General features: G+C 36.6%; 1 protein-coding gene and 1 pseudogene across 1 annotated transcript; both read left to right on the forward strand.

Moving 5' to 3' along the window:
- The first annotated feature begins 30,123 nt into the window (after positions 1–30,123).
- Positions 30,124–77,626, forward strand: LOC133062798 (receptor-type tyrosine-protein kinase FLT3-like). Its single transcript, XM_061152177.1, has 3 exons — positions 30,124–30,267; positions 30,530–30,693; positions 75,074–77,626. The coding sequence occupies exons 1-3, from the start codon at positions 30,124–30,126 to the stop codon at positions 77,409–77,411; spliced, it is 2,646 nt and encodes an 881-aa protein (XP_061008160.1). The 3' UTR covers positions 77,412–77,626.
- Positions 77,627–98,158: 20,532 nt separating this feature from the next.
- On the forward strand, positions 98,159–98,291 carry LOC133063053 (U2 spliceosomal RNA; annotated as a pseudogene).
- Positions 98,292–144,179: the final 45,888 nt, after the last annotated feature.

Here is a 144,179-nt window from a genome sequence, read left to right on the forward strand (position 1 = left end):
AGTTTATCTGATGCCAAGGTTACTGTCAATGTAGAGAAAATGGTATGGCCTTATTAAGAACATTATACATTCCTTTCATATGTATAAGGAATACTTGCTAACTGCCCGTTATTTGTCTCTAAGTTTAAAGACTTTCCTGATAGCTCGGTTGGTAAAGAATCCATCTGCAATGCAGGAGACCCCAGTTCGATTCCTGGGTTGGGAAGATCCCGTGAAGAAGGGATAGGCTACCCACTCCAGTATTCTTGGGCTTGCCTTGTGGCTCAGCTGGTAAAGAATCGGCCTGCAATGTGGGAGACCTGGGTTCAATCCCTGGGTTGGGAAGATACCCTGGAGTAATGGAAAGGACACCCACTCCAGTATTCTGGCCTGGAGAATTCCATGGACTGCATAGTCCATGGGGTTGCAAAGAGTTGGACATGACTGAGTGACAAATGATCTGTTTCTGTGTTTGACCTGGACGTGATAATTTTGCTTATTGTACTGGATTATTATGAGATTAAAATGAAAATAATATATGTGAAAGCAATTATAACTATTTAAGAAATCTATTTGCCCCTCTTTCCTCTATTACTGGAAATATGTTGATTTAAGTAATTCAGAGTTTATGTGTGTGTGTAGGGGGTGGTGGTAAATAAAGATATATGGAGACAAAAGAGATGGAGGTTCAATCCTTGGGTCAGGAGGATCCTCTGGAGGAGAGCACAGAAATCCACTTTAGTATTCTTGCCTGGAGAATCCTATGGACAGAGGAGCCTGGTGGGCTACAGTCCAGAGGGTCTCAAAGAGTCAGATATGACTGAAGTGATCATACAGCACACACACCATTCAAAAATACATCTTCCTATTGTTTTCAGAAATTGGATAGGTATACTGTCACTTTTATAACAGTTTTTAAGGTGTATAACAATCATTTTGCATTTATGTTTATATGTTGCCTGAAGGACCTCATACCAGGGCCAAACAAGTAAGTTGTTTTCAATTAAGGATATCAATTTAATGCTTGGTGTTTACACATGACTTTATGTATGAGTTAGGGAGTTCATACTTTCAAAATGGGTATAAGAAATAAACAGCTTCATTTTATATCAGTGTTAGCCCTCTAAATGAATAAAAATACTGTGACTTTTATATGATAGCATTGTAGATTTTTTTAAGTTAATTTTCTATTACTCATAATGTATGGATATTCCTAATGATTCCATTAGAGTTTAAATAACAGAATTCAGCACAAATGTCTTTTTACTGAGCAGAGAAACATAATTTCTCTGGAACTGCAGCTGCTGAAGTTGAAGATGAGGTTCTTACTATCCCTTAGGGAGATTACTGTCTCTGCCAGCTGACTGAGTTTTTATACAGCCAGCGATTTATTAGATTGCCTTGCTCTTAAGTGTGATAATAGGCCTTATGCTTAGCAAGGTTTAGAGACTTCCAGTGCATTAATATTTTATGGCAATGACAGGCAAGACACATTTTGTTTACCTAACAAGACAAGCCAAGCCAGAGCTTATGTGTATTGGAGTATTGGAGATTAGCACTTTCAACTCGGAGGAACCCTGCCAATTATATATTTAGGACTTTGTGAAGGCTCTTATAATTGTAATCTAATCAGTTCCTTATTTAGTACATTGCTATTATGCGCAAAGAAATTACCATGGCTTTTTCAGTCTGGCCTCAGTAGGAAGTAACCTCACTGTTAAATGACTAATGTTAACCACATAACAGCAGTGAATTTTCTAGTGATTTCTTTTCTTCTAGTAACAGATTTCATTTCATTTGGAAATCAGACAAACATAAACCAAAGCTTAGGTACATATATCCAATGTAACTTAGAAGATTCACTCAAATAATTTGAATAACCTACTAAGGAAAGGTATATTGTAGTACTCTTGATTTCTGAAATTTTGTCATTGTTGCCTTCTTATTTTATAAACTATTTAAATTATGGTAATTCCTGAGCCACCTGCAGAATAGAAGCAGAAATAACAATCACAATATGAAACAGACCCAACCATGCAAGTTAGTACAGTATCATTTCAATTTTGTTTATTTTCTTTGTATAGAAAAGTTAGCAGTTGCATTAGTTTTCATACTGGACAACAGTCATAAGTCTCAATGATAGTAAAGGTTGGAATATTGATTCTCTTTAATTTCAGACCCTCTTAGTGTACCTAGCTCCTCTGTATATTTTAAACACAGAATTATATGAGCAATGTTTCTTCAGTATTTTAAGGACTGTGACTGTTCCAACCAAATTATTAGGTACTTATTATTTGTAATATTAAGGTGCATTTTTATACGTTGATTAGTAAGCCTTTAGTTTATATGTGAGATCAGTCAGTTCAGTTCAGTCACTCAGTGTTGTCCAACTATTTGCAACCTCATGGACTGCAGTATACCAGGCTTCCCTGTCCATCACCAACTCCCAGAGCTTGCTCAAACTAATGTCCATCCAGTCGGTGATGCCATCCAGCCATCTCATCCTCTGTCATCCCCTTCTCCTCCTGCCCCCAATCCCTCCCAGCATCAGGGTCTCTTCCAATGAGTCAACTCTTAGCATGAGGTGGCCAAAGTATTGGAGTTTCAGCTTCAACATCAGTCCTTCCAATAAACACCCAGGGCTGATCTCCTTTAGGATGGACTGGTTGGATCTCCTTGCAGTCCAAGGGACTCTCAAGAGTCTTCTCCAACACCATAGTTCAAAAGCATCAATTCTTTGGTGCTCAGCTTTCTTTATGGTCCAACTGTCACATCCATACATGACTACTGAAGAAGCCATAGCTTTGACTAGACAGACTTTTGTTAACAAAGTGATGTCTCTGCTTTTTAATATGTTGTCTAGGTTTGTCATGGCTTTCCTTCCAAGGAGCAAGCAGCTTTTAATTTCATGGCTGCAGTCACCATCTGCAGTGATTTTGGAGCCCAAGAAAATGAAGTCTGTCACTCTTTCCATTGTTTTCTCATCTGTTTGCCATATTTGAGATATTACAATTTAAATATACAGTGGAATTTGAAATTTCTCAATTTGTTAACATTACCTCAGAGTAACCCGAGCCCTAGGTGTCATCTGCCCTGAGAAGACAGAGACATTTAGAAAAGGACTGGGAAGCTTCTGTGAAATTGGCTACAGTATATTTGGTGGGAAAAGAGGAGAGGGAAAGGACAGACATGGGGTAGGAGTATGGGGATTGGGCAGTTGAAAGTGAAAGAAGCCTGAACGTGTTGAAAAATGAGTCAGTATGTGTTCAAAGCCAGAAAATACCAAGTACATGTAGATTTAGAAGGCTCACTCATCCCCACAGTGTTCCAAAGAGTCATAAACCCAAACCATGTTGTGCTCTGCAGGGTCCCTCCGTGCATTCATTACTCTTCATGCCATTCTGTGCAAGCCTCAGAGGAACGCAGCCAACTCCCACATCTTGGTGTTAGTGGAGTCTTATTGCGACTGGCACTTGGCCTGTGCTTGACTAAGTATGCTGATGTTTATGAAAGAGGGCAAAAAATGGAAAACAGTTTGAGTGGACAGATTGCTTTCTTATTTAAACTGGTGTGGTGGGGTAGAGTGGTTGATGTGGGTGGGAATGAATGTTATCACCTGGACTAATGTCTTGATAATTACAAATATGCAATAAAATGAAATTGATCCTTTGTGCAAACCATCAGATTTTTTGTTTGTTTGTTTGTTTTTTGGAAGTGGGGACTTCATGCTACTCTAGGGACAATTCTGAAGAATTCTTGACCAGTGGGATGTTGAAGTTGTGATTCCTCTTTCAGAGCCTTTCTTCTTTCCCTGAAATTGCCTCGAGAGTGTTTATTTAAATGCTAGTTAATTAAATTTTGGTAAGGACCAATGCAATCAGATTTATCTCGGTCTCTTCCTCTTCTGTTCTTAATTTAGCTGTTAAGAAGTACTTTTTGATTGCAAACCCCATGGAAGGAAACATCAGAGGGGTATGAGAGGAAGGCACAGAGATTATGTTAAGCTTCATCAACTGGGAAATAAAGTGAAAGTAAATTTTCAAAGTGCTGGAACGTAGTAGAGACACATAAATATACACACTATATCAAGCATGATAGTTTAACTGTGTTCTCCACTTTATTCATGTGTTCAAGTCATTTTTTTTTCTCTGTTTCCCTCTCCTTCCCAGAGCAATATGGTTTTCAAACTTGAGAGACGCTTAAACTACAACACTGTTGGGAAAGCATTGATTCTGGCTTTGTTAAGGGAATTTAGAGGCCCAGTGACTTGGAGCAAATCATATGGCTGGTGATTGGCTTTGTCTACGTTTTTGTAAGTGATTAAAAAGAAAACCACTTCAATAATCCCCAGACCTCTGCTCTCTGCTGGGATCTCTTCCAACCAGGCCTGCTCAGCGGAACCCCTGGAGGGTAGAAAGCACACAAGCTCTGGGCCAAAGAATTAGAAAAAGCAACAAAGAAGTTGGAACCAAAAAGTTCACTGTGGGCCAGAATTCAAGGGCGTAATAACCTTTTTTTTTTTTTTTTTTTTCTAGTTTGAGTCTCATTCCCCTTTGTTTTGCAGATCACCTTCTCTTAGCTTTCAAAGGGGCTTCACAAAACCTTAGATGATTATTTTATATGTATTTGAACACATAGACAGTTTGGCTTTGAGGTGCCACTAGATGACAAAGATAATTTGAGTAGCATATGATTTTCAAGAGCCATGATGTTGAGTTCTTGGTGAAAGAACTGATCTGTCCTTAGTGAGCACTCTGAAATGAAGGAATTTCAGAACAGATTTCCCAAGTGGATGAGTTTCTTAGTCCTCAAACAAACAATAAATAAAATCTAAATTCATTTAGTATTCTCTATGTTGACTTTATATTATTTTTTTATTAAAATATTTGCATATACTTTAAAAAATCTAAATCAATTGCTTATCTAGTGGAGAAGGCAGTGTGTTCTGGGTTCTGACGTCTGAATGTCAAGGTTGGAATTCTTGGTCCACCACTTATTTGTTTTAAGATCTTAGATAAACCAAGGCTGTCTGGCCCTTCTTTCCTCATTTGTAAAATAGATATAATAATAAAGTATCATTTGGGGTTGCTTGAAGCAAAAAGGAAATTACATATATCACATATTTCACACAGTACTTAATAAAATTGATTATATTATCTTTGGTACAGGAAACTTGCTTTATGCTTTTCTGTCTTTCCATATTATTGAGCATTTTAGAGAAGACTGAATAAAGGATGATAGTTTTGGAATACAGTGATTTATAGTCATTTTCTCAAACTCCTTTTCCACCTTATAAGTAGATGATAAAATTACTAAGTCTCTCTCTCTTTTTTAATAAAGTAGTATTGGGAGAATATTTCTTTTAGACAATTGTAGTGTGTTTTTCTTCCTGTAAATCATTAAAGTATTGATACCAGACAATTGTCCATTCTGAAATCACAGTGGATTTAGTGTGCTTGAAGAAGCTGAATAGTTTTTTTTTGCATTTATGGTTATACATGCAAATAAAGATGGACTAAGGCTTTATAAAGTAACATTTGTACTTAGAATTGCATTCGTTTAATAATAATGTGTTATGTGTGCTCAGTTACTCAGTTATTTCCAACTCTTTGCAACCCTATGGACTGTAGCCCACCAGGCTCTTCTGTCCAAGGGATTTCCCAGGCAAAAATACTGGAGTGGGCTGCCGTTTCTACTCCACGGGATCTTCCTGACCCAGGAATTGAACCTGTGTCTCTTGCATCTCCTGCATTGGCAAGTGGATTGTTTACCATTGTGCTACCTGAGAAGTCCCAATAATGTATCACTTTAAAAATACATTAAACGCCATATTTGTTTCACCCAGAAATATCTTGATGAAAAGAAAATCCAGGAGTAATTATATGAATTCTGCACATAAGACTTGCTATTTTGTTTTATGCTGTTAGCTATTTAATACTACAAGTATTTGTACAATGGTCAAAACATTAGAAATAATTAGCCTAAATGTGTTTAAACCTCAACAGAAAACACTTGTGCTCTAAAAGATCTAAATATTTAATGAGATTTTTAAAAACCACAATTACAGCTTTTTATAGAAAAGGAACTTTACCTTTGAGACCTGAAAAAAGACTGTTTATTATATAAAGAAAGAGACTTTTATATTTTTAAAGTACAATTTAATAAGAATTGTACCATTCCAATTTTAAAAACTACAGCTTGAGAAGAAAAACAGAAATGTCATGTCAGAAAAATATTTTAGAAGGGTAGCACCTATATATTTTTTAGGAAAATGTCCAAAGTATACAGAAGGCAGAAATCTTACTCAGACTGTTTTAGTTTACTGAATTTTCTGTACCTCAAAAATCATAGCACAATTCTCTGGAGACACCTCTAAGGATGTATTACATCATAAAGTACACCAAGGATAGTAACCCATGTTATTAAACTGTCAACATACATTATACTACAATTTGTCCTCAATCCAATGCAACTAAAAAGCCACATTGTTGGCAAGACATTTAAAACATAAGCCTGTTCTCTAATCATCTAAAGCCTAAGGGACTTCGGGGAAAAAATGCTGTAATAATCGCTGTACTACTCTGTAGCAGCACGTGTGAATTTCGCTGGTTTTGTACAGCAAATGTTCAGCTCTTACAAGAAAGGATTCAGAAGGATTCCCACTTAAAGGCTTTGACTAGTGATGCTGTAGATGTCTCATTTCACAGCATATTAATATAGGTTTTGTATAATAATAAGAGCAGGGAGAAACAAATCTTAAAAGCTAGAATTTAAATCATATTTAATTTTCACACAAATGTTTAACATAAGATCTGACAATGTAAGATTGTTGACACCATCTAACTCCACATTTATAGAAAGTCAGAGTATCCTTTTAAACCCTGAAATTTAGTAATCTACAGAAATGGGGACAGGTTAAGCCCTATCTTTCAATATTTCCCCATAAACTTTATTTGTGAACTAGGCAAGGTGTTCATGAAAGGAGGAACTTGACAATAAAGATAAAATTTCTTGTGCACAGATGTCTGGGGGTTCACTTTCAGGAGATGTCCTATGCTATGTTATGACTTTTTCAGATGTCTACTTGCTAGGAGGATTTCAAAGTTAAAAGGAAAAAGGACATAAGCCAAGTGGCACAAAATAATTTTTATTAAGATTTCATCTTGGGAATAAGCAGAAAGAATGAGAAAGCAGTGGGATGGGGTACTTATTAAAGCAAACTCATCCAAGTGATTGTAGGTATACCCTGTATACTTTTGGTATTCAATACATATGGAAATATAAACATCATTTTTTTTTTAAGTAAAGCTATGTGTATAATGTCATGCTGTCTAATAGCATCAGGTAAATTTATGGTGTGTGAAATTCAGTTCTTTTTTTTGTTTTTTGTAAATAAGTTCTTTGTTTTTCCTTGTATAATTAAATTGAGTTGGCTTGAAAAGTTGGGAAACCTGTTAGGGTTAAGACACTAGCTTCCTAGGTGCCTTCCCCATATCCATTCTAGTCTTTGCATCCTCTACCTGGGTGATCCCTCTCTCTCTTTAGTCACTAAGTCATGTCTGACTCCTGTGACCCCATGAGACTGTAGCCTGCCAGGTTCCTCTGTCCATGAGATTCTCCAGGCAAGAATACTGGAGTGGGTTGCCATTTCCTTCTCTAGGGGATCTTCTCAGCCCAGGAACTGAACCCTTGTCTCCTGCATTGCAGGCAGATTCTTTACTAACTGTGTTATGAGGGAGTCTCAAGGACTGTCAGGCTCATAGTTGACATTGCATAAACAGTTTTTAAGTAAATGGAATGGTGAACAATTACAGTGAGTTTAACTAAACATAAAAATCAGTTTTTTTTTCTAGGTGTGACTGGAAAGCAGTTGTCAACTCTATCATGTGCCAGCATTTCTTCCATAGAATTTGTGATGACGTGGGGTCCTGGAAAGGTATAATGAAGACACAGATTGATATGATGGTGGAATCTGAAGATTTTTTGATATTTGCAGCATCATGGGAGCTTTGTTATGGATGAATATTCCCTTCCTCAGAGGAGTACTTTCGATTACTTTCATCATTATTCCCCAACTTCAGAATCTGTCACCAAGACACCATTGTGGAAAGAGTCAGCCTACCCCTTTGATCTTTGTTTCTAAATTTAGGGAAATTCATTTTCAGAGATCTCAAGTCTCTTGTGAGAAAAATCTCCTGCCCCATCAACATGGGGCCTAACTCTGCATCTTTGGCAATGATGGTACCAACACATACATGTATTCATATATGTACAGTCATATATCCAAATTACTCAGATTCTACACAGCAGTTAGTCAGGACAGTGCATCGACAGTGCATTTAACATCACTGTCATTAGAGTCAGTGACAAATGAGACTAGACAGTGTTTTGTCTAATCCTTGGCAACAAACAAGGGGAAATAGTGATGAAGCAACTTCATCTTCAGGTCTTTGCTGTCACTTTAGTAGAGAATCTAGAAAACCTTCCCTGTTTTTGTTAAAGCCATCCTCCATACATTTAAGCTTTTAATTCTTATTGGTTAAAATGCAAACTGAAAACAGGGAAAGTTCATAAGCAAATATGTATTTCCCTGATTCATCCGTACCTTGCAGCATCTCATAATCACTCTGTGATTCTGTAATTAAAGATACAAGACAGATGAAAAGGTGAAGAGAATTCATGAGACAATCACACCTTAAAATATTCAAAGTGAGTAACATTGTATGATCTACAAAGAGCCTAACTCTGTAACTCTTTGCACAAAGCTTTTGTTTGTTTGTCTGTTTTCCATCTAGTAGTTATGAACGTCAATCAAGTTAACATAAAATTGTGGACTCGTGGTCTAAAAGAAATTAGGTTACTTCCTAAATTTTAGCTGCTGCCAGTCTGTCAATTCAAATGAATATGTGTATGTATGTGTGTGTATTGATACTCTTGTTTCCTTCAGACATTTTTTTCAGTCTAGGGTTAGAGAAAATTAATTATAAACTAAATAAACTGTATTACCAACTATTATACATAACCTACTATGTTTTATTGTTTGACTCAATATTAGATGCTATATCTTCATTCCTACTTTTACAGCCATTCAACATATTAATAAACTTTGTACACTGCTTGGTTTCACAGAAATTTTTAATACGCTTTCTCTGTTTTGCAATAAGGATCTTCTTAAAAAAAAAAAGCATCTTCTTTTTTCCCTATACAGACACATGCATTTGTTTACATTTTCATGTCTGTACACAGATCGGAGGATACTCAAATTTCATGTTCTGTGACTGGGAATAAGAACCAAGACCAAATTTATAAATTTATTCACCAAGATTGTGTCTGAAGTGACATCTCCAGATGTGAATTTGAAAAGCAAAGAGATGAGATCCTATATAGATGGCGTGACCAACATGGTTGGCTTTTCTTTAGTATGGGGTGAGACTGATTTGATTGAGTAAGGAAGTCATAGTAGTCATTAGTAAGTTAGATTTCATTTTCATTTTTTCTCTTTCAATAAGAGGGTTGTACTGTGTATCCATCTTGGTGTTTGTGGTAATTTGTATGAACAATTTATTATTTTTAAAAATTGTTCAATTATAGTTGATTTACAACATTGTGTTAATTCCTACTGTATGGCAAAGTGATTTGGATATACATACATACACACACACACACACACACACACACACACACACATATATATATATATACATTCTTTATCATATCCTTTTCCATTTTGATTTATCATGGGATAGTGAATATATTTCCCTGTGTTATACAGTAAGACCTTGTTGCTTCTCCATCTTATATATACTAGTTTGCATCTGCTAATCCCAAACTCCCAATCTATTCCTCCCCCATATCTCTCCTCCTTGATGACCACGTTTGTTCTCTATGTCTGTAAATCTGTTTCTGTTTCATAAAAAAGTTCATTTCTGTCATATTTTAGATTCCATACATAAGTGATATCATATGATATTTGTCTTTCTCTGGCTTTCTTAGTATGATAATCTCTAGGTCTATCCATGTTGCAAGTGGCATTATTTCTTATTATTCTTTTTTATGGTTGAGTAGTATTCCATTATATATATATATATTATCTACTGCATCTTCTTTGTCCATTCATCTGTTGATGGATATTTAATTTGCTTCTACATCTTGGCTATTGTGAATACACAGTAATTCATTTTTAATTGTATTATCTTTGTTAAGCCTGTTTTTTTTTTTTAGGTATTAGATACACTAGCATGAGTTCATTTTCATACTACTTGCAGGCCATTTACTAATAATTAGCGAAACATACCAAATCACCATTTTGTCTATGTGATTATCTTATTTACATGATGTCAAGAGACTTTCTTGACAAATGCTTCCAGCAGCTTGATTGGCTGGCTAAAGTGTGTATTAGGAAAGGGCAGACATGGCCACAGAGTAACTACAACTGAGATTTCTAACTGTTTACTTAGTTTGTAAGATTTAAAAAAATCTTTTAAAAGTTGTGAAATACAACCCACTTATATATAAGTTTGTAAAATACAAAACATAGCAAGGTGAATAATTATAAAATGCAAACCCTTGTAAACACTACCCAATCCAATAAACAATATTGCTTATGGCCTTTATATTGTAGTACATTTATTTATTTTTTCATAGACTCCTATTTGGTTTTAGCTATCTTGTATTATGGTGTATCACTGAAATGTGCATTTTTGAAAGTAAATTATAAAGGTTTTACCGATTATATAGCAGAATTGTCTTCTTTTCTTAGGTAAAACAGAAAAACTTCCTCTTTACTTTGTCTTCAAAGGCGTCAGTGATAAATTTGTTGATTTTCTTATCCTTTTTTATTTCTAAGTATCTCATCTAAAGTTAGAAAATATATAAATGAGAAAAATAACAAGAAATTCTACTCCATGCTAATTCATGGCTTGAATCTCTGTAGGAGATTGATGTTGTCTTTTCTTCTCTTTCTTAACAATATTCACAGTTGGCTTGGAAGACTTGCCAATCTAATTGTTTTTGCCACTTATTATGAACATGTCGCTTCTTTTCTCATGGAACTGTGTTACATATTAACTGTTAGCATGAAGATTCGATTTAAGCTGCTCATTTTTCATACACAAAATGAACTTCTCAGTCATGTCATTATATACTGCTAAATTAATCTCTTGCTGCCCTTAGAAAGGAATAAAAATGTTCTCATCTGCCAATTACTCACATCACACTCACTACAGCATTTCCTAACCATTTTCTTTTTGTTATGCTGTTTTTATTTTGCAAATGTGCTGCACAACTGTTTCTGAGTGGGTTTCTACTCAGTGGAGAGTTGAGTTAATTTGAAATAAGAATGGCACATCAGTCATTAGAAAGTAGATTTATTTTATTTTCTCTGTTTCAAATACAAGGATTATATTGGTTGTACAGTTTGTGATAAACTGGTATTAGTATGTACAGTTAAAAGTTTCCTTGTCAAGTCCTCATTTTTAGTAGATAGGTAAAGTTTTAGATGAGTTTATTTTCATACTTGTATCCAGGCCATTTACTAAGAGTTAGTGAAATATATAAATTCATTTTTATTTTACCTTTGCCATAGGAAATGTGCACAAACTATTTAAGGATTATACAGTAAACAAAAGCTATAATACATTTAAGTGCAAAGTGAATGTATTTGGTTTTGCTGGACAGTTTGAGATTTATAACACAGAGAAGAAAATATTACTTTGAGCTCAGATCATGACTGGGACTAGAAATCTATGTTTGAGATTTGCCTATAAAATATGAAAAGATTCCCAACATTGCTAATTATTCAGTTCAGTTCAGTTCAGTCGCTCAGTCGTGTCTGACTCTGCGACCCCATGAACCGCAGCACACCAGGCCTCCCTGTCCATCACCAACTCCCGGAACTTACTCAAACTCATGCCCATCAAGTCGGTGATGCCATCCAGCCATCTCATCCTCTGTCGTCCCCTTCTCCTCCTGCCCCCAATCCCTCCCAGCATCAGGGTCTTTTCCAATGAGTCAACTCTTCGCATGAGGTGGCCAAAGTACTGGAGTTTCAGCTTCAGCATCAGTCCTTCCAATGAACACCCAGGACTGATCTCCTTCAGGATGGACTGGTTGGATCTCCTTGCAGTCCAAGGGACTCTCAAGAGTCTTCTCCAATACCACAGTTCAAAAGCTAATTATTAGAGAAATGCAAATCAAAATGATAGTAAAGTATTACCTCACACTGATCAGATTGGCCATCACTAAAAAGTCTATGAGTAATAAATGCTGGAGTGGGTGTGGAGAAAAGGGAACCCCTCTACACTGCTTTTAGGAACATAAATTCGTGCAGCCACTATGGAAAACAGAATGGACTTTCCTTAAAAAACTAAAAATAGAGTTGCCATATGATCCAGCAATCCCAGTCCTGGGGATTTATCTGGAAAGATGAAAGCTCTAATTCAAAAAGATACATGCACCCCAATGTTCATAGCAGCACTATTTATAATAGCCAAGATATTAAAAAGTGTTCATTAATAGATGAATGGATATGTTTCAATTCACTATACACTTGAAACTAACACGATAGTGTAAATCAACTATCCTTTGATTAAAAAAAATAGGTAACTGTTCATTTCACTGTACAGAAAAAACACTCAACATTGTAAAGCAACTATACTCTAATAAAAAATTAATTTAAAAATGGAATAATAATCAATGCCATAATTTTGACTAATGTTTGTGTCATGTTCATAGGTACAGAGCTTCCATTAGCCTCCAATCCCCCAAAATTATTCTAGGCATTAAAAATATGAGATGAAATTCTAGCAAAATTATTGATTTAATGTGAGAGTCCTGTTGTCCTATAGGTCAATTCCTATTGTTGCTTTGCTCATGGCTGAAGAAATGATACTAAAGTATTTGGGACTTATTGCAGTCAGGTGGCCCATGAACTTTACTCTTGTTTCAGTTTATGGCAGTTGTATAGATGTGACTTTGCTTAGTTTACAAAGTTCCACTCAGTCTATATTATGTTGATTATTTAGGAATACATCTGTTGGATTCAGAATTCTAGAAAGCAGAGGACACATCATGATCTTTGAAACATATATTTTCCTTCTATTCATCATCTTATTATTGTGATTTGAAAATCATCTGAGTTTTTTTCTTTATGTCCACAAATGCCCTGGGAGTGAAATAGAATATATATTATTAAGCACTTTTGATATATGCAGAAATAGACTCAGAAATGTAAAATGACATGGCAGGATAACCCAGTTTTTAAGTGACAGAATCAGAACTTGAATTCAGGGCTTTTTGCACTCAGGATTTATATTTATGCCAGCAGGAGTTTATTATATATCACATTGAGAGGTGTCACTTGTATTCATTGACAACTGAAGGTTTTCATTAATATGTTTTTAAAAACATGTATTTCAAGTTATTATCAACCTGTTTTATAATAGAAAATGATGGCAGAAAAAAATGTCGGAGTAGCTCAAGGTCAATGCATTCAGGAGGAGTAGTTGTTGGCATACTAAAATTTTGACTTTTAGGCCACAGAGCATGAAGGAGACTGTGTTTTTAAACCTAGAAATATGCTATACATGTAGTTCATTAGAAAATGGTTGTTAGTACAGGTTGAAAGGGAAATTTATGTGTGAAAGCATTCTTTTTATTTTTAGAAAACTTATTAATCTTTTAATAAAATGTAACTAAAATTGTAATAGTGCAATTAACTGTTTTTATATTTTAAATGTTGCAAAAAGAAAAATATCAAATGGGTTAGGTTATCAAACATAACCTTTTAAAAAGATGTAATGTAATCCAAAGTCCCAAAAGGACTTTAAGTTGGGGTTCATTGTAAAGTGTGCTGTTTGGTTATAGAGAAATTAAACAAAGAAATCAATTGTCATTATTAGTGTAGGGCTTACTCTAAATTAATGGTGTGTGCTGTTAATGAACCAATGCTGGAAAATGAATAGAGTCAGAGAAGTAAGTGCTATTCCCAGCACTGTACATACTCTCCTAACATAATCAAGTAGCTAGTGCCCAACCATGAAAGTTGTATTGATTTGGGTGGTTTTTAAAACAGTAAGTAAAAAAGGCAGTGTCTTCCAGAGGGGGAAAAATGATGTGATTAAGAAATGTCATTTTATTTTCAGTTTAAAAAAAATATATCTCAACCAGCAGAGAGTGTAAAAAATACACTTTAACATAATTGTATGGCTCAGGAAAGCAGCCAAGGAAAAACTTTATGTGCAGGTAGCAAAACAAACATCATAATTATTTGTTCTGTAGAATACATTCATCAAAGTTTCACTGGGATTTTAAAACTCTCAGCTACCTTTATCTAATTTTGGTAAATGACACACATTTGTCACTGAAATTGTTTTCAATATTTAATTATAAATGAAGATCATTCATTTTTGAAAAGAATACTCCCTTTTGAACCAACAGCATGCATTTCAAGACATAATATTCAGAAGAATGTTCTAATATAAGCAGAATCTGTGGCTTCCTTCATTTAATCAATAATGTTATCTACATCTTTTCTCTTTATGGTAGTAGGTAAAGCAGAGAGACCTTGTATCTTCTCAAGGACATTTGTACACAGCTGTGGTATTGGTAGGGGTGGTGGAGAGGCTTGTGGGCTTTTTTTGTGGAGGAGCTTGACATTGCTTGCAGTAGTTCACCAAAAATAGGTTTTATGGCTTCTTTGGAAGTCAATCCTAGATATCATCCTTTCCCTTCCCTCTGAAAAATCCCAACCTCAAACTGTCTAGTCAGGTAAACAACACGCTGTTTTCATACTGTTTTATTAATACAGAGTGAGCAACCATAAATAATTTCCCACAAAGGGTTGAATTTTGAGAACTATCTATTCATACAGACTCTAGAGCTAAATTTTTCAAAAAAGAAAAATACTTGCCATTTCTGATGGATGTTAACTCAATGGTTCTTGATTTTATCAGAGACAACAACTCTATTAAAAAAACTGAGGAATGACTCTTTACTATTCTGCAATGAAAAGCACACATAATATAACCTACCCATATACCTAGTAAAATACTGATAAAATATCTTAATTACAATACAAAGGATGAATTTTGGAAAGCAATTTAAAGTAAAATATATATATATATATAAACTTATATATATATATATATATAAATTCATAAGTATCTTTATACCAGAAGATCTGGTGAAGTAGTGGGATCCTCACACTGATGTGTAGAGTCAGTGTGACGATGACAGCTATGCATGTGGGCTGCTGTGACAACACCAGGACCACAACACAATTTTCTGAATTGTTGGGCCATTCCTGGTAAACTTGTAGATTGTCAGTACAGTTGTCCTTTACATGGGAGCTGTGTTTTTGGAAAAATCAATGCATATTAAAACTTGTATAAATATTTTGCATTTACATATAAAACACAGCTGGTATTCAGATTTAGGAAATTAAAAACAAGATTTTTACCTATGTGGCTGTCCAGAAGGACATTTCAAACTGTGGGGATGTGGGATAAGACTTGGTTATGCACTATTCTCCATAATGTTGCAGGATGTCAAACATTCCTAGCCCCTGGCTTCCAAAAATTCTGATACCATCTGCATCATGGAGCAAACCAAAAGTGTCCCAATTTGAGAAAAACATTTTTTTTAATTCAAATTGTAAATTGTGATATGCCTTTTTCTGTTAGTTATTAAGATGTTGTTGATGGAGCATTCATGGTATTTTGATCCAAATTTTACATGTAAGGAAAATTAAGACCAGAGGGAGTAATTATACATTTTCAAAATATTAGAACATTTAGCAAAATGATATCAAAGCACCAACCACATATCTACCAAAACAGCTATTTGGCAGAGTAAGTGAAAACTATAAAGAAACAGATCAGGCAGCATAACACCCCAGCAATAAATTTCACTTTTCAACCATGTATTTTGGCATCATATGTTGGCCTAGTAATAAACCCAAAGCACTGGGCTGGATCCAGTCACAGCTCTGTCACGGATTAGTTATGGTACTTGGATAAGTCACTTACCCCCGTCTGAGTACTTTTCTCCTCTACAAGATGGAATAATGCTCACTCCATCTACTTCACTATTAGGACACAGTAGTACCACTTGTGAAAGTGTAATATTTAGTATTGACAGTCCAGAATGCATCTTGTTGTGTCTCCATTTAGTAGGTAGTCTGTTTATCTTTAATGCCATTTTACTTTGCAATATGTATTGCAGGCTTTATATGTTTGAAAGAAATGAAACAGTTCAGGGTGTTTGAACTTATGCTATGAAATGATCTACCTACAGGTTAGTAAGTAGTTAACCTGAGAAGTATATATATATATATATATACACACAGTATGTTGATATATGTAAATATCTGTAAGTATATTTTGTAGCTCCTTGGTTCTCAAAGTACAGTTCAGGCATTCCTCTGGGTTCTTGTCACTCTTCCAAGATGTCTGTAACATCAAACATTTCTATAATAGTACCAAGTCATGGTTAGCCTTTTCACTCCTTCTGTGGGAGTGGACTGTAGCATTTTCCAGAGGCCCAGTGACATTGTACGGATTTTGTTATAAAAGCAGTTGGGAGCAACTATCTGTCTTCTGTTCAGCAACATGAGCTGCAAAATGGAAAGCCATATCACTCTTCTCACTAAATTTATTCATGTATCTGAAAAATACCTTACTTTAAATTTCTAATGCAATCAGTTCAGTTCAGTTCAGTTCAGTCTCTCAGTCGTGTCTGACTCTTTGCGACCCCATGGACTGCAGCACATTAGGCCTCCCTGTCCATCACCAGCTCCTGGAGTTTACTCAAACTCATGTCCATTGAGTCTGTGATGCATCCAACCATCTCATCCTCTGTCTAATGCAATAAACATCAGTAAATACACTCCTATGTATTTGGGGGTTTTAATCTTGATTTTTAAGAAGTGAAATGTTCCTGAGACTCAAAAGTTTGAGAACTACTAATTTAGATTTTTTGCAAATTCTCTCTCATGAAAGAACTGACTGAATTGGTTTTTCTATGGCAAGTGTCTGTTTCCTGGTCCTGTTTGGAACTTCATCATCATAGTCTTCATTCTGTGATCTCTTTATATTCTTTCTGACTCCTTTTGACCTATGTGAGAACTGTTGCTTCTTTAATACAGAATTGTTATAGCGAATGCAAAATTATTGGCTCCTCTATCTGTGTGCTATCTTCTCAGGTGGAATATGCATTCTTCTGGTCTACACAGTTTGCAAAATGCCCAAACTTGCCTCCTCACCATCCACACTGATGTAGCACAGGGCTCATGCTGCCTCCTTAAGAGCTGCGGTGAAGCAATGACTGGATTTTACCATCATTGACTTTTTGTTAGAAAGGAAATCATTTCCAAGTATGTATGAACTGCAGTAATGGCACTGCTTTGCAGAAATAATTGAGTTTATAGGCTTCTTAAATGTGGGTTCCTTCCACATTCCTGCAGACCAGCAACTGAGCATTTCATTCTGTGATCATGTTGTACAGTCTATAAAGTCTAGTATGAAATGTGTAAAGTAGCTGATGAATACAAAGATGGATTATAAATCAGGTTTCTTTTATTTTTCCTTTATTATTCAAATATTTTTCTTTTCTTTAAACAGGGTTAGTCTTGAAAGGTAGATTGCTTTGGTATGTTTTAATCAAGTCCCTAGGTTCAGTTCAGTTGCTCCGTCATGTCCGACTCCTTGCAACCCCGTGGACTGCAGCACTCCAGGCCTCCTTGTCCATCACCAACTCCTGGAGTTTACCCAAACTCATGTCCATTAAGTCGGTGAGGCAATCCAACCATCTCATCCTCTGTTGTCCCCTGCTTCTCTTGCCCTCGACCTTTCCCAGCATCAGGGTCTTTTCACATGAGTCAGCTCTTTGCATCAGGTGGCCAAAGTATTGGAGTTTCAGCTTCAGTATCAGTCCTTCCAGGGAACACCCAGGACTGATCTCCTTTAGGATGGACTGGTTGGATCTCCTTGCAGTCCAAGGGACTCTCAAGAGTCTTCTCCAACATCACAGTTCTAAAGCATCGATTCTTCGGTGCTCAGCTTTCTTTATAGTCCAACTCTCACATCCATACATGACCACTGGAAAAACCATAGCCTTGACTAGATGGGCCTTTGCTGACAAAGTAGTGTGTCTAGTTTTTAATATGCTGTCTAGGTTGGTCATAACTTTCCTTCCAAGGAGAAAATGTCTTTTAGTTTCATGGCTGCAATCACCATCTGCAGTGATTTTGGAGTCCAGAAAAATAAAGTCAGCCATTGTTTCCACTGTTTCCCCATCTATTTGCCATGAAATCATGGGACTGGATGCCATGATCTTAGTTTTCTGAATGTTGAACTTTAAGTCAACTTTTTCACTCTCCTCTTTCACTTTCATTAAGAGGCTCTTTAGTTCTTCTTCACTTTCTGCCATAAGGGTGATGTCATCTGCATATCTGAGGTTATTGATATTTTGTAGCTGCTATATATTTAGAATAATATTAATACCTATCTACTGCACAGCTGATGGTACTCTCTGCAATGAATCTAATACTTTTTTTTTTATAGCAAACAACTCTATTGGCCAGATTGCACAACAGTTTTTTTCCCCTTATAATTTTTTTTGGCACCACGTTGTAGGTCCTCACATTAGGAGGCACTGACATATTTTTATAAATTATTTTGTTCAGAAAAGGAGGATCTCGTCAGTTCCTGACTTATGAATGGTTTACGTATACAAAAAGATAGCAGAGACCCCCCTCAGTCCGAGACACTACCCACGTCTCTGTGGAGGGAGCTGGCTCCTTGTGCCCCCTATCCCCAGTTGAGGATGTGTAAGCAAAGGATAATCAGAACATTTTCTGAATGCTGTTTCAAAGAGACCTAGACCTCTGTAGAGCCCTGATCAGAGGTTCTGAAACTTCATAAGCCAAAGGAACCCTGTACATTGTGGTCCCCAGTTAGAGATTTACAGATGATGTCCTACATCAGAAATCCAAAAAATTCCAGAGGATTGAACCCTGCTTCACTATGTTTAGTCCAACACTTCTTCAACTTCATTAGCCACAGAAACCTTTCATGAAAGAACATGTTTAAACAAATCCTAGGATAGGTCTATATGGCAGGACATCATCTGAGAAATAAGGACTAAGAGGAAATCCAGCTGTTAAGTATTAATAGTTACAGAGAATTATCGTATTTCTGGTGCCCACAAGCATCCACCTTGCCTTCTTCCTACCTGACTTGTTCCAGGTTACATCAAGCAGAAATTGACTTTGTAGCCTTAGCCAGAGGACAGGGCAGATTTTCTGATAGGAGCTAGCTAGCCACATGGATCTGCCTGGTGAACTAGCTAGTATAATACTACACTGCAAACGGGTGATGCATTTTATGAACTGCTACAGAAGAGCTTGTTCTGAATTGTAAATATCTACTTAATATTAAATGCTTAAAAGACAGCTAATTGAAAATTGGAGACTGGTGGCATTAACTGCCTTGAAGTTTGGAGAGTCGATATAACTTTGACTTTTTTTTAAGAGCAAAAGAAATATTTTAGCAAAAGAAAGGGTCAATTTAGGATGAGAAGTAAAATGAAGCTTTACTGAATTGGGGTCAGAAATGGCAAGCTTCCTTGTATATGTCCTACAGAGGGGTCAATCATCATCAACACATATTTCTCATAGAATATCTGGCTGTATAACACTGAATTCGTTTTCAGAGGCAAGACAATATAATGGAATATATCCACATGAATATACATAGCTTGTAGAACCCAGGAGAAGCTATATTCATCCATTTTGAGTTTTCTCTTCCAAATCTCCCACTACCAGAATTGAAACTTTAGAGCAGTTAAATGCCAAGCAAAGAGATCCATGGCTCAGTACAGAACTGATGTTACATCTTAATATATCTGAGCTGCCAAGTCTCCCCTATAACGCAGCTGGAAAACATGTTAACTGAAAGAAAGGGTACTTGAAAATTAGCCTCAAAAATAGACTTAAAAAATCTTTTGGAGACTTGTCATGCAAGCGGCTCCAGAGAACTAACATCCCAAATAATTCAGTCTCTTAGTGATGAGTCTTCTTGAGCTGTCTTAGCAATTATGTGAAACTGTGATGGTATAATTTTTATTAAAAAACAACTTCTTAATTTTTCAAAAGTTTGTTATCTTTGGGCAAAAGTTCTAAGTTTCTAAGGACCCTAGGAGAGAAAAAAACCTCAACAACCTCAGTATAGTGAATTGAAAATATTAACACTTTGTCCTCATGTTATGGCAGGAAATTTAGCAGTTGGAGTAGTTGAGAAGGTTACTTCTCTCCCTGGATGAGACTGATGCTTATCTCTGCTTGCTCAACCTTAAAAGGGACTTCTGAATTTTATTTTAGTCAATTGGAAAAATAATTAAGGAAAAAAAACCACTTAGCAAAAAATAAAAAAGGTAGTGTTTTATACTTTTTAATCTTGTTTCTCTTTCTTTTTCTATTCTTCTCTTTCTTAGTGGTAGGTCTAAAGGTGCTTACTCTGGAAATTCTGATAGCATTAATTTTCAGTACAATATAACCAACAGGTTTATAATAAATATTTACTAATGATAACATTTTAAAGTACTTTCTCTAGTGAGAAAATTAGTACTGCCAGTGCTAGGGAACTACTTTTGCATACATTTCCACAGTTGTTTATTTGTTTAATCTCTTTGACAAGTTGTAGTTCCCTGTTAATTGGATATAAGCACTTAATGGACATGTAACCAGATTACCTGAACCAAATTCTTATTATCCAATGTTATCCAGGGAGCTTCATAGAAATGCTATTCCTGGCTCAGAAGTCTCAGAAACTCAGAAATTCCATCCATAAATGGTCTCCTACTCCAATTCTTGTTTATTTCACTTATGTTTTCCTTTTTGAAGGGACTACAAGGCTTAGATTCATTTATAAAGACTTAATCAGCTTCTTGGCAGGGGAAAATCCTCTTTTAAATATACCTGATGGACTTAAAATGGAGTACCTGCATGAGTCCGATTTTTTTTTTTTTTTTAAGAGAAACTCATGAAATATATTTGTTTGGAAAGATCACTGCAGGCAAACAAGTATTTTTGCTTCATGGAAACATCTTGAACTACTTTCCTATGCTTTTAGGTCACGAAAACTCTAACCATATTTCGTCTAACACTCATACTTCAACTTTGAAACCCATGTGGATAGCCAGGGAAAAGCAATCTGTATGTTTCTAATTAATTTACACTTAACTCATCAAAATGTTGTTTTCTAAGAGTCATTTGATGTGTAAGACCTCTTATGAGCTTTTCAAATATGGCTTCTAAGCATTTTTCCTTTGAACCAGAAAGTCACTTTTTTTTTTAACCCCTGAAGCAAATGGAATTCAATTCTCAAAAGGCTTAGTTTAGTTCAAAAAAATGTCAGACTCACGCAATCTGACAAAACATGTTCTCTTGCTTAAATGGATTAACTCATGCAGTAGGCGCAAGGTATTATTACAGGGCATTTTGTATCATTAGGCAAAGATTCACTTACAATGGCCAGAGTGTTAAAGAAATTTTTGTTTATTTAACAATTCCCTCAGATAAAATAACATTCAGCACACTCATGTGAATGGGCATAGGTACTGCTGCAGGAATATGCAGTGGAATTAAACATTTTTATCTGAAAAGTTCACGCTGGTCTTTACAGCATGTGTTTTAGGTATTATCTCCCTGTTTTTTCCCCTAAATTCAATATTGTACACAGGAGGCTTATAGATTGGCACCATCCAGTATTACTTCTCTCATCTTTTATATCAGGATCCTAAAGACAGTGATTACTACAGTAAAATACAGTGACATATTCAGAGCTCAACACTTGACAACTGCCCCAGGTGTGTCATATTTCATTGTTTGCATAGTCCAAGTGCTTGAATATTGTATTTTCATCTAAATTCCTTCCTTGATATTAGTCTTATAAGTACATTTTGTCTTTCTATCTAATAGCCACTTAGTTTGAAATAGCCACATTGTTTTTCAAATCCATTGTGTCATAGTTGCCTAACATACTTGTCACCTATTCATTGTAACAAAATTTTATTTAGAGACCTCTGTCAATCTACATATTATAGAAACAGACTCTTAGAATGTCTTTTAACTCTTTTCTCTAACACTGAAGAATTCTCAGATATGCCATTGTGATTTCTTCTACTGTTTATACCCAAATTTCTCCCTCAATTCAGGCACACACTAATTTATCATCCCTTTCTAACTTCTGGTTAATGATTACTTATTTAGAATTTTTAGCTCTGGCAGGACAATTTTAGTTTACAGATAAGTATTCATAGAGGATTTTGCATTATCACCACTGAATTTCTTGGGTAGTTATATACTCTTAATGATACTATAAGCCAAGTAATTGGTTCTGTTGAGTGCCTATAAACCACATAAATTTCTATTGCTGGGAAGCTTTCTTTTTGTTTTCTTCCAGAAGTATTTTGATTGGAAATAACATGAAAACCAAGGTAGTCTGAACTTAATAGAAGGACAAATCAAAATCTTATAGACTTCAAAGTGTTTTGGTATAGACACTGGTATTGTATAACTTCTGAAAGTTTTCAGTACACTAGTTATAACAGAACCTATTTCATAGGCTAAATTCTAAAATATTTCAAAAAGGTAATATTTCTGATTTCAGTATATACACAGATACTTTAAAATGAAAAATCCACTGAGTTCATGATTATCACTTTCCTTGATGTGTTGGATGTTTGTTGCATCCATATATTTCTCTGTGGGTCAATTCAGACTTTGGGCAATATGTGTGCCCTGACTTCTTCAATTTATGATTGGATTATAACCCATCCTTCAGAATCCCTACAAAGGGCTACCAAGGCATATTTTTTAATTTTGTCTTTTAGTGTTCATAGCTAGGCTTCTAAAATGAAGTTTAAAAAGTTATTGCAAAACCCCTCAAAATAAATCTACTTCTTTAATTTAAGGGTGACCTTAATATATCTCTCAGTGAAAGAACTTATTCTGAGAGAGGACTTTTAAAGACATTATGACCACAGTCACCCTCATTCCTGCCACCCAGACTTTTATCTTTTGTTTTTCAGCAGCATCAGCAGTGTAAGATGAAATGACTCTGGAAGTTTTTATCACAGTCAGAAGGACATTTCAAAAAAGCAGTACATGTATGTTTTGTAATCCTTATTCTCTGATATATCATAACAAACAGCTAAAGCATACTTTCCACTGGTAGCAAATTGCTATTGGGAACCATTCCAGTTCACTTGTGGTTAAAAACATAACAGTTAGGATTAGTTCTCACATAGGCTAAAATTCAAATTATTGTCAAAGACAAGGAGGTATTACTAAGTGATTACCTTTCGGTAGATCCAGTGTGATTGCGACTAGAATTCAGATGAATAGGATCTCCGGGTGGTGGGGAGTAAGGAAGAGAGAGAGGGGAAGACGGAGAGAGTGGGAAAAAGAGGAAGGGAAGAAAGAGGAAGGCAGGAGAAGGCGAAGAACAGGAAAAAGAAAACTTCACAGCCACTTGATAATGAAGAGAAAACATTATTTTTAGCTTTCAAAATGCTTTCATAGGTGTCTACCTATTTATTTGTTGTAGTTATGTCTAAATAGGGTGAGAAAACTGCCAAAATAAGATTTAAATCATTTTTTCCTGATATATCAATGGATTCTTATCTCTCAGTGACTACATTTAAACATACCAGAAATTGAATTATTTACTATGAGATTAGAATCCCTTTCATCTGGTTAGCAATCTTGCTTGTTAAACGAAATAATTAATCCAGGCCAGAATTCAACATGCTAATTTTGCTGTAGGAAGTGTAAGTACAGTTTCCCAAGAACAAAACAATCACACAAACCAATCTGAATGATCTGTGAGCTGTATTTGCCAAATGTACATTTAGTGTAACAGGTATCAGGCTTCTGCTATGTTGTCCTTTCTTTGAACTCAAGGGTGGACTGGGGGAATAATATTGGAACCACATGCTTTTCCGGTTAGCAGCGTTCTTCAGAAGACATGGTAGGGTCTATGTGATTTTTATCAGGTTGCAAGACAATTGTCCTATTGTGAAGAACCATTCATCTGTGTCAGTGGGTTTATGCTAAAAAACCCTCTCAAGATATTCATTTGTCATTATTTAGGTGTAATATCTCAAAACACAATTATGCTAAAGTTGACTTTACAATGGAAATGTTTTCAAATGTAGCTAGATTGCTAAACTTTCATAGCATAATGTTTTTCACTGTTTTAATGGAAAAGGACAGTATTTTAAATATTCTGGTGTTTGTTTTTACCAGGAGAAAACTACTCTAAAAGTGAGAGGGCAGTGTGATGTCTAAAATTGAAAGGGTAAATTGCTGCTCTATCATATAAGTGGCTTTTGTAGGTTAGGAGTGAAAAATATTTTTAATTTAAAAGTGAATTTGGAGGTCTGAGCATGCTCACTGTACATCACTTTAAAATTATTAAAGTAGTTTGATTTAATAGAGTGAATCTTCTCAGGCTAAGGAGTACTTCACTTTGCACCACATAAGCTCAGATGTTAGAACCCGATCACTTCCCAGCTGGAGAGCTTATAAAAAAATGTGAAGTACTCTAATAATTTTAAATTACTCTGTATTGCACATTTTCAGGTCTCTGATCACCTCCAAATTCAAGTGCTTATAAAACTACTCCCATAATTTTAAATTGCTATGTGCACAGTGATTTAAAATTGTGAGAGTGCTTCAAAGTTTTTTAATAAGTGCTTTAATTTAGAAGTGAGTTGAGCAATACTTCAGTATAACTTCAAGAAATTATTAAACTGATATAAAAATTTATCCTCTGGAAAGAAAATTACATTATGTATAAAAGGGTGAGGCTCCAAATGAATATATATGAGGATGAAGGTATCAAATGCTCAGGAACAATCAGTAAATGAAATGAGATAATCAGGTCCTGGGTGGGGGTTTGTTGGGTTAATTTTTCTCATTGCTTGCTTGAGGCTATAGTTCTTGAAAATCTAACAGGTATTTCAATTCCTTTAAGGTGAAAAATTGCATATAGAGGACTTCATTTTTGATTCTTAGTTTTTCCAAAAATATCAGGAAGTTTCTCCTGAAATTAAGTATTGTAATAGTATTGTTACAATAAATTAAGTAATAGTATTGTTAGATGAAAGGAGGGTATCTTAGAAGAAGGGGGGACTGAAGAGAGATAAAGCAAGGAAGAGAGAGGAAGGGAAGAATGGAACGGGGACTGGTGGGAGACAGTTTGTTGTTGAAGAAGTATTTTACCACCTGCCAGTAAGGTAGCTTCTGGACATTCCTGATTCCGTAATTTCTCACTTTTCAAAGGTAAACATGGCATGGTTTAGATTGTACTCATGGATGAAAGAAATTGTTTTCATTAAAGAACAGAATTTCTTTCTTAAACCAATGTTTCTGTTCACCCTAGATAAACATGGAGATTTTGTTTTCTACCACCGTACATCATTATTATTACAATGCACCATGTGGTTTGACTTTTAAGAGGCTGCCATCCTACACAGATCTACATATTTGGGGGGTAAAAGAGCATGATATGTGCCAACTGCCAACAACTTGTTTTCCATATCTTCTCCAGCTTGTTTGCTATGCTCTTCAGGGCCACATGGAGGTACGTTTTGACTGAGTCAGTTGGTTTGTCTGACTGCACTACTCAGTATACCTAAAATATAAAACCAGTTTCACAGGAACACAAGGCCTTGCGTGTATTTAACTAGAATTTTACAGAGCCTGTGATTAATAACACTAAATTGAAATACGTAAAAGATGAGGATGTTCTTTGGTCAAATTGTTGAAGCATTGCCACTTACAATATACTGTGATTTTTTTGTACATTTCTAAATTTAATGAAGCCCTTACATCTTTACTTCTAAGCAAAAAGTATTTACAGTTTACTAAGCTGAAGATGAAATAAAGGTAAATTGCATATTTCAGCAGTTCATGATTGAGTACGGGAAATTATATAATTATATATATATATATATATATATATATATATATAAAATTGAGTTCTAAAGTATAATACATGGGTGAATGTTATTATTTCTCACATTGCTATAAATATTACTGTGCATCAAAACACTTGAAATAGTTTTCCTCGTCTTTGTTTTTTGACTTATGCAAATACTCTTACAAATAACTATTTTCCTATATTTTTTAAAGATGAAAGTTTAATCTTTGTACTACTGGGAAATAACACTTGCTGAAATGTAATACTATATACGTATACAAAGTAAAGGTCAGTAAGGATGTATGTAAGATCTTACAAAGAGGGTGACTATTTTAGAAAAATTTATCAAGTATCCTGTGTCACCATTTTCTAGAACTTTTTTAGCACTGCTAACACAAATTACATTCTGTGTCCCCAGTAGAACACTCATTAGTGGCCTGGAAATACGGACTACTCTGATGTTGAGGCTTCACAGAAAGGAGTTGTCTCCTTCCAAGAAAGTCATTGTTTTTTTTCACTGCTAGAGCCTTGATAGTTCATTGTAGAGTTATCTCATTGTTTTCTCCCTGACATGATTGGTTTCAGCTTCTCAAATTTCCTTAGATACTCGTTTAAAAAAAACTCTCCACAGTGGTTTGTTCTTACAGGGAACTAGAGGCAGTGGGGAGGGAAGGACAGAAGGATTTTCTTTCTTTTTTCTAAGTCAGTTCTGGGCAGTGAATAAGATGTGCTTTTCTTCTTACAGTTGTCAATGAAAGACTATCCCTTTAACTGCACAGCTTATTCATCATATGCATTGCCTTAAGATATTGCCCCAAAGATCAATATCCTGATTTCCTTTCCATCTGCCTAGACCAAGATAATTAGGCTCTTTACTTTGTTTTGTGTATAATGAAGGAGGCAACTAGTGCTCATAGGGAAAAAAGACGATCTCCCTGTGGTAAAAGTATTGACATTTACAGACACCGGCAGAGCACAACATGGGGAGAGTAATGAGAAATCTGACTGCTTTCCTCTCTTTCTCTGCTTCCTGTTTTTAGAGCTGCGGCATCCCACAGTGAATTACTAGCTACAAAGAGAAGGGACTGCTTAGGGCCTGACAATTGAGAGCATTTACAATTAGCTGAATTGATTAACCTTTACAAATGCTGTTACTTTATGAGGTGTTTTTCTCAGCCCTGGTTGAACAGTACGCGTTATTGATTCAACATACTCCTTTACGGGAGCCCTGATTTGTCTGTGACTGCACCAGTCATAATGCCTGCCTGGGTAATCGTTTTTGCATGTTCTTGGGAAAATATGACACGAAAGACGGATTGGCATTATGTAAATGGGGTCCACATCTCTCTCTCAGCAGGCTGCACAGCCAGTGGAATCCAGGGCACAAATCTGCCTCCCTGCATCCCCGTTGTCAGGTTCATAGAAAAGGTGCCAGCCTCTGTGCCAGCCTCTCACTGCTGCCCTTCCACTGCCTGACTCCCAGTAAGCGGCCTTCAGGAGGAGAAGGGCCCGGGCCCTCCTCTGAGGTTTCCAACTCCTCTGTATTCCCTGATTTTTAGTTAGGTTTCCTGAAATAATTTGGATTGGGCGTGTGTGTTTAGTGTGTGGGTATAAGGAAAAGGTGTGGTGGGAAATTATCCAAAAAATTGAAATATATTTAGCTTAATTTTTTTTTTCAAGATTGTAGACTGACTTTGAGTGCCACTTTGGTTGGTGATCCCAAAATCTATGGTGGAGGCATTTTCTTTTAATCAGTTTCACTCAAAGAAGTTTGGTGCTTAGAAATAATAATATCTAGAAATGGCTGCCTTCTATGCCTCATGCCCCAAAGAACTATATGAAAACAAAAATAAATATTATTTGTTCTTTCCTCCCTTCTTTCTTCCCTCTCTCCCCACTTTCTTCCTTTTATCCTTTTCTTTTTCATTTCAAGGTGCACATTTTAGTGATCATAAAGATGAAAGGCCTAAAAGCTTGAAATATGTACTGCAGACTAGATCCATCAGCTGTTCCATCAGTATTCCTAAAATTTATCCTGCACCAATACCAGTTGTATGATTTGCTGGTACAGAGCAAAATGAAGATACAGGACCCCTTGTTTATAAATTATTAAAAATTTCTAAAAAGTAACTGCAGAGCCTTAAACCCAACTAAGCTCTTCTAAGTATAAGGCTTATGTGATTGCACAGGTCACATCCCCAGGAAGTAGGCTTTGCCCTCACCTTTGACACTGGTATTTGTGAAAAGATGGAGGGAGGCAAGGGCCTGGGATGGTGGTATTTGTTTTCTTTCCAAACCTGAATTTAAACTTCCCTATGGTGAGACTGGTTTATTCCGGATCACGCTGAATCGCATTTACTTTTTTACCATGTGAACTGCTGCTTAGTTGGGTCTGAACTGAGAGCACCACCCTTATCTGCATAGCAGATCCCAGCAACATGAAGCACTTTTATTCATGCCAGAATTCTGAGACTGGAGCATTTGTCGCTTTGTGCATACAGTAATGGCTGAAAAAGTTTGTTTTGTCTTATGTGATTAAACTGAATATTTGGATTATGCACATGCAAATGTTCTAATGTAATACATACACATATTCAAGTGCAAAGGATTTTTTTTCATACATGTATGTGTATAACAGAATTGAGTTTATGGCATTCCAAGACACAGATGAACAATGATGGAAAACAGCCATTTTTTAAAAATGAAGAATTGATGCATTTTTAAAGAAAAAAATCAGGAAGCTGCTCTAACAAAGTCTGCAGCGTTCACAGCATGATAAACAAATTAGAAAACAGCAGATGCAGCACAAATTAAGATGTATTTAGCACAGCAGCCCATCAGATGTGTGAACGTCTTTTGTAACTCAGCTCTGCAAGGTTGATGTATTGCACTTTAGACAACTGATAATGAACCCTCCTAGCAATTAGAAGTGGAAATACTGAGAAGTCAAAATTGTGCGGTTCCCAGTGGGCCAAAAAAGCAAAAAAAAAAAAAAAAAAAAAAAAACCTGTGTGAAATTTACTTCTTTATGTGCTTGCAAAACAAAGAGAATGTTTCAATTTATATACTGGTGTGTTTGAATTTCTCTTGCCTTTTAAAAATTCCTACTTCATTTTAATTACCATCCGATTCTAAAGTGTCATTAAATAAGTATGAATTCTGTTGCAGTTACACACGTTTTATGGCCAATACAATGTCTTTCCTTTATGGGATGCATTATTTAGTAATCTTACATTAAGACAATAACTTCAATCATTGTGCCTTCAAATGGCAATAAGCATGGTAATGGCTTTGCTGAGCTGTTGCCTGACTTTTATATCATTGTGTTTTCCCTTTGATATTAGAGTCTTGTTTTTATTTCTACGCAGAGAGTGTGTTTTCCCCAATTTCTATTTTCTGAGAGTGGGGACACTTTTGCCACAGGGAACAATGCATCAAAGTCCATTTAATAGGAAGCATTCTATCCCAATCCAGTGCAAAGGCTAAATATGCACTGCTAATATTTGCATTTTACCCCCATCATTATTTAAACAAGCATATTATTTCCTTCTAGGAGGAAGAGGTGCCTGGTAGTCACTCTTAGCTCCAGCAACAAATAGTCTAGCATTTTGTCAAGTATTCATTTTGACAACTTTAACTTGAAATAACTCACTGGAGAATAGCCAAACAACACAGAAGTGGAAAAACAGTAGCAAATAGGAAGAGGAAACCTAACTGGTATATTCTGCCTAGGAAAAAAAGGTCTGATAGGTGATTTAAAACCCAACACTCTTATGTGAGTAATCGCAGATGATTCTGATGTTAATAATTTTAGCTATGTTAGCATCACAGTTACGATTTCCTTTTGAATCTGTCTGCAGCTGTATGTTATTGAAATCTAACCTTAATCTCTGACCTCCAAAGAGCAACCTCCCAGGGTTAATTCTAAGTTGAATTTAGATGAGTGTAAGGCTCAGTCAAAACATACGTTTCTGTAATATAAATACAAATGTCAAAGTGCATATGTCCTGATGGGTCACATTGTGAACACAAAGGATAGAATTTATTTATAACGTGGAAGCCTTTCTGTGCTTCCCAGAGAGAGGTCCAAATGTCATAATTTACAGGGAAACGTTCACAGCGTCCAGAGGCCCTTTTGTCCTGCAGATAAAGGAGGAGGATGTCGTCACAGTCCTTCCAGCAGGAATCCACTTGGGTGGCACCAATCTTGACTTTGAAATGGAACAGTTCATCTATGAAAGACAAAGGTGATGGCCTCTACATCACGAACCCTCAGAGCACCTGGGAGAAGCTTCTGCTACAGGTTTGTGCCATTTTGCTGTTAAAAACCTGGCTGGTGTCATGTCACATCCTCCAGGAATTTGGATAGCAAGCTGTGCAGAAGTTTTTGCTGCTTCTGGAGCTCCTCCTATTCTGGCGGCTCCACCCTCAGAATCTTCATTAACCAAATCCAGGCAGCCACCCAGCAGCCCCAACCAACTTCCGGTTGTTACTAACCCCAGGGCCAATCACCAGCCTTTCACACTCTACCTTAACCTGCCTACCTATTTTGGCTCTGGGTAAAGCAGAGTGTCCCTTTGCCTGAGCAGGGCAGGGAGCTCCCTGCGGGTCTGATGTGCAGGGGGCTGCACCTGCCCGGCTCCGACTGCCATGAGTACCTGCACGAGATGGCAAAGGATGAGCAGGCCACTCCTGAAAAGCTGTTGACCCTGGAGGAATTTCAGGGCGGGTAAATTTCAGCTCCAGGTTTTACGGCTTCTCAACCGCGGTGGCAGATGGGTCTGGTGGGCACAGATGCCTGCCCTTGGAGCATATTCATCAGTTCCTGCTGAAGAGGAGCCCAGGCCGCCTCCCAGAGGACTGCGCTGCGGCTCCCAGCTCCGGACGCTCGGGCCACTAAATGGGTAGGAATGACCTCTGAGTGGTCACAAGCTGTTCTTCTTTAGGCTCTTAAACAGAAAAGGAAGCAGAGAGCATTAGAAATCAGGTGATAGAGTCCAGAGGTCATGAACTAGCAGGGTGGAGAATGGACTATGCCTGTGGCTGTTTTATTGATTTTTTATTTTTCCATTTTTAAAATTTAAGTCAACAATTTTTAAATCATCAAATTTTCATGTGTATAGAAGTCATTTGGCAGGGTTCTCTTTTCTCAGTTTCTACCTTAGTTGGTATTTGCACAGAGAACAATGTTGGGATTAGTCCCCAAACCTGTAAGAGTAGTGTGGTGCCTGAAAGAGACCTCTGGCTGCAGATTTCAGCAGCCTTGGTCCTGGACTTGCCATTTATCTTCTGTGTGAACTTGACTCATCTTAAAAGAGGAGGGTTATTTCAGCAAAGCCTGGCTTCCCCTGAGCCAGACACATGGACCCCTGAATGGCTTCCATCCCACCCAACCTCCCACTGCTCATTCTTAAAACTGCTGAAGACAATAAGTGTTATAAAGCTTCACTGAGGGAGAAGTGTTTGCTCACAATTGCTGAAAACTTTTTCAGAGTCAATATTCAGTCATATTTGAGCTTCAGGAAGTTGCTTCTATCAGATAGTGGTGGTGGGGCCAGTTAGAGAGGTAATCTGAACACAGCAATGAGGTGGTATATTTTCAGCGACCTTTCCTCGTTTGCATCTTCGCCTCCAGTAGTGCTCATATCTGTAATAGTCCAAAGTTCTTTGATCATCCAGAACTCAAAACTGTGTCCTCTTGAGTGAAGCCCTAGTCCCTAAACCAGTACAGCAGTTTACAAGTAGCTGTTAAGGCAAACAGTGACAGAAAATCATGCCCCTCTCCTCTTTTTACATTGTAATCGGGGACATTCACAATCACAATTCACAAGCACATTATTGTCTTTAAGGGGAGAATCACAAACACCAAATAGTTGATTAGGGGGCAGGGTCAGTAGTGTTTCCAACAATCAGCAAAAGGCTGATGAAAAGGGTGAGACTATAGGGTAGCACAGAACATTGTTCTGTTCATAACCTTCAAAAGTTATCTTCTCGGTCCTCACAGATGCAGTCTTCTGGGATGGGATTTTTTTCATAGAAAACTCTATGTTTCTTCTTTAATTGTGCATGCATAATACCAGCATTAGAAAATTTTATTATTAATAAAAGTTTTGACCTCTTTTGGAAAATTTTCTACCTGAATTTTGGCAATGAAGGAGAAGGCAATTATTGACTTTATTATAATGATAGACTGTAATGTACTGAGCCTCATGGTGTTGAATGTTAGAAAAGAAACCCAGTGTTGATGCCAAAACTCAGCCTCTGTACACCAGTACCAAATTGAATTTCAGCGACAATGTAAGTGAAGCAGAAAAGACTAGTTTTATTGCTTTTCCAAGCAAAACGGGGCACAGCAGGCTAACGCCCTCAGAACTGTGTATCCTGACCTGGAAAGGGTAATGAGGAGTTTATAGTCATATTCAAAGAGGGTGTGATCAGCTTGTGGACATTTTTCTGATTGATTGATAGTGAGGTAATTGGGAGTCCGCATCATCAGCCTTCTGGTTCTGACAGGTGTGGTGTTTATGTAGTTGTGAGCATAACAGTTAACTTCTTTCACCTGATGGGGGTTTTAGTGTCTGCAAAACAGTTCAAAGATGTTATGTATATCCCTTGAGGGGGAACCAGAACTCTGCCCTAAAGCTGCACAATTGTTTCTTGTTCTTTCCTAGTTTCCTCATCCTCTCCCTTCCTTTATAAGTAACTGTTTGAACCTGCCCATTGGCACTCAGGGAAGGTCAGGGGGCTTAAAAGAAGTCTATTTCTTACAGACATGAAACAGGGGACATAGAAAAGTTTTTATGCCCAGGAGTCCCACAGGATCCAGCTTGGCTTTGTGATGATGACAGGGCAGTCATTATTGTTAAACACTGGAAAAGAAACGACGGCTGGTTGTGTGGTTTCGGAGCACGTTTTTTTAAAGAGTAAATTTCTGTAAGTTAGGGCTTCCCTGGTGGCTCAGATAGTAAAGAATCTGCCTGCAATGTGGGAGACCCGAGTTTGATTCCTGGGTTGGGAAGATTCCCTGGAGAAGGGACCGGCTATGTAGTCCAGTATTCTGGCCTAGAGAATTCCATGGACAGAGGAGCCTGGCAGGCTCTATAGTCCATGGGGTTGCAAAGATTTGGACATGACTGAACCACTTTTCTTTTCTGTAAGATGAGCAAAATTTGCTCTGTTAAAAGCTAGTTATATTCGGAACCTTATTTAACAGTCAAACTATAGTATTTGACCTTCATTTTAATGTTGTATAATATTGGTTATTAATGGTTATAATTTGATATGATAGCTTTAAAGTTAGACCAGATAGCCCGCCAGCGTATTCATCACCTTTAATAAGGAAATGAGGTGGGTTCTCTGGGCAAACAAGGCACATTCTTAGACCCCTAATCCAATTGTTTTGCTTAATTTTAGGTGTTTCCTTTCCACCCCCAACTCTCCTTTGACTTGTCTGCCAGTATGTAATGTCCAAGGGCTTTCCTGGTGGCTCAGATGGTAAAGAATCCTCCTGCAATGCAAGAGACCAGGGTTCAATCCCTGGGTCTGAAAGATCCATTGGGGAAGGGAATGGCTACCCATTCCAGTTTTCTTGCCTGGAGAATCCTGTAGACAGAGGAGCCTGAAGGCTATAGTCCATGGGGTTGCAAAGAGTCAGACACAACTGAGCGACTGACACTTCCACTTCTTTCCACATGTGTAATGTCTGATAAAAGGAAACATAAAATATAGTTGCATTTTATTTAAGGAAAAAGACCCTCTGGACATGAAATGTTTTCCAGGTAAAGGCCAAATATTATTGTTTCTTTGTTGAACTAGATTGTTTTCTGTTTCATGCTAAGTTCATTCTTCGCTTTTATCTTTCGGTGTTTTCTTTGACCTCTTAGCTAACACAGACTTTTGATATGTATTGTATAAATATAAAAGTGCATTTCTAAGTTGAATAGATAAACCAATAACCAAACAATTGGATTGATAGGGCAGACTTGCTGGTGACAGTGCTGTAGCATGCTTGCTCTTAGAATGGCTAGGTTAATTAAATATGAGGATTTAGAACTTTATTTAGTCTTTTTGCATTATGTCCATTAAAAAAAATTATATTCTTGGATGTCTAAAGATGGATCCATTATAAAAATAATTTCTAACATTTGTGTACATTTTTAAAGTTTATAACATTTTTACATAAATTATTTCTTTTAGTCATCACCACAGTTGTATAATTTGAATATTATTGTCCTCATTTTGTAGATGACAATCTGAGACTCAGGAATATTATTTTATTAACATCAAATATCCAATAACTGATGAATCCAATACTTGAACATTGTCTTCTAACTCCTAGCTTGGCACACTGGGAGACTAATTTCTTGCAGTTCTTTCCATTCATTACATGTCTGTTAGTGCTATTTTTATTCTGTTGAAACTTTGGTTTTCTTACATTTTCTTCTGAAAAGAATCCTGAAATACTGAGTGTTCTTTTATTTTCCCCATTCTTCTCTTCCAAAAGCACTCTTTCTCTGCTCAGCAAAAGAAGCATAATCTCCATTTATCCTGAATCTTGTTGTTGTTCCGTTGCTAAGTTGTGTCTGATTCCTTGTGACCCCAGGAACTGCAGCACGCCAGGCTTCCCTATCCTTCACTATCTTCCAGAGTTTGCTCAAACTCATGTTCGTTGAGTCAGTGATGCCATTCAACTGCCTCATCCTCTGTCGCTCCTTCTCCTATTGCACTCAGTCTTTCCCAGCACCAGTCTTTTCCAATGAGTTGACTCTTTGCATCAGGTGCCAAAGTATTGGAACCTCAGCATCAGTCCTTTCAGAAGATTCAGTGAATATCAGTGAATATTCAGGGTTGATTTCCTCTAGGATTGACTAGTTTGATCTCCTTGCAGTCCAAGGGACTCTGAGGAATCTTCTCCAGCACCACAGTTCAAAAGCATCAATTCTTTGGCATTCAGCCTTCTTTATGGTCCAACTCTCACATTGTACATGACTACTGGAAAAACCATAGCTTTGACTCTATGGACCTTTGTCAGCAAAGTGATGTCTCTGCTTTTTAATATCCTGTCTAGGTTTGTCATAGCTTTTCTTCCAAGGAGCAAGCACCGTTTAATTTTGTGGCTGTGGTCACTATCAGCAGTGATTTTGAAGCCCAAGCGAATAAAATCTGTAACTGTCTCCAAATTTTCCCCATCTATTTTCCATGAAGTGATGGGCCCGGATGCCATGATCTTAGTTGTTTGGATGTTGAGTTTTAAGCCAGCTTTTTTACTCTCCTTTTCACCTTCATAAAAGCTCTTTAGTTCCTCTTCACTTTCTGCCATTGCCTTGGTGGTTTAGTTGCTAAGTTGTGTCCGACTCTTGCAACCCCATGGACTTTAGCCTGCCAGGCTCCTCTGTCCATGGGATTCTCCAGGCAAGAATACTGGAGTGGGTTACCACTAGGGTGGTATCATCTGTATATCTGAGATTGTTGACATTTCTCCTGACAATCTTTATTCCAGCTTGAGTTGCATCTAGCCTGACATTTTGCATGTTGTACTCTGCATAGAAGTTAAATATGCAGAGTGACAATATACAGCCTTGAGGTACTCCTTTTTTGATTTTGAACCAGTCCACTGTTTCATGTCCAGTTCTAACTGTTGCTTCTTGTCCTGCATACAGGTTTCTCAGGAGGCAGGTGGTCAGGTGTTCCCATCTGTTTAAGAATTTTTCACAGTTTGTTGTGATCCACATAGTCAAAGCTTTTATCATAGTCAACAAAGCAGAAATACATGTTTTTTTTTCCTGGAATTTTCTTTCTTTTTCTGTGATCCAACGGATGTTGGTAATTTGATCTCTGGTTCCTCTGTCTTTTCTAAATCTAGCATGTATATCTGAAAGTTCTCAGTTCACATATCGCTGAAATACAGCTTGAAGGGTTTTGAGTATTACCATGTTAGCGTATGAAATGAGTACAATTGTATGGTAGTCTGAACATTCTTTGGCATTGCCTTTCTTTGGAATTGGAATGAAAACTGACCTTTTCCAGTCCTGTGGCCACTGCTGAGTTTTCCAAATTTGCTGGCATATTGAGTGCAGCACTTTCACAGCATCATCTTTTAGGATTTGAAATAGCTCAACTGGAATTCCATCACCTCCACTAGCTTTGTTCGTAGTGATGCTTTCTAAGGCCCGCCTGACTTCACACCGCAGGATGTCTGGCTCTAGGTGAGTGATCACACCATCGTGGTTATCTGCGTCATGAAGATCTTTTTTGTATAGTTCTTCTGTGTATTCTTGGAACCTCTTTTTAATCTCTTAATCCCCATCCATCCTGAATCTTACTACTCTCTATTGCCATGGTGTGTAAGCCTTCTACCAGCCTTTAACAGATACTTCATAAATGCATTCTTTTGAGAAAAATTTATAACAACAAGACAAGGAGATCTTTATGGACTATTGAAAGGATGGGACTTTATTTCATCCATATAATAAATTCAAGTCACAGAACTAATCCTGACTGTATACTTTCTGAGGAACCATGTGGAAAAACCAGAGAGTTTTTTCATATTGCAATGGGAAATCTGGGATATTTATTTGTTGATATTTATCCTTTCCTAGTTGAAAGGTGTTGTTGAGGGTTTTAAATCCCATGAACTTCAGGCTGCTTGGCCCAGGACTGAGCAAGCTCCCATGGCAGTAAATAAGGCTTCCAGGTAGAGAATTTCAGAGAGACGGTACTTCAGGGGGAAGCTGTCTGTGTGCTGGAAGCTGTCTGATGTTGCTGCAGGTAAACTTAGAAGTGGACTGAAGGGATGTGTAGTAGTGTATGTGTGCACATGTGAGTGTGTGTTTGTTCATTTAGATTTGAGTGAGATTTTGATGGATGGCATTATGTATTGAAATAACATATGGAATAGGGACTAGACTCAGAAATGCCAAGATTCTGCCTTGGCCAATTAACCCTCATCACAGAGTTTCCTAAAAGAGATATAAACATAAAGAAGAGTTGTAAACAAGGAGTGTAATATTTCTTTATTATTAGATGAAAGTCTGTTACCCCAGTGCAGAGCTCTCTGGAAAATTGGGCTGCAATCATGACTTTGGATTAAATGCTAAGTGGGGCCTCTCTCTTACCTTATACCAAAATCCTACTACTTCATGGTTATCGGACTTGAAAGGATAATTATGGATAATTGAGGATGATTATGTACACACACACACACACACACACACATATACACACACATGAATTTATTGCAAGGAGTAGGTTTACATGATTTGTAAGGGCTGCAATCATATGAACCTACTCCTTGTAATACATTTTTTATGTTGTGAGCAGAAGACGCTAGTGAAAGCCAAATAGTTACACTGGATTTTACTTATACTCTAAGCCTATCCAACCTTAAGTATAGTTCTGTTGATGGTATGGAATTGACTTGGTTAGACTGGTATTATTTCCTTTATGAAAACTAAGTTGTGGTGTACAATTCTGATACTAGTTTTGACTTGTGTGTTTTTTTTTTTCCCCCCTCATTAGCAAACAAGAGTCAGACGCTATCTACCTGGAGATAGTGTCCAATCTTACAGTTAAGGGTTCAGCCCTACAAGAGTGCCCTTCCCTACTACTTCAGATGCCAGTATCAGGTTCAGGTTGCACCTGTGCTTCTGACTACCCATCTATCAATTGGAGGCTCCAACAACTCCTACCTTGAGTTCAGTTACTCTGCTGGAGTGATTCACAGAAGTGAGAGAAGCATTTTACTTACCAGATAACTGGTTTACTATAAAACAATGTAACTCAGGAATAGCCAGATAGAAGAGATTCATAAGGGGAAAGGACCAGGAGCTTCCATGATGTCTTGTGACACTCTTCCAGATGTTCACCAGGAAGCTATCCAAACCCCATCCTTTTGAGTTTTTATGAAGGCTTCATTTCATAGGCATGAGTGATGTAATTCATTGGCCATTAGTTATTGATTCAGCTTCTAGACCCCTTTCCTCCTTGGAGGTCAGAAGAGGCAGAACTGAAAGTTCTAAACCTCAAATCACAGTCTTGGTTTTCCTGGGAACCTGCCCCCATCCTTAGATGCATTTCAGAAGTCACTTTGTTAACACAGCAAATGATACTTTATTTGGATATTCCAGGGTTTTTGTAGTTCTGTGCCAGGAACTTGGACTGGAATGAAGTACTGGAATTAATCCAATACACATTAATTGTTACAAATTACGGTATCATAGGTGGTTGGAAGAGTGCTTCCCTACTTGCTTCCCCAGAGATCTATGTGTGTGTATTTTAAGCAGTTAGTCAAAAAAGCCAAACCGTTTGGAAACTAGAGATATAGCCAGTCCGTCGTCTTCACAGTAGGGTATCAGAAAGTCCTTCATTCTCCTGTGTAATTGCTTATTAAGGTAAATAGTTCTTATACAATTGTCTGGTATGAATGATGAGTTAGGAAGTTCTGGCTTGCAAAGAATGTTTGTTGTTGTATGATAAAATTCCTAACAGGTCACATTAAAACATCTAATAGGTTGACTGCAAAGTTACATTACATTTTGATCATTTTCTTTCTTTTTCATTCTGCTTTACACCTAACTGGGTTGTCTAAACTGCTATATCCAAGCAGGTTATGTTGTTGTTCAGTCGCTAAGTTGTGTCCAACTCTTTGTGACCCCATGGACTGCAATATGCCAGGCTTTCCTGTCCTCCACTATCTCCCACTGTTTGCTCAAATTCATGTCCACTGAGTCAGTGATACTATCTAACCATCTCACCCTCTGCTGCCATCTTCTTTTGACTTCAATGTTTTCCAGCATCAGGGTCTTTTCCAACGAGTTGGCTCTTTCATACCTGATATGAAACAGGTTGTTTGTATAACAAACAGGTTATACAATGAGCAATTCACAGTTCTGCATTCCTCATTAATTGCCATCAATTCAAAGAGGGTGCCAAATTTAAATGACTGTATTTTTTATTAATAATTTTCCATAAAATATTAAAACCTACAAATTGTATCATTCATCTTGTAGAAATTAAGTGTTTAATATAGTTCATGTCTGAAAGTATTCCCTACCAATTTTTCTCTTCTGTGTGGTCCCAAATATGGAACACTCACTCATGTGCCTAATTCAGGACTTAATTCCTCTTCAGCAGCTATTTCCTGAGCTTTTCTCCCTCTACTGGATCTAGTGTAGATGCTTCATGATCTCCAAAATTGGATTCATCCATCAATGAGTCCAAAGTTTCTAAATTTCCAAAATCTAGGAAGATACATACTATTGTGTCACTAGCCTGACATTCCTACAGTTTACAACACACAAATCCTCAGCCATCCATAGCAGTATGTCAAATGAAATATAATATTCTCAAAACTGAATGTGTTTTGTATACCCTCATTGTAATTTCTAACCATAAGCAATGCATGAAATATAGGAACTCTCTCATCAGGCATTAATGGAAAAACTGTTTCTCTGTCCCCAGGTATGTGTGTGTGTTGGGGAGGGGAGGACTCATCCATAAATACTATCTTTGCTTTTCTCAGAAAATAGTATTGAAAACACACTCTCTATTTGTAAAGCTCAGCTTTGGAATCTTTCCTAAGGATCATTTCTACTCTTTAGTGGTTAACCTTTTAAAAACCTCTTAAGAAACCCCCCTCACTCAAATTCTTGGAACTCCAGTAAAAAAAATAAGAGGAAAGACTAGGGAAAAAGGGCTCTGTGCTAAGAAGTGGTAGAACAATAAAAAAAGAATTATAGTGCATGCAAGACTGACATAAGATAGTAATTACTAAAAAGAAAAAAAAAGATGTTTTTAAATTAAAAACAAATGAATAAATAATCCTTAAGTCAAATAGAGAATCATAACAGAAGTAAAAAAGTGCAAAAACCTGAATGACAATTAAATATATAAAACTTACAGGATATAAGTGGTATTTGAGAACAATTTATATTCTTAAGTGTTTAAGAAGAAAGGATAAAAATTAATAAGGTTTGTACATTAAAGGTCAGGAAATAAAAATAATGTATTTAAAGAAAATATTATAGAAGAGACAAAATAATGGACAACAATCAAATGTCAATGAAATTGAAAACAAAATTATAATAAAGAAGATCAAAAGACTGTATGTGACTTCTTGAAAAACCCATAAAATTGAAAAATCTCTGACAGTGTTGATCACCTTAAGGGAAAAAAATGAATGAATAAATAGATGGAATAAAAAAAAAGCTATAGATTTGAATGAATAATAAAAATGTAGAGAATTCTACTAGCAAAATATTTGAAAAAAAATACATATTTAATAAAACACTATAAAAATAACTACATCAATATTGACTCAAGAAATAGTAAGGATAAACCTATAACTAGTTGAGAAATTTAATGTGAAGGGCAAAATCTTATAAAAAATATAAAAGCAAGTTTTCTGGGGGCCTACTGCCAAACATTCAAGAGATATGATTGCTAATATTACTGAAAAAATCTTCTAGAGTATGGATGCAGAAGAAAGTAAACTCTAACTCATGCTATTGGGCTGTGATCAGACCAAAAATACCTATTTGAGAAAATAGAAGCTAGATTTAATGATGAAAGTAGATGTAAATATCTGAAAAAAGGAATAAACTTAATCAAATTGGTGAAAGATTTGCATGCTAAAAATTAGAAAACTAGGATGAAGAAAATTAAAAAGGACACAGATAAATGAAAAGACATCCTGTGTTTATGGATTAGAAGAATTATGATTGTTAAAATTTATACTACCCAATATGATCTCCAGATTCATGATTCAGTTCAGTTCAGTCACTCAGTCATGTCTGACTCTTTGTGACCCCATGAATTGCAGCACGCCAGGCCTCCCTGTCCATCACCAACTCCACAGGATGAAGCAGGGCAAAGGCTAATAGATTCATGGTAAACTCAATCAAAATACCAAAAGCATTCTTTACAGAAATAGGAAAACAATCCTAAAATTCAAATGGAGTTGCAAAATGTCCCACATAGTCAAGGCAATCTTGAATAAGAAGAACAAAACTGAAGGCATCCCACTTCCTGATTTCAAACTATACTGCAAAGTTAGAGTCATGAAAACAGTATGCCACTGACGTAAAAACAGACATACAAATCAATGGAATGGAATAGAGAGCCCAGAAACAAACCCACATGTTTATGATCAACTGACCTTTGACAACAATGCCACAATAGGTTCAAAATTTGGTGTTGGAAAAACTGGGTATCCACATGCAGAAGAATGACTTTGGATCCAATATCATACTGTATTAAAAATCAACTCAAATGCGCTTAAAGACTTAAACATGAGACTGAAACTGTAAAACTCCTAGAAGAAAACATAGGGAAAAAGCTTCTTGACATTAGTCTGGACAGTAATTTTTTTGAATATGATCACAAAAGCACAGGAAGCAAAAGTAAAAACAGACATAGGATATTGCATTAAACTAAAAGCTTCTGAAGCAAACAAAAGTAGAACAAAAAACGGAGTGAAAAGGCAACCTGTGGAATGGGAGAAAATATTTTCAAATGATGAATCTTGTAGAGGATTAATATCCAACATTTATAAGGAACTTAGGCAACTCAATAGAAGACCAGAAAACAAAAACCTCAATTAAAAAATAGACAAAAGATCTGAATACACATTTCTCAGAAGAAGACATACAAAAATCAACAGATATATGAAACAATAACATCACTAATTGTCATGGGTGTGCAAATCAAAACTATAATAAGACATAATCTTGAATCTGTTAGAGTAACTATTATCACAAAGACCAAAGATAACAAGTATTGATGAGGATTTGTAGGAAAAGGAATCCTGATACACTATTGGTGGGACTGTAAACTGGTATAACCATTACAGAAAACAGTATAGAGATTCCTCAAGAAGTTAAAAATAGAACTACCATAAGATTCAGCAATCCCTCTTCTGGATATATATCCAGAGGAAATGAAAACAAGCTCTCAAAAGGATTTCTGGACTTCCATATTCAAGGCAACATTATTTACAATAGCAAAGATATGAAAAAAACCTTTGATGGGTGAATGGATCAAGAAAATGTGATACCACACACACACATACACAATGGAATATTATTCACCAGAACAAAATTCTGCTGTTTGTGACAACATTCATGAACTTGGAGGACATTATGCTAAGTGAAATAAGCAAGACACTGAAAGTTAAGTAATGTGACCTCACTTACATGGAATCATAGAAGTGCTTTCATAGAAACACAGAGTAGGTTGTCAAGAGTTGAGGAGAAAGGAAAATGAGATGTTGACCAAAGGCTATAAAGTTTCAAATCTGTAAGATGAGTAAATTCTGGAAAGCTAGAGTAGCATGTGACTATAGGTAACAATACTGTATTGTATACTTGAAATTTTCTGAGAAGGTAGAGCCTAAGTATTTGTCCCCTCACCCACCACACACAAGTGGTAACTCTGTGACGTGATCAATATATTAATTAGATTATGGTGATAATTTCACAATGTATACCTATGTCAAAGCATCATTATATACCTTAAATACATACAGCTTCTATTTGTCAATTATATCTCATAAAGCTGAAAAGAAAACAATTCTGTATGTCATTTGTGTTATACTTTTCCAGGAAGTTCTTACTATATATATTATTACATAATTTAATATTATATCTTTGTACATGTTTACTCCACTAATCTATGAGTGAACTCATTGTTGTGAGTAAATTACTGCAGCATGTAGATTCTCAATAAATGTTTTGTTGAATTCATGCATAAATGCTAGGGTAAATTTGTGATTGCCAAATATGATTATTTTTAAGATTTCTAGACTGCATAAATTCCACAACCAAAATTTTATCATAAAAGCCTGAGTAAGTTTACTCAGGTCTTCCATTTCATAGCTATTGAAATGAAAAAAGAATTTGCCCCTTTGAGAATAATAATTCATTGTCCAACAAGTATAACTAATGAATGTTGCATTGAAAAGATAAGGGTTATATAACCAAGCACTTAATGAGAATTTGGGTATTAAAACTAAGGAGAAGGAGAATTAGGCATAGTCAGGAAGAAAGAAATTATAAAACTCTTAGGGTAAAACATGATAATTTATTACTTATGACCATTCACTTGGAAAGCCGGAACTAAGTGGTGTGTATGTTATAAAGTGATTAGCATCCTGCTAACTGTGCCACTAGTAAAGACAGAAACTCGTCAGTAATATCCATATTATAAAGTGATTAGAATGTTGCTAGCTATGCCATTAGCAAGCTGCTTATCATTGTGCCAATTTTTTAATCTCTTTGGACGTTAGGTTCCACCTCTGAGCTTTAAATATGTTGGCCCTACAAAAGCTTGGGTCCCTTCTGTTATTATATGCCATGGTTACTTTTGATATATTCTCTTCTCAAATATTAAAAAAAAAAAGTAGTCCATTCAGTTCCAATGACCCTGTAACCCAAAAAATAATCAGTTTTATATATATGTTGGAAGTAACATCTGCACATTGAATGTACCCCAATAATTTAGGTATAAAATTTATGCAGATGTGATGTCTTTAAGGGTAATCATATATAATCATTATTCCAGACAGTTTCATGACAAGGAAATTTAAACACAAATAATGTGACTGCACTGCTTTCAACAGGAATTGCTTGTTTTCTGAATGTTGCTTCTGACACGTGGCGCAATGATGCAGAGAAACATACTGGAGTTCAAAGAATTCAATTGCAGGGTTTAAGAAAATTATCTAAAGCTATCTATGACTCAAAAGTGCTCCCCTTAGGGAGTGTGACACAGTAGGTAGACCTAAGATCAGAATCAAATGAAGTAGGATTAAAATTCATCCCTGCTATCAGCAGCTAAATTTGTGGAATTTACGTAATTTCCTTGTATCTTAATTTCTTCATCTAAAGTGGGAATCATGAAACCTACATTATGTGGTTTTATAATAATAAAACACTTTGAGTAAAGTGTTTGGTATGTAACAAACGCTTAAAAGAGCCTTTCAGCTTCAGTTTTTTTTTTCATTAACTTTTAAAATATACTATGAAATCACAGTACTGACAAATGCAAACACATGAAGTAATTCAAAAAGGATTTACTTAGAGTCCTTTTTGCCTCAGATGATTTTTCAAAGGCTAGAAATACAATGGTATTTCTAGACAGACATGATTCCTGCCTTCATGAAGTTCACATTCCAGTAGGTGAGAAAGGGGGAAAAAATAGAACAAAATCCCATAGAAGCTGTGATAATTGTTCTGAAGGAAACAAAGAGGGTTATGGGAAAATAGTGAAATATTGGGTGGTAGGATCAGAAGAGAACTCTATTGTGTTAAAAAAAAAAAGTATCATTTTAAGTTGAACATAATAACATTACAGTAAATCCAGGAGGATATGCACAGGTCCACAAGATATTGTAGAGAATCAGAATAACTCAAGATAATGGTCAATAGTGATTTTTATTAGAAGCTGAGCAACTGTGATTATAGATAGTTTCACTTTGTAAGAAGTCTGAGGCTGGATTTGTGAAATAAAGAAGTGATAAGATCATCATGGTTGTAGGCTGGATTTTAGGTAAAAATGGTCTGTAGCAGGCCTGACCACCCAAGAATTTCTTGAATACTGAAGCTCTGCTGTATCTTTCATGTCTAGGTTAGGGTGAATAAGCAAGTTCTTTGTGAATCATGTTTCTTCCCCTATTATGTCTAATATTACCATTCTCCTAGAAAAATTTAGAGGGAGCCAGACAATTAATTAAACAATAAAACATGAGATATAAGGAAGAATTAGAATGTAAGGAGTAAATGAGGCTTCAAGGTAACTGTGGGCAAAGTAATTTACCAGTCATGATTTCATTGAGAATAATTGAAAATATTGGATAAAATCTTAAGCAATATTTCCTTGACAGTATAGCAGAGAGCTACAAAGAAATGAAAAATTAAAGATCTTGGAAAAGGAGGATACTATAAGAGATAAGCCCAGTGTTTGACTTCTAAGACAAATTTAGAATTATAAAGGTGACATGTATATGTACATCCAAGTATTGCAGTGAGAGTCCAATGTTTTATCTTAACAGACAATCAGTAATTGAGAGGACAGATAAAATTCATACAGTCACATGATAGAATACTCTACATAGCATACATAGAATTAAGTTAAACAGAACTACATATATTAGCATGGGTGGATGTTTCAAAACATTGAATGAAATTAGGAATTCCAGGGAAATGGATGGATGCATTTATATTACAAGCATACACAAATAATTATATGTATATACATGTATATATGGATATATTATATATATATATGTGTGTATATATATATTCTTGTGTATATAAATGCTCAAGAAAAGTATAAACTAGTTGTTCATTACTTTGGAGTTATCTAGTAAAATCATTAAATTTTAAATCAATGATTTAACCTAGTTAAATCATTGCTGTAAATTACAGGAACTGAAAACACAGTAGACAGACTTACTGACTAACAAAGAAAAAGAGCCCCCAAACCAAGAGTGTGAATACTACCACTCAGGCGGCACTAGTGGTAAAGAACCTGCCTGCCAGTGCAGGAGGCACAGAGATGCAGGTTGGATCCCTGGGTCTGGGGAGGATCCCCTGGAACAGGACACGCGACTGGCTCCAGTATTGTTGCCTGGCGTCTTCTGTGGACAGAGCAGCCTGGCGGGCTACCGTCCAAGGAGTCACAAAGAGTCAGACACAACTGAGCATAGCATAATACTACTCAAACTAGTACTTTTTTAACCTCTTAAAGAACTAAGATCTCATTTGGAAATAATAACTTGCAATAAAATAGGTCTTCTCACTTGGATATGGATTCTTCTTTTTTTTTTTTTTTCATTTATGTTTATTAGTTGGAGGCTAATTACTTTACAATATTGTAGTGGGTTTTGTCATACATTGACATGAATCAGCCATGGATTTACATGTATTCCCCATCCCGATCCCCTCTCCCACCTCCCTCTCCACCCGATTCCTCTGGGTCTTCCCAGTGCACCAGGCCCGAGCACTTGTCTCATGCATCCAGCCTGGGCTGGTGATCTGTTTCACCCTAGATAATATACATGTTTCGATGCTGTTCTCTTGAAACATCCCACCCTCACCTTCTCCCACAGAGTTCAAAAGTCTGTTCTGTACTTCTGTGTCTCTTTTTCTGTTTTGCATATAGGGTTGTCGTTACCATCTTTCTAAATTCCATATATATGTGTCAGTATGCTGTAATGTTTACTCCAGAATCATTTAATATACTTTGATGGATATGTAAGAATAAGATAATGGAAGGAAGTTTAGAAGGCTACACTTTAATACACAGTGGATATAGGGATGGGATTGAGGATAAAAGGAATGCATACCAAAAAAATCTAAAATTATATCTGCCCTGATAATGGTATCATGTCATCAACTGGAGGATACTTTTGATTGAAATCTGTATATATAGGGCACATGAATACTTATAGGAGGAAGAATATACTTTTGAATTCAGTATGTTGTTTAATTTAAAGACTTAGGGAAATAGAGAGTTTTTAAAGGGAAAGAAATAATCTACTTGTTGGATTGGATTTTCAAGGGAAATAGTGTGAATAGGCAAGACAAGTCTTGGGTCTTTTTGTGATTTTCCGTTCTGCAGCAATTCCTAAAATAATCATTTCAACTATTTGTCACCAAGCACCTGTTAATAAAAAAATATGTATTAAAGTGTTTACTGGATTAATTGATCAGTAATCAGTATAACCTTTAAACTCTTAGAAATGTGTTGAAGTACACACTTTAAGCAATGATTGAATCAGAGCCTCCAAAGATGGGAAACATCACATACTCTATATTTAGTTAAGATGGTTTGTGTAATGGACAAGCTGTCTCAAGCAGTGGGTTGATTGAAATTTTCATCCATAGAGTATTTAATGTTTTCATCCAGTGTGGCTGCTCTTCTACTGGTCTGCCTTTTATTGCACTTGTGTTCCATGTTAACCACAGCTTACAGTGTTTATCCTACTCTATTGTTCTTTTTGATTGCCAATGCCTTTCTCCTTTCTCCCTGGGTTCAGTTCCTGGGTTGGAAAGATCTCCTGGAGAAGGGAAAGGCTACCCACTCCAGTATTCTGGCCTAGAGAATTCCATGCTCTATAGATAGTCCATGGGGTCGCAAAGAGTTGGACATGACTGAGCGACTTTCACACTTTCACTTTACGGCTCCTTTCTCAGCTCATATTCATTGTCATGTAATGTAGTACAGTGCACTTGGTCATTCCTTTAGTGTAATATCAGCATTTTTTTTCTCTTGTTCCTCAGACTTATTACATATTATGGTGTCATTTTGTTCACTTCTTGTAATCTCTGATAATGTAAATAAATGCTTAGATGCGCATTGTGTTTCTAGGTTAGTGTAACCTCTAAAAATCAGTCAGCAAAGAGTTACATTTGTTGTTCCAGTTGAGTGTTACAGTTGACACATAAGGTAAAAATGATCTGTAATAAAAATTATTTCTGAAAATTCTCTTAGATCAGCTGCAAAATTCAGTATACCTGTTTTTCTGATATATATTAGTATTTCTTCAGTTTAGTTTAGCCATTGGCTTGGTAGATCTTAATGTTATTTACTATATGTGCATATGTGTATTTTAATACACATACATATTTAATACATATAGGAATATTTCCAGTATAGGTATTATATTCATTACACATATACACTCAAAAGGAGAGTTGTTCAGTTTATGGGAGATAATCAAGAACTGAGGCCAACTGAGGAATCAGCAGTCATGTTTCTTATCTAATGTTCACCCTGCATACGTGTCAATGAGTGGAATGGTTGAGGATCAAACATAAAATTTGTCTTTTCGGTTTCTCTCTGTCTCATTAATTATGTTTCTGTCCTCCGCATCTCCTAGATGCATAGAAAAATGCACATACAAAGTTTATATAGGGTGACATACTGAAAAAAATTTATCATTTTATGCATTGAATTAATTGTAATATAGCTAGATTTTAACTGTGAGATGTAGACATTTCAAGCTCATGTGCATGTGGATGAAATAATAAAGCTCAGATATACTGTAATTCTCAGTCATCTCTGCTTGTCACCATTTATACATGAGTGTGTGTACTTTTTCATGTAATTTTCAGGGTTCTGACATTCAGTGTTTGATGTGATCATGTAGAAATCCCTTCCAAATGAATCTTGGAAAGGTATAGATGAATGGTTGTTATTTTCTGAAGGAGCATGTAGGAGAATTGATGTTCTTTCTTTTTAAATATTTTGTAGAATTTGCCAGTTAAACAATATGAGCCTGAAAATTTCTGTTTTGGAAGATTTTAAACTATGAATTCAATTTCTTTAATACTTACAGAACTACTTAGGTTATCTTCTTTATCATGAAAGTGAAAGTGTTAGTCACTCAGTCATGTTCCACTCTTGGCGACCCCCTGGATTGGAGCCTGCCAGGCTCTTCTGTTCATGGAATTCTCTAGGCAAGAATACTGGCATGGGCTGCCACACCCTTCTCCAGGGATCTTCCAGACCCAGGGATGGAACACAGGTCTCCTGCATTGCAGGCAGATTATTTACCATTTGAGGAAGCCCTTTGTTTATCATGGGTGTACGTGTGTGTATTAGTCCCTCAGCTGTGTCTGACTCTTTGCGACTCCATGGACTGTAGCCCTCCAGGGCCCTCTGTCCAAAGGAGTTTTCCAGGAAAGACTGCTGGAGTGGGTCACTGTTCCCTTCTCCGGAGGATCTTCCTGACCCAGGGATCAAACCCAGGTCTCCCACATTGCAGGCAGATTCTTTACCATGTGAGCCACTGGGGAAACCCCCTTGTTTATCGTGGGTGAATTCTAATAGTTTGTGGTTTTTGAAGAATTGGACCACTATACAATTTGTCAGATTTATGTGCCTAGGGATAGTTGTTCATAGTATTCTTAAAGTCTGTGAGATTTTCAATGATATTCTCTATTTTATTCCTGATGTTATTAATCTTTGCTTTCTTTCTCCTCTGCTTTGTCTGTCTTCCTAGAGGTTTATCAATTTTATTGATCTTTTTAAAGAACCAGCTCTTGGTTTCACTGATTTTCACTATTGTTTTTAATATTTCCAAATTTATTGATTGCTGCTCTTATTTTTATGATTTCTCTCTTCAGCTTGGTTTGAGTTTATTTTGATCTTGTTGCTCTAGTTTCTTAAATCAGGAGTTTAGATTATGAGATGAGACCTTACTTCTCTTCTAATAATAGTGTTAAATATTATAAACTTTCTACAAGCGCTGCTTTTACTGTGTCTCACAAACTTTGATATGTTGTATTTTCATTTTCCTACAGTTCAAAGTATTTTCTAATTTATCTTGAGAATTATTCTTCAACAATGAATTGTTTGGGTATTTCCTCTTGTTTTTTGGTTTTTGATTTCTAGCTTGACTCCACTAGAGTCAGAGAACATACTTTGCATGATTGCAATTCTTTTAAATTGGTAAAGTTTGTTTTAGGGCAATGATGTTTGTTTCTTGATTTATCTTGATGAAATTTCAATCTGCACTTGGAAAACAATTAAGTTTATGTATTATTCCATAAATGGCAGTTAGATACAGTTGATAGTATTTTCTCAGTTCCTCTATGTGTTTAGTAATTTGTTGCTTGCTAGTTATATTTACTACTGAGAGTATTGAAGCCTCCAAATATGATTATGGGTGTAGCTTTTCATTCTTTTAGTCCTGTCAGATTTTGCTTCTTATACTTTGAAATGCTGCTGTTAAATGCATGAACCTCCTTTTTGACAAATAGGATTTGCATAACATGAGCAAGACTATAAGAAAAAGAGGATAAGAAGTAAAGGGCTTGTACTTTATTTCATGCCAATATAGCACATGTAGGAATTACTAGAAATAAAAAGCTTAGTTTTGGAAATACAATTATAGAAATAACAAAATTATAATTTGCAAAACAATTCAAATCTGAGCAAAGTCTGATTTCTTTCTTTTTTAAAAAATTTATTTATTTTAATTGGAGGCTAATTACTTTACAATATTGTGGTGTTTTTTGCCACACATTGACATGAATCAGCCACGGGTGTACATGTGTCACCCATCCCCAACACCACACCCCCCCCCCACCGCCCTCCCTGTCCCACCCCTCTGGGTTGTTCCAGTGCACTGGCTTTGAGTGCTCTGTTTCATGGATCGAACTTGGACTGGCGATCTATTTCACATATGGTAATATACATGTTTCAGTGCTATTCCCTCAAATCATCCCACCCTCACCTTCTCCCACAGAGTCCAAAAGTCAGTTCTTTATATCTGTGTCTCTTTTGCTGTCTCACATATAGGGTCATTATTACCATCTTTGTAAATTCCATATATATGCGTTAATATGCTGTATTGGTGTTTTTCATTCTGATTGACTTCACTCTGTATAATAGGCTCCAGTTTTGTCTTCCTCATTAGAACTGATTCAAATGTGTTCTTTTTAATAGCTGAGTAATATTCCGTTGTGTATATGTACCACAACTTTCCTATCTATTCATCTGCATTTGGACATCTAGGTTGCTTTTTAGTATGTCATAATGAGGATTCATATACCATCATTAAAGAGTTACAAAAAAACAGACAACTGTTTTTTCCACCTGGAGAAGACATTACAGTTTAAAAATATGCTGCTGCTGCTGCTGCTAAGTCGCTTCAGTCGTGTCCGACTCTGTGCAACTCCATAGACGGCAGCCCACCAGGCCCCTCCATCCCTGGGATTCTCCAGGCATGAATACTGGAGTGGGTTGCCATTTCCTTCTCCAATGCAGGAAAGTGAAAAGTGAAAGTGAAGTCGCTCAGTCACGTCCAACTCTTTGTGACCTCATGGACTGTAGCCTACCAGGCTCCTCCAGCCATGGGATTTTCCAGGCAAGAGTACTGGAGTGGGTTGCCATTTCCTTCTCCATTAAAAACATGATTCTTTGCAAACTAGATGGTAAATGAGAATGTCATGAACCCAACACTTAGTAACTTGCTTTGCAAGACTGTTAAAAGTAGAAGAGAAGAATTATCTTCTTCCATTAAAGAATGAATATTTTGGGTGAATTCTTGTTCTATGTGTAAGGCACTTAGAAGTCACCACTCCATTTGAATAACATGTAAAAGGGTGAATAAATGGAAAAAATTAACTCTTCTTGAATCTGAAAGAGAGAGGACACAGAAAAAAGAGTTGTCCCCAAGATTGGAGCAACACACAAGTGAACGCAAGGAATCATGGCATACCCGAGTAGAGACTCTTAAATGCCAAAGTAGGAATAATTAAAAAAACGAATTGTTGGAGGCTCAATGCAGACAACTCTGAGAGTTAAAAACTCTGGAAGGACCCAGTCATAGTATGGACCTCACGATATTTTAAGATTTACCTCCATGAGTGCAATCAGTTTTTTAGAGTAAATATCAGAGAAAAATCTTTTTTTTTTGCTCCTGGCAAGGGGAGGGGAAGTGGAGCCATTTTGAAATCCTCCAGTACCCTGTTCTTAACAAGGCTTACTTTCAGGAGAAACTAGTTAATGAGAGTCTAACCTATTGGGGTATTATCGTATTCCAACTGACCTAGAGAAAGGGAAATACCCAACTCCAGCCCACTCTAACCATCCAGTCCCACTTAAAGGAGGAGGAAAAAGCACTGAAAAACACTAGTGAAGTTCATAATCCAGAAGCATGGGCTCAGTAAAAAACTGAGACGTAATCATAGGACTATAGAATATTTCTTCTACCCCTACAGCTCACCACTACATTCCTGGCATGCATGCTCAGCCATGTCTGACTCTTTGCAACCCCTGAGACCCTGCCAGTCTCCTCTGTCCATGGGATTATTCCAGCAAGAGTACTAGAGTAGGTTGCCATTTCTCCTCCAGGGGATCCTCTCAACCCAGGGGTTGGACCTGTATCTCCTGCAGTCCCTCCATTGTCAGGTGAATTCTTTGTCACTGAACCACCTGGGAAGCCCACCAACACATTATTAAAGCCCTATTTACAGCATTTTCTTTTACTCAAGACATTATATTTGGTTATCAAAAAATTACAAGGCACACCAAAAGATAAAAAACACAATTTTAAGAGACAGCAAGCATCAGAACCACACTTGGCAGGGATGTTAGAATGATCATACTGGGAATTTAAAACAACTATGATTAATATATTGAGAGTTCTAGTGATAAAGTAGACACATGAAAACACAGATGGGCAATGTAAACAGAAAAATGAAAATCCTAAGAACAAAATATAAATGTTAGAGATCTAATGAACTGTAACAGAACTGAGGATTACCTTTGATGGACTTATTGGTAGATTGGACATGGCAGAGGAAAGACTCTGTGAGCAAGAGGCTATATCAATAGAATCTTCAAAAACTGAAACACCAAGAGAAAAATACTAAAAACTGGAGCAGAATATATAAAAACTGTGGAACAATTACAAAATATAAAACACACAGGTAATAGATAAACCAGAAGGAAAAGAAAGGGAATAAGAAACAGAAGAAATATTTAAAACAAGATTGACTGAAAATTTTATGAAATTAATGTCAAACACCAAAATACAGGCCCAGGAAACTCAGAGAATAAGCAGGATAAATACCAAAAGAAACTAACAGAAAATCCAGAACTACAGGAAAGCATATAATTTCCACACTACAGAAAATCAGAAATTAAGTAAAAGCTCCGAAAGAAACCAGAGGATGAAAACACCTTTCCTGTAGAGGAACAAAGATAAGAAGTATGGCCGACTTCTCAGAAACCATGCAAGCAAGAAGACAAGGTAATGAATATTTAAAGTGTTGGTAGCAAATCCCCTCAACCTAGGATTCTGTACTTGCAAAATTATCTTTCAAGTGAAGGAGAAATAGACTTTGTCAAGCAAGCAAAAATTGGGGTAATTTGTTGTTAGTAGACCTGCTTTGCAAGAAATGTGAAAAGAAGTTAGAAAGAAAGAAAATAATACAGGTTAGATACTCAGGTTTACATAAACAAAGGAACAGCATTGAATAAAGAATAAATGAAGGTAAAATAAAAACTTTTATTTTTCTCATTATGTAACTGATCTAATGGATAACAGTTTGTTCAAAATGATACCAACAATACATTTGTTTATGTATGTCTATATATATCATATGAATATGTTTTATATATGTGCTTATGTATGCTTGTATGCAAGTAGAAGGAATGACAGCAATGATAAAAAGATGGAAGAAACTAAAATATTTTATCATAAGGTAGTCACACCTTATAACAATAATAATATCAATAACAAAGAGCTGTTGCTCTAGCGTTTTCACTATACATTTACAACTAACTTAAGTCCACTTTCTAGTATAACACTATACCACTTCATGGTTGGGCTGCCCTGGTGGCTCAGTGGTAAAGAACCCACCCGCCAATGCAGGTGTTCATCTGCAGTGCAGGAGACCTGGGTTTGATCCCTGGGTCAGGAAGGTCCCCTGGAGAAGGAAGTGGCAACCCACTCCAGTATTCTTGCCTGGGAAGTTCCATGAACAGAGGAGCCTGGCTGGCTACAGTTCACGGGGTCACAAATAACTTAGACACTACTTAGTGACCGAGCACCCACCCACTTCATGCTTAGTGTGAACGTTGTTGTGTTGTTCAGTCGCAAAGTCATGTCCAACTCTTTGTGATCTGGTGAACTGTATGATGCCAGGCTTCTCTGTCCTCCACTATTTCCTGGAGTTTGCTCCAATACATGTCCACTGAGTCAGTGATTCTATCTAACCATCTCACCCTCTGCCACTCTCTTCTTCAAGGCAACTACTGAAAAAAAGTGGAAAAAAAATGTATAACTGATATGCTGAAAAAGAGGAGAAAATAGAATCATAAAATTTATCAGTTAAAACCACAAAAGGCAAAAAAGAGTGAAAAGCAAAAGCAAGAACAAAGAACAAGGACAAAAAATAGAAAACAAAAGTGAATATGATAGATATTAACCTATATTAATAATCACTTAGAACATCAATGGTCTGAATGCACTAATTAAAATACAAAGATTGTCAGAATGTATGTGACACAGGACCCAGTTATATATTGTTTACAAAAATCTATTTTAAAGACAAATATAGATTAAAATTAAGTAGATGGAGAAAAATATATCAAGGTAATACTAATCAAAGTAAGTGGAAGTAGCTACATTAATTTAATATAGGATTAAATTTTATAACTATAATAAAATTAAGACAACTTCAAAATAAGGAAAGTTATCAGGAATAAAGAGGTACATTGTCCAAGAAGACTTATATGCCTAACAACATGGTGTCATACTACATGATGTAAAAAATGATATAGTGGCAAGGAGAAACATATGTTTGCACTATGATAGTTGGAGACTACAACACCCCTCTCTAATCAGAAATGGACAGATCTAGCTGGCAGAAAATCAAAGAACATGGCTGAACTCAGCCCAGCATTCAAGTGCGTATCATTGGCATCTGTAGAACTACTTCATCCTACAACAGAGAACGCATGTTCTTCTCAAGCTGAAATGGAACATTCACCAAGATGGACAACTTTCTGGGCCATAATACACACCTTACAATTTTCGAAAGAATAGAAATAATACTGTGTTTGATCTCAGATCACAATGGAGTTAAACTAGAAAATTCCCAAATACATGGAGGTTAAAGAGTACATTTCTAAATAACAAATGAGTCAAACAAAACTTTCAAGGGAAATTTAAAAATATTTTGAAAGTGAAAATATTTTTTCACTTTCACTTCAGAATCTGTAGGGTACAGTGAAAGTAGTGTGTGGAGGGTAATTGCACTGAATTCATAAATTAGAAAGGAAGAAAGACCTAGAATCAATAATCTAAATTTCCACCTTAGGTAACTAGAATAAAAAAGCAAACAAAATTCTAGGTAAGCAAAAGAAAAGATATAATAACTGCAAATAACTGAACACAATTTGAATTCCCTGCTAGTTCAAAAGAAAACAGCAAACTTCTATTTGTTCTTATTGTTACAAAAAAAATAGTTAAATATTTTTAATATGATTGCAGTTTTCATTCTTCAAAAATTAAATTTGTAGATATTTGCCTATATACTTAATTTTCCTGAGTTTGGAAAAATCAAAGTAAAATAAACTTAAATCTGACTAGCATCTATTTTTATTTTCATTATACTATATACTTTTTTTTTTTTTTTAACTTTTGAAAACAGTTTAATGGATCTTGAACAACATTTTAAAAGGGAAAAGCATGTAGTTTAAATATTAGCTTATTGTCAGTATGCTGTAATGTTCTTTTTTTTTTTTTTTTTTAATTTTTATTATTATTATTATTTTTTTTCCAGTGGGTTTTGTCATACATTGATATGAATCAGCCATGGATTTACATGTATAAGCATGTAGTTTAAATATTAGCTTATTGTCAGTATGCTGTAATGTTCTTTTTTTTTTTTTTTTTGGGTCTTTATTTATTTTTTTTTTTAATTTTTATTATTATTATTATTATTTTTCCAGTGGGTTTTGTCATACATTGATATGAATCAGCCATGGATTTACATGTATTCCCAATCCCGATCCCCCCTCCCACCTCCCTCTCCACCCGATTCCTCTGGGTCTTCCCAGTGCACCAGGCCGGAGCACTTGTCTCGTGCATCCCACCTGGGCTGGTGATCTGTTTCACCATAGATAGGATACATGCTGTTCTTTTGAAATATCCCACCCTCACATTCTCCCACAAAGTTCAAAAGTCTGTTCTGTATTTCTGTGTCTCTTTTTCTGTTCTGCATATAGGGTTATCGTTATCATCTTTCTAAATTCCATATACATGTGTCAGTATGCTGTAATGTTCTTTATCTTTCTGGCTTACTTCACTCTGTATAAGGGGCTCCAGCTTCATCCATCTCATTAGGACTGGTTCAAATGAATTCTTTTTAATGGCTGAGTAATATTCCATGGTGTATATGTACCACAGCTTCCTTATCCATTCATCTGCTGATGGGCATCTACGTTGCTTCCATGTCCTGGCTATTATAAACAGTGCTGCGATGAACATTGGGGTGCACGTGTCTCTTTCAGATCTGGTTTCCTCAGTGTGTATGCCCAGAAGTGGGATTGCTGGGTCATATGGCAGTTCTATGTCCAGTATACTTTTTTTTAATCATAAAATTTAACATAGCAATAATTTGTGTTGTTTGGAGAAGGAAATGGCAAACCACTCCAACATTCTTGCCTGAAAAATCCTGTGGACAGAGGAGCCTGGTGGGCTGCAGTCCATTGAGTTGCACAGAGTCAGACATGACTGGAGCAACTTAGCAATTTGTGTTGACATTGTACAGATGTCCACAGTTGGTAAAGTTTTAGTGTTTTTTTCAAACTGCTAAGCAGTGAATATTTTTACTGTTCTAGATTTGATTAATTCCTTCTGTATATCAGGACTAGTTCATTCTGTGGATTTAGAATTTAGATATCTGTTTCAGTTATGATGTATACACGGAAGTTCATAAGGCAATCAATATTCAATTTTAAAATAAAATGTTTGCCAAACTCTTCAGAAATGTGACAGGAGAGCATAGATGCTGTACTGACCATTCTGCAGTGATTGTAAATCAAAACTAGCATATCTGAAATACCAAACCTTACACATATTTCAAAGTTCAGCACCAATCATGTTGCTATGAGATTTCTCTGGTCTGCTATTATGAGTATCAGTAAAAGCACACAGAACACACATGCACACACACAGGGAAATAAATAAAATAACAAACCAAGTAATCCAATACTAAAAGTGTTCAATAAAGGAATAAAGTAGTCATTTATTGTTGTAAAACTGTTTGGCACAATCCTATACTAAATTGCACTCAATTACAGTTGTTAAATAGGCAGAAAGAGAAACAAAAAAACTCACCAAATCATAGCATACATAATACTCTTCAAAGCACTAAGTGGTCTACCCTTTCCTTAAATCCATTAGGTTTCATGTGGAAATTATAAAATGGGTTGCAAAATAATTTGTTTTTTAATTTGCATATAAATAGTTACTGAAAATACCATATACCTTTTAATCACAATATTATTTCTAAATCTTTTTGGTGTTTTTCAGAGACTATTAGTCCTCTGTGTACTAACAAATAGTACTTAATATTCTCAATAATTCCTTCAGAAGCCTAAAAATAAAGTGAAATCACTTTTAAGATATTGTTTACTTGATATATGTATATATATATATATATATATATATATATGGAGAGAGAGAGAGAGACAGAGAACATGAGGTTAAACATAAAAGTTTTAGAATATATATATGTGGTAAAATAAAGTATATATTTTTAGATAACTTGATCTACTTCTTCTCTAAGTGTTTAGATATAGGGATATAGAGTTTAGATATAGGGCAGAGGATAAAAGGAAAGATATACCCATTTGAATGTAGAGTTCCAAAGAATAGCAAGGAATGCTAAGAAAGGCTTCCTCGGTGATCAGTGCAAAGAAATAGAGGAAAACAATAGAATGGGAAAGGCCAGAGATCTTTTCAAGAAAATTAAAGATACCAAGGGAGCTTTTCATGCAAAGATGGGCACAATAAAGGACAGAAATGGTATGGACCTAACAGAAGCAGAAGATACTAAGAAGAGGTGGCAAGAATACACAGAAGAACTGTACAAAAAAGACCTTTATGACCCAGATACCACAATGGTGTGATCACTCACCTAGAGCCAGACATCCTGGAATGTGAAGTCAAGTGGGCGTTAGGAAGCATCACTATGAACAAAGCTAGTGAAGGTGATGGAATTCCAGTTGAGCTATTTCAAATCCTAAAAGATGATGCTGTGTAAGTGCTGCACTCCATATGCCAGCAAATTTGAAAAGCTCAGTAGTGGCCACAGGACTGGAAAAGGTCAGTTTTCTTTCCAATCCCAAAGAAAGGCAATCCCAAAGAATGCTCAAACTATCGCACAATTGCACTCATCTCACACTCTAGTAAAGTAATGCTCAAAATTCTCCAAGTCAGGCTTCAACAGTATGTGAACCATGAACTTTCAGATGTTCAAGCTGGATTTAGAAAAGGCAGAGGAACCAGAGATCAAATTGCCAATATCTGCTGGATCATAGAAAAAGCAAGAGGATACCAGAAAAATATCCACTTTTACTTTATTGACTGTGCCAAAGTCTTTGACTGTGGTATCACAACAAACTGTGGAAAATTCTTAAAGAGATGGGAATACCAGACCACCTGACCTGCTTCCTGAGAAATCGGTATGCAGGTCAGGAAGCAACAGTTAGAAATGGACATAGAAAAACAGACTGGTTCCAAATCGGGAAAGGAGTACGTCAAGGCTGTATATTGTCACCCTGCTTATTTAACTTCTCTGCAGAGTACATCATGTGAAATGCCAGCTGGATGAAGCACAAGCTGGAATCAAGATTTCTGGGAGAAATATCAATAACTGCAGATATGCAGATGACACCACCCATTATGGCAGAAAGCAAAGAAGAACATAAAGAGCCTCTTGATGAGAGTGAAAGAGGAGAGTGAAAAAGTTGGCTTAAAACTCAACATTCAGAAAACGAAGATCATGGCATCCGGTCTCATGACTTCATGGCAAATAGATGGGGAAACAATGGAAACAGTGCCAGACTTTATTTTGGGGGACTCCAAAATCACTGCAGATGGTGACTGCAGCCATGAAATTAAAAGACGCTTGCTCCTTGGAAGAAAAGCTACGACCAACCTAGACAGCATTATTAAAAAGCTGAGACATTGCTTTGCTGACAAAAGTCTGTCTAGTCAAGGCTATGGTTTTTCCAGTAATCAGGTATGGATGTGAGAGTTGGACTCTAAAGAAAGCCGACTGCCGAAGAATTGATGCTTTTGAACTGTGGTGCTGGAGAAGACACTTGAGAGTCCCTTGGACTGCCAGGAGATCAAAGTAGTCCATCCTAAAGGAAATCAGTCCTGAATATTCATTGGAAGGACTGATGCTGAAGTTGAAACTCCAGTACTTTGGCCACCTGATGCGAAGAACTGACTCGTTAGAAAAGACCCTGATGCTGGGAAAGATTGAAGGTAGGAGGAGAACAGGACGACAGAGGATGAGATGATTGGATGGCATCACTGACTCAATGGACATGAGTTTGAGTAATCTCCGGGAGTTGGCAATGGACAGGGAGGCCTGACTGGCTGCAGTCCATGGGGTCACAAAGAGTCAGACATGACTGAGTGAGGGAACTGAATTGAGATATGCTGCTGCTAGGTCACTTCAGTCATTTCCGACTCTGTGCGACCCCATAGACAGCAGCCCACCAGGCTCCCCCATCCCTGGGATTCTCCAGGCAGGAACACTGGAGTGGGTTGCCATTTCCTTCTCCAATGCATGAAAGTGAAAAGTGAAAATGAAGTCTCTCAGTCGTGTCCGACTCGTAGCGACCTCATGGACTGCAGCCTACCAGGCTCCTCTGTCCATGGGATTTTCCAGGCAAGAGTACTGGAGTGGGGAGCCATTGCCTTCTCCGGAATTGAGATATAGGTATATATTAATACAAATTGAAATATGAAATTAAATTTATTGATCAAATCTCCACAAGTATCTTGACAGCTAATGTAATCTTGAATTACCACTGTTTCACTTATGATAAACAAATACTTTTTGTTAGGAAATTTTTCTTATTTAAGGGGTTGTAATCAGTTTATCAGATTAAAGAATTCCTCTGGTCATCTAATAATTAAAGTTTTCATAGCATACGTGACTAGTATGTGTTTTGATAAATTACTATATACACACATACATAGTTTGGGTGGACTCCAGGAGTTGGTGATGGACAGGGTTGCCTGGCGTGCTGTGGTTCATGGGGTCGCAAAGAGTCAGACACGACTAAGCTACTGAACTGAACTGAACTGATAGTATACATTAACACCGTATTTCACTATGCAAAATTAAGCAGTCTTAGCTTTTTCATTGAGAAAGAAAGTTGAATATGTTGTTATTATTGCTATTTGTGTATTTATTTGCATATCCAACATATATATATATAATATATATATCAACTCTGATTGTATCTATATATTTAATGCTAGAAAAATAAAAGTGACCAAAAGTTGAAACATAGGTGATTGGCTTATTCAGTGTAATTTCTGGGTTTTGGCTTGCTCACCATTATTCAATATACAGAAGTGCAAAAGCTCAGTTTGGGAATCACTCTGACCCAAGCTAAATAGAAATAAGCTTTTCATCAACTTGTAAGTAATAAACTGCTTTTCTTTTTTTTTAAAAAACATTTTTAAAGCAAAATTTATGTGTATTTTAATTGATTTCCTTAACATGTGTGCTAAAGTCAGATCAGAAAACTTTAGAATTATGTGACAATTTCAAAATTTATAGGAAACACATTTCAGTGGGTTCAATGGGTTACTATTATTTGGACCTGTTTGAAAAACTAATGTCTCAATGTGTGAATAGAATAGAATATATGCTATTTGTCACAAATAGATGTATTATAAATTTTATATATTTATTGATGAATATATATATAGATGAATATTTTTATGCAAAAATAATCAATGTATTTTCTGTCACCTAATTTATAGAAAAACTTTATGCTATGACTGACATACTTTCCCAAAGATAGTGTATTTATGTTAAATTTCATAAATTATGTAAACATTATTCTTACCTCCTTCTTTAAAGAGAAGTATATCTACACAATGTCCAAATATCTGGTTAAAATTAGATAACTTCAATTCATTATTAATTCATTCTAGCCATGGAGAAGGCAGATGTCTGGATATGGCAATAACTAAAAGTTTAACACTAAGAACTTTCCCTTAGGTTGTACGGTTGTTTCAGTAAAGATAAACCCCAAACGAATCAGTTAGGAAATGTGCTTAAGAGGGAGAGAGAAGGAGAGAGAGAGAGAGAAGTTTGAAAACTAAAACCAAATGTTTATGTCCATGTTAGTGAAATCTGAAAGAACAGGCAAGAATGGGAATACTTTCTCATATGTTGTGAAAGAGATCATGGTGTTAGCTGTTAGGCCAATATAACAGTATTAAATGGTGAGCAATAGGTTATTATTCCTTTCCTGAATTAAAGGCTTGATCAATATCATAGAAAATCTGGATAAATATTATAGAACATCTGTGTATTTCTGTTTTCATTTTAGAAAAAAATCAGTTTTCTTTGGAGGTAGAATGGTTGTATCCTTTCTGGTCACTGAGATGGCTAATGTAATCTAGATTTCTTTACGATTTTTAGTGTCACCTGGCAGGAAAGGGAAGAAGTAGCCTTTAATTTACAGCCAGTTTGCTTTTCATTATAAGCTTTTGACTTTAATGTCTTCCAAAGTCTGAGTTCTGAAGCATTAGCATTGTCATTTTCGGTCTTGATTTTTTCCTTTTCTTAATTTGCCTTCAGAAAGTTTAGAAACTTCTAGGATCTCTGGGAAAGCGTGTCATGAAGATTGTTTTAAAATACATACACAGAAAAATCAGATGGAAGTGTGATTTATACTTGATGCTTTATAAACCAGTGTTGAACAGAAGGCAGTAGCTAAGCTAATTCAATAAATATGTAGTTAAAGGCATACACTATATAATGCCCCTCAGGTGGGATGGCTAAAGTAACTCAAGGGTGTCCAAAAGTAAAACCTTGGAAAGAGAGGGAGAGTAGAACTCTTATGAATGAGGAATAAACAGAATAGTGTAGACACCACCATTTAAACAGATGAAATTTATATGCATCTAACAAGTTGGGATTTAGACTGTCTATAGCAGGACAGTCTGCCTGAGAAATTTGGAGAGGAAGAGAGATTGGCTCATGGAGTCATTTGATTGATGCTCATTAGGACAGTCCTACTCCTAACTTTTTTACATTAAAAAGCTTCTGTGGCTCAGCGGTAAAGAGTTTGCCTGCAATGGAGGAGACACTGGTTTGATCCCTGGGTTGGGGAGATCCCCTGGAGAAGGGTATGGCAACCCACCCCAGTATTCTTTCCTGTAGTTCTGGATTTTCAGTTAGTTTGTTTAGGTATTTATCCTGCTTATTCTCTGAGTTTCCTGGGCCTGTATTTTGGTGTTTGACATTAATTTCATAAAATTTTCAGTCAATCTTGTTTTAAATATTTCTTCTGTTTCTTATTCCCTTTCTTTTCCTTCTGGTTTATCTATTACCTGTGTGTTTTATATTTTGTAATTGTTCCACAGTTTTTATATATTCTGCTCCAGTTTTTAGTATTTTTCTCTTGGTGTTTCAGTTTTTGAAGATTCTATTGATATAGCCTCTTGCTCACAGAGTCTTTCCTCAGCCATGTCCAATCTACCAATAAGTCCATCAAAGGTAATCCTCAGTTCTGGCAACCTACTCTAGTACTCTTGCTGGAATAATCCCATGGACAGAGGAGACTGGCAGGGTCTCAGGGGTTGCAAAGAGTCAGACATGGCTGAGCATGCATGCCAGGAATGTAGTGGTGAGCTGTAGGGGTAGAAGAAATATTCTATAGTCCGATGATTAGGTCTCAGTTTTTTACTGAGCCCATGCTTCTAGATTATGAACTTCACTAGTGTTTTTCAGTGCTTTTTCCTCCTCCTTTAAGTGGGACTGGATAGTTAGAGTGGGCTGGAGTTGGGTATTTCCCTTTCTCTAGGTCAGTTGGAATAATACCCCAATAGGTTAGACTCTCATTGACCAGTTTCTCCTGAAAGTAAGCTTTGTTAAGAACAGAGTTCTGGAGGATTTCAAAATGACTCCATTTCCCCTCCCATTGCCAGAAGCAAAAAAAGATTTTTCTCTGATATTTACTCTAAAAAACTGATTGAGCTCATGGAGGTAAATCTTAATATATGGTAAGGTCCTTCCAGAGTTTTTAACTCTCAGAGTTGTCTGCATTGAGCCTCCAACAATTCGTTTTTTTTTTTTTTTTTTTAATTATTCCTACTTTGGCACTGTTTTCCATTCGAGTCTCTACTCCACTATGCCATGATTCCTTGTGTTCATTTGTGTGTCGCTCCAATCTTGGGGACAACTGTTTTCTCTGTGTCCTCCTCTCTCTTTCAGATTCAAGAAGAGTTAATTTTTTCCATTTATTCACACTTTTACATGTTATTCAAATGGAGTGGTGACTTCTAAGTGCCTTACACATAGAACAAGAATTCACCCAAAATATTCATTCTTTAATGGAAGAAGATAATTCTTCTCTTCTACTTTTAACAGTCTTGCAAAGCAAGTTACTAAGTGTTGAGTTCAAGACATTCTCATTTACCATCTAGTTTGCAAAGAATCATGTTTTTAATGGAGAAGGAAATGGCAACCCACTCCAGTACTCTTGCCTGGAAAATCCCATGGCTGGAGGAGCCTGGTGGGCTATAGTCCATGAGGTCACAAAGAGTTGGACGTGACTGAGCGACTTCACTTTCACTTTTCACTTTCCTGCATTGGAGAAGGAAATGGCAACCCACTCCAGTATTCATGCCTGGAGAATCCCAGGGATGGAGGAGCCTGGTGGGCTGCCGTCTATGGAGTTGCACAGAGTCGGACACTACTGAAGCGACTTAGCAGCAGCAGCAGCAGCATATTTTTAAACTGTAATGTCTTCTCCAGGTGGAAAAAACAGTTGTCTGTTTTTTTAGCTTAGCAGGTCTACTAACAAATTACCCCAATTTTTGCTTGCTTGACAAAGTCAATTTCTTCTTCACTTTTGAAAGATAATTTTGCAAGTACAGAATCCTAGGTTGGAGGGATTTGCTACCAACACTTTAAATATTCATTACCTTGTCTTCTTGCTTGCATGGTTTTTGAGAAGTTGGCCATGCTTCTTATCTTTGTTCCTCTACAGGAAAGGTGTTTTCATCCTCTGCATTCTTCCCGGGTTTTTTCTTAATCTCTGATTTTCTGTAGTGTGAAAATTACATGTCCAGTATTCTTGCCTGGACAATCCCATGAACAGAGGAGCCTGATAGGCTATAGACCCTGGGGTCGCACAGAATTGGGTACGACTGAAATGACTGAGCACACACACACACGCACTCCTAATTAGGTCCTTCATTCCCTTTATTCATGTTATTGTAGACTGATTTCCTCTGATTTGGATATGAACTATTTGGGATCACTGTGTGCTGCAGATTACTGGGTTGGGGGTGGGTTGTTGCAGGGGACGGGAAGGGACTTTCATCGACAGGGAGTTATGAATGGACATTTGTCCCTAGCTGTGGTTGTGGCTTGTGCAATTGATATTTGAAGGAGGAGTCGTTGAGATGGGAATAAGAACAAGCATTGGGAAACTAGTCTAGGACTGTGTGCACCCTTAAGGCACCCCCTGTGAAGGATTTAGCCCCCACTTTCCAGCAGCCAACCACCCTCAGCAACAGGAGACACATAATTGAGGCTGGGGTGTGCAGGGCTGTAGCACAGTCCACACATGCAGTTCTCATGTGGCCCTGCCTTCCTCGGACCATCTGCTGCATTGCCTTTCAGTCCCTAGCAAGGTCCCTTTCTGTCCCAGCTGATTTCCCCACCATAAGGGGGTTTTGCTGGGTGTGGGAATCTTTCCTCACCTTCAGCATCCTGCCAGGGGTACTGCTCCCTTTTTGATTCCTCTTTTCTTTCTCTACCTGGTTACCAGGGGATTTTCCTTTCCCTTTTAGGGCTCTGCAGTCTTCTGCTAATGTTCAGCATTTGCTCTGTGAGAATTATTCCATTTGCAGATGTATTCTTGATGTACTTGTGAGGAGAGAGGAATTCCATGTCCTCCTATTTCACCATCTTGACTAGATAAATTTTTAATTGGCTACACTGATATTTTGTTTTAATTGTATGTTTTCAGCAAAATCTCACACATGTATTATAGTGTTAGAAAGAATAAAAAAACAATGTAGGGCAGGTAGACATGTCCTGTCCCACATTCACTTAACCTTTCAACATTGAGTCTGGAATTCCAATAGCAAAGCCCTATTTAGGCTACTTTAGGATCCCAAGTTAGTGACTAGCAACGGAGTTGACATGGCCAACAGTGAATTGGAGAATCTTTAAAAGATGAGATTGCAGAAAGCAGAATGAAGAGCCTAGTTTCAGACAGAGGCATCAGGCAGTCCTCTCCAGCAGTCCACTGATAGGCATCATTTTGGCTCACTCCATTCTTGCTTTATAGCTGTTTTCTTCTTTTCAGAGATTTTTGTGAAAGCTCCAGATGGTTTCAATGAAGACTCCTATAGTGATATCAGCATTGGATTCATGGGTGGGGGATGGAGAGCTGGGGGAAGCTGGAGAAAGAGGGAGAGGGGAAAGCAGCAATGTGGTTTGTGGTTGGAGTGAATTATCATGGAGGATTCTATTAGGCACTCCTAGCCAGAAAGGTCTTCAGAAAATAGCACTTCACTGATACGTTAGGCAAGTAAGACTCAAAGAAATTGGGAGCACTCAAGTTTCTGACTCTTAGAAACTTTGGTGTTTTGTTTACTATTCTGTCAATGCTAATATTTAGCTGGGTCTATTCCTCAGTCAGGTTTGATAGATTTATTACTTAAAATCCATCAAACTTGGCTATCTCCATTTAGGCTTATGTATTATTCTACTAATAATGCCAACCGCCCCCCCCATATTATATAAAATTCTATACTAATGTGGAGATTCATGATGTAAATATATGGAATCTCACCTCTTTCCAGTTTAATTAACCCTCTCCACACCCTAGTATGATACATGCACTCATGGCACCAGAGGGCGAGGTCATGGTGAGCCCCGTGGCACCCCAGCCAGGCTAGGAACTGCTCTGATGGCTGGTCAACGAGGACTGCCTGATGGTTGATGTGACTTTCTTCCTGTGAATGTCATCTTTACTCTAGAATCTGAGCGTTGGCATTAGTAGACTGTACATTCAGTGTCTGTGCAGTTTCAGGGTTGGTTTTGAATGGATTCTTGAATAAGAGAAAGAAAATTCCCAGAAATATAATTTTTCTGAAAAACATAATTTTTAAATGAAAAGCATAATTTTTCATAAAAATCTTCCCACATTTGGTTCTGATGCACAATGGGGGAAGGGATGGTTGATTTACTAAATTATGCTGAATAAATTAAGGATATTCTAGCCAAAGACAGGCTACATCTCAACAGTTAGGAGGTATACTAATATACCTTATATTAGAGAAAAACATATCTACGTATGTTCAAAAATATGAAATGTCCTGATACTTTGATCCTGTAAATAATTATGAGAAGTTTAAAGTGTTTAATCTTCACATTTATACATGGAAGAAAGAGATAATCAGAGAGATAAATCAATTACTTGAAATCTCTGTGAGCCATATTCTTGAGGGTTTTCTCCTTCTGAATTCAGTGCTTTGTCCAGTATTTGCTTTCAGTGGTGTTGCTACTGGGATGTGTGTATGTGTGTTTCACCTGCTGTTAGTTTATTTGAAATGACTTACAAATCATTCAACCTCTAGGAAATTCTGAGATCTCAAAATTTTAAAACCAGAGGTTGCAGAACAGGAGAAGGACCAAATTCACATGCTCAAATCATATAGTCAATTTAATCAATTTCCAAAATGTCACAAGTAGAAAAGGCAAAGTATTAGTGTAGGTTAACACACTTTCAATAGGAGGATGCATGTGGAGTGGAAGGAGCATTGAACCTGAAGTCTGTGTTCCACAGTGCCCACATGCCCATCTCTCTCCCTCCCTCTGTCTCATCAGCCTTCTCTGTTGACAGTGTAGTTACAAGGACCAGAGTCGAGGTTTAGGAAGGGCACTCAGCAGATATAAGGTCCTGTGACCCATCACTTGCTTGTTTGATTAGAGAGACACGGGGGCAAGCATGCCTCGCCAATAGCTGTAGATCACTGATGACTTGCTGAGCGGCTATGGATTTTATCTGCGTGTCTCTGGCAAAGGTCACATGGGACCAAAATGGATGTCATCAGTGGGTAACAGTGTCACAGTAGGGATCATATTGCTGACAACTGGGAATAATATGATCCATGATTTATGAATATTTAAGGTTGAAATGGTCTTTCCATCCGTTCATATCTATAAGTTAGCTCTCATTTGTTCCATCATTTTATCAGTGTTCAGCATACATGGGTTGTATTTATTCTATATCTAATATATCTTACAGGTTAGCACGCTATAGTTAGCAGATCTTATACATGTCATCCATGACATTTGTTTATCTTGTTCTCCATAGAAGAAGATTGTCTTTAAGTATGGTAAACACACATTTTAGCCCGCCTAGAGTCTTATGTTGTATTTTCAGGATTTAGAAACATTATATCTTTGTTTCTAGAAAAAGCAAGCAAAAAGGGAAAGACAAAGCAACCTGCAGTTTTCAACAATTATTTTAAAATAAAAACATGGGTGGATAGGTTGGAGAAGGCTAATACAAACAAAGAAGAAAAACTATCTAGATGTGATCTGTGTATAATTACCTTCCTTTCTCCTTCTCTCCCTTCATGCCTCCCTCCTTTCTATCTCCCTCTCTTCCTCCCTCTTTCCCTTTCTTCTTTTCAGTATATTCAATAATGATTTATTTATGATGTGTTAAATTATGCAACAATTTAACCTTGCTTTAGAATCCAGAATATGATCTTTTCTAGTGAATCCACCATGTGTACTAAAAATGAACCTGTATTCTGAAATAAATGGGGATAGTGTTCTCTAAATGCTAATTAGGTCAAGTAGTTGATAGTATTTTTTAAGGTAGTCTATGTTCTTACTGATCTTTTGATCTGATAAAAGAGGTACTAAAATGTCATTGTAATTTTATCTCTTTCTCCTTTTAATTCTTTCTCTTCAGCTCTAAAGTTCTAAGATGTACTTACATTTATGATTATTATGTTATTTCTGCTGTACCATTATTTTATTATTTTTAAATGTCCCTTATTATCTCTAGTAAAACATTTTTTTCTTGAGGTCTATTTTTAGCTGATATTAAAATAACTACCCCAAGCTTCTTTAGCTGACTCTTTATACAAAATATTATTTTCATCTATTTACTTTCAACCTGTCTGTCTTTCTATTTAAAGGTCACACTTATTCAAAGGAATATAATTTGGTTTTGTTCTCTTATTTATTTTGACAAATTTTGTTCTTTAAGTGTTTAAATACTGATACATTTATTATATTGACATTTTACAAAATTACTAATATTATGACTGAATGAGTCTCCTCTATTCTAGTTTGCCTTTTTTTTTAACCTCTTTTTTATAGTTTTATTTTGGTTTGTTGTGTTGTTGTCATCCCTCTGTTCTTCCTTTCTTGCTTGTGTTTGGATTATTTGAATATTTCTGTGATATATATCCTACTTTACCTGTTGGAGTTTTACCTTTACCTATTTGCATTAGTATTTAAGTGGTAACTGTAGCAATTACATATAAATCTTTATCTTTTCCCTCTACTTAAAGTTACTGTTCCACCATTTCACATACAATATAGAAACTTGTGTTCATATAGTTCTCTTTATGCCCTATCCTTATTCTACCCATGTTATATACATTTGCATACATATAAACCCCACAAGATAATGTTATACATTTTGCTTTAATCATTCATGTACTTTTTTTAATTAAGAGGATAAAGAATGTTTTCCATTTATTTGAATCTTTATTCTGATGCTGTTTATCCCTTCCTTATGATCTGAATTTCCTTCTGGTATAGTTTTATTTTTACTTGAATGACTTCCTTTAGAGTTTCATATAGTATAATCTTCTGACAAACTCAGTATTTTTATTCAGAAATGTCTTCAATCATTCTTCATTCTTGAAGAATTATTTCACTTGAAATAGAAATCTGGGTTTATAGTTCTGTTTTTTGGTATTTTGTAGGTATTTTCCCACTGTCATCTGGCCTTATTTTTTTTCCTTGAAGAGGTTAGTGGTTTTTGAATCATTGTTCCCTATAGGTAATATGCTGTTTTCCTTTGATTGTTTACCAGATTTTGCCTTTATCTTTGACTTAGCAGTTTGACTATGATGAACCTAGACATGGTTTTCTTTGTATTTATTATATTTTGCTTGGAGTTTGCTGAGCATCTTGCATTTATATATGTATATTTTTCCAAATTGGGGAAAAATTAGCCAGCTATGTTTTAATTTGTTTTCTCTTTTGTCTTCTCCTGTGATTCCAGTTACATTTATGATCAACTTCTGATTTTTTTGAGGTTATTCTCATTTTTAACACCTTTTCCTTCTCTGTGTTCTTCAGACTGGATAATTTCTCCTAATTTATATTTGAGTGACTCATTATTGCATTATTATGTTTTTCAGTTGCCTAAATTCCATTTAGATGTTACTATAGTTTCTATTTCTCTGCTATGAATTCTTGCCTTTTCATTTACTGCAAACATTTCCTTTTACAATGATTGAGCAGGCTTATAAATAGATGGTTTCATTCCTTATTTGCTTCTTCCAATATTTCAGTCATCTTTGGATGGGTTTTAATTGATTGTCCTTTAATTAAAAGTTGATCCTATGGTGTCCTTTTCGGGTAGAATTTTATCCTGGGCGTTTAAACTTTTATGTTGTGGAGATACTACATTCCTTTAAAATCCCTGGTTTTAGTTAGTTTGTTTTAGTAGACAATTTTCTTGGTCAAACAAAAGCTGTAAATTGTTCCTCTCAGGCCATGGCTAAATTTTTAGTTGAGTTCTTTTATCTTTAGCTACATAATTTCATGTCTGCCACATACCTGTGTAGATCATAAATCAGTCAGAGATTTGGGCAAAGTTGATACAAAAAAAATTAAGGCTCTGTCTCTCTGGCTCCCTTTTCCTATGAGATCCTTTCTCCTAACATTCCAGAGACTGTAGTTGCCTCACATTATATTCTCTGAAAGACTGCGTGTATTCTACTGACATTTTATCTACCACAAAAGATATAGTGCTATCAGTGTGAAAGTCTTAAAGACAGGAAACTCAAACCATGCTTTACTTTTTCCAGGTTTTCACTTGTTTGTAGATATTTCTGCCTTTTTTCAGTCTCTAATGCCTTCAGGTAGTTGTTTATTGATGTTTTCTAGAATTTAAAGGTTATCTCTATGAGAATAAATTTGATAGAAACTTACTCAGACATACTTGAAATAATACTTGAGATTTAACACCTTGTTCTTATGAATAGTTTCTCCAACCTCAGGGAAAGTAACTATTGAAAACTCAAATATTTTTGTTAATTATAGATTCTAAAGTATAAATCTATAAATGTTACATATTATTCTTTCATGATTACTGAATGAAAGCAAGTATATTAAAACTTGGATCTATTAAAGTAATGATACAATCAACATAAATTAGGAAATAGATTGGGAGGTGTAAAGACATGGAGGTTCTGTAGAAACATAATATTTTCATATTATGAAAGTAAACAGCTACAAAGGGACATTCAGTCAATCTAAATAAGAAATCAAAGGGAAATCAAAATGGTGAAGTAAAAGGATGTGAAGCTCACTGTCCCCCACCCCAAACACATAAAAATATCTATATATCAGACAGTTTTCATGGAAATATAACTAGAAACTGGGAGAACTACTCCTATATAACAAACGCTGCATGAAAGATTCCCAAGTAACTGGGTAGACTCGGGAAAAAAAAAAAAACCACGTTGGGTCAGGACCTGTGCCCCTGAGAGTGATCTAGGAGGAGAAGAAAGTCTACATGGGCAAGCCCTCCCCCTAGAGAATGAGGATGTTGAGGCACAGACTTGGCGTTGCTGGCCTGGGGTCTTATGCAGAAGAAACAAGACCAACTTGGCTGTTAGCAGAACTGCTAGGACAGATAGAAGGGCTGGAGAAGGCTAGACTGCACTCATAAAGAATGTGTGGTTACTGGCTTGCCAACACACGGGGCAGAGTCCTGCACTGTGTCTGTGGCCTTTCTGTGCATTCCAATCTGAGCTGTGCAAACATCTTGGCCCAACTCACTCCACTCCACGGTTTGATACGGGAACTAGGTCAACCTGGTCTTGGGAGAACACTTGATACAGAGACACAGGGGTGGCCTGGAGGCCTGGGGTATGATTTGACTGGCACATCGGTGGGATTGTTGGCATTTGCTCAGGCAGTCCCACAGAAGCAGTACAGACCTCTCATGGAAGTGCCGCCACTTGAACCGCTATGACCACCATCCTGAGGTTCCCCACTCCCAGTCTAGTACATACACACTCTAGTCACACTCACTCACAACTTGACACTGGATCTGAGGCAGACAGGTCCTGGTAGAAGATGTGATCTAGACGTAGAAGGTCGGGGGCCTGGGGTGGGGTCCAGATGAAACAGTATCAGCCAGTGTTGGTGCTTGTCAAGCTGAAGGCCAGAAGAAGTCCAGATCTTTGACATCAGCACAGCTATTTCAGTTGCTGCAACCACAACAGTCCAAAAAACCTGTCTCAGCCTAGTGAATGCTCCCACCTCACCCATTTCTGTGCCACAACCTTGTACTAGATCTGGGATGACCACAACAGGGAAAGGAGATGAATATGGATTGAGTGGAGGGTCAGCTGCCTACACAGTCAATGCATCAGATCCGTGTACGCACACTAGCTTGACTTCAGCTCTTCCCTCCTTTGGGGCAAATTCCCCTATGTGGGGAGGAGGGAAAACACACACTTAAAAGGGAACAGAGCCTGCAGAGGGAAAACACACACTTAAAAGGGTACAGAGCCTGCTCAAGCTCAAACCTAAAGACTTTCACTTCAATAGTTGAGTAACTGACCCCATCTGTAACAGGGCAGCAATATCCATGGAGCAGAAAGGAAGTCCCACTTCAAACCCTGTGCAGAATATTACACTCATTACATATATACACCCAATGCAGGAGCACCTGAATATATAAAGCAAGTATTTACCAACAGACCTAATCTTGGATGGAAAAATTAATATTGTTAAAATGACCATACTATCAAAAGAAATCTATAGATCTAGTGTAATTCCTATCAAAATACCCATGACATTTTTCATAGCTACAACAAACAACCCTGAAATATATATGGAACCACAAAAGATCCTGAATTGCTGACAGAATCTTGAAAAAAAAGGGACAAAGTTGGAGGGATAACCCTTCCAGACTGCAGACCACACAATGACCCTGCAGTAATCCAATCAGTGTAGTACTGACGCCAAGACCAACAGAACAGAATGGAGAACTTAGATACAAGCCTACATATCTCCAACCAGCTTTCTGATGGACAGCCAGCATTCCAATAAAATTAAAGCATTCCTTCACATCATCTGTAAAAATAGACTCAAAATGGTTTAAAAAATAAACATAATACATGAAATCATAAAATTCCTAGAAGAGTATGTCAAAGGCAAACACTTTGACTTGAATATTTCAATATTTTCCTTAATCAGACTTCCAAGACAGAAGAAATAAAAGCAAAAATGAGCAAATGGGATTTAAAAACACAAAAGCTTTCACCTAGCAAAGGGAAATACCAACAAAACCAAAAGACAGCCTATGGAATGGGAAAATAAATTTGCAAATGATGCAACTGATGAGGAGTTAATATCCAAAATATACAAACAACTCATACATACAACTCACTATCAAATAAACCAAACAACTCAATCAAAAAATGGGCACAAGATTTGAAAAGATTTTTTTTCTAAATAAGGCATACAGAGGGCTAAGAGGCACATGAAAATATGCTTAACATAGCTAAGTATTAGAGAGATATAATTCAAAACCACAATGAGGTATCACCTCACACCTGTCAGAACAGCTATCATCAAAATTCTGCAAATAACAACTGAATCATTTTGCTGTACATCTGAAACTAACACAACATTGTAAATCAATTATGTTCCAATAAAAAAAGTATTCTACAAGTAACAAATGTTGGAGAGGACATGGAGAAAAGGGAATCCTCCTGCACTGTTCTTGGGGATGTATTATAAATAGGTGTAGCCACTCACTATAGAATGTTTTGAGAATAGTATGGAGATTCCATAAAAAACTAAAAATACAGCTACCATGTGCAGTGCTAAGTTGCTTTGGTCCTTTCTGACTCTTTGTGACCCTGTGAACGATAGCCCGCCAGGTTCCTCTGTCCATGGGATTCTCCAGGCAAGAATACTGGAGTGGGTTGCCATTCCATTCTCCAGGGGATCTTCCCAACCCAGGAATTGAACCTGTGTCTCTTAGGTCTCCTGCTCTGGCAGCCAGGTTCTTTACTCAGCAGTTCCCCTCCTGGGTATATATCCGGGAAAATAAAAATCATTAATTTGAAAAGACACATGGACTCTAATATTCATAGCAGCACTATTTCCAATAGCCAAGACCTGGAAGCGACTCAGATGCCGATCAGCAGACAACTGGTGTGGTACAGTTGGTATCACCAACAGTTGATACCACCAACTGATGTGGTACAGTTAAGAAGATGTGGTACACATATATAATGGAATATTATTGTTATTCAGTTGCCAAGTTGTATCCAACTCTTTGCAACCCCATGAACTGCAGCATGCCAGGGCTCACTGTCCCTCACCATCTCCCAGAGTTTTCCCAAGTTCATGCCTGTTGAGGGCTTCCCTAGTAGCTCAGCTGGTAAAGAATCTGCCTGCAATGTGAGACCTGGATTCTATCCCTGGGTTGGGAAGATCCCTTGGTGGAGGGCATGCAGCTCACTCCAGTATTCTTGACTAGAGAATCCCCATGGACCGAGGAGCCTGGCGGGCTACAGTCCACAGGGTCGCAAAGAGTTGGCATGACTGAGCAACTAAGCATACAGCACATGTCCATTGGATCGGTAATACCATCCAACCATCACATCCTCTGTAACCTTCTTCTTCAGCCATCCTCATAAAAAGGAATAAAATAACTGCCATTTGCAGCAGTGTGGATGGACCTACAGAGTATTATGCTTAGTGAAACAAGTCAAATAGAGAAGGAAAAATACTACATATTACTTGTATGTTGAATCTAAAAAGTAATACAAGAGAATGTATATACAAAACAGAAGCAGATTCACAGACATAAAAAACAAACCTGTGGTTACAAAAGTATAGAAGGAAGGGGTGAGGGACAAGTTAAGGGTATGAGATTAACAGACACTAACTATTATATATAGAATAGATGAAAAACAAGGATATGTATAGCACTAGGAATTGTATTCATTATCTTATGATAACCTATGATGGAATATAATTTGCAAAAATACTAAATTACTATGCTGTAAACTTGAAACAAACACAATAATGCAATATTGTAAATCAATTATGCTTTAATAAGCAAACAAAGAAATCAATTGGTTTAAACTAGATTGCATTCTGTTTGAATGGAATGGATTCTGTAAAATTAAGATGCTGAATTATGTTAAAGATAAATTTAAAAACAAAAGATTTTTCTTGTTTATATCAACAAGAAAAAAGAAAGGCAATAATTAAAATCCATGAAGAGAAACTCATATAATCTTGTCTTTATATGAAACACCTCAGATTGTGGTTTTATTTTGAGAAATTTATGACATATATGAAACATTGAGTGCATTTTATCTTATATTAGGAACATTTTTATTTGAATTTAATAATTGTTAGGATATTCAAGTCATAGATAAATTGCTAGGTTATTATCTAATTTTTCATGTATGATATTTATATATCCCTAGTAACATAAGCACTGGGTGTTTTCAGCTTTCAGAATCAAATATAACTTTTAATAATGGAATTATTATTTACGGTTATAAATATGTTTTAAAAGTTTGCAATGTACTAAAAAAAGTAATAGTTGCAAGAATATGTAATGAGAAAGAGAAAAGGAGAGGTGGAAGGCAAGATGTTTGTAGCTCTAGATAATAGCGTGAGGATTAAAAGACAGAACTTTCAAAAGGTGATGTAATGTTAGACTGAAGTAACATAATTATATTTCCAAAATAATCACTGGAAGGACAAAATAATAACTCATAAAAATTGGAAGAACAAACATAGAATTTAATAAACTAATACTCATCTTTCTAAATAGAGATTTACTATATAATTTCTCATGTATATATTAGATAATAATGTCATAATAATACTTTTTAGGGTCCTAAATGTACCCAGTAGCAGCTAAAAATCTGAAAATAGTAAAAGTAGTAACTTTTAGAAAGTGGAACTTGAGCTATGAAGCATAATGCTTGGCTTTACTCCTTCTCATTAGGAGCACTTAAGGTTTATTTTAAAAATCTGTTCTTATTAAAAACCAAGAGAGGAGGAGAGCGTCCTCCATGAGTTATTTGGAACAGATATCAGGTGCTGTGCAAGAAATGAGCTGGGCAGGGAATGTACCAAGCTCTTCACTATAGATCTAAACCAGACTCCTCAGACCACACTGCCACAATTATTTCTTAAAGCAGGGGAACCCTTATGGATAAGGTGCAAAGCCATTCACGTAAACCACGGATTCGGGCTCAGCTGGGAATTAGAGAATAAAGCTCTGGAAGAGGGCAGCTACTTTGAGATGAGTACCTATTCCACAAACAGAACTATGATACGGATTCTGTTTGCTTTTGTATCATCAGTGGGAAGAAACGACACTGGCTATTACACTTGTTCCTCTTCAGAGCATCCCAGTAAATCAGCTTTGGTCACCATCCTAGAAAAGGGATTTATAAACGTTTCCAAATCAAATGAAGACTATGAAATTGACCAGTATGAAGAGTTTTGTTTTTCTGTCAGGTTTAAAGCATACCCACAAATCAGATGTACATGGACCTTCTCTCGAAAATCATTTCCTTGTGAGCAAAGTGGCCTGGACGATGGGTACAGCATATCTAAGTTTTGCAATCATAAACACCAGCCAGGACAGTATATCTTCCATGCAGAAAATGATGACGCCCAGTTCACAAAAGAGTTCACGCTGAATATAAGAAGGAAACCTCAAGTGCTGGCCGAGGCATCTGCAAGCCAGGCTTCTTGCTCCTCTGATGGGTACCCGATACCATCTTGGATCTGGAAGAAGTGCTCAGACAAGTCCCCCAACTGCACAGAAGAAATCACAGAAGGAATTTGGAATAAAAAGGCCAACAGGAAAGTATTTGGACAGTGGATATCGAGCAGCATGCTGAACATGAGCGAGGCCGTCAAAGGGTTCCTGGTGAAGTGTTGTGCCTACAATGCCCTCGGCACGTCCTGTGAGACAATCCTTCTGAGCTCACCAGGGCCCTTCCCTTCCATCCAGGACAACATCTCATTCTATGCAACAATTGGCCTCTGTCTTCCCTTCATTGCCGTTTTAACCATGCTGATTTGTCACAAGTACAAAAAGCAATTTCGGTACGAAAGTCAGCTGCAGATGGTGCAGGTGACTGGCTCTCTGGATAACGAGTACTTCTACATTGACTTCAGAGAATATGAGTATGACCTCAAATGGGAGTTTCCGAGAGAAAACTTGGAATTTGGGAAGGTCCTCGGGTCGGGTGCTTTTGGAAAAGTGATGAATGCGACCGCCTACGGAATTAGTAAGACAGGGGTCTCCATCCAGGTCGCAGTCAAGATGCTGAAAGAAAAAGCAGACAACTCGGAGAGAGAGGCTCTCATGTCTGAACTCAAAATGATGACCCACCTGGGCAGCCATGAGAATATCGTGAATCTGCTGGGGGCGTGCACCCTGTCAGGACCAGTTTACTTGATTTTTGAATACTGTTGCTACGGCGACCTTCTCAACTATCTAAGAAGTAAAAGAGAAAAATTTCACAGGACGTGGACAGAGATTTTCAAGGAACATAATTTCAGTTTTTATCCCACTTTCCAATCACACCCGAATTCCAGTATGCCGGGTTCAAGAGAAGTTCAAATACACCCAGACTCAGATCCTATCTCAGGGTTCAATGGGAATTCATTTCAGTCTGAAGATGAAATTGAATACGAAAACCAAAAAAGGCTGGAGGAAGAAGAAGACCTGAATGTACTGACCTTTGAAGATCTCCTTTGCTTTGCATATCAAGTGGCCAAAGGAATGGAATTTCTGGAATTTAAGTCGTGTGTTCACAGGGACCTGGCTGCCAGGAACGTCCTAGTGACCCAGGGGAAAGTGGTGAAGATTGGCGACTTTGGGCTGGCTCGAGATATCATGAGTGATTCCAACTACGTCATCAGGGGGAATGCCCGTCTGCCTGTGAAGTGGATGGCCCCTGAAAGCTTGTTTGAGGGCATCTACACAATTAAGAGCGATGTCTGGTCGTACGGAATATTACTCTGGGAAATATTCTCGCTTGGTGTCAATCCTTACCCCGGGATTCCGGCTGATGCTAACTTCTACAAACTCATCCAGAGTGGTTTCAAGATGGACCAGCCGTTTTATGCCACGGAAGGAATATACTTTATAATGCAATCCTGCTGGGCTTTTGACTCCAGGAAACGACCATCCTTCCCTAACCTGACTTCATTTTTAGGGTGTCAGCTGGCAGATGCAGAAGCAGCGATGTATCAGAACATGGATGGCCGTGTTTCAGAGCGTCCTTCTGTTTACCAAAACAGGCGACCTTACAGCAGAGAGGTGGACTTGGGGCTACCCTCTCCTCAGGCTCACACTGAAGATTCCTAGAGAAACGACTTAGTCTTAAGGACCTCATCCCCCCCTGCCTACATTAAACAGGCTGTGTAGATTACCAAAATAAGATTAATTTCATCACTAAGTGAAAATATATTCTCAACTGCTGCTTTGCTGGACTTTTCTCTAGAAGCTCTCTGTATTTACTCTTGTTTCCAAAGGGACTTTTGTAAAATCCAGTCATCCTTTGCACAAGGTAAGAAGAGCTGATAACGTTACTGAAGCATCTACCTTCATCCAAAGGCCTTCCCAGGCTGGCTTGAGTGAAAATTGTCTACCTGAAGTATAGTATACTCTTGTAAATACAGAAGACAAAAGCATTTTGCTAAGGAAAAGCTAATATGATTTTTTAAATCTGTTTTAAAATAATATGTAACTTTTTCAGCTATTTAGTGATATATATATATTTTTTTTTCTGGATCACCCTATCCTTTATTTTTTATTTTATTTTTATTTTATTTTATTTTATTTTATTTTTTTCCAGTGGGTTTTGTCATACATTGATATGAATCAGCCATGGATTTACATGTATTCCCAATCCCGATCCCCCCCCCACCTCCCTCTCCACCCGATTCCTCTGGGTCTTCCCAGTGCACCAGGCCGGAGCACTTGTCTCGTGCATCCCACCTGGGCTAGTGATATATTTTATGAATGGAAATAAAGTTTCTACTATAGAAATGTTAAAAAAAAAAAAAAAAAAACAAACAAACAAGAAAACACATGATTTAAAATTATTTAAGTAAATGGTAATGTAGGTAGTTGATGAGGATATGCCACAGAGTTCCCCACGTAATTATCATGTTTCTTTTCCTCCAGAAATTTTCTAGAACAAATTCACCATAGATATTGCTTTAGGGATAGTCATAACTCAAGGTGTACTGAAAGGGGATTTAAATTATATAACCTACATTTTTTTCTTTTCTCCTTGCATTAAGCATCTATTAATTATATTTACATACCTAGTAAGAATTAGTGGGGATTTGGAATCAGACAAACCTTCTTTTATTTTTGGTTCAACTAATTACTAGCTGTGCTTTTAGAAAATTTTCCTGATTTTCATTATTCTCATTTATCAAAAGAAACCTCTATTGTGAACTCCAAAGAAATATTGTCAGTATTAACTAAGATAACAAGTGCAAAGTGTTTGGAAGAGTGTGGATCCACATATATTTTGCCCTTTATCCTATGCTTCTCTAATTTTTTTCTTCTAAACATTTTTTTTTTCTAAAAAAACACAGTTTATTTAACAAAATATTCTCATCATTGAAAATAGTTCAATATTGCTGGAATTTCCCAGCTTAGTTGAAGTCAATTCACATTTCTGACTTAAAAGTAATTAAAGAAATGAATTATCCAAAGCAAGCAAATTATTGTGTCAAGTTGTCCTCTAGCTTCTTCCAATATCAATGAATAGTTTGTGCTTTAATGAGATTACTTTGTCTTTATGTTTTAATCATCCTTATAATTAAGTTTCAGGTTTGTAATAAAAATAATTTTGTATTTGGTAACAAATGAAATCTTCAGTTTTATGCTTAAATATAAGCATAAAAATTATAAGAAAAATGTTTTACCATTGTATTTTATGCTGTCTTTTCTGATCTAGTGAGTTTTAAAATAGATTCTTCTAAATATTATTTCTAAGTTCCTCAGTAATATTAGTACCAATAATTGGGATAAAACAAATATTCGCTAAAAGTAAGGGATTTTTAAAGAACTTGGTTCACTTGATTCATTTTCCTATTTTCATTTCTCTTATAAAGCACCTTAGAGTAAACATGACAACCATGTCAAATTTTTTGATCTATTTAAGCAGGCTGAAAAAAAATATTTTCTACTAAGCTCTCCTAAGAAGCTCTAAACTCCTTGCTCAATTAGAGGGCACACAAAGACTAGAGAACTTTTAGATACAATATACAGATTTATCTTTTAGAGTTAATTATGTGTTGACTTATTATTTAAATATAATAAGATCATTGGTGGCCATATGTATTGATATTCAAAAATGTTTCCTGGTAGTATATAGCTCCATCTTGACTCATTTAAAAAGAAGAAAAAATATATCTAAGTATCCTATTGATATAGGTTGTAAATTACTGTTCTTCATAAAATAATAAAAATGTAAATATACAATCCCAACTTTTTTTGTTGTTTCTTTTCTCTTTGGAAGCATGACAACATTTTGATTAAATGGATACTTGTTTAGTCAAGGTAGGATAAGTCCTAGTCACTAAAACTGATTGTGGTGAGTCAGAGGCAGCTAATGAACTCAAGGCTTAAAATGGCATTGATCTCTGCTCACTCCTTTGTCTATTTGACCATGAAATTGGAAGTGGGCAACTCTTCTAGCTATGAGCACTGGCATAGAAACACCTTTTTGTTCCTAAGAACTAAAGAGCAATTTAAATCTTATATTTCCAGTTCAAGTCAAGGAACTATTTCCCTTGTGGGATCACTCAGAGCTGTAAAATAACACTTTTGCAGAGTTGAAAGCAATCTGGGAAAACTTAATTTTCACTAGAGTAACCTGAATTTTCAGTTATAGTGAACATTATTTTTGGAAAGAAAATATGCAGGTAATCAAATCTTGACTTTTTATGTATGATAAAATGCACTGTTATAGCCCAATTAAATCTTTTCCATAAAGTTAATGATAGTCCCAAAACATGTGAACTTTTAATAAAGTAATATTATGTGTTCCAAAGCAATAGAGAGATTCTGTTGAACAAAAGCAGAGTAATTGCAAATAATTTTTGATAATTTTAACTTTGTGTTGAATTCACTAGTCCTATTCCTAGAGAAGGTCACTATTAGCTCCTTGTTGAGTTAATGCAAAGAGGGAAAATAAAGATTGCTGGTAGATAAGGATAATTTGAATCCTCCTTATTCTCTGGAGAATTTCAAAAGAAGAGGCTTCAGGCTCAGATGGTAGAGTGGCAGGAAGTAAGAGAAAGGTACAGGAATAAGGAGGAAAATTATGGAAAATGCTTCACATTTATACATACAACAACAATACTCCATCACACCGTTTCTGCCCCATACGTAAACAACACCAGCACCATTCTATCAGTATCTTGAGCAAAATACTAGAAATTGGGTAAAAGTCAACCTGGAAGATACAAACACAAAAAATGCAGAATGTTTAATATTAATATCAGATAAAGTATTTAAAATTGAGAGCATTAAATAAGATAAAGATATGCTGTGATATTCATAAATCCCATGTGTAACAACTAACAAAGCAATTCAACACAAAACTTCAACACCAGCCAAAGTATTGATAGTAGCATTGCTTCTAGTGAGTAACATTTTTCCATTTTGCCTTGAAGGCACTGGTAAGATGTAGGCAGAAATGGTGAGGTGGAGTTTCAGGGGAAAATTCTTTGAAGTGGGCCTACTTTGTTTGCACCTTGTGAATTCATCTTTTTAATCCTTCTTCTGACTTAAATGTGTGTGAGATGGCTAGAAATCTAGCAACTGTCTCGTGAAACACGTGACTCTGAAGTGCTCTGACCTGACAAGATGACTGTGTCCAGGTCAGGGTGAAAGCCAGCTGCTAAAGATTGTATGCTAGAAAGAATGAAGGTAACATGTTTCCCACTGATAAATACAGAGAACTACTGTGTTTGTCTTAGATTGCAGGTTTGTGAGAAAAAAATAAATCACTATTTTGTTCAGGACTGTTATTTTAGTTATTTCTTATTAGAGGCTTAATATAATTTCAACTGATAGGAAGCGCTTGTTAAAGATACAACTATAGGGATTTTCCTGGTGGTCCAGTGGCTAAAGACTCCATGCTCCCAATTCAGGAGGCCTGGGTTCGATCCCTGGACAGGGAACGAGATCCCACATGCTGCAACTAAGAGTTTGCATGCTGAAACTAAGACCTGGCACCATCAAATAAATCAATATTTAAAAAAAAGTGCTACCATAGTGGGAGATTTAAAAAGCTTTCCCAAATATGAACAGGTAGAGTTAAAGCACACAAAATTAAGTAATTATATAGGAATTTTGAATAAAATTAATTTCATTTGGTATGTGTGTGTGTATATATATGTATATATATACATATATAAGTTTCTATATATAGACAGTACATATGTATGCATTGTCAATGAATACAGCTTGAGCAGCAGGGTTTTATTTTTAATTGCACCTTTAAATTATGAAATTGATTTGAAATTGATTTTGAAATATTTGCATATATATGTACGTAGCTTATATGGAAGATGCCAACAAGATTTTTTTATTTTAATTTAAATGTATAGGACACTGTGTGCTATTTAGGCTTCCCAGGTGGCTCAGTGGGTGAAGAATCCACCTGAAATGCAGGAGGCACGGGAGACATGGGTTTGATCCCTGAGTAGGGAAGAGCCCTTGGAGGAGAGGATGACAACCCACTCCAATATTCTTGCCTGGAGAAGCCCGTGGACAGAGGAGCCTGGCGAGTTATAGCCCATGTGGGCGCAAAGAGCTGGACGTGGCTGGAGCAACTGGGCATGCACACGCATGTGCTGTTTGTTTGGTGTATGTGTGCCGTGGTCTCCTCCAGGGGATCTTCCCTATCCAGAGATCAAAACCGAGACTATTATGTCTCCTGCTTTGGCAGGAGGGTTCTTTACCACTAGCACCTGGGAAGCCTGTTTGTTTGGTGGTAAATGTTAAGTCTCGCTCATAATTGGTCCTGACTTTACAGTTGTCAGTCATATCTTTCAGGTAGCATTATATCAACCATTTTCAATAAAACACAATACTTCCAAATCACATCTCAAACATATAGTTCATGGTTAAGCAAATTCTCTTAGGTTTCAATAAATGATAATACTGTTAGAGATGCTTTTGTGGAATATATTTTAAGACTGTCTTGTGCTGTTTGGTAGAAGACACCTGCAGAAAAGATGATATTTAAGTTAGTTTCAGCATTTATGATCTTAGGTGCACTACAGAGAAGGTGCATTTTTCCTCGTCCTCTTGGGTGTTCTTTTATTTTAAATCTGACTTTCATATAGATTTGTGTCTCATAGTCTAAATATAATGGAATTCTAAAGATATCTAGTGGCTGATACCCAAGCATACATTAAAAGATGGGAAGCACTGAGCAGTGTGAATGTACATATTCATAATAGCTGCCTAACTAATATTTTTTCCCTCAGTAGACTAAGTCATACTGTGTATTTTCCATCCAACTGAAATATTATAAATCACTTTTTAATATCTTTTTATCTGAACAAGAAAAAAATCATTTGTATTACAGACATGTAAATTTAACTTAAAACTACAAAACCTAGTTTGAAGCTTGATACTCTGGCCATAAATCATATACAATAACATTGTAAATGAGATAACTGTAACATTATATTCTCTGGGCAAGGTTAATAGATTCACTTCAAGTCTAGCAAGAAATTGTAGCTGACATTTTCCCATTTCTTTCAGAAAAGCCTTTATAAATCCTCAACTTCTAAATTGGACTGGATTAGGTCCCAGTGGAGAAAATCCTAGATTTAGTGTTTTTAATTTCCTAACTTACTGAGTAGGAACCAACTTTATAACTGTAGTCAAATATGACTGGGGGACTTTTTAACAGGTTATTTTTGTTATTCTCATCCAATTCCAATAATAAAACTAATTGTGTTAATAATAATAAAGAAGAAATGATGGCAAAAGTGATAGTAGTCTAAATTTTTAAAAAAGCCTATCAATTTTGGTTAAGCCAGGCCAACAGTGGAGAGAAAAATATAAATAAGAGTTTTATTCAAACCTTCCCTGGTTGACTAAACAACACACAGAAGGTCCACTGCTTTCATTTTCAGCTCACAGCTCTTTATCCTGGTAACAGAATATTTACACTCTACTATGCCCTGTTTCTTGCTGCTGTTAAACTCTCCTCTGGGAACTGGCACAATGGGTGATCTTAATCTCCTTTTACTGTGAGGAAGAAGACTGTCTGTGTCATGATACCTGGAGGCCCAGAAAGCTCAGCTGCCTAACCTAGCCTGTGCAGGGAAACTTTTTCCAAATGCCATGTTAGCATTGGGCTTTAGTTACAAGATCTTAGTTACATCAGGAAACAAGATGTTTCCTGATCGTTGTAAAAACTGAGTGATCTGCAAGGTGGGGAGGTGGTTGTATAGGAAAATTCCCCACAATGTGGCATTTCTTCTCCTTCTCATTTGTCAGAACTCTCATTCTTATCTCCAAATACCACGGTTATTATATGGTCTCTTTCCTGCTAAAAGTTTCTGTGGATTGCATTTTATGCTGTATATTCTTGTTGAATTATTCTTCGGGGAATTCCGTTTCATCACTTCATTCTGATGCCCAAGTCCTACCAGGTGTCCTTGTCCTTCTCCTTCAGGGATAGAAGCAGGCTTTTCCCACTGTCCTTTCAGATCTTCCTACAATGGGCCCGGTATATCTGAGTTTTTGCAGTATTTCTGTTCTCTGTTTACACTTGTCTCATTTCCTATCTTTATTCTTGCTCTTCTCCTTAACTTGGATATCTACCAAATCCAAGTAAAACCGCATGCTGTCATGGGGAGGGCATATGATTAACACATTGCTCAAAACCCAATTGAAAAGGCATCTGATTCCCTGAAACTTGCCGTGGCTCATTTCACTCTACACTGACTTTCTCTTATTTAAATTTCCTATAGACTTACTATAATACCATCTAGCACATTTAATTTCCTTTAAGTAGCATTATGCATATTCCTTGAGGATTATTCATATGTCATTAACTAGACACCAAGCTACTTCAGGTCAAGAATAATACCTTTTACCTCTTTACACTCCTTGTAGAGTCAGTGAAATTCTAGGTGTATAGTAAATGATAGTTGAATTCAAGTTAATTTTTTTAGCAGATTATAAGCCTTGGCCATTCTGGACATCTGCTGTAACCAAGTTGCATGTTATTATAATAAATTTTCACTAGTTATTTCACTGATTGAATTACCATTAAAACTTCTTAAAACCCTATTTTATTGTTCTTTCAGAGTGATTTGGGAGTCAGACAGGTGCTCTCTTTGAACTTTTTGCCTCCTTAACAAGCAATAATCATCTCTCTAAAATGCACCTCCAGTTCTGTGCTTAAGGAACGAGCATTTTCTAAGTCTTTTGTACTGTTTATAGTATTGTTTCTTCTATTTGACAGCTCAAATACTGCCTGGCTTAAACCCACAGATCCTTAGGGTAGAGATTATTTAGTCATGACTTTTTTTTATCTTAGCAATACAAACAACACATATAATAAATGTGGGTATTTAATGCTTAAATCTGATACAGGGATTCCTTTATTGTAATTAGGTACAATATGATGCCCTGAGGCTTCTGGCTCTTGCTTTCATAAAAAGATTGGTTAAGAATGAAGGATGATATTAGCATTGTCCTTATGGAATAAAATATTACTATCCATCTTTCAAATATCAGCCTCATAAAGTAAGGTGGATCTCATCTCTGGTAACACAAATTATATCTCAGTCTAGAGAATTGTAACTTTTTAGACTTATAATTTGTCAATTCTTATCACAGATGCAATGACCTGTCAAATGGTCAGCATATCTTACATGATTGGCAGAGACACCTGCTAGGTTCTGTTTCTTGGTTTCATTTTTTGTTAAAATTAGTTCCATGAAAAGGTAGGCTATCTGTAAGTCTTTTGTGATTGTGTCTATATGGCATCAAGTCAGTGATTTTAAAAGCTTCAGTTAGTAACTTGCATTACGATTTCAAAGAAGTAATTAAAAGATTATTTATTTGGCCCTTTTCAATAATTTGTTGTTATTAACATGAATTTAATCCTTCTATTAGTAGCTATTCATTTTTATTCTGCATAAAATGCTTCTCTGGATACTTTTTGAAGTACAAGTATAACACACAATCCTATCAGTATATTGAAAATGCACAGCATGCGTGCACACACATACAGACAAGCACTTAAACACACATGCAAGTGAAAGGCTAAATAATAAGAGATTAACATGTACTTCTATGAAATAATATGAGTGAACGGGTAAATGAACAATGTGAGTAAATATTGTGCATTGAAGGAAGATTACTACTTGGGTAGGGGTTATAAGGAGAAAAGCGTTTCAGATGAGAACTACTATTTGTTAAACCCTTGAAACTCATTGTTCTATCATTTTCAGTTTCTACCATTTTCAGACAACTCACCAAAGATCCACTTTATGTGGATTTTCACTTTTGCTGAGGAAAGAGTCTATATTATGTTGCTTACAAAGCTGATGTAGAGAGTGATATTAGCTGAAATGCCTCTATCACCCATCTTCATTTAATGTTACCTTTCCGATTCTATATGGTGGTATTTGTCAATTTGGGACTCAAGAAGATTCTGGACAAGTTATTACACTTGAATATTAAGTCTGGTCTATTGTTTGCCTCATGACTGACTATGTTTTACGTATTCTGATAACCCGTCACCTGCAGTGTCTAACACATTTCAGATATTCACTATCACTTTGAATGTATGTGTGGGTGATGGAAAGATACATGTGGCCTCAGTATGGCAGTGAGAAGTGGGAGAGGAAAATGAAGTTGAAAAAAGTTAGTGAGGTCATAACAGAGAGGGCCTTGAATTCTAGCAACTTGTTCCCGCTCTATGATATAGGCACTTATTTTATTTTATTCATTTTCCCCAGGCTTATTAGGATATAATTGAAATATACCACTGTATAAGTTTAGGTATACAACATAATAATTTGACTTACAAATTTGTAAAATGGTTATCTCATGCTTAGTGAGCTTTCGTCAGGTGATACAGATACAAAATAGAGAAATAGATAATTTTTTTCCTACTGATGAGAACTCTTGGAATCTACTCTCAACAACTTTCAGACAGCAGTGTTAATTTTCATACAGCAGTATTAATTATCAAGTCATGTATATATATCTTATAACTAGAGCTTTGACTTTTGACTGCCTTCATCTAATTTCCCCTACCCTCAACCCCAACTCTGGTAACCACAAATCTTAACTCTTATTCTATGAGTTTGTTGGTCTGTTTGTTGTTAAAGTATTAACTAACCTACAACACTGTGTTTGTTCCTGTTACACAGCATAGTGAATCAATATTTCTATGTGTTTAAACATGATCACCATAATAAGTTTAGTTATAATATGCCACCATACAAAGATATTAAAGAGTTGTTGATTATATTTCCCATGTCATACATTTCATACCCATGACTATTTTGCAACCAGAAATTTGTACCTCTTAATCTAGTTCAGTTCAGTTCAGTCGCTCAGTCATGTACAACTCTTTGCGATCCCATGGACTGCAGCATGCCAGGCTTCCCTGGCCATCACCAACTCCCACAGCTTGTTCGAACTTATGTTCATCGAGTCGGTGATGATATTCGACCATCTCATCCTCTGTTGTCCCCTTCTCCTCCTGCCTTCAATCTTTCCCAGGATCAGGGTCTTTTCCAGTGAGTCAGTTCTTTGCATCAGGTGGCCAAAATATTAGAGTTTCAGCTTTAGCGTCAGTCTTTCCATGAATGTTCAGGGCTGATTTCCTTTAGGATTGACTAGTTTGATTGCCTTGCAGTCCAGGGTACTCTCAAGAGTCTTTTCCAACACCACAGTCCAAAAGCATCAATTCTTTGGCGCTCAGCCTTCCTTATGGTCCATCTCTCACATCCATGCTTGACTACTGAAGAAACCATAGTTTTGAATAGATGGACCTTTGTTGGCAGAGTAATGTCTCTGCTTTTTAATATGCTGTCTAGGCTGGTCATAAATTTTCTTCCAAGGAGCAAGTGTCTTTTAATTTCATGCCTGAAGTCACCATCTGCAGTGATTTTGGAGCCCAAGAAAATAAAGTCTGTCAATGTTTCCATTGTTTCCCCATCTATTTGCCATGAAGTGATGGATAGGATACCTTGCATGATCTTAGTTTTCTGAATGTTGAGCTTTAAGCCAACTTTTTCACTCTCCTCTTTCACTTTCATCAAGAGGATCTTTAGTTCTTCTTCACTTTTTGCCATAAGGGTAGTGTCATCTGCATATCTGAGGTTATTGATATTTCTCTTGGAAATCTTGATTCCACCTTGTGCTTCATCCAGCCTGGCATTTTGCATGATGTACTCTGCACACACATTAAATAAGCAGGGTGACAATATACATCCTTCACGTACTCCTTTCCTGATTAGGAACCAGTCCGTTGTTCCATGTCTGGTTCTAACTGTTGCTTTCTGACCTGCATACAGATTTGTCAGGAGGCAGATAAAGTGGTCAGGTATTCCCATCTCTTTAAGAATTTTCCACAGTTTGTTGTGATCCACACAGTCAAAGGCTTTGGTGTAGTCAATAAAGTGGGAGTAGATGTTTTTCTGGAACTCTCTTGCTTTTTCTATGATCCATTGGATGTTGGCTATTTGATTTCTGGTTTCTCTGCCTTTTCTAAATCCAGCTTGAACATCTGGAAGTTCTTACTCTAACTCACTCCTTTTTTTGTCCCTTACTCTTCTCCCCTCTAGCAACCACCTGTGTTTCTCTCTGTTACATTGTTTTCTGTTGTGTTACATTTGTTCATCTGTTTTGTTTCTTTTAGATTTCACTTAGGGTAGCTCAGCTGGTAAAGAAGCTGCCTACAGTGCAGGAGACCCAAGTCAATCCCTGTGTTGAGAAGATCCCCTGGAGAAGGGAATGGAATCCCACTCCAGTATTCTTGCCTGGAAAATTCCATGGAGAGACCATGGGCTCGTAAAGAATTGGACATGACTAAGTGGCTAATGCTTTCACTATAAGTGAAATTGTACAGTATTTGCCTTCCTCTGCCTGAATTATTTCACTTAGCATAATACTCTCCAGATATGTCCATGTTGTTGCAATTGGCAAGGTTTCACTCTTTTTTTTTTACAGGTGAGTATTATTCTATTGCATATATATGTATATCACATCTTCTTTATTCTATAGTTGGGCACTTAGGTTGCTTCCACATCTTGGCTATTATAAATAATGCTGCAATGAACAGTGAGGTGCATGTCTGTTTTAATTAGTTTTCTTCAGTTAAATGACCAGGAGTAGGATTGCTAGATCATATGTAGTTCTATTTTTAATTTTTTGAGGAATCCCAATAGTCTTTTCCATAGTGGTTGCACCATTTTACATTCCCACCAACAGCGCATGAGGGTTTTCCTTTTCCTTTGCCAAAACTTGTTATTTGTTGTTTTTTTTGGTAATAGTCAATTTGACAGGTATGAGTTTACACCTCATTGTTGTTTTGATTTGCATTTTCCTCATGATGAGGAGTAGGAAATGGCAACCCATTCCAGTATTCTTTTTGTTTTCCATTCCAGTATTCTTGCCTGGAGAATTCCATGGACTGGCTACAGTCCATGGAGTTGCAAAGAGTCAGACATGACTGAGCGACTAACACATGATGATGAGGAATATTGATCATCTTTTTATGTGCTTGTTGGTCGTCTGCATGTCTTCTTTGGAAAAAATGTCTATTCAGATCTTCTGCCCATTCTTAACCAGGTGGTTTGCTTTTTGATGTTGAGTTGTGTAAGTTCTTAGTATATTTTGGATATTAACCCTTTTATTGGATATTTGGTTGTGAATATCTTCTCCCATTCAGTAAATGTCCTTTCATTTTGTTGATAATTTCCTTTGCTGTGCAAAATCTTCTTAGTTTGATGAAGTCCTATTTGTTTCTTTTGCTTTTATTTCCCTTGCCTGGAAGGAGAAGGAGACATGTCCATAAAAATATTTCTGAGACTGATATCCAAGAGCTTACTGCCTGAGTTTTATTCCACAAGTTTTATAGTTTTAAATCTTACATTTAAATCTTTAATTTATTTTGAACTTATTTTTGTGTATCATGCAAAAGAGTAATCCACTTTGATTCTTTTGCTTGTTTCTGTCTAATTTTCCCAACACCATTTATTGCAGAGACTGTATTTTCCTCATTGTGTATACTTGCCTGCTTTGCCGTAGATTAGTTGCCCATTCAAGTATGGGTCCACTTCTGGGCTCTCTATTCTGTTACATGGTTCTATGTGTCTGTTTTTGTGCCAGTATCATACTGTTTTGATGACTGTAGCTTTGTAATATCCTTCAAAATGAGAGTGCATGATGCCTCCAGTTTTGTTCTTCTCAGTATTGTTTTAGCTCTTTGGAGCCTTTTGTGTTTCCATACAATTTTAGAATTATTTGTTCTGTTTCTGTGAAAAATACTGTTGGTATTTTGACAGGGATTGCACTGAATCTGTAGATTGCCTTGAGGAGTATGGTATTTTAACAGTATTAATTCTTCTAATCCATAAACATGGTATATCTTTCCATCTGTTTGTATTGTCTTGAATTTCTTGCATCAGTGTCCTAAAGTTTTCCAAGTACATGTCTTTTACCACTATGTAAAAGAGGTCTTTTATCTCAGGTATTTTATATTTTTTGATGCAATGATAAATGGGAATATTTTCTTAATTTCTCTTTCTGATAATTCATTGTTAGTGTATAGAAATGCTACAGATTTCTGTATATTAATTTTATATCCTGCAACTTTACCAAATTTCTTGATGAGTTATAGTAATTTTTCCAGTGGCATTCTTAGGATTTTCTATGTATAGTATCATGTCCTCTTCACATAGTAAGTTTTATTTCTTTATTTCCCATTTGGAGTTCTTTTATTTCCATACATTACACAGTTTCTCCATTCTGGTGTCTATAAAAATTAACTCTTTCTAGTCCCACATAATTTCTAGAAATTGTACTGTTCCTTCACTGCTGGTTGTTCTTTTCTTGGTTATAAAATACTATAGTATGTATATGTGTGCATGCAAGCTCAGTCACTTCAGCCATATCTGACTCTTTGCAACCATATGGGCTGTAGCCTGCTGATTCTCCAGTCAAGAATACTAGAGCAGGTTGCCATGCCCTCCTCCAAGGGATCTTCCTGACCTAGGGATTGAACCTGCATCTCCTGAATTGCAGGCAGATTCTTTACCCACTGAGCCTCCTGGGAAGCCCCATAACATGTGTATAGCTTAATACATTTAACAGATTTTATTATATATATTACATTAATGTTATATGCTAGTGTTATATATTCTAGAAGGAAATGGCAACCCACTCCAGTATTCTTGCCTGGAGAATCTCAGGGACAGAGGAGCCTGGTGGATTGCCATCTATGGGGTCACAGAGTCGGCCACAACTGAAGCGACTTAGCAGCAGCAGCAGTAGCATACTATACTACTTCATATTGTGTTATGCTAATTTATTTAAATAATAGTATTGTACTCATTTTATTTGTTATTAATTCTCCTCTAAAAAAAGCTCTATGTATACAGGGACTTTGTATCTTTATTTATTTCTGTATCCTCATGCTTATAACAGTATCTAGTCAATAGTAGACACTCAGATACACATTTTCTGAGTTGTTTAATTAGTGTTGTGAACTAATTTTTGATACATTGAATTTGTGCTTCTCAAATAAAAGTTTGTCAGAAGTTGTCATAGAAATAAAAGGGTTTCAATTCAAAGATATTGTGGAGATATAGTGATAAAATTTAATAGAGCAAGCACAATTTCAATTTGGTGGATAAAGTAGATCTCTCAGAAGATAGAATTTAAACTTAAAGCTAAAGGAAGAGATAGGAAAGCAGACAATTGTTATAAACTATACTTATGAATGTGTGCATGTAGGATTGTGTGCCTACAGACAGCGTAATACCCCTGATCAGGTCAGAGACAAATTATTTATGCTGCTCTTATGAAGAATTAATGTATAAATTTAGTGATTTTACTTTATCTAGTTGTAGTGCTATGTAATTATAATCTATGTTCATTTTTAGTGCATTCATATACCTTACATAGGAGCCAGCCCTGGTGGCTTAGATGGTAAAGAATCTGCGGGAGACCCAGGTTTGATCCCTGGGTCAGGAAGATCCCCTGGAGAAAGGAAATGGCACCCCACTTCAATATCCTTGCCTGGAGAATTCCATGGATCAAGGAGCCTGGTGAGCTACAGTTCATGGGGTCCATAGTTTATGTGACATATTGGCTTACCGTGAGAAATGGCATGATGATATCCTCATTGTAGAAAGTTTGATTAAAAAATAGCTGATCACTTTCTTCCAGGGTGTTGTAATTGATTAACATGGTCATCTCTACAGTATTTGAGTTTCAGTAGAAATTTTATTATATGATACTTGTATAAAATTATGAAGAGAAAGTACTTGGATTCGAATTCCAGCTTTGCCCTTAATAGTAAACAAATTCAGCAAATTATGTAATGTCAATTTATGTGAGATTAGTAACAATATCAAATATCATTGTTGTAAGAATTAAGTGAGATAATGTTATCAAATTGAAAATTTTTCTACTTTTGTTCCTCTTTCCTACAAATTTTTTTCTTATTCACCTACATTTATTTTCTTTCTTTTCAAAATAACTGTTCTCCTACAGTTTAAGGCTACTCTCTTACCTATGGGACTTCCCTGATAGCTCAGACGGTAAAGAGTCTGCCTGCAATGAGGGAGAACGAGGTTCGATCCCTGGGTTGGGAAGATTCCTTGGAGAAAGGAAACGACAACACACCCCAGTATTCTTTCCTGGAAAACCCCATGGATGGTGCAGTCTGGCAGGTTACAGTCCATGGAGTCACAAAGAATCATACACCTACACTTCAAATATTTTTTCAGAATTATTTAGCTCTGACTATTCCTCAATTTTCAAATGACTTTATTTTCACCTTTCTAAAAGGTGAATTTCTTCTTATCAGTACACAAACATAATCAAATCTTTCTCATTCTTAAGTCCCTATTGCCCTGCAGTTTATTCTCTCCCCTTTTTTCTATTTTTTACACCACAGCTTCTTCAAACAAATGAAGAATTTACTTGATACTCACTCTTTAAAATTGTGTTATCATTTATTATCTCCACTAGAATGGCTCAAATTCTCATGTAGTTTATAAGTTTTAGAGAATACTCTTCAATGAAGAATGTTTTCACTATAAGTGTACTAAGTAATGGAAGAAAACATATTTAGAGCATAGATTTACCTTTGCTTCTCCTGGGAACCAATGAGAAACTTGGGTTTCAGGAATTTTATGATAGTTTGTATGTGGAGTACTTACTTGAATACATTGCAGGTTTGGAACTGTAATTCTTTATGAGTCAGTTTTTTAAAATTTACTGACTAGTAAATTTTATTGCTTCTGGCTTTTGTGATGGGTGGATTTATGCAGAAAATTCTGTATGTAGTAAATAACTTCATTATGCATGGGCCTAACACCTTGTCTCATATTGTCCAGCAGGCATTAAAGTGCCAGCCTCTAGTCTGCATTTTGGTTTCCATCTCTTTGGACCACTTGCATTTAGTTCCCACTTTTCTCTCTAGCTTTCAGTTTCTTCTTCAATCATGGTGTATAAGGATTTTTCTCATTAAAGTTTGGCTATACACTTAAATATCTTATTGTAGGGGAGGAAAATAATTATTCCTTTTAGCTTTCTAAATTTTTAGGTGAGAACTCCTCTGATAAAAGATGATTAAGAAGAGAAAAGCAGATAGAAATTTATTAACATATGTGGCTCATGAATACATGGGAGATACCCAGGGAAAAATGAGTAACTCCCGAGGTAGCTTAGAATTCCGGCTTCAGGATCAGTTCAGTCCCTCAGTCACGTCCGATTCTTAGCCACCCCATGGACTGCAGCCAGCCTGACTTCCCTGGCCATCAGCAACTCCTGGAGCTTGCTCAAATTCATGTCCATTGAGTCAGTGATGCCATCCAACCATTTCATCCTCTGTCATCCCCTTCTCCTCCTGCCTTCAATCTTTCCCAGCATCAGGGTCTTTTCCAAGGAGTCAGTTCTTCACATCAGGTGGCCAAAGTATTGGACCTTCAGCTTCAGCATCAGTCCTTCCAATGAGTATTCAGGACTGATTTCCTTTAGAATTGACTAGTTTGATCTCCCTGCAGTCCAGGGGACACTCAAGAGTCGTCTCCAACACCACAGTTCAAAAACATCAATTCTTCAGTGCTCAGCTTTCTTTATTGTCTAACTCTCACATCCATGCATGACTACTGGAAAAACCATAGCTTTGACTAGATAGTCCTTTGTTGGCAGAGTAATGTCTCTGCTTTTAAATATACTGTCTAGGTTGGTCATAACTTTCCTTCCAAGGAGCAAGCGTCTTTTAATTTCGTGGCTGTAGTCACCATCTGCAGTGATTTTGGAGCCTGAGAAAATAAGTCTGTCACTATTTCCATTGTTTCCCCATCTATTTGCCATGAAGTGATGGATAGGATGCCATGCATGATCTTAGTTTTCTGAATGTTGAGTTTTAAGCCAACTTTTTCACTCTCCTCTTTCACTTTCATCAAGAGGATCTTTAGTTCTTCTTCACTTTCTGTCATAAGGGTGGTGTCATCTGCATATCTGAGGTTATTGATATTTCTCTTGGAAATCTTGACGCCACCTTGTGCTTCATCCAGCCTGACATTTCATATGATGTACTCTGCATATAAGGTAAATAAGCAGGGTGACAATATACATCCTTGACTTACTCCTTTCTTAATTTGGAACCAGTCTGTTGTTCCATGTCTAGTTCTAACTGTTGCTTCTTGACCTGCATACAGGTTTCTCAGGAGGCAGGTAAGGTTGTCTGGTATTCCAATATCTCTTTAAGAATTTTCCACAGTTTGTTGTGATCCACAAATCAAAGGCTTTGGAGTAGTCAATAAAGCAGAAGTAGATGTTTTTCTGGAACTCTCTTGCTTTTTTGATGAGCCACCAGATGTTGGCAATTTGATCTCTGGTTCCTCTGCCTTTTCTAAATCCAGCTTGAACATCTGAAAGTTCTCAGTTCACGTACTGTTGAAGCCTGGCTTGGAGAATTTTGAGCATTACTTTGCTAGCATGTGAGATGAGTGCAGTTGTGCAGTAGTATGAACATTCTTTGGCATTGTCTTTCTTTGGGATTGGAATGAAAACTCACCTTTTCCAGTCCTGTGGCCACTGCTGAGTTTTCCAAATTTGCTGGCATATTGAGCACAGCATTTACACAGCATCATCTTTTAGGATTTGAAATGGCTCAACTGGAATTCCATCACCTCCACTAGCTTTATTCGTAATGATGCTTCCCAAGGCCCACTTGACTTCACATTCCAGGATGTCTGGCTTTAGGTGAGTGATCAGACCATCATGGTTATCTGGGTCGTGAAGATCTTTTTTGTACAGTTTGTCTGTGTATTCTTGTCACCTCTTCTTAATATCTTCTGCTTCTGTTAGGTCCATACATTTCTGTCTTTATTGTGCCCATCTTTGCATGAAGTGTTCCCTTGGTATCTCTAATTTTCTTGAAGAGATCTCTGGCTTTTCCCATTCTATTGTTTTCCTCTGTTTCTTTGCATTGATCACTGAGGAAGGCTTTCTTGTCTCTCCTTACTATTCTTAGGAACTCTACATTCAAATGGGTATAATTTTCCTTTTCTCCTTTGCCTTTAGTTTCTCTTCTTTTCTTATCTATTTGTAAGGCCTCCTCAGACAACCATTTTGCCTTTTTGCATCGCTTTTTTCTTGGGGATGATCTTGATCACTGCCTCCTGTACAATGTCTTGAGCCTCTGTCCGTAGTTCTTCAGGCACTCCTAAATATCAGATCTAATCCCTTGAATCTATTTGTCACTTCCACTGTATAATCATAAGGATTTGATTTTGGTCATACCTGAATGGTCTAGTGATTTTCCCCACTTTCTTCAATTTAAGTCTTAATTTGGCAATAAGGGGTTCATGATCTGAGCTACAGGCAACTCCCAAGTCTTGTTTTTGATGACTGTATAGAGCTTCTCTATCTTTGGCTGCAAAGAATATAATCAATATGGTTTCGGTATTGAACGTCTGGTGATGTCCCTGTGTAGAGTCCTCTCTTGTGTTGTTGGAAGAAGGTGTTTGCAATTACCAGTGTGTTCTCTTGGCAAAACTGTTAGCCTTTGTCCTGCTTCATTTTGTACTCCAGAGCCAAATTTGCCTGTTACTCTAGGTATCTCTTGGCTTCCTACTTTTGCATTCCACTCCCCTGTGATGAAAAGGACATCTTTTTTGGGTGTTAGTTCTAGAAAATCTGTAGGTCTTCATAGAACTGTTCAATTTCAGCTTCTTCAGCATTGCTGGTTGGGGTGTAGACTCGGATTATTGTGATATTGAATGTTTGTCTTGGAAATGAGCAGAGATCATTCTGTAGTTTTTGAGATTGCACCCAAGTACTGTATTTCAGACTCTTTTGCTGACTATGAGGGCTACTCCATTTCTTCTAAGGGATTCTTGCCTACTGTAGTAGATATAATGGTCATCTGAGTTAAATTTCCCTATTCCTGTTCAGGACCAGTGACCCCACAAGAGACTGACCCAGACTTTCCTGTGAGTGACCAGGATTCTCTGGCGGAGGTGTGGGTCGGCTGTTTCCTCCTGCAGGGTCAGGGACACTGAGTGGGACCTTTTGAAGGAGATTCCCATTATCTTCATTACCTCCACCATAGTTTGGTCTCTAGTCAAACAACAGGGAGGGAATATAGCCCCTCCTATCAACAAAAAATTGGATTAAAGGTTTACTGAGCATGGCCCCACCCATTAGAACAAGACCCAGTTTCCCCCACAGTCAGTCTCTCCCACCTGGAAGCTTCCATAAACCTCTTATCCCTCAGAGGGCAAACAGAATGAAAACCACAATCACAGAAAACTAGTCAAACTGATCACATGGACCACAGCCTTGTCCAACTCAATGAAACTATGAGCCATGCCATTTAGAGCAACCCAAGATGGATGGGTCATGGTAGAGCATTCTGACAAAATGTGGTCCACTGGAGAAGGGAATGGCAAATCACTTCAGTATTCTTGCCTTGAGAACCCCATGAACAGTATGAAAAGGCAAAAAGATATCACACTAAAAGATGATCTCCCCAGGTCATTAGGTGCTCAATATGCTACTGGAGAAGAGTGGAGAAGTAACTCCAGAAGGAATGAAGAGACAGAGCCACAGCAAAAACAACACCCAGTTGTGGATGTGACAGGTGATGGAAGTAAAGTCTGATGATGTAAAGAGCAATGTTGCATAGGAACCTGGAATGTTAGGTCCATGAATCAAGGCAAATTGGAAGTGGTCAAACAGGAAATGTCAAGAGTGAACATCGACATTTTAGGAATTAGTGAACTAGAATAAACATTGGCATTTTAGGAATTAGTGAACTAAAATGGACAGGAATTCAGGCTTAAATACCATTTTAATAGAGAAATGGGAGAAGGGGTGTAGGTTTCTTAGGGGAAAGAAAATGCTTTTAGAAAAGATGAATGAGCCTTTAGAAGAACAAATGGGAAGTATGATAGTTTGTGGGAAAATTTGTTTGGGAGTCATGTTAACTTCTCCCCTCCCCTCCTGTGATAAGCATCAATCTTTCCTGTTTGATGAAATTTCCAGATAGGGGATTTATGACAACGGAGTTCCTTTTAGAGGATCTATCTTTAGGCAGATAAGAGGAGTTCAGAGAAAGCCTCTCCCTGCATTTGTTGCTTTTCAAGTACCTACAGCTCAATATAATCACTATGCCAAAGTGGTATATTTTGGGGTGGAATGTTTTGAATTTCTATAGTTATATTTTGGCTTGGCATATTTTGGTATTTAAGTATTTTATTCTGTATTTTATTTATTTCAATCAGGAAGAAGTAATTCCTTTATTAGTTCTATATCACTTTCTGAATTCTCCATTCCCTGCAGTATTGTAGTAGTCAGAACCCCTCCATGAATTCTGTTTTTATTAAAGTCACCAAATATATCTAAAGACAAAGAGCAGATACCTTATTTGCCAACAGTTGATAGCTAACTCATTTTTTTGCTTCTGGAATATTAGTCCTTCCTGTCTTTCTACACTTTAGATTCATTTTCCTGTTCAATCTCATCACTGGCCCTTCTTCCTAAGACTGCCAATTTAGTTTTCAAGATCTATCCTTGACTATCATTTCTGCTATCTATAGATATCTCCATAGCTAAGGCTTTAATCTGATAATTAAAAAATTTATATTTCCAGAGATTTCTCTCCTGTTTCAGAACAAGTTTATCTGGCATCTGGATATCTACCATGTATTTCCCCTTAAACTAACATGTTAAAAGTCAAATTTATCACTTTGCCTACATGGGTTCACTCTGAAAATCCCTGATGCCTACTTCCCCACTAACTACACATGATTCTTTTTGACTTTTTAATTCCAATAAATGGCAAGCCATTAATCTATTTAGTCAAACCACTTCTTTGGAAATCCTCTCCTCACTACTTTCTCTTTTGGCCAGCACAAGAAATAAATGCATCATGTCAATTTTCCCCCACCCACCCCAAACTTGTCTAATTCATCCATTTCTCTTTTTGTCCATTTCATGCTACTTAAGAACAGGCTGTCTTCCTTCTCACCTGGTTTGTGGTAGGATATTTATTTCCTCTCTCCATACTTCCAATTTTGCCACTCCACAATAAAATAAACTTTTTTTTTTTCCTAAGAGAATATCTTCTCCTAAAAGTTTTTTATGCATACTACTGCCTCAGTCTGGGGTACCTTTTCTGTCTCTGCCTCTTTAGCTGAAGAACTCCTATTTACCATTCATTACTTATATTACTCGTAATCCAGGAGGCCTTCTCAGACTTCCAGTGCTGACTGTTCCTTCTTGTGCATGTTCTTTTCACAGCACTTATCACATCATGTTTTACCTGCAGATAGCCTAACTAGATAGGCTTTTTGGCTTCTCAGCCTTTTTGGCTAAGATCAAGTGTAGCATCTGTTCTTATCAGTTTAATATCTGATACATTCTCTATCTGAGGCCTATATATTCAATGGATTTTTGGAGCAGGGAGTTGGAATAGGAACTTACTCTGTGGGGGAAAAAAAAGAAAATGAAGAAGGAAGAAAGAAGAAGAAACAAAGGGGGAAGCTCTTTGAAAGCATGCACATATATATCCAGTGCTACATACAGGGTCTCGCACATAGTAGCCACTTCGTAAATATTTGTTATATTTTTAAACAAGAGCAATATTCTCAGTGTCTGTCATTTTATCCAAAGCCAATGAAATGTTATTTTGGCAAGTAATATCCCCATTCCAAGTATTGTTAAAAACAGAATAGATTCTCTTTTTAATATTGATTGTAGTTTAGTACAGATCTATCTTGAAAGTCATTGCAGATGGTGATTGCAGCCATGAAATTAAAAGACGCTTACTCCTTGGAAGGAAAGTTATGACCAACATAGACAGCATATTAAAGAGCAGAGACATTACTTTGCCAACAAAGGTCCGTCTAGTCAAGGTTATGGCTTTTCCAGTGGTCATGTATGGATGTGAGAGTTGGACTATAAAGAAAGCTGAGTGCCAAAGAATTGATGCTTTTGAACTGTGGTGTTGGAGAAGACTCTTGAGAGTCCCTTGGACTGCAAGGAGATCCAACCAGTCCATCCTAAAGGAGATCAGTCCTGGGTGTTCATTGGAAGGACTGATGTTGAAGCTGAAACTCCAATACTTCGGCCACCTCATGTGAAGAGCTGACTCAAATGAAAAGACCCTGATGCTGGGAGGGATTGGGGGCAGGAGAAGAAGGGGACGACAGAGGATGAGATGGCTGGATGGCATCACTGACTCGATGGACATGAGTTTGAGTAAACTCTGGGAGTTGGTGATGGACAGGGAGGCCTGGCGTGCTGCAATTCATGGGGTCACAATGAGTCGGACATGACTGAGCGACTGAACTGAACTGAACTGATCTTGAAAGTAGTAATGAAAGCAACATTAAATAGTTTATTTGATATTTGCTATGCAGTTTATTATCATTTTTCTTCAAGGACCTAACCAATTGGTTGATTATCTGAAAACAAAATATGCTGGTCTCTATGTATTTAAATATTTTTACCAAAATAGTCATTGTGCTGAGTTTATAGACTATGCCAAAAAAAGTATTTAAAGTTATATGCTTTCTATGTAATGTTCCTATAGAGTTGAGTGAATGTTTATGAATTTGAATGTAAAAGTGCATTTAATTTTATTTCTAACCATTTTAGGAGTATATATTAGACTATTTTCATGAATACTGTAATTGATTTCAGAAAGTAGTGTTTCAACAGAGGGGATTATTTCAAATGATCTTCAGAAATATTTCACATGCAAAGGATAATTATTTACACATATTACTATGGCATCTGTGTATCAAAGTTTGATAAATATGGAGTATACAATTCTTTCTTTTAGATTCCCAAATCAATTTAGTCATCAAGTATTTGAAGGTAACTTCATATAAAGAACACCAGAACAAGAGTAGAGCAAAATATTTTGCTTAAGCTCTGTTAAAATATTTTCCTTAAAAATGTGTTCTGTAAGGTTGGTCAGGTCCTTGTATTAGCTATACTGGATATGTTAATATTAGAAAAAGTAGGTTTTGAGGCAAGAAATATTGCTTGAAATAAAGCCACTTCTTAATAATAAGAGGATCAACATATCAGGAAGATAGAGCAATTACAAATTGTACACACATAGACCAGAGCCCCATAATACATGAAGCAAAAAGTGAAATAGCTCAAAGAAGAAATAGACTATTCAACAATATTAGAGATTTCAATACCTATTCTCAGCCATGAAAAGAATAATTAGGCAGAAAATCAGCAAAAATATAGAAGGCTTGAATACATTATCAACCAACTTGATTTATTTGACATCTATAGACTGATCCATTCCAATAATAGCAGAATACATATTGTATCAAGTGCACCCTAACCATTCTCTAGGCTATATGCCATGCCAGAAAATAAGCCTTATCAAATTTAAAAAGATTTGAAAAAAACCATCATCCAAGACACAACAATAAAAACCAGAAAAAGATAAAAATAAAAATTCCCTCTCAGAATGAAACATAAAATTCCAAAATCCATTAAATCATGTAACACTAAGAAAGAAAAATAAATAACAACTAGGGCATAAGTTAACTCCAGGTAAAGTTACTGATAAAAAAGAGTCACACAAAGATTTAAAGTATTTTTGTTTAGAATATTTAAAGGTTAACTTAAGTAACACTATTAAAAAATAACAGAAATATAAAGTAAAAATTCTAGAACAGAAATAAAAATGGTGTAAAGTATTGAAGAAAAATTATAACCATTGAAATAAAATATTATCAAAGGAAATTGATAAATAGTAATGAGTAATTCATCTAAACAGTTATGTTTCTCTTTTCCATTCATTCTTCTATGCTGACTGAAACTATCCAGACATATTGCTAAATTTGTTCTGCTTCTTGCTCATTCATTCATCCTCTCACTCAACAGATATTGATTAAACATCTCCTGTGGCAGGCAGTTTTAGATGCTCTCATAGAGCTTACATTCTAATATGAAGAGATGTGCCTTAGTTAAAAAGTAATTTCGTTGCGTGATAAGTGATTTTAAAGAGATAGCATTTCCCTCTCTGAGTTTCAGTATAGTTTCTGACTAGAAAGAAGTCATTCTTGGAAGCTTACCTGGGACAGCAAGTCTGGATTTATGCAAGGCTATTTAGCAGGTTAAACAGCTCCCAATAGTGAGTGTAGTCCAAGCTGCTGGCTAAGGGGTGAATCATTATGGCAGTTAAAATGTCATTGTACCAATAAGTGTTTCTACTTTAGAAATAATTAGACTTACAGACATCAAATCCAGCGTAAGAAACATAAAAATATAGGACCTAACAACTCTTTAACACTGTATCAATAAAATATTTCTTTAATACCCAGTGCAGATGGAGAATTAATTGAAGAGACAAGAAAAGTCAAAGAAGGGGCATGGAAACAGAACAGAGAGAATGTTTGATTAGGTTGCTTTCCTTTTCATTTTCCTCATCTTATTTAAACTGGTACTCTATGGTTATAGATTTCAAGATTGTTATATATTCAAGTTTATTGTACTGTATTTTACATATAGATAAATATATTATTTTGTACTGTGCCTAGTTCATAAGCCACACATTTCAACAAGCACTCTTATTGCCCTTGTAAGTCATAAAAAGTTTACTCTTTTATTTTTTAATATTCACTAACTTCATTTTCAACCAAGCTGCACAACATGGGTTGGGGTAAAATAAAAGATTGAGATAAAATGGATTTATCCCAATTTTCTAGCCCACAATTATTTGAATAAATTTAAAACTTTGCAAGATTCAGGTCTTAGTCCAACCCAAAGTAAATATTATTGTCTAACAATCCTGGAAGTAGTAAATTATGCACATTTGCTATAGAACATGTTAATTATCTCAATAAATACAGTAATAGTAGACAAGAAGAAAGCTGAGTGCCGAAAAATTGATGCTTTTGAACTGTGGTGTTGGAGAAGACTCTTGAGAGTCCCTTGGACTGCAAGGAGATCCAACCAGTCCATCCTAAAGGAGATCAGTCCTGGGTGTTCACTGGAAGGACTGATGCTGAAGCGGAAACTCCAATAGTTTGGCCACCTCATGAGAAGAGTAGATTCATTGGAAAAGACCCTGATGCTGGGAGGGATTGGGGGCAGGAGAAGAAGGGGACGACAGAGGATGAGATGGCTGGATGGCATCACCGACTCGATGGACATGAGTTTGAGTAAACTCCGGAGTTGGTGATGGACAGGGAGGCCTGGGTGCTGCGTTTCATGGGGCTGCAAAGAGTCAGACATGACTGAGCGGCTGAACTGAACTGAATAGACATTTTAGAAGAATGGAATCACTGAGGAAAGACCATCCCATCTGCTGAAAGGGTGAGCCTTTCATAACACTCTCAAGTGACAAATGAGGAGCATACTTTTTCCTTTGAGAGATGTTTGGTTAGCATCTGCAGGAGCCAGGGAAAACACCTAAAACAATAACTAATGCCTAATACAAAGCACAGTCACGTTTATTTGTGATCTTTATCAGTCCCCTTAGGGAGAATGATGTTGTTGAAAATCACTGCAAAGAAATAATTCCCCAGAAAATACATCATTCAAATGGCTTTTCTATCTTACATATATGATAAACAGAGGAGTAGGAGAGTATAGCTTAATGCTCAAAGTCAGAGACTTAAAGGAAAGACACTTATTTTAGTCCTGAATGGAAAGGCTGCATCTCAAGCTCAGACCAACACACCAGGAAAGAGAAAAAGCAGACAGGAAAGGGTGGGTCTATATACTTTGAGAACTATTCATATGATAACATCTGAAGGAATCAAATGTAGCTACTCACATATATTCCAATGAGAAAACACAGATTAGAGTTAAAAGACTTCAGTCTTTTGTATGGCTCTATTATTGTGTGATTTCAGAGAAGTTAAGCACTTGGCTCCAGCATACCATGCAGAGTGAATTGGAGGCTGTAGCACCTTCCCTTCTCAAGTTATATTGTTAGGGAGATAAAGCAAAGGAGATAAAACCCATGACAAAATTAAAACTTCTGCAGAATGTGATCAACTACCCAAACAGAGGGAACTCAATAAGGTTTTGCAGAAATCAGTAAAGAATCTTTCCCAAGTTAATACTTACCATGTGTAAATGCATATTGTTTGCGAGTCTCTTTCCTGTTACATCATTAGCAATCAGCACAGCTCTAAGAAAGAATTATGTCTCAAATAAGAAGCAAATTAGCCCATTTCGGGGAAAAGAACAGCTATTAGTACACACAAACTTTAAGAAATATCTGCTTTTGCTTAAGAAATTCAGCATATGAGAGATGCAAGTGAGTGCCGGCCGTGAATTCATCCTATTCTCAAGACCTTTCAAATGGGAGATTGCACACCTAAGAGTCCTTGTCATCTCCCGAGCTGCTCCCACCTTTGCTAACCTGTGTGCCCCAGGGGTGCCTGCTCTGTTCTTTAACAGGAAAGAATCACGAATAAGTTCTTGCCAGTTTGTCAGGTAGAAGAGGTGATAGTGGAATCATTTTAAGGCAACAGTCTAGGCCTGCAGGGCCTACCACTTGGCCAAGTATCTTAATTTTCAAGTTGATTATTTTTCCCTCACCTTCCATTCCTAACTTCCAACTTCCAGGGATGAACTCCTATAAGAATGATAAGTTCATGGAAATTGTACTTGATGAGTTAGATCCTTGAGTCTTCTTCCAAAATTACAAACAAGCTATTAGCATAGGAAAATCTTTTGCCAGAAAACTCTTTTGTATGTGGTTTTTTGCTAGGTAACCTTTCAATAATAGATTAGAAAAATCAAGGGTTCTCATTTTAAAGACTACTCTGTAAAAAGCATCAATGATACCCTCTGAAAACTGTTTCCTTATTCTTTAGAGACATTGTGTCCAACTCAGGAGAAAGAATAAAAACTCATGCAAGCAGAAGGAGAACATATTTTTTTGTCTTAGCCATACTATTTATATTTTCCTCATTAAAAAAAAAGGTTGCATCAACCTATATTCATATCCTTGCTTTGAGATCAAGCAATTCTCTTGCTCAATAATCTGCTACCCTCCCAGTGCCTTACACAATAAAGTTCAAATTGTTTTATTAAATGCTTAAGTACCTCTTGATTTAGCTCAAACTATTTTCCTGGTTTTAAACTTCCTGTTCCCCATTTCCTCCTGTGCCTTCCACAGCATACTGCACTGAGTTACTCCTAATTTCATTTAAACACTCCCACCACAAAATATCCAACTGTAGATTTGCTCACATTTTTTTTAAATCTAAAGTATTCTTCTTTCTGCTTATTGATGACCTCCACCTCCTCAAAGCTTAGCTGGAGGTGATATTATCTATGAAATCTAGTCTAGCTTCTGTAGTTAAAATTTAATCTCACCCTGCATGGGAAAACCATCTAAGGGTTGGAATGTGCAATATTTGCTCGCGTTTACCAATCCTGGACTTCATTACTGACTACCTCAGGCTTGTCTTAAGTCGGAGATTCTGTCAGCGACCAAGCCCTTCTGTTCAATGATGGGTTTTACTTCCAATTCCAGGGCTTTTGCCTATGTAATCTGCAGTGTTCAATACATTGTTCCATTAAAAGCTCTGCCTATTGTAATTTTATTTTAACAGTCATTTACTAAAAGCTCTGCATATTACAATTTCAATAATCATAACATTGGTTTTAAGTGTTAATAAAACAGTATACCTAAAAAAAAAAAAAAATTAACCTCGCCTTCCTCTCTGCTCTCATGTTTTTGTGTACTTCTTCCAGGTCCCTGCTTTGTTTTTAGGTATTTATGTGCCTGATGGTCCAGCCCAATAGGTTGCAGGATCCTTAAAGCAAGATAGTCTTATTTGTTCATCTCTGTTCCTCTGATAGCACCTAACAGAGCCTTGAACATTTATATGCAGAAAGTGCCAGGACTTCCCTAGCGGTCTAATGGTTGAGACTCTGTGCTTTCACTGTAGGGGTCCCAGGTTCACTCTCTGGCAGGAGAACTAAGATCCCCCATGCTGTGTGGTGCGGCTGTAAAGTTAAAAAAAAAAGAAAGAAATTTCCCAGAGAAGACCTTTTCATCGATAAAGAATGAATTCAAGAGAGAGGCTCACAAGAGAGAGAATCCCAAGAATGATCATTCTGGGATTATCCGATTATCTTTTGCTCTGTCTCACTCATTCACACTCCCACTTTCTGGATAATAATAGTAAAGTAAGAAAACCTGAGAAGCACAGATAGCCTGAGAAGTATATGTATATAGTCAAAGATGACTATAAGTAACCTTTTGGCCAGAGTTGTTAGAGGTTATTTGTCCATTAATGTATCCTTAACGTCACTGTCTCTTACTAGATGGCATTTTTTGTGCATCTCTGCAATCAGTTCCCTTTGGTAGTTTCAGCATATAGTTCTCTTGTCTTTATTTTTCTGTTTGTAAACAGGTACTTGAAGGTCAGCTCAGAACAAAAATCTAAGAGCCCACAAAGTGAAATATGGTCAGAGCTTCTGAGCAAAGATGTTTCGACCAGGATCTCCTCTGTCAGCATGGCTTTAAGGTTAATATTGAGTTATCACCTCACAGCAGTGTAACTGTTTCCCGTTCTAAGATGCTTTGAGGAGATGTTTGGGGAAAAGAGTAAGAAGCCACCAGAAAAAGACAGATGGGGAGAGTTCCATAGGAATTTATTTACATTATTTCCTTCTCTTCGCTCTATCAGAGGAATGCAAGCCTTAAAAGGGAGAAAAGTTTGAGATTGTTAATACGGTTTGTTTTGCACCTTGTTTTTGTGGACATGACATTCTCCCTGAGCCAGAGTTATTGATCACTTGAAGGCAGGGGAAAGTGGTAGATTAGGTTTGTTACAGGTGAAGTGTAGAGAGAAAGAAAGATAATATTTTGCTTCATACATTCAAAATGGGATTTATAGGACAGTATTGTATGGTATGGTCTGGTATAGTCAGTATAGTCTGGTAAACCAAGCTTTTCAGAATTTTTTTTCCCCCTTAAATCCCTATATTTCCTCCATTATCATGTCAGTTACCATGCCAGGAGAACTAAGTTATATGTAAGGTAGGAAAATACGTGGATACCTCATGTTTTGGTCCTGAGATACTTGGGTAATATTGGGAGATAGATGGAAGCAAGAAGATGAAGACCTACATGTATACCAGCTGCCCAGTTGGAGATGGGAGTGTTAGAGGGAATGCCTAGAGAAAGAGGATTTGTTTTTTTCATGGTTAAAAACACGGAAGGAACCCTCAGGCTGCCTCTCACCTTTGCCTGTCTGGAAAGTGACACTGTCTAGTGTTGTTCAGTCGCTAAGTCATGTCTGACTCTGCAACCAGATGGACTGCAGTATGCCAGGCTTCCTTGTCCTTCACTACCTTTTGGAGTTTGATCAAATTCATGTCCACTGAGTCGGTGATCATCTGATCATGCTCTGTCATCCACTTCTCCTCCTGCTCCCAATCCTTCCCAGCATTAGGGTCTTTTCCAATGAGTCAACCCTTCACATGAGGTGGCCAGAGTATTGGAACTTCAACATCAGTGCTTCCAATGAACACCCAGGACTGATCTCCTTTAGGATAGACTGGTTGGATCTCCTTGCAGTCCAAGGGACTCTCAAGAGTCCTCTCCAACACCACAGTCCAAAAACATCAATTCTTCGGCACTCAGCTTTCTTCACCGTCCAACTCTCACATCCATGCGTGACTACTGGAAAAACCATAGCTTGGTTATATGGACCTTTGTCAGTAAAGTAATGTCTACGCTTCTTAATATGCTGTCTAGCTTTGCCATATCTTTTCTTCCAAGGATCAAGCGTCTTTTAATTGCATAGCTGCAGTCACTGTCATCAGTGATTTTGGAGGCCCCCCCCCAAAAAAAGAAATCTGCCACTATTTCCTTTTTTCCCTCCTGTCAAGTGTAGTCAGTGGCATATAATGGTAGCATGGTAGATGGAAGACTAGAGTTTAGTGTTCTGTGTAGCCCTTAGATCCTGTGCATCGTGGGAAGGACTCAGAACTTCCTGTTAAACCCTTAAAGGATTTTACTGCAGCTGGAATCCTCCTGCCAAGGCAAGAGATGCAAGAGAAATGGGTTCAATCCTTGGATCTGGAAGATCCGCTGAAGTAGGAAATGGCAACCCACTCCAGTGTTCTTGGCTGGAAAATTGCATGGACAGAGGAGACTGGTGGGCTGCAGTCCATGGGGCTGTGAAGAGTTGGACCAGGCAGAGACTGAGTACCCACGCAGGCAGTGTGGCTGGAACTGAGCCGAATCGTGGGCTACTTGGCGAGAGGAGCCCACGGCCTGGGGATACGCTCCCACAGCAGCCGGGCGTGGATCCACTCCAGACCTGGAGTTGCCTGGAAGACGTGGCACCTCTGAGAGCCAGAAGGATGCCAACACCAGAGAGCTGGCCAGAGAGGGGGAGAGAGAGAGGAAGAGGAGGAAGAAGATGAAAGGAGGGAGAGTAGGGAAGAGAGAAGGGGGAAGGGAAGTTAGGTCAGCTTTAAATGTCAGCAGGTCAAGCAGCAGCTAAGTGGACAAGGGTCATTGTCACAGAGCATAGGAACCCGTGATAGCACAGGGGTGCAATTTGTGTACAAGGATCTCCTCCTGACACTGCCTTCGTTACACTAGGCCTCATCCAATCTTGACAGTTACATAAAAACATGTGACTTAAATACTGATGTTTTTAAAAACCTAAACCAACTGAATATTATTGGTAATGACTAAATTATTGTATTGGGTGAGGGTTTTTTAGCATAATGTTTAAATCATAGATTTCAATAACAGCTTTTCCTCTATCTAGAGTATGGGGATTCATCCTAGAGTATGGGGATTCATAATGGGTAATCATATTATTTAAGAGATGATAAAGAATTTGCATTTTTCTGGACTTGTCTGAAGGGTAGTCGGAGTAAAACTGATATCCCAGCACATGGAGAAATACCCCAACTTTGGCACTTACTATTCTACTACTTATTAGAATTGACTGTCTGAATGACTGGGTGGGTGCCCCAATTTTCTAATATTTCTTCTGGAATCTCTTCAAATGACATTTTTTCTGGAAGTGGTCCCAATACTTTTCTCTCCCCTTCTTCCTTTCTGATTCCCTCCCTCCCTTCCTTCCTCCCATCCTTCCTCCCTTTTTCTCTCCCTTCCTCCTTTCCTTCCTTCCTTGCTTCTTTCCTTCTTTCCTTTGATAGTTCACTAACAATAACAGTAATTGTCATTGGGTATAGGAGAGCTGGTTTGTTTTTTTTTTTAGTAGAAGCTTATTATGAAGTTCTATTGATTATTTATGTCCCTTTTTATTGAATTATAGTTGATTTACAATATTATGTTTCAGATGTACAGCATAGTGATTCAATATATTTATAGGTTATATTCCATTTAAAATTATTAAAAGTTAGTATTACAAGAAACACAAGCTATATTTCCTTATGCTATATATCACTGTTGCTTATTTATTTTATACATACTAGTTTGTGTCTCTCAATCCATTACCCCTATCTCAACCTTCCCCTTCTCCCTCTCCCCACTGGTCACCACGTTTGTTCTCTATATCTGTGACTCTTTCTGTTTTTTTTTACACATTTGTTTTATATTTTATATTCCACATATAAGAGATAAAGTGTTTGCCTTTGTCTGATTTGTTTCACTAAGTGTAATACTCTCTATGTCTGTCTGCATTTTTTCAAATAGCAGAAGTTCATTCTTTTTTTATAGCTAAGCAATATTCCATACATACATACATACCCTTATCCATTCATCTGTTGATGAGCACTTAGTTACTGCTTACATGTCTTGGTTTATTGTAAATGCTACTCTGAGCATTGGAGTGCATGTGTCTCTTCAAACTGGTGTTTTCATTTTCAGATATGTGCCTGGGAGTGGAATCACTGGATCATGTGGTAGTTCTATTTTGAATTTTTTGAGGCCCTTGCATACTGTTTTCCAAAGTGGCTGCACAAATTTGCAATCCCACTATCAGTGTACTAGGGTTCCCTTTCCTGCACATCCTTGCTAGAATTTATTATTTGTAGACTTCTTGATGATAGCCATTTGATAAGTATGAGGTTATATCTTCTTATGATTTTGATTTGCATTTCTCTGATTAGTGATGTTGAGCATCTTTTTATGTATCTATCAGTCATCTGTGTATCTTTTTGGAAAAAATGTCTGTCCAGGTCTTCAACTGAGTTTTTAATTGAGTTATCTGTGGGGTTTTTTTTTTTTTTTGGATATTGAATTGTATGAGCTGTTTATCTATTTTGTATATTAACTCTTTATCAGTTCAGTTCAGTTCAGTTGCTCAGTTGTGTCCGACTCCTTGCGACCCCATGAATCGCAGCACGCCAGGCCTCCCTGTTCATCACCAACTCCTGGAGTCTACCCAAACCCATGGCCATCAAGTCAGTGAGGCCATCCAGCCATCTCATCCTCTGTCATCCCCTTCTCCACTTGCCCCCAATCCTTCCCAGCATTAGGGTCTTTTCCAATGAGTCAACTGTTCACATGAGGTGGCCAAAGCATTGGAGTTTCAGCTTCAGCATCAGTCCTTCCAATGAACACCCAAGACTGATCTCCTTTAAATGGATTGGTTGGATCTTCTTGCAGGCCAAGGGACTCTCAAGAGTCTTCTCCAATATCACAGTTCAAAAGCATCAATTCTGTGCTCAGCTTTCTTCATGGTCCAACTCTCACATCCATACATGACCACGGAAAAACCATAGCCTTGACTAGACAGACCTTTGTTGGCAAAGTAATGTCTGTCTAGGTTAAATATGCTGTCTATGTTGGTCATATCTTTCCTTCCAAGGCATAAGCGTCTTTTAATTTCATGGCTGCAGTGATTTTGGAGTCCCACAAAATAAAGTCGGACACTGTTTCCACTGTTTCCCCACCTATTTCCCATGAAGTGATGGGACCAGATGTCATGATCTTAGTTTTCTGAATGTTGAGCTTTAAGCCAACTTTTTCACTTTCCTCCTTCACTTTCATCAAGATGCTTTTTAGTTCCTCTTCACTTCCTGCCATAAGGGTGGTGTCATCTGCATATCTGAGGTTATTCATATTTCTCCTGGCAATCTTGATTCAAGCTTGTGCTTCTTCCAGCCCAGAGTTTCTCATGATGTACTCTGCATATAAGTTAAATAAGTAGGGTGACAATATACAGCCTTGACAACTGTACTCCTTTTCCATTTTGGAACCAGTCTATTGTTCCATGTCCAGTTCTAGCTATTGCTTCCTGACCTGCACACAGGTTTCTCAAGAGACAGGTCAGATAGTCTTGTATTCCTATCTCTTGAATAATTTTCCACAGTTTATTGTGATCCACACAGTCAAAGGCTTTGGCATAGTCAATAAAGCAGAAATAGATGTTTTTCTGGAACTCTCTTTCTCTTTTGATGATCCAGAGGATGTTGGCAATTTGATCTCTGGTTCCTCTGACTTTTCTAAAACCAGCTTGAACATCTGGAAGTTCACAGTTCATGTATTGCTGAAGCCTGGCTTGGAGAATTTTGAGCATTACTTTACTAGTGTGTGAGATGAGTGCAGTTGTGTGGTAGTTCGAGCATTCTTTGGCATGGCCTTTCTTTGTATTGGAATGAAAACTCACCTTTTCCAGTCCTGTGGCCATTGCTGAGTTTTCCAAATTTGCTTGCATATTGAATGCAGCACTTTCACAGCATCATCTTTCAGGATTTGAAAGAGCTCAACTGGAATTCTATCACCTCCACTAGCTTTGTTCATAGTGATACTTTCTAAGGCCCACTTGACTTCACATTCCAGGATGTCTGGCTCTAGGTGAGTGATCACACCATTGTGATTATCTGGGTCATGAAGATCTTTTTTGTACAGTCCTTCTGTATATTCTTGCCACCTCTTCTTAATATCTTCTGCTTCTGTTAAGTCCATACCATTTCTGTCCTTTATTGCACCCATCTTTGTATGAAATGTTTCCTTGGTATCTCTAATTTTCTTGAAGAGATCTCTAGTCTTACCCATTCTATTTTTTTCCTCTATTTCTTTGCATTGATTGCTGAGGAAGGCTTTTTTTATCTCTCCTTGCTATTCTTTGTAACTCTGCATTCAGATGGAATATCTTTCCTTTTCTCGTTTGCTTTTCACTTCTCTTCTTTTCACAGCTATTTGTAAGACCTCCTCAGACAGCCATTTTGCTTTTTTACATTTCTTTTCTGTGGGGATGGTCTTAATCCCTGTCTCCTGTACAGTGTTATGAACCTCTGTCCATAGTTCATCAGGCACTCTGTCTATCAGATCTAGTCCCTTAAATCTATTTCTCACTTCCACTATATATTCATAAGGGATTTGATTTAGGTCATACCTGAATGGTCTAGTGGTTTTCCCTAGGTTATATCATTTGCAAATATATTCTCCTATTCAGTAGGCTGTCTTTTGGTCTTGTCCATGGATTCCTTCACTCCGCAAAAACATTTAAGTTTAATGAAGTCCCGGTTGTTTATTTTTGCTTTCATTTATTTTGCTTTAGGAGACTGTTCCAAGAAAAGGTATTTCTATGATTTATGTCAAGGACTGTTCTGCCTGTGGTGTTTTTTACGAGTTTTATGACTTCAGATCTTACATTTAGGTCTTTAATCCATTTTGAGTTTACTTTTATACGTGGTGTGAGGACCTAAAGGCTGAGGTGCCTGATATGGAGCTCAAATGCTGAGCTCAAGTGCTTCAGGGAAAATAACTACCTTTGTGATCCTTCCTGATAATGGATTCTTGTGGTCAGCCTGTGGTTTTTCCTTAGAGGGATCATCTCTACCTTTCTTACCTATCTTGATGTTGTCTTTTCTCCCTTTGTTGTGAAGATTTTGATTACCCACCTTTCGGGTTCCTTTCAGAAGGAATTATTTCATATGTAGTTGTAGATTTGTTGTGTCTATTGGTGGAGGTAAGTCTGGGATCTTCCTATGCCACTGTCTTCAACCTTTCCACCATATTTTAATTTTTGTTCATTTTTATCAACAATTAAGTATTTTTTCAATCTATACATTTCATTTTGAATATTTTTGGCCTATTCAAAAATTAAGTATGTAATGGACATTATAGACATTACAGTAATACACTAGTTTACAAGTATAAAATAAAGTTAACAAAAGCAATGAGCAGCATAATCCAAAAATTGTTAAGAAAACACATAAAAAGGAGAAAACACATAGGATCTGAATTAATCCATTTTCTTAGGATATAACATGTGATGAATGTTGGTCTGCAGGCCCCTAATTGTAAATTTCAAACTTCTGTGCTTATCAAGTTTCCATAAATTCATGAATCCTTCACCAGAAATTCTAAATCTCTTGGGCAAAGATTATGAAAGTCAGTTCAAATGTAACTTGACTGACTTTACCAGACTTTTATGAAAGTCAACAACCCCACCAAATATGTACCTTAGCATGCCAATCAGGATGATTCCATAATTTGTAATCTTCAGCTAGGGAAGTATCTGATATAAGCAAACAAAAAGAGAATAATAAGATGCCTAACCAAAAGAAATTGGTATTTTTTTCATACTGAGTTCTCTCTTGAGTGCAGCTTTGAAAAATATATAAAGTTCCTTGTAATTGCCAAATTGTTCATCTGGAAATATTTTTGAATTTGTACCAATCCCTGCTCCCCTCATATCTAGAAGCCTTAGTCGCTGTTTATATTTCTAAAGTCCAGTTTGACTAGTTGCATAAGAATGTTGCTAAAGTTTGCCAATTATTTTATCTTCCTTCAAATGTTTTATCCTACTCTTCCACCTTTACACAGATGTGTATCTACTTGATATATAGCCAACTTTGCTTATCTCACCTACAGATTTGATCTTTTGCCAAGTATGCCCAAATCAAACAATTGTTTACAGACAATATCCTGGCAAACTAGGAGCATTCATCTTAAAACACAGTGATCAATTGAGACACAAATGCTCAGAGAATCCATTTTATAGGGAGAAAAAGTTGAATCAGTTGTTAATACTTGTATCTTAAAAAATGCCATATAATATGATATGGTATGGAATCCTGTAGTCCATCTAGGATTACCCATCTGTGTTCATTAGTGTAAAAAGAAATTCCATTAGGAGAAAAAGTTGCATTTCCAAGTTATTCCCCAAATTGTTTACAGCATTTCTTTATATAAGGATACCTAATATTTATAAAGCTATCATTTGTTTTCAAGTCACTTTAACATAGATGATTTATTAAACATCTCCTTATGTTTTTTTATTACAATTTCCTCTTTGCAATAGTTTTAGAGCCATTCACATACAATACACCAATGTTTCCTAAAAAGTAGTTTAAAAACTACTAGTATCCTTAAAAAAGTTAGTTAATATTTCAAAATTTTTCAAAACAGAATTTTGTGAGTAAGCAAATTTGAAAAGTTTGTGTTAACAAAGCTAAATGGAATTCTTAGGTCAAAACTCCTTGAAACATTTAATAGGTTAATGTGCTATGTCATTCTTCGAGGAGGTAGCTTACTTATACAGTTTTCCCAGAATTATTTGATTTAATAATTTGTTTTCAAAGAATATTTAAGGACCCTAGAATTCTTCAGTGCACCTTTTGGAAACTGTTAATAGTGTCTGTTCCACTTAATAGCTGTTTTTTTTTTTTTTTTTTTTAGATTTAAAAAATTATTTATTTTTAATTGGAGGATAATCACTTTACAATATTGTATTGATTTCTGCCATACATCGACATGTGCATCACCATATGTAAAATAATCGCCAGTGGAAATTTTCTGTGTGACTCAGGGAACTGAAACCGGTGCTCTGTGACAACCTAGAGGGGTGGGATGGGGTGGGAGGAGGGAGGGAGGTTGAAGAGGGAGGGGACCTACGTATATCTACGACTGATTCTGATATATGGCAGAAACCAACTTACTAATTTTACAATTCTCTCCTCTTCAGGGAGCAACTGTTGTTCTTTAGGACTACCTCCTGAGAATACTTTATGATTTCACTCACTGCAAAGGCATCCAACACAGTGGAATCTGTGGGGAGGAGGACAGTGGAAGAATCCCGATATTTTGCCACTAGGAGGTACTCACTTTGTCTGGGCAAAGTAAGAGTTCTTAAAGATTAGCCCCCGTTTGTGTTACAGTCAGTGTACCACTGGTCTCTTTGCTCTGAAAGGAGTTGTCCCTCAGCCAACTGAAGTCAGATTTTAGGTCCCACAGTGTTCCTGGCTTTACTGGGGCCTCAGCATTTAAAAGCCACCATATCCAGGGACAGCCATTTGAACCCTGGACTGAGAATCTTTCATTTCTGCTGCTTCCCCTCAACATATTTTCAGATATACTTCAACTCTCCCTTGAGGGCAACCTCCTCAAACTTCTAATTTTGTTACTTTCATATGACCCTTTACACAGAACTTTAATGACTCATCAGAAACAGCCTCTGAGCTTTTGCAACAGTTTATACTCTTCCTTGAGAAGAATGAAGGTCTAGCAATGAAAAACTCTCCATTGGTTGCAAAACAGAAAAAGAGACACAGATGTACAGAACAGACTTTTAGACTCTGTGGGAGAAGGCGAGGGTGGGATGTTCTGAGAGAATAGCATTGAAACAAGTATACTATCGAGAGTGAAACAGATCGCCAGCCCAGGTTGGATGCATGAGACAAGTGCTCAGGGCTGGTGCACTGGGAAGACCCAGAGGGATGGGATGGGGAGGGAGGCGGGAGGGGGATCGGGAGGGGGAACATATGTAAATCCATGGCTGATTCATGTCAGTGTATGGCAAAAACCACTACAATATTGTAAAGTAATTAGCCTCCAACTAATAAAAATAAATGGGAAAAAAAAGTGGTTCTGAAACAGCAGACATTTAAAATTTTGATCAAGCCACTCCCCCCCCCCCCCCCCCAAAAAGCAAAAACTCTCCATTGGGAGAAGATAAATATTTCATTCTTGCTTGCTACATTACCATCTCTCAGAGCTTCTGGCCCAAGCAGCCATAAATGAATAAACAAATGTGTAGATAAATGAATAAATACTTAAATATGTAAGAAAGAAATGTTAGGAAATAAGACAAGTAGTCTGTCTTTGTTGATCACTTTGCCAGTCCTGTCTTTGGTGGGATACCCAGTGACAGCAAGAATGATTCTTAACATGCATACAAGATATTAGCTTTCATCCCAAATCAGCATCTCTTTTAGATCTGTTTAAAATAAAACATTTATTTCAGTGAGGCACAGGTACATAAAAGCAGTTGTCTAAACCCGCACTGCTAGTAAGACAAGCTAGACTCTATCCAACTCCTATCTTTGGGCTCTTGGCCTGGTGCTTTGTGCAGGACAGCTTTCTTCTGTGTGAGCTCACATATTTCTTTGTGCCTCTCTTATGTTAATATTCTCAAATCAGTATACAATCAATTTCCTATTAAAGTTCATGTTCCTTAACTCCTCAGAGCAAGGACTGCATTAGCAATTTTTCTTTTTTAAAAATTGTCTAAAATGCACAAGGCAGAATTCAGTTGTTTGCTGAACATTTTGAATGAATAAGCCCCAGGGGATCTAGACTGCATTTATTTATTTTAGAATAAATCCTGGACTAAGATGTGGTTTGACTAGCTTATATATAGGAGTCTTAAACCGTAAGCCAGACTAGCTATCATTGTGACCTAGACTCTCTCTCCTTCAATGTATTTATTCCAATTAGCTGATAAACTCACAGAGGTCAGATGGGGAGCACAGCTAGACTGTTCTCTGGAGACTAGAAACGCTCACAGTAAATTCTTACTAAATGCTTCTTCTTCTTGGTGATGATGACATACTTTATCATTTCCAGTTAACTTCTTGCAATATGAGTTGTTTCATTATGACAAAATTTACAATAATATTAGGTGCTAGTGCTTCCAGTGTGGCACTAATCACTGTGATGACTAGATACAAGGCTATGACAGTGGTTTGCAGGCAGAAATTAGCATGAGAACAGTCCTTGTGTGAACACTCAGAGAGGTCAATATTACATGATTATAAATTAGCTTGGTGGACTGGTGCGGTCATTAGCTCAGTCGAGTGTTCCTATTTCATATAATTGTTTGCTGCACCTGAATTAATTTGAGTGTTTAAATCCTGCATATTAATTCTGTGCTGCAGGATGTAAAGCTCTGGACTAATCCCTATAATACTCTTTAGTATAAACACCTTAATCAAGCAACAGCTTTATAATTAGTTCTACTTACAGGCTGGATATAATTTACTAGTTTTACAGATCATAAGTTACCACAACTTTTTAATCATAGTAATTATGCTTTAGAATGTAAGCATAAATGGACTTTTCTAGTTTATTCCAAGAATGAAACCAAGGCAGTCAAAATCAGGAGATTAATAAAATCCAATATATGGATACACTTTGTATTTTTATGGCAGCTCAAGATCACTCATCCTTGGAATTTAATCACCAGATTACAGTAGGCTATTGAGCTGAGAAGGTGATTTTTTTCTCCTTTAAAAGGAAGCACAATTCTCTATTTATTACATATTTCTTTTGTTGGGTGTGAAAAATGCTGACGTGATTTAATTTTATCACAGCAGTGAGTGCTCTGACAATATCCCTCTTGTGTAGTAAACCTAGTAAGTAAATAATGGTTTCGTTACTAAGTATGTGCTGATCCATTTTTCTTTTTATCTGTTTTTTTCCCTGAGGATTTTAAAGTACAAATCACTTCTGGCGTTAAGAACATTTGTATGGTCAGGCTACACAGTTTACAGAGCATCACTTTAAATTAAGTTTTAAATAGGCATTTAAATTAAATTTAATAAAGAGTTACTTATATTAATTAAATTTATTTGAAACACTTTATTGAGGTTTAGGAATGCTATGAAAGATAATACTCTTCTTACAATATTGCTAAACTTCAGTGAATATATATTATTGGCTGACCCACTTGAAATATGAAATCACTGTCTTCATATATATTACTGAAATATTTAATTGAGATTTTGACACAAGTTCAATAAGAGATAACTTTTTCTAAGAAAACTTCATGAAAATAGCTAAAACTTTTAGAGTTTCAATGCTAAAATCTATAATTGTATCAGTTCAGTTCAGTTCAGTCGCTCAGTCATGTCAGACTCTTTGTGACCCCATGGACTGCAGCACACCTGACCTCCCTATCCATCACCAACTCCCGGAGTTTACCCAAACTCATGTCCATCGAGTCGGTGATGCCATCCAACCATCTCTTCCTCTGTCGTCCCCTTCTCCTCCTGCCCCCAACCCCTCCCAGCATCAGGATATTTTCCAATGAGTCAGCTCTTTGCATCAAGTGGCCAAAGTATTGGAGTTTCAGCTTCAACATCAGTCCTTCCAATGAACACCCAGGACTGATCTCCTTTAGGATGGACTGGTTGGACCTCCTTGCAGTCCAAGGGACTCTCAAGAGTCTTCTCCAACACCCACAGCTCAAAAGCATCAATTCTTCGGTACTCAGCTTTCTTCATAGTCCAACTCTTACATCCATACATGACTACTGGAAAAACCATAGCCTTGACTAGACGGACCTTTGTTGGGAGTTTCAATGCTAAAATTATAATTATATAAAATAATATGTATGTATATGCATAGTTATAAATATAATTTTGTGAAAATATATGTATATGTTTTTATACATGCAAATGTAAATATGCTTTGTTAATAAAATATAGACAGTGCTCAAACACTTTATTCTGATCATTCTAAAATGGTTTTGGCTATCTTGTGGTGAATTTGGTCATAGTAAATTGTATTGATTATAAAAATAGGCAAAATAACTGACAGTGTTGTAGCACAGGGTCAAAGGTTGCATATAAACACAGTTAATTAAGGGTGCTCTATGACCATTTACAATTATTAAATATCTCATTTAGCATAATGATGTTTTCAAATAGTTTATGATTAACTGGTATTATGGACAATGGTTTACTAAACAACTACACAGTTGTAACTCAGAACTCTTTCAGTTGGATACAAATATGTCAGGAAATTTTTAGAACTGAAGACAAATCCCTTAGGACAGAGAACAGACTGAAATGTCACCAAGTTTTAGAATAAACAGCCTGGACATAGAGAAGCTGATGCTAGCTGGAATCTTAGAGATTTCAGAAGGAAGATGTTACTTTAAGAACAGAGACATATCCAGCTTGTCAAGGGAACTCTAAGTGAACAGTCCCTAGCTATAGGGAGTGGGATCTCCAAAGAATCCTTGAAATCTGTCATGAAAGCCTTAAATCTCTGAGACTCAGAAAGCACTAAACCAGCATTTATCAGTGTTGATCAGTGCTACCAGACTGGAAAAGGTCAGTTTTCATTCCAATCCCAAAGAAAGGCAATGCCAAAGAATGCTGAAACTACCACACAGTTGCACTTATTGTACATGCTAGCAAAGTAATGCTCAAAATTCTCCAAGACAGACTTCAATAGTATATGAACTGACAACTTTCAGATGCTCAAGCTAGATTTAGAAAAGGCAGGGGAACCAGAGATCAAATTGCCAACATCCGCTGGATCGTCGAAAAACCAAGAGAGTTCCAGAAAACATCTACTCCTACTTTATTGACTAAGCCAAAACCTTTGACCGTGTGGATCACAACAAACTGTGGAAAACTCTTAAAGAGATGGGAATACCAGACCACTTTATCTGCCTCCTGAGAAACATGTATGCAGGTCAAGAAGCAACAGTTAGTACTGGACATGGAACAACAGACTGGTTTCAAAATGGGAAAGGAGTAAGTACATCAAGGCTGTATATTGTCACCCTGCTTATTTAACTTATATTCAGAGTACATCATGAGAAACGCTGGGCTGGAGGAAGCACTAGCTGGAATCAAGATTGCCGGGAGAAATATCAATGACCTCAGATATGCAGATGACACCACCCTTATGGCAGAAAGTGAAGAAGAACTAAAGAGCCTCTTGATGAAAGTGAAAGAGGAGAGTAAAAAAGTTTGCTTAAAACTCAACATTCAGAAAACTAAGATCATGGCATCTGGTCCCATCATTTCATAGCCAATAGATGGGAAAACAATGGAAACAGTGACAGACTATTTTCTTAGGCTCCAAAATCACTGCGGATGGTGACTGCAGCCATGAAATTAAAAGACGCTTGCTCCTTGGAAGAAAAGTGATGACCAACTTAGACAGCATATTAAAAAGCAGAGACATTACTTTACCAACAAAGTCCATCTAATCAAAGCTATGGTTTTTCCAGTAGTCATGTATGGATGTGAGAGTTGGACTATAAAGAAAGCTGAGCATTGAAGAATTGATGCTTTTGAATTGTGGTGCTGGAGAATTCTCTTGAGAGTCACTTGGACTGCAAGGAGATCCTACTAGTCCATCCTAAAGGAAATCAGTCCTGAACTTTCATTGGAAGGACTGATGTTGAAGCTGATCCTCCAATCCTTTGGCCACCTGATGCGAAGAGCTGATTCATTGGAAAATACCCTGATGTTTGGAAAGATTGAAGGCAGATGGAAAAGGGGCTGAGAGAGGGTGAGATGGTTGGATGGAATCACCAACTCAATGGACATGAGTTTGAGTAAACTCTGGGAGTTGGTGATGGACAGGGAAGCCTGATGTGCTGCATTTCATGGGGTCGCAGAGTCAGACACGACTGAGGGACTGAACTGAACTGACCAGGCCCTTTGCCTTAGCATTTTCATGCCCATGACACAGCATGGTCATGGGAGGGTGAGAAACCTCACCTTTGAATGAAGATTGAAAAGGTGATTATCATATGAATCATAAAATGAAATACAACCAGCAGTTCTCTAAATGAGGTCTGCAGACTCCTAGGAGTCCCCAGAGAGACCTTTCTAGGTGATCTGGGAGATCGAAGCTTTTTTTTTCATAATAAATACTAAAACATTATTTATTTTTTTCATTGTGTTGACATTTGCAGTAGTGTTACAAAAGTATCAGTGGGTAAACTGCTGACTCATTAGCTTGAATCAAGGCAGTAACACCAAGCTGTACTAGCAGTCATTGTATTCTTCATCACTGTCCACCGGCACCTAATCGAAAAAAATGCTAGTTCTGAGTCATCTTTCCTTCCATTGCTATTATGGCGAAATATTTCTTACAACTAGATTTGGCATTTCTTGTTTCTTGTCTTACAACACCTCTTTTCTCTCTTCCCCTTGTCCTGAGCAGTCCCTGGTACAAAAGTTCCTCCCTCTTACTCTGGATGTTCCTCTGACTGCCCTTTTACTTTCAGTTGCCCTCTACTTCTTCTTGAGAGATTTTTACCAAGTCTTGATTTGACCTTGTTGGACACGTATCTTGGATTTGGGCCACTCTCCTTCCTCCTCTCAAATTAACCTTCTCTAATTAACCACCAATTGCTTCTGGATGTTGTTTTCTGATTTCTGAAGTGACAGCTAAGTGTTTTGATAAGATTATTCTTAAAGTATTAGAGGTTGCAAAATATTTCTCTGATTCTTTTTCCCTGACTGCATGTCCCCTTCCTCATTAGATGGAAGACACCTCAGTTCTTCAAAGAATTCTTAGGGTAGTATGTGGCTAAATTATATTTTCATGGGTTTTGAGTCATTATGAATAAAAGAGTGATATCTAGGATAAAGGTGATCATGGGCCTGATACTTTCTTGTCTTCACAGGCAACATCCAGGGCTTCAATATGAGGAATCATCTGAAACTATATTTTCAGGGAAACAGAGATGCTTAGCCAGCAAAAAGAAGACACAGTGAGGTTCTATTAGCTGAGTTTAGAGTTGAAGGGCAGTCTTATGATTGTTTGGACTCTAGTGGGTGCTCAAATAATGCTTCAGTAACTGGGTGGGCAAATACCACACATACCTGCAAATCTACACACAATGACCATACCCATCCCTGAGGGGGCGGAGTTTCTCTCTTTCCACTGAGTGCTCAGATCTAAGGTTTTCAATTGGAGTCTTCAATCCTATTTTAACTCAAAATGCTAAATCTAGAAATATTTTTGTATTTAGTAGATTGACATGGAATACTAAAACTAAGGGAATATAACATGATTTATTCTAGGTTTTGTTAGTCTAAGGCCAGGAGTAAAGTAAGGGAAGCTTGTTTATTGTGACCCTTAGTTTTAATATACAAACTTCATCTTGTTATACATTTTGTAAATTAAATTTTTAAATGTTAATGTTTTTTTCTTGTTTCTTTTTGTTCCAAACTATGAATGAACTATGAATGGAAAATGAAGTAAAATGGACAAACTCCTAAAATTCCACTTTTATCTCTCTTGATTTCCTTATTGGCAAAGCATTATCTAGCCAAGAAAGACATCCTCCAGCAGCCTTTTGGGTGGTGGTCTTTGTTACAGGAAATCTTTTATTTCATTCTAGCAAAGAAATGAACCAATTTGATATGATCCTTTTATCCCAGAGAAAGGGCACTTCTTTATTTTCAAGGTTGTGCATTTTTTTCAACTGTAAAACACACTCCACGGTTGAAGCCATAATTATATGCACTTGTCAATCAATCTTAACCTACTACACCATAGTTATGGCATTTTATCTAAAAAGAGAAGGATTAAAGGCTTTGCATGAAATGAAAGGTACACACAGTCAGGGAAGTATAATGCATGTCATTAGCTATCTGGGAAGAGAGAAATGGACAGCGACAGATTACCAATATTTGATTTCTTGTAGGCATTAAAGAAGTATTTAAGGCTACTTACAAAATAATGTTAGGGAATTTGACACTTCGATTCTTATTTTGTTCTCTTGGCAGTTATTTAAAAGAACTTCTTTATCCAGCAGCTACATGAATCAAATTTGAAAAGGATAACAGTTTAAAGGGAGATTAAGAAAGGGGAAAAAAAAAAAATTCCTGTTTAAACTGAAGTGCCACAACTTCAGGAGAAGATTTTAAACATTGTTTTTTTTTTTCCAAGCACATTTTATTTCTTTGGATACAGTGTTTGTGGTGGGTAAAGGTATCTGGAATAATTTTAAAATACACTTGCTGCCCTTTGAGTCTCTGAGAGTCACCGTAGCAGTCGGGGAAGAAAGGCATCTTATGAGAAGACAACAGAAAGAAAGTCAAGACTGAAGTGGTGAACTTATTTTCTCAGAAAGATTGGTATGCTAAGTGCCAGCTGTGTCATACATAAAAAATATTGGAATAACAATGGGCCAGTCTCAAGAAGCAAAACTGTATCTGATGTCCTGTAGAATTGCTTTTTTGAAGTAAGCCTTGCTGATCTACAGAACAATGGAATAGCATTTAGAAAATGGAAAAGTATTAATAAAAATGTTCTGAGAAGAACACTGCCCGTGTAATTCCCATGAAATGAATTTTGTTTTTGAAAAAAGTACTGCACGTTGAAAAAAACCCAAAGACCATACTTGAAGCATCTGTTGCCAAAACAACTTATAGTTACTAAGTTTGTCTCTTCTGTGTGGGCTTTTAATCAAAAACTTCAAGAGTTCAATTCAGGAACTAGCTGTGCCCAGCTCCAAGAGGTTTGTGAAATCCAGAATAAGATAATGGAAATAGTGACCTGAAAAAGGCAGAAAAATGACTTGAAGAAGTAGTCAATAGCTGATTCCAAACACCACTGGGGACAGAATAGCAAAGGCTGGTAATCTATTTACCCGCTCCACGACCTGTTGGTTGGAAAAGTAAACTGTGAAATGGTAAAACTTGAGAAACTTCACAATGAAGGTGGTAGTTTTGTTACTGACTCCATTTCATAGGCTCTTTATTGAATAGAAATTGATGACAGTCCAGACAAGGGATTCAGGCAAGGCTTTATTGGGACTCTGCTGCAGTGAAGTAAAAGTGTCCAGCGCTTTGTGACCTCATGGACTGGGACTTGTCAGGCTCTTTTGCCATGGAATTCTCAAGGCAAGAATCCTGGAGTTGGTTGCCAATCCCTTTTCTTCCCAAACTAGGAATTGAACCCAAGTCTCCTGTGCTTTAGGCAGATTCTTTATCGATTGAGCCACCAGAGAAACTGTAATTAGAGAGAACAAAAACAAGTGACAGGTTCTGTTGCTTGCTCCCTGCTTGTGGAGGAGTGCAGGCTGGTTTTAAAGAGGATGAGGGTAGTGACAGGTTAGTGTGTTGGTCAGAGGGGTAGCTTGGGTGGTCTGTCCACCCTCTTGGGAATGCTGTGTACAGCGTTCAACCACAGTACCCTGTGTTTGTTCCTGGCACCTCAGAAGTTAACCTTATTATCTTATTCATGATTTGTACCAACAGTGCTTGCATACAGTTATTTTTAGTCTCTTACAGTTTCTTTGTATTCTGTTGCTCCAAGAGATGTTTGTCCAAGTGCAGGCACTCCAGTATAAGGGTCCCAAGTCCCAGCCTGACTCAGTTTTTGGAAAACTTTGGTGGATAAGACAGATGCTTATATTGAGTTCTGATGGTTGAGTTCCAGGATGTATTTAAAACTTAGAACTTCTAAATAATGGAAAAAGTTCTTATTAGCAAAAATGATACAGTAATAATAAGTATGCTGGCTCTTATGCAAATATCCTGCTAGAATTTTGCTTGGATTTGAATGTAATCTATAGATCAGTTTGGGAAGAACCAACATCTTGATGATGCTGAAACTTCTGACTCACTGGAGTAAATTTCTCCATTTTTTACCTCTTCTTTAATCCTTACTAATTTTCTGTACTTTTCAAAGAAAACTCTTATACATCTTTTGTTAAATTGATTTCTGAAGAGTTTATAAATTTTAAAAGTTTTCACTTTTTATAATTCACTTATAGTATGTAAAATGCTTATAACATGTAAAAATGTTAAAAATGAATTTTCTATCCCTTTTTCTCCTGTGAAATTACTAATTTTGTGATTAGTTCATACAGTTGCTTTTTACATGCTTTTTAGGTTTTTTTCTTAGCCGTCAAATCATTTTCAAATAAAAGCTTTTGTGCTGCACTCAATATGCCAGCAAATTTGGAAAACTCAGCAGTGGTAACAGGACTGGAAAAGGTGAGTTTTCATTCCAATCCCAAGAAAGGCAATGCCAAAGAATGCTCAAACTACCGCATAATTGCACTCATCTCACACGCTAGTAAAGTAATGCTCAAAATTCTCCAAGCCAGGATTCAGCAATACGTGAACCGTGAACTTCCAGATGTTCAAGCTGATTTTAGAAAAGACAGAGGAACCAGAGATCAGATTGCCAACATCCTCTGGATCATCAAAAAAGCAAGAGAGTTCCAGAAAAACATCTATTTCTGCTTTATTGACAATGCCAAAGCCTTTGACTGTGTGGATCACAACAAACTGTGGAAAACTCTTAAAGAGATGGGAATACCAGACCACTTTATCTGCCTCTTGAGAAATCTGTATGTAGGTCAGAAAGCAGCAGTTAGAACTGGACATGGAACAACAGACTGGTTTCAAATTGGGAAAGGAGTATGTCAAGGCTGTATATTGTCACCCTGCTTATTTAACTTATATGCAGAGTACATCATGAGAAATGCTGGGATGGAAGAAGCACAAGAGGGAATCAAGATTGCCGGGAGAAATATCAATAACCTCAGATATGCAGATGACACCACCCTTATGGCAGAAAGTGAAGAAGAACTAAAGAGCCTCTTGATGAAAGTGAAAGAGGAGAGTGAAAAAGTTGGTTTAAAGCTCAGCATTCAGAAAACTTAGATCATGGCATCCGGTCCGATCACTTCATGGCAAATAGATGGGGAAACAGTGGAAACAGTGGCTGACTTTATTTTGGGGGGGGCTCCAAAATCACTGCAGGTGGTGACTGTAGCCATGAAATTAAAAGATGCTATTCCTTGGAAGGAAAGTTATGACCAACCTAGACAGCATATTAAAAAGCAGAGACATTACTTTGTCAACAAAGGTATGTCTAGTCAAGGCTATGGTTTTTCCAATAGTCATGTATGGATGTGAGAGTTGGACTATGAAGAAAGCTGAACACTGAAGAATTGATGCTTTTGACCTGTGGTGTTGGGGAAGACTCTTGAGAGTCCCTTGGACTCTCAAGGAGATCCAAACAATTCATCCTAAAGGAGATCAGTCCTGGGTGTTCATTGAAAGGACTGATGTTGAAGCTGAAACTCCAATACTTTGGCCACCTGATGCAAAGAGCTGACTCATTGGAAAAGACCCTGATTCTGGGAAAGATTGAGGGCAGGAGGAGCAGGGGACGACAGAGGATGAGATGGTTGGATGGAATCACTGACTCAATGGACATGAGTTTGGGTGGACTCCGGGAGTTGGTGATGGACAGGGAGGCCTGGTGTGCTGCGATTCATGGGATCGCAAAGAGTCAGACACGACTGAGTGACTGAACTGAACTGAACTCTAGTCTTCCTGACCTTTAGAGAGTTTATTATTTACCTTATTTCAATGATTATAGCCGTTAATTAATGTTGAATATTAGTGGTAAGAGTGGGCATTCTTGCCTAGTTACTTACCATTAGAGGAAAGTATTCCACATTTCTCGGTTAGGTTTGGTGCTAGCCATGTTTTAGTAGTGCCTTTTGCCTATTTCTAGTTTGCAGAGGGTCTTTTTTTTTATACCACAAAGGAATACTGAATTCTGCCAAATGATTTTTCCACATTTTCTCCACATAGCATGTAAACTCTATATAAATATTTTAAGAGCATTCCAATTTCTATAAAAATTTCTGTTGACATTTTTAGTGTGATTGTACTTGATGAATAAGTCAATTTGTATATAATTGACATCTTAATATTTAGTTTTCCATTTTATGAATATATTATAGATTCCCATGGCAGGAGGGTCTTCTTTAATTCTTTACTCTATGTAATACATTAATATTTACTAAAACTTATCAAATTAGGATTGGTTATCTTATGGGCATGAATGATACCTGTATTTAAATAATGAATAAGTATTATTTTATTATTATTGGTTAAGGAATTGATGCTTAGAAAGAATGATAAATCTAATATCTAACTCAAAAGCTTTTTAAAAAAAATACAGTTACCAAGGCAAACTAAAATACAAAGTTACCTAATCTGGCTACAATTAATAGTTATATACTTTCTATTACTGTCTCAATTATTTCTAAATGTTATATATACTAGCATAATAAGCATTGTGTAAGGTGATCATCAAAAAATTTTAAACTAAACATCTGGGATGATAACACCTCGGGAATTTTTGCAAGATGAAAAAAGATAACTTTTCAAATTCTTATTACATTTATTGTAATTTTTGTAGTGCTCTTGGAAATATACTAATCAATAGTTAATACAGATCCTTATCCCATTAACAAGCCAATAATACAATATTTTAAGGTAGCATGTTAATTTTATCATAGTAAGAGCATATGATAAGAACAATAAAACATAGATAATTGAAAATTAAACTGACTATGTGTACTGGTAATGTTTTGCTGTGTATTGTACCTTAGAGAAATCTGTAAATATTTGTTGAATTAAATAAATCTAATAGAAGAATTAAAATATTGTATTTTCTATCACAAATTGTATAATAATCTAGGGTTAAAAAGTAGAAACAACCACCAGAATATTGCATATACAATATTAACTTTAGCTTCGAAAAGGGAAAAATATTAGCTATGCATATATTTTATAAGAAAATCATCCAAAACATAAAGCAAACTTGTGTGACTCATAAAAAATAAAAAACTGGCAAAATTTGAGGACATCCTTCACAAGAGTAACTATGCAAATGGCCAATTCACGAAAGAAAAGTTGTTCAAATCAGTCACCAGGGAAAACAAATTGAAAACTCAATTAGATATCAGTATACACTTACTAGAATGGCTTAAATTTTAAAAACTTACCATATGAAGCAAATATTGTGAGGATGTGGTGCAGCTAGAACTCCTATACATCAATAATAGAAGTAAACATGCTATAGTCACTTTATAAAACTGTTTTGCAGTTTCTAATAAGTTAACATTCACCTAGTATGGGGACCCACTCTTTCAACTCCTAATATTCATTAAATTCCACACAAATACTTGTACATGGATATTTATAACACTTGTACTAATGGAAGCTTCAAACTTAAAACAATTCAACTATCCATCAATGGGTGACTGGTTAACCAAAATATGGTATATTCATACAATGGAATGCTACTCAATGATAAAAAGAAATGAACTACTTATGCATCTAATAACATAGATTAATCTCAAAATCAGTATGCTGAGTGACCCCAGTTTGGTCTTTTTCATCATTATAAATTTTTTTCACCTTACAAACATATATATGGGTGTGTGTGTGTGAAATCATACATCATGTCTACCTAGAGATTCACCAATTAGCTTGTTATATTTTTCAAATGACCAACAAATTTTGGCTTTGTTGATTGTCTTCTGTTTTGTATTCTATTGATTCTGAATTTTTTTTTGTTTTCTATTTTTTTTTAATTAGTTGGAGATTAATTACTTCACAACATTTGAATTTTTAAAAATTGTTTATTTTATTATATTGCTTATTTAATTTCTTTTACTTATTTTTCTTTTGCTAGCTTCTTGTGAAGGTAGCTTTATTCTTTTTCCAAAATAAGCATTTAAAGATTTAAATTTCCTTCTCATAACTGCTTTCACAACATCCCCTGAAATGTGCAGAAACTATGTTTCATTAGCATTCAATTATCAATATTATATGACCTTCTTTTAACTTGTTACTTTGCTGATGGGTTTCCAAATATTTGGGGATTATTCTGCTTATCTTACTGTTGATTTATAATTAAATTCCATTATGGTAAGAGAACATCCTCTGTGTGATTGAAATTCTTTGAAATTTGCTTCACAGCCCAGTGCATAGTCTCTCCTGATGGATGTTATTGTGTACTTGTAAAAAATGTGAGTTATGAAATTGTGTGAATATTCTGTAAATGTAATTTAGTTTGAGCTTAATGACAGTCTTGTTCAAATCTTTAATATTTAAGCTTAATCTTTTTCTACTTGTTCTATCACTCACTGGACAGAGGACGTTAAAATCTTCTACAATGATCATGTGTTTCTCTATTTCCGTTTAGTATTGTTATTATTTTCTTGATGAATTGAAAAATTTATACTATAAAATAAACCTTTCTGTCTGTGGTAATATGCTTGGTCTTGAAGTGTACTTTTGTGACATTAATAGAAAAATGTGAGTTTACTTAATGTTTACTGTTTACATGATATTTTTTCCACACTTTCAATCTGTTTGATTTTATTAAAAGTCATCTTTTGAAAACAACACTTAGTTGGGTAGTGATTAATTTTTAAATAAATTTTGCCTTTTAATTAGAGTGTTTATTCCATTCATATAAATAAATAAAAATTTATATAATTGTTTTCAGTTTTTGCCTTCTTCCCTTGCTCTTCTTTCTTTTCTCCTGCCATCTTATATATAAATACACACATATATTTATATACAAACACATTTTAGTATTTTATTTTTCCTTCTTTAAAGGCCTTTTAACCTATAGCTCATCATATTCTCTTCTATGATTACTGTAGTGGTTATAGTTTATCTTCAATTTTTTAGTCTTTGAATTAATATTTTACCTCTTCATATATGATGTAAAAATATTAGAATACTTTCATTTAATCCCAGTTGTCCCTTGAGATATTGTTGTCATGTGTTTTATTTATATATATGCTATGGATTCTGTGATGTTCTGCTATTGTTGTTTAAACACTCAATAATCTTTAAAAAATAAGGAAAGGAAGAAAAATAGTCTTTAAAGTTTATTCATATATTTATTATTTTCTGGTGCTTTTTATTCCTTCTTGTTGAGATGATTTCTCATCTGATATTATTTTCCTTCCACATGACACATTTTCATTAGTATCTCTGAGTCTGCAGGTAAATTATGTTAGCTTTCTGTTATCTGAAAAAGAGGTTTGCTTTCATTTTGTTAAAGAAGTTTTCACTGGATATTGAATTCTTGTTGACAGTTTTATTTTTCTTTCATCATTGAAAAGATGTGATTCTATTGTTCACAGGTTTCCGTTGTTTCTGATAATATCTCATCATTCTTACTATATTTCTCTGGAATATAATGTATCTCTTTTCCAAGGCTTTTATGTTTTTGTTTTTGCTTTCCTTCTGTTTAAGCAGTTTGACTTTAAAGAGCCTAGTTATGGATTTCTTTATGTTTATATTTTTTTATTTTGCTGAGCTCCTCCAAATATGTGAACTACTGTTTTGATTATAAATGGAAAAATCATGGCCAATGTTTCTTCACACATTTTTTCTGTTTCATTCTCCTTTTACTCTTTCGAAGATTTCAGTTACACATATGGTAGATCACTTAATAACATCCCCAAGTCATTGGTGCCAATTTATTTCTTTTCAATCCTTTTTTCTTCTGATTCAATTTGAATAACTTCTAGTGTCCTATCTTTAGGTTCATTGATTCTTTTTCCACTTGTAGCCAATCTACTGTTAACCACACCTAACAAATTTATTTCAGAAGCTATATTTTTCAGTTCAAGGATTTCCATCACGTTTTCTTTTCCTTACATTTTAAATAGATGTCCAAAATTTTCTTATCTTTTTACTCATTATATTTAAATAATTTCAAGCCACCTTTAGTATATTTATCATAATTTTTTAATATTCTTGACTATTAATTTCAAAATATGGTTTATCTTTAGATCTTTTTGTATTAGATATTTCTTCTTTTTAGTATTGGCAAAATTTTCTTGTTTCTTTCAGTTCAGTTCAGTTCAGTCGCGTCCAACTCATTGTGACCCCATGGACTGCAGCATGCCAGGACTCCCTGTCCATCACTAACTCCTGGAGTTTACTCAAACTCATGTCCATTGAGTTGGTGATGCCATCCAACCATCTCATCCTCTGTCGTCCCCTTTGCCTCCCGCCTTCAATGTTTCCCAGCATCAGGGTCTTTTCAAGTGAGTCAGCTCTTTGCATCAGGTGGTCAAAGTATTGGAGTTTCAGCTTCAACGTCAGTCCTTCCAATGAATATTCAGGACTGATCTCCTTTAGGATGGACTGGTTGGATCTCCTCGCTGTCCAAGGGACTCTCAAGAGTCTTCTCCAACACCACAGTTCAAACACATCAATTCTTCAGTGTTCAGCTTTCTTTATAGTCCAACTCTCACATCCATACATGACTACTGGAAAAACCATAGTTTTGACTAGATGGACCTTTGTTGGTAAAGTAATGTCTCTGCTTTTAAATATGCTGTCTAGTTTGCTCATAGCTTTTGTTCCAAAGAGCAAGCGTGGAAGCGTTTAATTTCATGGCTGCAGTCACCATCTGCAGTGATTTTGGAGCCTAAGAAAATAAAGTCTGTCACTGTTTCCCCATCTATTTGCCATGAAGTGATGGGACCAGATGCCATGATCTTAGTTTTCTGAATGTTGAGTTTTAAGCCAACTTTTTCACTCTCCTCTTACTTTCATCAAGAGGCTCTTTAGTTCTTCACTTTCTGCCATATGTGTGGTGTCATCTGCATATCTGAGGTTATATGCATATCTGAATATCTTGTTTTTTTGCATGTTAAGTAATAGTTGATTAATAGACATTGTAGATAATGCATTGTATAATACAGTCCTGTTACTTTTCTCTTTCTCTGTAGAACTTTGTGTTTTATATTGGTCTGAAGTTAAATTACTGGGAGATCATATGGTGAAAGAAAGGTTTGGTTTTAGGCTTTGTCATATGCATTTATTTTAATTTTTCCCTTGGCACTAGGATATATCTTTTGGTTCTAGGATATGATCTTTACTCCTATATTGTGGTCTTAATATTATTTCTATATATAACTCAAAGTATTTATCAAGTCTCTATCACTCTGGTTGATTGGGTTCCTAATTCTGTGTCCCAAGTGGCAAGCAGCTTCTGAAATCACCAATCAGCTCCTTTAACTTTGTAGCTCTTGTTTACCCTGTACCTTTTAGATTTCTCTCTAGGCCTATGAATTTCAAGAGTTAGCTAAGTGCTTTAGCATTGAGTGTACTCATATTTTGAATTTCCTTATTTGTAGGTTCCTTCTTTATAGGATTTCCTCTTTAATTTCATACTGTTCCAGAAGCCTTCAACTCCAACCTCTGACCACTCATCCCAATAAATCTCCATGTTCTATGAAGCTCTGTCATCTAGCTCAGGAGATCTAGAGATTCTCCTAATGGTTAAAAGAAAAAAAATCATCATAAAACAGATAAATGTGGCTCTCGTCCTTTATAGTTACTTTTTCCCAAGTGTCCTAACTCTGTTAGATACTACCTAGTCTCTGGAACTTTTGCATAGTGGTTCTATAATATTTTGTCTAGAATTTTACAATTTTATTTGTCAGAGACTTTTCTGATATAAGCTACTCTGCCATTACCTGAAACTAAAATAATTTTAATATTTTTGTTACAGAGTTTTGAATGGGCTTTCTGCTATTGTCTCAGAATTGTGGTTTTGCCTGAAGACAGTATGTACTAAACAATCTCCATTTGTTCACTGGACCTGAGCAGAACTCCTAAATCAAGAAAGAAAATTTCAAGAAAACCACTCAAATATTGGAAATGACTACAAGCAGGAAAAACTGGTGAGTCATTTCTTGGTTGGATCTCTTCCTAAGGGATACAATTGCTGATCTATCTCTTAGCTGTGTGTATTTAAAAAAGCATAGGACTGAGAAAGCAGTGATTGAATTAAATTATAACAATTTCAAATTTGTGTCCTGCTGAGTTCAGGCTATTTAATGTATTGGGTGTATCATATTCATTGAATCATGAGAATCTAAGATAACATACATGAAAATAAAATGTGGAATGGTCTCAGATAGTAGTTAGCTTTGTTGAAACAGAATTCTAGAATGGGTTCCACTATCTTTTTATTCTTACTGTGAGACTATTGGATTGAACTGTTATTTTTTACAGTTGATTTTTATAGACAATGTCACTGCCTTCCAATTTTCTCTAAAAATTGTAGTTTCCTACTGAATTTAGAATGATTCCTTGTTTTCTTCTTTTTGTTCTTTCCTTCACTCATTCCTCATAGGGAGGGAGTCTTTCAATCTAATCACACACAGAAATTATGCTGAAACAAGGATCAATATAAGCAAAATAACAGTACTTCATTCTAAGAAACATCATGAGAACATTGAAAAACCAATTTTCTGGTCTTTCATTACCAGGCCTTTAGCCCTCTCTAGCCCTCTCTAGCCCTCAAAACAATGATGAGTAGTAGATTAAACCAAGGCTCTGGCCAGGGTAAGTTAAGAATAGGAAGACTAGAAGGTGGTGAAAATTAAAACACTTCAAGGATGCTGATCTTTGATGAACTCTGTACAAACTGAAAAGCGAATGAACAGAGCAATAAAGACATATTAAACATAATTATCTGAATTCAGTTAAGTTAGTGAATAAAATAGGGGTCTCTTTAGAAATTGACTGAACATCTTTCTAGACTCTGAGGCGTAAAAGCTACATGCAGAGTAACAGTCACATTCAGGGACTTTATATCAGATAGTACTGGGTTCAAATTTATACTCTGTCATGAACTAGCTATGTGAAATTAGAAATTTATTCTAATTATCTTCTCATCTGTGAATGAAGTTCATCACAGTATTTGGGTCATAAAGATGTTATCAAGAGAAGTTAGATAAAACATGTAAAAATTTTAGCACAATGCATAATTGAGTAGCAGTGATCTTTAGTTTTCATCACTGCTATAATCCACATGACTTTCTCCCTCATTTTTTATATCTTCATTTAAATATCTTTATTTCAAGTGAGACCTTGTTCTACTTGCCTATCTGAAACTCTAAGACTTCTTAGTTTTATTTCTCATCCTTGTTTGTTTTATTCATAATATTTAACATTATTATACTACATTTCATTTACTTATATTCCTTAATATTTGTCTCCTATCAGAAGAATATAAGCTCTACTTAATGCAGGGATTATTTTGCCTTTTTTATACATTGCTGTGTCCCCAGAGACTATAGCCTGGTACAGAATAGGCACTTAGGTGCTCACTAAGTATTTATTGAATGATAACAAAATTTGGTGTTTGCTGAAATGATGTAGCTCTCATTCTCTCTAATCCGAATGCATTCTTCATTCTCAGTGGCATCAGAGTTTTCTTTAGTTTTATTGTATTGTGGCAACTGGAGAGGCCTTCAATTTCCTTTTAACAGGAAGATCCTTGCATTATTTTGGTATAATATTTCCAAAATAATGATTAGTGGGTTTTCCTATTATATTTCCTCTAAACCTGATTAATTTCCCATTTGGTCAGAAGTCAGAACTTGCTACATATATCTCTTAGGAAAAGATTGTTACAATGAAAAACAGAGTAATGGTTTAGATTTCAAAATTATACAGCCCAAGGGAACTGAAAGCTTTGAAAACATGTGGCAACTCAAAGGAAAGTTTCCTTTCTGTGTAACTAAGACAGATCCCCAGAACTATGAGAGACTGGAAAGTTGGAGGTAGGACCAGCAATGAATGGTGAAAAGAGTTCTTGAAAAGGAAGCTCTATGTTTAGACTTTTAATCAGGCTCTGTCTTGGTATTGGAATTAAAAGAAATTCCAGACAGATCTGATGATTCAAGTGCAGAGAGTACTTTGTACTCTGGGTAGTGACCGAGGAAGCAGAAAGTCTCTACGAGTAGAAATGGCCACATGGTCGACCTAGGAAGATAAACCTAAAACAACTTGACCCATTTTACCTGCAAATAAACCCAGTGAGGCTTTGGAGACAGGCTTGAGGCATAGAGTGCTAGATAATTTTCTGTTGAGGATAGGTTTTAGCAGTGCATGACATGACTTTGATCTTGCAAACTTTCTCCTCCATATCCCACACACACTTTCAGTGACTGCTTTCAAGGTGCCACTCTCTGTCTTGGCATGAACAAGCTTTCCTGGGCTGCTTCTGTTTTGTAGACTGCTGTACTTGCCGACTCATGGCTCCCTGGAAAATGGTCCCTCTCTCTTTGGGAAAGGAAAATGGCCATAGTATCCTTATATATACAAATCACAATCATTGACACCAAAACTTATTTCTCGAGGGCTCTTCTCTTTTATGAAACTCTCTAAAGTCTGTTCAGTCTTAACCTTTTTCTCTTGTTCAGTTCTTCCTTCTTGACAAGAAAAGTAAAGAACAGCATTAAAACATAGTTTGGATGTTTATCCCACCATATCACTAGCCCTGAGTCTTTAAGCAAGTTCCCATCTTCTAACACACCACAGGTAATATGAACTGATGAGCATTCTGTATGTATTTTGCATTCTATCTTACTTCCAACCAGAATTCTTTGGAGTGAAAATCTTTTTTTTTTTTTGACCAACACTGTTAAAATCTCTCCTCAAGAGAGAATTTTCTAGGAGTCTATGCTCCCAGCCTATTTCCAAAGCCTCATTGGGTTTATTGGCAGGTAAAATGGGTTGCAGATCTTAGGATGTGGAAGAAGTGCCTGATTTTTCCGTCAACTGTGTCAACGTGTCCTTTCTTCATTTTCTGGTTCATTGCTAACTCCCTGCCTTGTTGCCTTCCAATTGGTCTCAGGAGTATCAATACAACCAGTTATTTCAGTGGTTTACTATGATTGGATATGCCACATTTCTACCATAATGCTGTATACTTTCTATTTTTCTTGCCATTACATCTCCGGTTGGGGCTTGATTTTCACTAATTGGTCAATTGTGCTTATTGAGAAGACTCAAAATGTTTCATGTTCAAACTTCCCTGAGTGGTAATGTAAAAACTTCCCAGCTGTCAAAATGGCTGCCTCAAAGGAACCAGGCTCAAAACATCTGCTTCACAATAATTTGATTCCGTGGCAATAATCCAGGGAGATGTGAATTAAAGATTTCCATAAAATAATGGACTGAGATCACATAATTAGAAATAATATTAGAAGATAAAATCAAAAGGATTTTTGTCAAAATATTGAAATATGAAGTTGATGTAAAAAATGTTTTTTAATTTACTATAGCCTCAGTAATGAGGTGTAAATCAGTATTATCAAAGAAATGAAATGCAGAGGTTGGATATATATGTGTCAAGGCAAAGAAAGATTCAATATTTTTGCTCTTGGTCATAGTCATGTGTAGATAGTAATAATAGTCAAATTAGACTGTTTCTGTCTCCATGTGTTATTTAAATAACTGATTAGCATTATTATTGAGATCATAAATGTTTGAAAATTGTTTTAAATGTACCTGAAAACAGATTAATTGACTCAGCAGTGGTGAGGTCAGGTATCATATATAAGCACACATGTTGTGACATTTTATTAGGCAGAGTAATTAAGATGTAGTAGAGAATTGGCCTCTAAACATCTCTGGTGCTCTCTCAGCCTTTACACTATTGATGTAATATGAATAAGATTAGCAGCTTAAAAAAAAAATCTCCTCACCATGAACATATGCAATCGATAGACCAAGACAAGTAAATAGTTTCATCTTTGATTTGGGCTTTAAATTCACATTTTCTCTTTCTAAATTCTATACAGCTGCTTAGCTAGATCCCTGTACAAAGAACTACAATTTTAAACTATCTAGACATCCAAAGCATCCATCTTCCTTGGGCAAAATTCTCAGTGACCTTTTAGATGTTAACATTTGTTTATGTGCCAGAAAGACATGGTTGTGCCTCTGCCTGCTTACCTTTCTCTAAGTGTCTCTTATAGATCCTTTTACCTATTGGCAACTATGTGTTTATTCATGTCCATTCATTATGATGTGAAGAAAGATTCAGATATTAGCAAGTCAGACAAAGGCAATTAGAGGAGTAGTGAGCATTATCTTAAGCCTGCTGTTTTTGCACAGCTTCCATAAATATTGCAAAAGTCAGAAGCCTCCTTTAAAACTTTCCCCTCCATTCTCTACAAATATTAAAAGAAGGCTCTTATCTGTTTTGTACTCCTGAATTGTAAAATTCAAATGGGAAATTAGATGATGTAATGTGACAAAATCATAAAATTCTGTGTCGTTTAATGATAGAAATAAAAAGACAGGGCATAAGTTAGCCAGTAGAATACTTTCAGCTCAATTATTCAACAAATATATTTAGAGCAGCTACTCTCAGTGAGCACAATTCTAATTGTTTGGGATAGGTAACGAACAAAATAGACAAAGATCCTTGACCTCATCGAGTTTACATTCTAGTGAAGGGCACCTGTGATAAAATATGAACATAGCAGATGAATTAGAGAACAGTCTATAAGACCACTCTCACCTCTGACACCAATTGCAATTTAAGGGGCCCAAGATACCCTTCGATTTGACAATTCAGTAGTAAGACTCACAGAACTCAGTGCTGTTATACTCACAGTTAGGTTTCACTACAGTGAAAGGATCCAGATTAAAATCAGCAAAGGAAAGGGAACGATGGGGCAGAGTCCAGGAGTGTCCTATTAATAAAAGTGGATTTTTCAATTTTCCACTCCCACTGGAATCAGGGACATGGTTAACTCCTCCTGGAAGTGACATGTCATAATACATACAGAGGGTTGCCAAATAGCAAAGCTCATTTGAGACAATGTTCAGAATCTTTATTGGTGTTCGGTTACATAGACATGGTCAACTGCCCACATGGTGCACCTTAATCTCCAGCTTCTGTGGTGTTGAGCTGGTTTTGTATGACTCGAAGTCCCCACCATAAATCACATTGTTAGACTTTTCTGCATGGCCCAGAGCCCCCAGGTAAACAAAGATACTGTCATTAATCAAAATATGCCAAGAGTTTAGGGTTAGGAGAATTGGGGTTGTGTGTGTGGGTAATGAGGAGAAAAGGCACTTTGCCTTATCAAATGCAGTGTTCAGGAGAAGTCTCTTTAAAAGATGACACCTAAGAAAAGAGTTGTCTCAGATGATTTTCAAGTAATGAAACCAAGGTACAAAAGGGAAGTGATTTGTCCAAGGCCAACTGAGATCTAGTGCCTGTTACACGCTGCTGCTGCAGCTAAGTCACGTCAGTCGTGTCCAACTCTGTGTGACCCTGTAGACGGCAGCCCACCAGGCTCCCGTCCCTGGGATTCTCCAGGCAAGAATACTGGAGTGGGCTGCCATTTCCTTTTCCAATGCATGAAAGTGAAAAGTGAAAGTGAAGTCGCTCAGTTGTGTCCGACTCTTCGCGACCCCATGGACTGTAGCCTGCCAGGCTCCTCCGACCATGGGATTTTCCAGGCAAGGATACTGGAGTGGGGTGCCATTGACTTCTCCAGCTGTTACATGGAGGTGAGCAAAAGACATTATCCAGCGCAGTGCTATACCAGTTTCCAGATTACATGGTCATAGATTGATTTTTATCTAATCAAAGTGGTTTTGCAACAGTAGGGTCACAGAGATATCAATAATGAAATTTGGCTAAGAGAGTCAGAAGCTAGTCCAGGAGAAATTGAAGTATTGAAAGCCAGAGGAAAGGAAGTCAAGAAGCAGGAGAGAAGACAGGCATCAAATAGTACAGCCTGGGCTCAGTTCAGTTCAGTACAGTCGCTCAGTCGTGGCCAGCTCTTTGCAACCCTGTGGACTGCAGCACATCAGGTCTCCCTGTCCATCACCAACTCCTGTTTACTCAAACTCATGTCCACTGAGTTGGTGATGCCATCCAACCACCTCATCCTCTGTTGTCCCCTTCTCCTTCTGCCTTCAATTTTTCCCAGCCTCAGGAACTTTTCAAATGAGTCAGTTCTTTATCGGGTGGCCAAAGTATGGGAGTTTCAGCTTCAGCATCAGTCCTTCCAGTGAATATTCAGGACTGATTTCTTTTAGGATGGATTGGTTGGATCTCCCTGCAGTCCAAGGGACTCTCAAGAGTCTTCTCCAACACCACAGTTCAAAAGCATCAATTCTTCAGTGCTCAGCTTTCTTTATAGTCCAACTCTCACATCCATACATGAATAATGGAACAACCATAGTTTTGACCAGATGGACCTTCGTTGGTAAAGTAATGTCTCTGCTTTTTAATATGCTGTCTAGGTTGGTCATAGTTTTTCTTCCAAGGAGAAACGGCTTTTAATTTCATGGCTGCAGTCACCATCTGCAGTGATTTTGGAGCCCCCCAAAATAAAGTCTCTCACTGTTTCCATTGTTTTCCTACCTATTTGCAATGAAGTGATGGGACCAGATGCCATGATCTTAGTTTTCTGAATGTTGAGTTTTAAGCAAACTTTTCCACTTTCCTCTTTCACTTTCATCAAAATGTTCTTCTTCACTTTCGACCATAACGGTGGTGTCATCTGCGTATCTGAGGTTATTGATATTTCTCCTGGCAATCTTGATTCCAGCTTGTGCTTCATGCAGCCCAGTGTTTCTCATGATGTACTCTGCATATAAGTTAAATAAGCAGGGTGACAGAATACACCTTTGTCGTACTCCTTTCCCCATTTGGAACCAGTCTGTTCCATGTTCAGTTCTAACTGTTGCTTCTTGACCTGCATACAGATTTCTCAAGAGGCAGGTCAGGTGGTCTGTATTCCTATCTCTTTAAGAATTTCCAACAGTTGTGATCCACACAGTCAAAGGCTTTGGCATTGTCAGTAGAGCAGAAGTAGATGTTTTTCTGGAACTCTCTTGCTTTTTCGATGATCCAACAGATGCTGCCAATTTGATCTCTGGTTCCTCTGCCATTTCTAAAACCAGCTTGAACATCTGGAAGTTCATGGTTCACATACTGTTGAAGCCTGGCTTGGAGAATTTTTAGCATTACCTTGCTAGCGTGTGAGATGAGCACAATTGTGTGGTAGTTTGAGCATTCTTTGGCATTGCCTTTCTTTGGGATTGGAATGAAAACTGACCTTTTCCAGTCCTGTGGCCACTGATGAGTTTTCCAGTTTTTCTGTCATACTGAGTGCAGCACTTTCACAGCATCATCTTTTAAGATTTGAAATAGCTCAACTGGAATTCCACCTCCTCCCCTACCTTTGTTCGTAGTGATGCTTCTTAAGGCCCACTTGACTTTGCATTCCAGCATGTCTGGCGCTAGGTTAGTGATCACACCATTGTGATATCTGGGTCATGAAGAACTTTTTTGTATAATTCTTCTTTGTATTCTTACCACCTCTTTTTAATATCTTCTGCTTCTGTTAGGTCCATACCATTTCTGTCCTTTATTGTGCCCATCTTTGCATGAAAAGCTCCGTTGGTATCTCTGATATTCTTGAAGAGATCTCTAGTCTTTCCCATTCTGTTGTTTTCATCTATTTCTTTGCATCGATTGCTGAGCAAGGCTTTTTTATGTTTCCTTGCTATTCTTTGGAACTCTGCATTCAAATGGGTATATCTTTCCTTTTCTCCTTTGCCTTTCACTTCTCTTCTTTTCATAGCTATTTGTAAGGCCTCCTCAGACAACCATTTTGCCTTTTTGCATTTCTTTTTCCTAGGGATGCTCTTGATTCCTGCCTACTCTACAATACCATGTTCGTAGAACAGCTACATGTTTGTAGTTCTTCAGGCACTCTGTCTATCAGATCTAATCCTTTGAATCTATTTGTCACTTCCACTGTATAATTGTAAGAGATTTGATTTAGTTCATACCTGCCCTTGGACCTGGAGATATCCCATTCCAAGGGCAGAGAAGCCCCGGCAAGACAGCCTGGGCTACTTCAAAACATTCCAGACAATGTTTGCCATTTGTATTGGGATATGTCCACCTATTCAGTTAGCCTCTTATGGCTACTCATATGAGGATAACCCTAAATATCATTAATCCTTTTCCTAGAATGTCCTACTTAGCCTATTTCTTTTGGTAAATTCACGTTTTCCCCACAAGACCCATTTCACATATCTTCTCTGATTATTCCCTCCTCCACTCTTCCTTAGCTCCTTGAACTTACTTCTGTAGCACTAAAACCATTGAATTATGGTTTTGCAGGCTCTTCCAATGGCAAAACTGTAAGATTATAATTAGTAAGAATCATATTTTATTCATATATGTCTCCCTAGCACATGTTACCTGGGGAAGTGTTCAGTAAGAATGCATGTGGAGTAATAAGCAAGTGAATTCTTGAATCTATGAAAGATCTTAAAGTGATTGTTATTTGTTATATATATCAGATGTAATCTCAGAAAACAAAATTCGGTGATATGAACAGTGCTTTGTGTATAAGAATATGTAATCAGAATACAGATGACATAAACCTGGCAAGAGTAGAATAGAGATGTATAAACCTGGCAAGCTAGGAAGCTTTGTGGTCACTATTCTGTGATTAATTTCTTATTACCAGTTCTAGAATTAATTTTGGATTGGATTCTTTTCTAAGTCCTCCTTTTCAGTCTTCTAAGATGAAAGAGTTATGTTTTGATACAGTAATTCATCTATTCATACAGGTATTCTTTTCTGCAAATCAGGAATTTTGTTAGGTGCTGGGAATACAAAAATGAACAAGATGCAATCCAAGTCGTTTTGAAGAGCGTAACAATTTCATCATAGATTTTAAGGGGGAAATTGACATGCAGCCTGTCACAATATAGTATCATATGTACAAAATAAGGCAAGATCATAGTAGTAAATAAGTGTAATTTAACTTTCTTCTTACAATAATACCTATTGAACAGGCACATTCATTCTCATATAAAAATAGTGGCTCTGAGAGCATATGGAGGAAAATCATTCTAAATTTCTAATTTGGCTCTTTCCATCCAGTTAAATTCAACTAAACTGAATTTTAACTCCTCTTTACCAGTTCTCTGATTGTGGACAAATGTTCCGAGCCTTGGTTTCCAGATTTATGAAATAAAGGTAGTAATATCTACTTCACAAGACTTCTGGAAGAGTAACTTTGAAAACATATATGTAAAGGTCCTAGGATATATCTAACAAACTCCGAACTAGGTTATGTTCATTATATTTCACATTATCTTTAATATCAGAATGTTAAAATTTAGAAATTGTAGTCCACAGATGAATATGAAAAGTATGTTTAACTTTTATAATGCCTAAATATCTACTGTACAAGGAAAGTTGATATTCTTTAATGACTGGGAAGATTAGGGTTTTGTGTTGAAAGTAAATACAGTTCTATAATCCTGTACCTAGCACAATCCCTTTCTATTAATGTATGCCATGGTATGGAAAATATCATTTTGGCTTTTCTATCATCAGAGTACATTGTACAGGAAGATGTTACTTACCAGTAATGTTCTGTACATTTCAGAGGTCACATCTCTATATGGACTTTTTATATTTTACATGTTCTTTCAATTAGGATACACAGGCCTTGCTATATAACTGAATTTATTTTAAAAAATGGTCCTATTTCATTCATGAACTAAAAAAAAACAGATATGTAGTACATAATAAAAAGTCAATTTTCTAGAGGTCAGAGAGAAAGAAAAATGTCACATTAATAAGAGTTCAGGGAAAACATATTTCTAAGTTTCCATGTCATGCATTTTAGTGCTGGTATAATTTATTCAAGTAATATATCCTTTAAAAGAGCTGAATCATACATCCTATGTTAAAACATTCAACAAGGCTGGTTTTATGACAAGTTTCTGTCATTGGCTCTTAACCTGGTAAAATCCCAATAATATTAGTTTTTCCAAGCCTAAGTTCACAATGTTTAAATAATTATTATATACTTATCCATACCTATATATCCTTTTTTATGAGTAGATAATATAATTTACATTTAAAATCAAATTAAAACACTACCTTTAAAGTATTGCATTCTCTGTATAAAAGCCAAAAATAAAACATTGAATTTCAATTAAGCATTGTTTCAGGAAAAGTTATAGTTTATTTGGAGACATTTCCTATAAACATCATTTTAGTTAAAACATTCCAGCGTACTTTTTATGAGCGTTGGACATTCCTTTCTGAGGTTGACTGGGCTGGCCTCGTGGCACATGCCATGACTCGTTCTGTTTTTCAATGTCTGTTGCGTTACAAACAGTTCCAGCTGATCCTTGTGTGCATGTAGTTTGTCTCTTTTGAGCTCCCAGGCAACAGTAACCTCTCATCATGATTACAGAGTCTTTTGCAGAAAGATGGGCCTAATCCTGGTGATCCATCAACTCAGTAATCTATTCCAATCAGTATTTGATGGACTTGACAGGCCATCTCTAGCCAAGTGAGACAGACTCAGGCAGGTCAAGCAAACTTAGGTCTGCTACAAAATACTGGGGGAAATCTTTGTGTTACATCAAAAATTACATATAGTAAAATTGCTTCTGCTCTCTCCTCTTTTAACAGATAATGGATATAAAAATTTTCCAGATCCACAGTTCAAAATATCTTCATTATTTTAGTCATTGGACACATTCATTCATCATTAAAAATTAAAGCTAAATAACCTGATATTATATTTAAAAAATGGCAATAATTCAAGGTTATTAAAAAGCTGATTGTTTCAATGAATGAAGTTTGTTTAATATTTTTATGACCTACATAGACATGAGCAAAGCCCTGATATCTAAAAGTCATGAAATTAATTCTCACAATTCAATTTTGAAAGGCATAAAGCAGTAAACAAATATTTTTAAAGATGCAATTAATCTAAGCTAGTAAAAGTCATCTCCTTTTATAAATTAAGTATCATGACAAAGAAAGGGAGTCATTTAGAAAAGAAATTGTGATATATTTCACATCTAGCTCTTTCACTAAGTCTTGTCCTATTCTGCTGGCTGGTAACATGGGAAGAAGCCCTTCTATGTTATATGTCACACTTGAGCATTCCATTTTAACCAGGGTATATTAATTTCTTTTACGATTTTTTTCCCTCTCCTTTTTATATTAGCACTTACAAGACAAAAATAGAATTTAGAACCTGTAATTTCTCAGTGCACATTGCTATAGCTGCTGCTGCTGCTAATAATAATAATAATAATAATGAGTTACTAATTTTCTAGAAGAGACAAAATCAGAACTTAAAATCTGCAGGTAATAAACAGAGTTTCATGTTTTTGCTCTAGGGACAAATTGAGCCATGAATTTAAAGTGTTTCTTAAGATAAAATAGAAGTTATATATAATAGACATCACTTTACCCTTTTTCAAAGTCTTTAAAAAAAAAAAATATAGACACCCAGACAACTTGCGTTAAGTATGTTTGACTCAACTACCATTTGAAAGACTTCTATATATTTCAAATAGTGGAATGAAAACAACTTACTACTGTATTCCACTTTTAATGTCTGCTAAAAGCATGTTTAGTTAAGTTTATAAAGGGATATCAATTTAAAATGATTACTTTTCTTGCTCTACTCTTTCCTGAGTTTTTCCTCTAAGAGCTTAGCTGGCTCCCATGATTAACAGCAAGATTTAAATAAAAAAAGAAATCCTGGTCTTTCCATCCTTCTTTGCCTTAGGGCTAGACTGTAAACAATAGCTGTTAATGTAAAAGTTTTATCTAAGAGCTCAAAAAGCAGCGCCACATATTGTGTAAAAATAGCATAACCTCAAAGTGCTAAAGGGATTTCAGTGGCCACATGAGTATAAATGCTTGCATCTCAACCCAAGTCTGTTTCTCTTCTGTACCCTGGCACCGAGTGGGGGAGGAGGCAGGAGCATGCCTTAAGTACCTGGAGGATGGTGGGAGGGAAACAAACTTTTGTACTAGTACTGAAATGGATCTTCTGGTGTTATACACCTTCATAACCTTTCTATATGCTGAAGTCCTTTATTCCTGGAGTTCTGCCCAGGAATCATTCTCAACCAGTGGTGGTTGGAGACTGTTCTTTGGGTTGGCTCTGATTTGGCAATTTAATCACTTGCGTGAATAATCAAATTCCCTACTCCTTATAATGAAGTAACAGCTTTTAAATAAAAGGATACTACATATGATGAAGGTTACACTTACAGAGGACATAGTAATAGATCTAACTTAGTAAACGCCAAATAGATTTTTAGAAAAGTAAGAATATGTTATCCCAGAAAAGAAGATAAATGGCTTTAAAATGGGGTTTCTTTTTGTTTGCTTTTAAACTAACTGAAAGAAAGACATAAGCAACTTCTTCCCTGGACATGTCACCCATCATTCTTGTGTTTATTAATTTTCTCCACATTTCACAGATGCAAATTGTAAAATGGTATTGGAATAATTTATATTGGGCTAAGGTTATATACAGCTCCTCGCTTAAAATTAGCCACTTAATGGATTACTTCCACTAAAAGACTGAGAAGACACCATAGGAGGACAGTGGCACAGGTGCTGGCTAGATTCTCCGAGCTGTGTAATTCTGCCATTGACCACTCAGGTCATTGCAGCCCCTCAGTAACCATACCTGCCAGGAATCTGCATTAAGATGCTGCGCTGGCTTCCACTGCTTTTTAAATGGCTCTGCTCTATGGGCAAGCGAAACTGAGATTAATATGCGTTGAAAAATAAAATGCCCTTACCACATTTTTGTCTGACCTTTGCACAGTTAAGTGAAAATATTTCCTCACTGGGAGTTTTTGACTTCATGTCAGGTTTGCAGAAGGGTAAAAAAAAAAAGTCCTTGCAGCGTAAGGAGGAAGAGACTCTGGTAAGTGAACCTTGACAGATATTACTACAGAGGT

The sequence above is a fragment of the Dama dama genome, chromosome 9 (genome assembly GCF_033118175.1).
Source record: "Dama dama isolate Ldn47 chromosome 9, ASM3311817v1, whole genome shotgun sequence".
NCBI lineage: Eukaryota > Metazoa > Chordata > Mammalia > Artiodactyla > Cervidae > Dama > Dama dama.

Coding starts and splice junctions, on each gene's coding strand:
- LOC133062798 (XM_061152177.1), top strand. CDS start 30,124: ATGTCGTCACAGTCCTTCCAGCAGGAATCCACTTGGGTGGCACCAATC. Junction 30,268..30,529: donor GGGAGAAGCTTCTGCTACAG/GTTTGTGCCATT, acceptor CTCTGGGTAAAG/CAGAGTGTCCCTTTGCCTGA. Junction 30,694..75,073: donor CTGGAGGAATTTCAGGGCGG/GTAAATTTCAGC, acceptor TTAAAAACCAAG/AGAGGAGGAGAGCGTCCTCC.